Source organism: Lacerta agilis, chromosome 17, assembly GCF_009819535.1.
Source record: "Lacerta agilis isolate rLacAgi1 chromosome 17, rLacAgi1.pri, whole genome shotgun sequence".
NCBI classification, from domain to species: domain Eukaryota; kingdom Metazoa; phylum Chordata; class Lepidosauria; order Squamata; family Lacertidae; genus Lacerta; species Lacerta agilis.
The window spans coordinates 4,162,804-4,306,426 of NC_046328.1; the positions used below are offsets into that span (position 1 = coordinate 4,162,804).

General features: G+C 45.9%; 4 protein-coding genes and 1 long non-coding RNA gene across 6 annotated transcripts; 3 read left to right on the top strand and 2 right to left on the bottom strand.

Moving 5' to 3' along the window:
* Positions 1–233: 233 nt before the first annotated feature.
* RNF34 (ring finger protein 34) lies at positions 234–10,484 on the top strand. The gene is made up of 6 exons (XM_033174467.1): positions 234–360; positions 5,917–6,135; positions 6,393–6,785; positions 8,310–8,366; positions 8,823–9,024; positions 9,324–10,484. The coding sequence occupies exons 1-6, from the start codon at positions 355–357 to the stop codon at positions 9,509–9,511; spliced, it is 1,065 nt and encodes a 354-aa protein (XP_033030358.1). The 5' UTR covers positions 234–354; the 3' UTR covers positions 9,512–10,484.
* A 938-nt stretch (positions 10,485–11,422) lies between these two features.
* On the bottom strand, positions 11,423–90,956 carry KDM2B (lysine demethylase 2B). Its single transcript, XM_033174468.1, is given in 24 exon segments — positions 11,423–12,644; positions 14,234–14,452; positions 14,900–15,061; positions 15,805–15,968; positions 16,908–17,581; positions 18,253–18,291; positions 20,267–20,539; positions 22,651–22,737; positions 23,974–24,117; positions 29,441–29,665; positions 36,675–36,761; positions 40,743–40,911; positions 40,913–41,192; positions 42,924–42,926; positions 43,094–43,211; positions 56,703–56,818; positions 57,890–58,043; positions 60,129–60,222; positions 73,521–73,627; positions 77,049–77,227; positions 83,798–83,844; positions 84,993–85,071; positions 89,042–89,186; positions 90,687–90,956. Coding segments are annotated over 24 exon segments (3,780 nt in total). The 5' UTR covers positions 90,720–90,956; the 3' UTR covers positions 11,423–12,462.
* Positions 90,957–91,276: 320 nt separating this feature from the next.
* Positions 91,277–92,511, top strand: LOC117061782. The gene is made up of 2 exons (XR_004428147.1): positions 91,277–91,469; positions 91,884–92,511. It is a non-coding gene; the product is annotated as an uncharacterized LOC117061782 (long non-coding RNA).
* A 6,015-nt stretch (positions 92,512–98,526) lies between these two features.
* Positions 98,527–112,937, top strand: ORAI1 (ORAI calcium release-activated calcium modulator 1). Its single transcript, XM_033174131.1, has 2 exons — positions 98,527–98,666; positions 111,694–112,937. The coding sequence occupies exons 1-2, from the start codon at positions 98,553–98,555 to the stop codon at positions 112,267–112,269; spliced, it is 690 nt and encodes a 229-aa protein (XP_033030022.1). The 5' UTR covers positions 98,527–98,552; the 3' UTR covers positions 112,270–112,937.
* A 12,375-nt stretch (positions 112,938–125,312) lies between these two features.
* On the bottom strand, positions 125,313–139,337 carry MORN3 (MORN repeat containing 3). Of its 2 annotated transcripts, none has more exons than XM_033174129.1 (6): positions 139,265–139,337; positions 135,098–135,253; positions 132,032–132,189; positions 129,292–129,451; positions 126,287–126,471; positions 125,313–125,418 (listed from the first exon to the last, which is right to left on the bottom strand). In XM_033174129.1, the coding sequence occupies exons 1-6, from the start codon at positions 139,266–139,268 to the stop codon at positions 125,323–125,325; spliced, it is 759 nt and encodes a 252-aa protein (XP_033030020.1). In that variant the 5' UTR covers positions 139,269–139,337; the 3' UTR covers positions 125,313–125,322. The 2 variants fall into 2 exon arrangements, with proteins under 2 accessions (XP_033030020.1, XP_033030021.1); XM_033174130.1 differs by lacking the exon at positions 139,265–139,337 and adding an exon at positions 136,884–137,013.
* Between the last annotated feature and the right edge of the window lie 4,286 nt (positions 139,338–143,623).

Consider the following 143,623-nt stretch of genomic DNA (forward strand, 5'->3'; position numbering starts at 1 on the left):
TAATCTCCCCTTTCAGTGAAAGGAAAATGGAACATCCTCCCTCCCTCCCCCTGATTGGTGGAGCTGCGGAGTGGACACCTTCTCGTTGCCTTCTGATTGGGCTCCAAGGGCAGCCAATGGGGAGGCGGGGTGGCGCTTGTTGGGGAGGCGAGCGGAGTCCTTCCCGGGCCCCTCCCGACTTCGGCTTGCTGGGTGGTCCCGGCGCCAGGACCTTATCCGCGGAAGGGAGGAGGGTGCGGCGCACGCGCGCATGCGCATATCAAGGCGGCCCGAGGGAGACCGTTGGGGAGGTAGGCGCCCCTCCCCCGCAAGACCGTCTCCGCTGAGGCGAAGGAAGGAGGCGCTGAAGCGGCCATGAAGGTGCGACCCGGGGAGGAGGGGGGGCGGTTTGAGGGGCACCCTGAAAAGTGGGGAGGGGGGAAATGAAGGATGGGGTGGGTAGGCAGGTAGGTAGGGTGTGGTGTTTTTTAGGAAAGGGGGGGTTGCTTTCCATTTTGGAGGGGGCAGCAAGGGAAGAGGCGGGGCTGACTAGGGGCGGAGCCTTTTCTTGAAGGCAACGAAGTAACGGTAACAGCCCCCCCTCCGCGCTCGCTTGTCAATTTAGGGGTTAAAAGGGCTCCTTCCTGCCCCCCAGGATGAGGAGGGTGGAGGCCCCTTTATTCGGCAAAATCCCAGGAGTCCTGTGGCACCTTCAGAAGACTTTGACAGCGCACTCCTACTGTATGTTTACTCGGATGTCCGTGACAACATAATCCAGATATATCGTTGGCATCCGTTTGGCTCGGGATAGAATGGAAGTGTGTGCCTTTTGGGGGTAAAGCCAGACAGCTGGAGTTTTACAGCGCCTGCGGAGACCCCTAGGGGACACACACACAAACACACGCAGAGAAGTAAGTCTCTCTGGGTTGTATCCATCAGGGCTGGTTTTTTCTTAAATATTTTTGCCTGAGGAAGTCATTCTTGGAGGAGGCGCATTAAAATAAACCGACTTAAATCAGCTGTGGCTTACTTAACTCCACTGATTTCAGTGGGTCTGTCCTGTGTACAGCATAGCACAGATCTGCACCATCAAGACTGGATTACTGCAGTGCATTCTGTGTGGGGCTTCCCTTGTGCTTGATCCGGAAGCTGCAGTGAGTTCCGAATGCTGCCGCACAATTGCTGACAGAACAGAGGCATACCTCACCTGTGCTCAGAGATCTGCACTGGTTGCTGATTTGCTACCTGGCCAAGGTCAAGGTGTTACTATTAGCATATAAAGCCCTTAGCAGCTTGGGACTAGTTTACCTAAGAGATCGCCTTACCCAACATGTGCCCACTTGACTGCTTCAATAGGTGGAATTGACATTACTATGGGTGACATGTAATACTTGTTCCACATTTGTAAGACCTTGTTAGTGTGGCAGCACCTACACTTCAAAACTTGCTGCCTATTGAGATCAAGCAGGCAGCTTCACTGCTCTCTTTGGCACATGCTAAAAACATTATCGCCTATGTAGTTGTTTAGAAAATTGAGGTAATTTTGATCTGCTTTAGTATTTTAACTTTAAAGTATGGTTGTGATTTTGTCTTAATTTTACTGGTTTATGTTTTGTAAACTGTCTTGAGGCTTTTTACTATCAAGCAGTGTATAAATTTTATGAAACAAACAAAAAAATAAAATAAAAATTGAAAGCACATTTGCCACACATCTAAATCACATGGACTTCCCTTGAAGAATCCTGGGAACTGAGATACACGGTTCAGCCCCTACTCAATTAATCCCTACAATGACCCTGTGAAGTAGGTTAAGAGGCTGTGACTGGCCCAAGGTCACCTCATGAGCTACATAACTGAGTGGCAACCATAGCCTAGGTTTAAGGTGCCTTTTGGGAATTTGCTTATATATTTGAGTTTCTGACACGTGTGGATCTGCCCATATCTGAGCTTACTCCCAGGTTAGGTGGTTACAGAATTGTAGCCACATTTTACTGGCTTTAGTGGGGATTACTCCCAGATGAGTGTCTGTGTGCAGAATTGCAGCCCATTTACTGGGAAGTATGTGTGTAGGATTCCAGCCTTTGCCAACCTGGTGTTTTGAATTAGCACCAGGTTGGCACAGGCCAACGTAGGCTGATTCTACCGGTATGCATGTTTAGTTGGAAGTAGTAAATCAATGGTTTTGGTGGGGTTTATTCCCAAGGAAGTGTAGGAATGTGTAAGAATGCATTCTTGTTGTGACAGAATGGGTTTTTGGCATTTGAAAACCGAAATGTTCGGCTTCCAAGACATTCGAAAACTGAGGTACCACTGTACCACAAGTTTATAGTTTGAGGATCCATCTATGTTGGTAGAGGCACAGCTGACCTCAGTGGTTAGAAGTGCAGTTTATCAGCTTTGACCATTTCTGAACTGGGATAGCCTGGCTACTGTTGTCTGTATGTTGGTAATTTTTGGCTTGGATTATTGCAATGTGCTCTATATAGGGCTACACTTACAGTACAAGTTTTTCATAGAATATATGTTACAGTATTCTGTGTATTCATTTGGCACATGTTCTTATCATTGTATTGGGAGGGCTGATCCTGGCCTTTGGAAAGTATAAGATTCCAATACATTTGCATTAAACTACCACAAAAATTGGGTGCTTTCAACGAAAATAAAATAAAAATTAAGTGAACTGTGCAAGAGTTATAATGTGTTCAGTTTAACTAATTGCCTTGCTCTGCCATGAAGTTCAAAGGGACCTCGTCTCAGGTTCTTCTTGGCTATAAGTCATGATCTGTATTAATTCTTTTAAGTAGCACCTTAGAGACCAACTGTGTTTGTTCTTGGTATGAGCTTTCGTGTGCATGCACACTTCTTCAGATTTTGTTTTGACTGTGGCAGACCAACACGGCTACCCCCCTGTAACTGTATTAATTCTGTTTGAATTCTACTGCTTTGGCTCAGAAATAAGAAAAGAGCCCAACCTTAAATGTGATTAATTTAAATCTCTTTTCTAAATCTCATAACCTTTTGGGAGCTAACAGTTCACTTGGTTTAGTGTGTGTGCTTGCATGTGCATTTACACAATATTAAGATAAGTTTTTTATTCCTGGGATCATAGCTAGGAAAATAATATAAAATGTTTGGTTACAGGTAGGTAGCCGTGATGGTCTGCCATAGTCAAAACAAAACAAAAATTCTAAAAAATCCTTCCAGTAGCACCTTAGAGACCGACTAAGTTTGTTCTTGGTATGAGCTTTCGTGTGCATGCACACTTCTTCAGATACCTAAAAATGTTTAGGTATCTGGCATTTTTATAGCCTTGTAAAATTACATAGTTGAGGTAACTGAAACATCACTCTTCCTACTTGTCAAAAATGTCCACCACCACACTTACTCTTTTATTTTGTTGTGTGTACCCATGGAATGTGATGCTACTTATTTTGATGTGGTCTTGTTAGAAGAGTTTATTTAAACTCACAAAATGGTTTGTAGTAGGCAATACCAGTTCAAGGCCCAATCCATGGATAGTGCTTTCTTGTGCAAACCTCACTTCAGCAGATGGGTACTACTTATAGCAAGTATATGCTCAGCTGTAGCGTACCTGCATTTCCAACCAATTATGCCCTAAGTCTTAAATGTTGCCTTGGAAAGTGCTGAGCTGTTTGAGTTACCGGTACATTGGAATGGTTAACTGAACACATTCTTCAAGACAACAACTACTGTGTGTAAAATAAAAAATAAAAGTCTAGGAAGAAACGGGAAGTTGGTTGCCTGACTTGCTGTGTCTTTTCGGGTTTATATGCTGGCAGTTTTTCCACACACATTTTCTTTTGCTAAAATAGTTATTAGCTTAAATACTATATTCTGATCTTGAAAACTCGGCTTATGTAAATATTTCTGAGAATAGCATGGTGCTTCTTAGCAGAATGCCAGATGCCATTTTAGATGGCATTTTATCCCTTTTGGCATCAACTGTGATCCATCAAGTGATGCCCCCTGGAATCAGTTTGTTACCCAGGGCTCAAGAATTAAGTGTGCAAGCACCATTCATCTTTTGCTTCTCTCAGTGAAATCAGTCTCAATCATCTCTAGTCTAGATGTCTAGCAGAGAAAGTGGCTGTTCCTTGAAATGTAAGCTGGGTGCTTACTGGGACACACAAATGAGACTATGCATTCTGAAAGATGGGCACAGTTAAATTGAAGAGAGGTTTAGATGAAGGAATAATGAGAATGGTCCAGGAACCTTGATTTTTCTGTTTTTATTTGTAAACTGCTTTTGATTCCCATCAGGGAAAAAGCAGTGTATGTATGTATGTACGTACATATGCACATACGTCTCTCTCTCCCTTCAGAAAAGCTGTATTACCTGGCACACAATCAAATGATGAAAACTTAATTTGGTAAAGTTCTCCAATTCATTTAGATTTTTTAAAAAATCTGCTTGGTAGTTGACATTATTTTAGGTAAAAAAAAGTAGCCCATAACTTTCTCACTGCTGGTTCATATAAAACTATCCTCTAGTAACAAACTTAACTATCGTCTAATTTAAAAGTCTTGTGATTGACCTTCTAGAAAATTCGTAAGTGAATAAAGGAATCTATTTTTATGTGAATTGTATGATGGGAAATCAGATTGGATATAGCGCACAATGTTTTTGACCTGGCCTGATCCACCACCACAAATATGGGCATTTGTTCCAGTTTAGGGGTCAGATGTTCTGTGGGCATACTGTATTTTTCTGTCAAAACAAAATCGAAAATTCTTTCTAGTAGCACCTTAGAGACCAACTGAGTTAGTTGCTGGTATGAGCTTTCGTGTGCATGCACACTTCTTCAGATACCTGAAGCCGTGTTGGCAGACCAACACGGCTACCCACCTGTAACTGTATTTTTCTGTGTATAAGACGAGGTGTTTTGTTTTTTTTATTAAAAAGCAATGCTAAAAATTTGGGGTCGTCTTATACATGGATAGTGCTGACATGGGATGAGCGAATGGTGGCTGCTGCGAGCAGGAGATTGTCAGCGGCGTTGGGGGGTGAATGGTTGCTGCGGCAAGGTCTGCTGGTGATTGGCTGCTGTGGCAATTGGGTGTGTGATTGTCGGCTGCTGGCGGCGAGTGGGCATACAATTGGTGGCTTCATGGATGAGTGCGATTGGCAACGTTGGGTGAGCGATTGTCGGCAATCCCCCCCCCCCAAAAAAGCTCAAAAACTCTGGGCAACCTTCCCCCATTTCCTCAATTTTAAGTCCTCAAAAATAGGGGTTGTGTTATATACAGGGGCATGTTATACATGGAAAAATAAGGTAGTTTGAAATCTAAACAAAGATGAGCTTTATCACTGAACTATAGCTTTATATAGCTTTCTTGAACTTTTGAAGTGAGAAGTGCAGGTTATAAATTATAGATAGGATTATGAGGACAAGGGAACAAAGGTGGTGTGCATTTTTCTTAAAATAAATAAGGAAAATATGGTTTTGATAGTTGCTAGTTTTGCTGTCTAGGTGTTGCTGTACTCTCTCAGTTTGTGCAGTGGGACTGAGACAGGTTTTCTCCTTTTTCTACATCTATCATGACAATTGTTCAGTTGCCACCGTTCTGGAAATTGTGTACTGTGCTCCTAGAATGATTGCTACAGAAACAAAACAAAGCACTTCTTTCAGAATGCTTTCTGCAGAGCTGGGGCGCTTTTGAAAATAGGCTTCCTGTGAAACAAATATGCAGTTTTTGCTGTTTTGTTAAGGGGGATCCTAATTCCTTTCCTCAAGGTAGCCTATCCCTAGCAGGGATACTGTGTTTTCTTATTTGGTTATGTAGCTCTCATAATGTTAGCACTACCACAAGTTTAGCACTGAGAGAGATGAGTTTGTTTTCCTTACGATCAGGAGAGGCTCCTAAATTCAGGAGAATTACTAGCTGACCACGTTGGCTTGTGTTTGTGTCTTACAGGCGGGAGCGACATCCATGTGGGCTTCCTGTTGTGGGTTGCTGAATGAAGTCATGGGGACAGGAGCTGTTCGCGGCCAGCAACCTGGATTTGGGGGTGGAGCAAATCCCTTTAGATTTGCACCAAGTACAGACTTCACTGTGTATACCTCTTCAGCAGCAGGGGGATCTAATCTAGTCTGTAAATCTTGTGGCCTCACGTTCTCTGTGTTCAGAAAAAGGGTGAGTATATAGCACTTTCCGTCACTTGAGGGGTGTATGTCTCTGCCTTCCCCCATCCCCAGCCTTTGGCCCCAAAAGCCTAGTATAGTATACATTGTAAATCCCAATATTTCTGTGTTCTGAATCTGTTTGATGTATTTGTAGGTTTCTTAAAGTGTATGTAAATAGTGCTTGGAGGAAGGAAGATGATGTCAGGGTACTGGTGACAATTGTGTTAACATTCTTCTGGCTTGTTTTCCCTCTGTGTGTGCACTTAGCATGTCTGTTGTGAGTGCAAGAAGGATTTCTGCTCCATGTGTTCAGTCTTGCAAGAGACCCTCCGAAGATGCTCCACCTGTCAGTTGTTGCAGGAGACAGCATTCCAGCGTCCACAGCTAATGCGTTTGAAAGTCAAAGATTTGCGCCAGTACCTGATACTTCGAAATATCCCTACAGATACTTGTCGAGAAAAGGAAGACTTGGTAGATCTTGTACTGTGCCATCATGGATTGGCTTCTGAAGAGGATACAGACACTAGCAGCTTGTATTCAGCACGATCACAGACTTCTAGTTTTTCTACACATCCTATTTCTCTGTCAGGTTCTGTATCATCCTCTCAGGGAGACTTCGCACATAGGCATGAGAGCACAGGAAATGAATTACAGATACAGGTATGGTAGTGTGTATTGGGTGGGGCGATTGAGCTCTTTCTGCCCCTCTGGCTCTGCATCTTAATTACAGTACAGATAGTAAAATGCGTTCATGTGTTTTTCTCTTGCTGGCAGAGGAGGTGGTGGTGATCTGGAGGAGAGAAAGAGCAATTGTAACAGTCAGTTTCTGTAGTTTGAGAAATTGGGACAGGGTGTCAACTATTGTTATGTTTCTTGTTCTCAGCAGGCTGTGATGCAACCTAAATGCCTTTATTTGAATGTTTGCTCCCATTCTATTTTAAGACTAAGATCAGAGGCAGATTTGAATGTTGAACTTACCATGATAAATCCCTGCTTAAAACATTTTTATTTGGTAGAAAGTTCTCTCTTTAATCTTTTTTGCTTACTGTTGATTTTAATTATATTTTGAACGTTTTTAATTGTCTTGTATTGATAATCCTAAAAGTTTTATTCTTTTTGTAAATCGCTTTGAGGTTTTCTTGCAATCAGGTGGTATATATACTTTATATATACATTTTTTCCTTTGTACAAAGTGGTCTCTGTACTGAGTCCACAAGCCCATGAGTCTTGCATCTTCCCATTCCCAAATTTCCTGGCCCTTCAGAGGTGCTGGGAACAACAGCCTCCACTTGTGGCAAAGCTCCTGAAATGACAGAATGACCCACTGGAGCCCACAAAAGTGCTTCCTTGTCTGTGGCACTATGCACGTGTGCCACCAAGGACTCCTGCACATGAGCAAGGAAAATCAGATCCTGCTAACGTTTACTAGAACAGTGTTTTTCAACCTTTTTTGGGCAAGGGCACACTTGTTTTATGAAAAAATCACGAGGCACACCACCATTAGAAAATGTTAAAAAAATTAACTCTGTGCCTATATTGACTATATATAAAGTAATTCTCTTGAATAGGAATCAAATAAACACAATTTTTCCCACGGCACACCAGGCAACATCTGTGCCGCGGAACAGTGGTTGAAAAACACTGTACTAGAAAATCATGATGGGTGACACACAGCTTTCTGCCAGGTTCCCCTGCTACTCTTGTTTATCCATCTCATCTCCAACCTGTCCCTCAACAAGTCGCCAGAGAGGGCTGAACTGGACTCTCATACTTGGCTTCACTTTCTCTGCTTTTCCACATAGGTTGTCAGAATACAGACAGAAAAGGGAGGAATGAGGCTTGTCATTGACTGTGGCACAAGGTGGCCAACAGACCTGTTGAAGCCCTGCCTGTCAAGAGCTAGGCAGAAAGGAACTGTTAAGAGTGCTGTCCCACTCTAGGAAGGACATTTTTCTAATTTGCAAAGTCCTACCTAGTGGAGCAATTGGCAAGATCCCTTCCTCCACTACAGGAAAATCAATGGCTTTCTCAACAGCTAACTCTTCTCTCCTCTGCCCCTGTGCTGTTTTAACATCTAGCCAAGATGAAAAATTTGGAGAATCGAAAAGCTTGCATGCTATTTGGGAATCTTTTGTTAAAAGTATTGCCTTAATATGGATTTTGCTTATACTCTTGTGGGTGTAGGGACAAAGTGAGAGACTCTTGGCAAACCTTGGTGAAGAGGAGGAAAATGCAGAGCAGGTAAGAAGTGAATCACCTGGTGAAATTTAGGTCTTGCACTCACTAAAAAAAGAGAATAAACTTCCTAATTTGATGTAGCGATAAAAGATTCATAAATGAAAATTCTTAAAATGGAAACATTCTAAAACAGATGCATATTCTCGGTAGTGGCGCCCGCCCTGTGGAACTCCCTCCCTTCAGATGCCAAAGAGATAGACAACTACCAGACATTTAGAGGACATCTGAAGGCAGCCCTGTTTAGGGAAGCTTTTAATGTGTGATATTTTAATGTATTCGATTTTTGTTGGAAGCCGCCCAGAGAGGCTGGGGAAATCCAGCCAGATGGGCGGGGTACTAATAATAATAATAATAATAATAATAATAATATATTTAATGTGTGCCAGGCCTCCCCCTCCCCAGTAGGCAAAGAGTTAATGCCGCCTGCTTCTTTGCTAATATATGTCTTATGAATTTTAGACCCCTGGGCAGTCCAGGAAGCGTGCAAGAGCCTCACTATCTGATATTTCAAGCCTGGATGATATTGAAGGGCTAAATGTTCGCCAGCTGAAGGAAATACTTGCTCGTAACTTTGTAAACTACTCAGGATGCTGTGAAAAATGGGAGCTGGTGGAAAAAGTGAGCAGGCTCTACAGGGAGAATGAAGCAAATCACAGGACTTGTATGTGTACTTATTCTTTACTTGTTTGGGGGTGGGCATGTTGCATATTGTTACAGCCCTCTTTGCCCTTCATCTTAGGGGCTGCCCTGATGTTTTGTTAATGCAAAAAATGGACCATCAGTGTAGAACTACAGTTCCATGCTGCTTTAAACTTGCAGTTATGATATTGCTTCTTTGTCTAGCATAAATAAGTCTGCACTAAAACAGCTTGGCTTAATATTGTGCGGGGTTACTAATTGAAAAGACCTATGTCATGGCATGCCTCCCTCTCTAACATGAGTTCTGTTGGTTCTTGGCAGTGGGGGAGAAACCTCAACTGAATGATGAGGACGACAACCTCTGCAGGATCTGCATGGACGCAGTGATTGATTGCGTGCTTTTGGAGTGCGGCCACATGGTCACCTGCACGAAATGCGGCAAGCGAATGAGCGAATGCCCCATCTGCCGACAGTATGTTGTAAGAGCCGTGCACGTCTTCAAGTCATGAATGTGGGAGACCAGAACCAGAGGCTTCTCCGTGCGCTTTCTCTGGGGGTGAGGCACAGACCAGTAATGTCTGGATGTCCCATGGTAGGCCTCAGTTCCAGTAATTCATAGCATCCTGAACAGAAGCTTAGGAGCTTGACCAATGTACTTCTGCTCAGACAGACAGATGCCTTGTTAAGGATAGAGCTGTTACCTGAATAAAACCAGAAACTGGTTGTGTCTAACATGCAGCAGCAAATCTAGCATTATTGCTCTCTTCTGAAGAATATAGCACGTTACCCAGTGGAAGGGCCAAGAAGTAGGGTGCTGCCTTTCTAACAAGCAGAAGGAGTGATGATGCCCAAGTGCATTTAAAATTAAGTGTACCATCCCAAGGAATAGTTAGCTGCAGTCTTTTAAATGTTAAATGAAATGCAAGTGGACCCTCAAATGTACCACTCACACCCATCTTAAGTTGACAGACTGGTGAATGTTTTTTATTAGGCAATGGGGCTCTAGTCCAATTCCACATGTACCCAATGAAGCGCAGTAGCCTTAATCATAGTACCTAAAGCTACCCTACCCCATACTTGCTTCTAAGGTGACCCATTCAGTTTTGATTATTCATAAGTTCTAACATGTTAGAAATTTCCTACAATGAAATGAGTATGGAGTAATAGAACAGCCAAGTAGAAAGGTTTCTTCAGAGAAAACAAATCCTTAATAGGAATCATGGCTTCCTTTGTTCAGAAGCACTACCAAGTTTACTGAACAGCTATTTCAGTGTTTTTCTTGCAGAATACCTTCATTCCATTTTTCTAGAAGACATAGCTAAAGCATATCTGCTGGAAATAAGTATGGAAATGTGAAGCGTCAGCTCTAGGATCAAGTTGAAATGGTGCAGAGAGAAAGAAACACATTACTCCCATTCTTGGGGTTGCACAGTACTAAATACTTTACTATTAGAACCTTACTGAATTTGAGCTGTGAGGGGGGGAAACAAACAACCTGGCAATGTATTTATCCTCTTCCTAAAGTCCTGCCTCACGACTGTAGGAAGAATGACAATGCTGTTGATCTTGCCCAGAATGTTTTAACAAAGAGTTAAAAGTTCCTTCACTGCACAGTAGGCAGGTATTGCTGTTTTGCTTCTCAAAAGCAGATTGTGCGCACAAGAGTAAATTTTAATGTTTGTGGAAACTGGGAAGGCTCTGAGACTGAGTGGGATGGAGTACCATTCAGTCTCCAGCCAAGACAGAATGTATGACTTTCATACTTTATTTTTCAGAAGGGAGCAAGATAATATGGCTTTATTTTTAGAAAGATCTTTTTTAAAGATAAGGTGCATCAGCTGATCAAGTCCTTGTTCAGGGAGTACATACATAAAGAGAATGTAGCATATCCCTAACATTCTGAACAATGGCTGTTGACTTAATAAAACATTTTGTTATCTGGAATTGACCTTTTTCTTTCTCTCTCCTGGCTAAAGCAGCCTATGGGATTGGGGAGCCAGAAGGCCCAAGCTCCTAAACTGTCCCCAGCTCAGACTACTGAGGGGTGTGTGGATGTCTTTAGCAGATAGAAAGCTATAGATCCAGTGATGGAAGGAATCCCAATTGGTATTACTACAAGGCAGACATGAGTTGCATATCAACCACAGAACTAGGTCATCTTCCTGTAGTCAGATGTACAAAAAGTCATTTTGGTAAAAAATTAAATCCAGGGATGTTCAGAGCTGTCTGTTGGGCACTGTTCTCTTAAAATACCCCACAGCTGAATAGCAGGCCTATTGTCATAGCTGCTAAGCCAAACTAGCCTCCAGTTGCTAGCAGAAGTGGCATTATCAGGAAGGGTGTGATTCTCTCTTGCCCCAGCAGCACAAGCAGTTTCCTGCTCAATATCCATCTTGAACATAATGCACAGGTCACCTCTCCATTTTTGTACAATCATTTATACAAATTCAACAGAGGTAAAACTGTATCGGGAAGGAAGGTTGGGGGTTTTTCACCACCACTTTACAACAATGGCACTTATCAATACTGAAATCCCCCCCTTTCTTGACAATCAGAAATTAACCAAGTTAAATATGGACAACAAGAACTCACTCAAACCCTGAAACTGTTTGATTTCAAGTCATATAAATGGACTTTTTACAGCAAGTATGAGAGTATTTTAATGCCTTCTCATATGCACAGCTGTAATTGGAAGTTTCAGTCGAGAAAATGTGTTTTTTTATACAGGGAAAAACTTGGCAACTTGTTTGTTCTTAATCTGTATTTTACACCTCCTTTTCTCCACAACATGCTTACAGTGTTATACAAAGCAGTATATAAAACTTCCATTAAACATGCTTTTTTTCATTTCAAAGGATTAACCTACTCCCCCCTCTCCCATCCCAATTGGGGTATAACTCTCAGCAGGTCGTTAAAGTGGTAAGAAGTTCAAATTCTCTTCTATCTCAAGATAAAACTTGGCAATCTGAAACCAATGACCAAACACTTGCAATGCATTCAGTAACTCTGCATAAATAACTTTTTTAAACAAATTTGTACAAAAATAGTTCTGCGTAACGTTGGATGTAACAAAAAAGTTCAAAAGGCAGAAAAACAGGTAATGGCCCACCTTAATAACCCCAGAATTAACATTGCTTTTGACATTTTCAAAAATGCTTTAAAAATTTACACATGCTCCAGCTGTGGTATATAAATAGGTGTTCCTCAGCGTTCTTCTAAGCATGAATCCTTTGCGGTCACCAGAGGAAGGTATGTAAAGAGCCCGGGCAAAGTGTCAAAAGGTCCCATCCAGGCTAGAACGCTTTGTGGGTGGTTTCAACACCACATGTTCCTGTACAGTCCAAACAGTTCCCCAACTTGGCATATTCCACATCTCCCAACTGAAAATAAAATTCCTTCTGTGGTCTCCTGGAGTTCTTTTTTCAGCTCCTGGTTATTTACAAACTTGCCCCAGTAAACACTAACTCAACTTCTGCAGCAGTTTCTCTTCCACTTGACTAAACTGAATGCTCACAGACATCTCTGCGATGAACTGCTCACAACCTTCCTTGGTCACTTGCTTGCAGTACCTCAGATCAATCCGGCAGATGCTCCCACACCGCTTGAAATAGGAGAGACATTGGTCTGTCACCTTATTGCAGTCTGTCGGGAAGACAAAAAGTAGGAGGAAGGTTGGCTTAGGTGAGCCATTCTTAAACTCTTAAGAGGCCTTTGCTAGGGCTATGAAGCTTGGATGTGTTTTTGCATGAGCTGCAACTGAATAACCAATCACAACAACTGCCCAAGCCCTCTGAGGAGGCTACCTGTTGCATCCATATGGATTACAGTCTTACCTTGGCCTTGTGAGTCGAGCATGTGGCTCCCGAATGATCGAAAACTGGAAGTGATTGTTCCGGTTTTGAAACATTCTTTTGGAAGCCGAATGTCTGATGGGGCTTCCGTGGCTTCCTGCAGCCAATCAGAAGCCGTGCTTTGGAAGTCAATCGGACTTCCAGAATGGATTCTGTTCGACTTCCGAGGTACGATTGTACTGCTCTGGCCTTGCTGCCTCTTCTAAATCGGGAGCCACATTTAGAACAGAATACAGATAGATAAACAAAAATATGAAGCAATAAGGAGGGGAGAGAGTGAAGGAAAGGTAGTCTTACTTGGAACACTCACCTCCCACTTTATAAGGCTCAAAGGTGCTTACAAAAGTTTTCCACAAAATACCTCACACACTGCCACCAGAAACATCTTTTTGGTGGCAGGATTATTGGGTGGCATTTCCTGTCTTCATTCTGTGGCCCTTAAGTCAGAAAAGGTGTCTCAGCTATCTGAAATTATGTGCCAAGGACCCACAACAAAGGAACTGAAGGAAATGAGGCATTCTCCACCCTATTCTTATCTGTGGCTCTGCTTCCACTACAGAGAAAGGTGTATAGCAAGGTGCGCCAAATGTTGCTGGATCCCAACTCCCAAAGATCAAAATAAGGCACTGGGTACAAGAAAATAAGAGAGAAGGTCCTCCACTGCACAAAATAGGTTTGTTGTGGTTGCCAAGGCTCAACAGACTTGGAAAATGGCCTCTAGTCTCCCTCATCCCCTTGTTCCAACGAAAAGGAATTTCCCCTGAAGGATTCCCATCTCCCCTTAATAAATGTTGAGTGTTGGCAAAAGCACAAACTTTTTAGGAACTTTGAAAACTTGCCTCATTTTCTTGGATTCCCATTTTCACCATCTATGACCACAGGCCATGCTGACATCTAGTATTCTCCAGCAATGGTGTAAAGCAGGGGTAGGCAACCTAAGGCCCATGGACCACAAGCGGCCCATGGGGTTCATTTAACTGGCCCACGAGCTGCCCCTGAACCGAGCCACCCGCTCGGTGAGTCCCCGTGCACTGCACTAAACTGGCGCACTGTGGCACAGGGACTTGCTTTTGCAGAGCTGGAAATCACGTCTGTGCAGACGCTGGAAAATGTGGGGGTGCGCACTCAGGCGTGTGCACGATCTGACCCATGGAGGGATCTCTGCTGGAGTGAACTGGACCAGGCAAGGTAAACCTTGCTGACCCCTGGTGTAAAGGAAGATTGAGGTGGTGCTGGGACTGCATGTGGAGCTGAACACCAAATGATGAGTGGGCTGTTCTGCTCTTTAAGGCAACATTTCAACCTTCATCACAGGGCCCTTAAAATTAGGCAGCTGAATCCGACCTGTCCATTAGCACCCCTCCATCCCCAATCTCATACCTTGCAAAATAACTTCTGTTAGGGAGTCCCGTGTAGTGGTTCCCACAGCTGTTAGCAGGTTAATGGACTGATCTGTCATGTGGTTGCAGTAACTGAGGTTGAGCTTGGACAGTAGAGGCATGTGCCGGATAATCAAACGCAGGGAAGCGTCAGTGATGTCCAAGCCAGACAGGCACAACTCTGTGATGTGGCGCAGTTTGCTCCGGTTGTCAATTTGGCCTATATAAGAAGCGAGGACCCGTGGTGGGGGTGGGGAAGGAGAGAGAAATGTTTATTTTTGTAATTAAATTGTCTAACCACTGAATACATCATGCAGAGCTATATGAGATTACAAATGCCTAAAATACAATGGAAGTAGAGGCATTTCCAAAAAGTCACTAGACTTCCAAATGGGAAAACTGCATGTAGACAGCTGCCCCAAATAGAGATTTTTGATAAATGGGTTTTTGTAAGGGGGTACATAAAATTGAATTTTACAAAGGAACCTAACACAGAGACACAATCAGTAGAATTGGTATAGCTGAAGAGCAATCCTAGAATTCTCAGGAAACATTTGAATCCTGCACCTAACTCACTACCACATTTATGTTTTTTCTCCTGCATGGAGGCCAAAATACAAAGGAAGCTGTACCTCTTCAGAAAGGAGACACAAATGAGAGGATATACCTGGCCTGTTGTCAGTCGGTGGTGACAAAAGATCTCTCATTTGTGCATCTTTTAAGCCTTCCACCCACTGCGCATCCAGTGTTCGGAGGAGTGGACAACTAGAACTGCAGAGAGCAGACACTGCAATCCACGAGGACCCTGACAATAGCAGATCTCTGAGACCTAGGGAAGAGAAAGGGAAGTGAGCACACAGCACACTGAGCAAATATTTGGGGGGGGGGGAGGCATTCTAGTTTTACAGTAAGAGGTTGAAAAGTTTCCTGCTAAACACAATCAACAGGATGACAAGCAGCAATCAAGAACCTGTGCTGCTTTAGATGCTGTTGGACTATGACTTCCATCAACTTAAACCACAGTCCATGCTGGCTGATGGGAGCTTGAGTCCAAGAATATCTGGAGGGTCGCAGGCTCACCAGGCTCTGCTTTGGAAAGTATTCAGAGTGCCTTTCTCCAGAGGGCAATAAACTAACAGCTGAAATAATATTGTAGGTGAACATAAATGGTGGCCAAGCTTAGAGGCAGGTCGTTAGGACACTAAAATGTCATTCTTGTACACTCTACAAAACACATACAACTTCCTGAGTTTCTTGAGAGGAACAAATGTAGGCCTCATCATGAGCCACCTTTAACCTATTGGGCTCTGCCTCCCGCTCCTGCCTAGGTCTGCCACAACATGTCCTGTGCAGCCTGTTCTACCAGGGCAAGACTGCAGCCACTCGGGAACCCCGACAGTATTACTATCTGCAACATTAAAAGCAGTTAACTGGGCTCTGAGGCTGTGATGTCCATCTCTGGGCCTCAGCAAGGTAGAGCAGAAGAGAAGAGTGTTCATTTAGGCCTCTTTCCCACAAAAGGTAGAAGATGTGTGTGACTCCCTTGGCACATTGTAGTCACTGCAGACCTACCTGGGAGCCTGTTGATGAGCCAGCTCAGCTGCTTTTTCGATATGTTTGTCCCACTTAGATCAAGCGTGACCGGCTGCCTCCTAATAATACCACTGAGCATGAGAGGGGTGATGGATTTACAGTGGTTTAGGTCTATTTTGGTCCACAGTCTTTTATCACAGCACCTAAGCAGATCAGGAAGAAGGTTTCATAAGAAAGCTGGTCTGGCACTTGGCACAAAGAGACCTACACAATTTCTTTTAAAACCTCAAACAAAACCAGGGGAAATCAGAAGCCTACACCGAGCAGCTCGGGTTTTGCTTCAGAATCAAAGTTTATAAATAGGATGAGAATTATTCAAAATGCTGAGGTGGATACAGATACCTGGACTTCCTTGAACATGTGGTAAACACCTAACACCACGGGCTGGGAGCTTGTGGCCTTCCAGATTTTGTTGGACTAGCAACTCCTATCGGACACAGTCAATATGCTTAATGGTCAAGGACAGTGCTTTTTTCTGAGGGTATGCATACCCCTAAACATTTTGTGAATCTAAGTTTGGCCTCATTGAGGGGCAGTATTTCAATGAGTAGGAAAATGAGAGTACCTCTAAAGATATATTTTTTTAAAGCACTGGTTAAGGACAATGCGAAAAGTGGTCCAGCAAAATCTAGAGGGTCACAGGCTCCCTATCCTGGACCTTGCACAAATGGAGCCCATGATATCTTCTGGGATACCTGCATAATTATTGCAGCTGAGCAGAGTGTTAAACTCTGGCCAACGTTCCAGAAACTGAATCACACTGGATTTTAAGAAATAGGTGAGCAGGCAGTTAATTCCCTGGAACACCCAACCAAACCCCCTCCAAGGCCATTATCAGTGTCCATCAAACTCAGATATTAGAAATACGACCACAGCATCTCAGTTGCACCTTTTAAAAGAAATCAAGAGGTCTAGAAACCCCCCTTTTATGAAACAAAGCCAAGATTTACAGGATTCTGCAGGTGGCACTGGACTCTTTTCTTGAGTTTTATTTTTCCAAATGTCATGGCCCTGGCAATCCTGCTCTCTAGAACTTGTTCCATTCCCACCACCAAGATGCAAACACTATCGATGCTCCTTACCATCTGTTCCAGGTCTTGCAAACCCTCATGCAGAGACACAGTTCGCTGTGGCTGAGGTAGCTGAAGACAGCCATCCAGACTTCCCTTTGCATGATGTGGGCCGCCCCATCATCCAGCGGGAGCGAGTCTGGCGGCGGGCTGATGGGGGGTGGCCGGATGACATGACGTTCCATCTGAATGCACTTGGGGGGCGAGAGGGAGCGGGGAGGCCGGGCAGCTGCCCGGGGGGTGCTGCTCCTGAGGCTAGACAAGAGCTGGTGCCGGAGTTCTCGGGGGGTTCCATTCAAGCCCTTGCTGAAGCGGTGAGGCCGCTCGGGGCACAGCACCCGCTTGGGCTCCTCGTTTTCGCTCTCCGGCTCAGACTTGATGGGCTGATGATTCTCATTGGCAAGGCTGTTCTCCGTCTTCTGAATCTCCTGGTTGAGCTCTTTGCTTAGCTCCTTGCTCAGCTCCTTGTTTGGGAGGCGGGTTTTCCGCCGGATCTTGAACTTCTTCTTGTCTCGGGACTCTGTGCCCTCTGAGCTTGGCCCTGCCGTTGGGGAGCTGGAGCGAGACTGGTCACTCTCCTTGCTTTTTGGAGGTTCCTCTGGGAGGTCCTCCTCAGGCTCCTGCTTGAAGCGCCTGAGAGGCTTGACCAGGGCAGCTCGGTCATCTGTGGCCTTCCACGATCGCCTCTGGAAAGGGAAGGTTTTGGCTCAGTACAAAGGCAATGGGCACCCCTCAACCCCATAGACTAAAACTGCTTTCAAGGGGTCCTTTCAGTGGCAACTGTAGCTTTGTGAAGAGAGCTTGGGCCCTTAAAAAGATCACCTGCACTTCCCACAAAAAGCCCTCAGAATTTTAGTTCGTTATTATACAGCCCAACCTTTTACAGCTCCACCGACATTAAGTCAGTGGTGCAGGTGGGCCTTGAGATTCTCAAGAAATTCCCTTAACTATAAATGTCATCCAAAACATGGTCTAAGTAGATGGGGAGGAAGGACCCGCAACAAATTAGTTATATGATGGGCATTCTGCATCCAAATCACAATTTTCTAACTCAGGTTGACATTTTACCATAGGCCTGGGAGGTTTTCACAGAGGCAGTGTAAAACAGCAGGCCTTCTTTTCTTTTTCGCAAGGAGGGGGATTGAATTTCATTGCTAACCATATCTCCATGTTGCAAGAACCAATAATTAATCAAACCTAGGATTCCAGGTGTGTAGGCAGAGCTGCAGAAGACACACCTGCTGTCCCCCCCTCCCCAATTTAAGATTCATAACCTGCCATTTCCAGAATAGTTACAGTAAGTCATTGGATAGGTGAGTGAAGTAATGGAAGAAATCTACACCATTTAATGTAGTACCTTTTTCCTGAACAGCTTCTCTTCTTTGCCTAGTTTTAACTGTGGTCGGAAAGGGATTGTGGGGTGGGAGAGAGCAGAAGAGACAAGACTTAGTATAGACATCTTAGCTAACACGCTAGCTAACACCCCCACACCCCCACACCCCATAACATTTCTGTATGACGTTTCAGTGACCAAGGACAGCAATCCTGTACACCAATGAACTATTTAATTCCCACAGAATCCAAGGGGATTTAGGTAACCTGCAGGAAGAACTGCAGTCCAAGCGTTTTACAATTCATGTGTAAAATACATGATTTATTTATTTCTTAGAATACAGATTAAAAAAATTAAATAGCTGAAAATATTGGATAGTATGAATATCAACACCCACAGTGTAAATGCAAGATAATGAAGCTGACTATAAGCCTGTGGGCAAGGCTGGTTTTTAAAATTGTGTATACCCGCATATTAGTTAATAAACTTAAAATCACCACTGGCTTGCTCAAGGCTACCTCAGGAGTTTTCAGGCAAGGTGACATTTGAACGGAGAGCTTCCTAGATCACAAATCTTTGCCACTCAGTCGCGCCAGGACCCGGTATTTAGGAATGGTTAAAAAATGATGTTAATGGAATGGGAAACATTTATGAGAGCTCCAAGGATGGGATGGTGGAGGGAGATGGAGAGGATGGATGGTATCCTCTGATCTCTTGTGAAATCCTCAAAGCAGGATGTAGGGAAGGGCTTTTTCACCTTGCCATGTCCACAGAACAGTCGGGAAAAACACGGTAAAAAAATATGTCACCTTGCCAGCCCCAAAGATGCGCGTTGAATTGGGACTGCACAGGGCACCTTCAAAGGAACAAAACAGCTACTAGGAAGGAAGGGGAAGAGGGAGATTCGCAGCACCAGTCTGAAAAGACCCATAAGTGCCCCCTAGTGGCTGAGACAGGAAAGGAGATTTGTTTTAGGAATGGGCTGTAATCTTAGCAATGCAGGAAGCTATTGCATCCCAGGTCAGTGCTGTCTACACTGACTGGCAGTGCCTTTGGGGTCCCTTTCCCATCACTTGTTATTTGATCATTTCTTTTCTTCTTAACTGGAGATGCTGAGTACTGAACCTTGGAGCTTTCGCATGCAATACCTGCACTCTAACACAGACCTAAGATCCCTCTTCACTCTCTGTCTTCCAAAGATCATCATAAAGTGGAAGTTTATCATTTGGGGGCCTCCCTAATTCTAGAAACTGAATGGGCCGTTAGCAACAGCCTGTGTCTTTCCTGCTTTCCCCTGAAGCACAAGAGAGCAGGCACTGTACAGTTAGTTTTTAAAGAGTAGTTAATTTTTTTTAACGTATTACCATTCATACAACATCTCCCCAACATCTATGCAACATGTTGTACAAATATTAGTACCGGTATCACGTAGAGCAGAGCTATAAATGAGATGCAACTGCTTTTAAAATAACAGTGATAAAATAATTAAAGTAAGGAGGGAAAGGGTAGAGGTCAAATAATTATTAGTGATAGTGGTTAGCTGTTGGATCCTAAGCATGTCTGCTGAGAAGGAAGTTGAAAGGTAAGCAGTTGTCCAGAATTGCAGCCCAAGAGACTGGATCACTGAATCAGAAGACCCTGGCTGGTCTCCTTGCCTCTGCTGTGGCCTTCAGAAAGCCACTCTGCCTGACTCCTGCAACATGGAGAATACTGACCTACCTTACAGGGCAGTTGTAGGTACTGCAACAAGGTAGCATCAGTGAAGCACTCGTGCATTTGAATGCTCAAAGACCAAACCTTATTATTATGGCTTTTGCTGCAGCACTTGGGCTTGTTATCTCAAGACACCTGCCTGACAGCAACATCCCACAAGCAGGTTTGTCTGTTCCGACATGTCACATAATAGCTGGCGTTGATCCACGTAGGTGGGCAAGCAGGCTGGGAGCATTTCCACCAGGCCTCGCTCACAAGGCCGCTTCCCACCTCTAAGGTCTCCCAAAGAGGCCCAATAACCCCCCCCCCCACGCAGAACACATACCCGCTTCCTCATTGCAGGCTCTTGTGGCTTCTCAAATTTCCGTTTCCGCCGTGGGTGGACTTCCTCAGACTTCCTCCTCAAAAGAGGGTCAACAGGAGACTTCTTGGGATGGTCCTCGGACTTCTTCCGAGGGGGCTCCTCGCACTCGACTTTCCGCTTGGTGGCATCTGGGACAACCTCTTTGTTCTCCCGGTTGATCTTCTGCTCTTTCAGCAGAGAGCCGGGCAGGTTTGACGCGTACTTGAACCCCGGTCCGCGCTTTTGCTTGTACGCCAGAGAGACAAAGCACACAAGCAAACTTTATATCTTATGCTTTTGCGTCGTGGCTTATAGGTAGTAATGTGGGTTTTCTGGAAAATGGGAGGGGGCAAACCTCTGACCTTCCAGATGTAGATGGAATTTGCTGGTCAGTACTATCTGGGGGACAACAGGCTTCCCAACTTGTCTCTAGAAAGTGATTTCACTTAATAAACAAAGCTTTAAAAAGATTGCTGGCATCTACACCCAGTGAAATTTACTGGAATACTTGTAAAAACTTTTAGAGGCAAAAGCTGAAAAATATTAATTATGACTGAAACTGCCAAGCTCACCAAATACTGTATTTGCAACTGGCAGCCATTTACTGTCACTAATGATATTATGAAACATAGTATTTCCACCCTGCATCACAGCTTATAAGTGGCAGCAGAAATTCAACCCACTGATTCCTTCCCAAGGGCCTGTGCCCACATTATTATAGAGTCCGAGGGAACCATGTCAGCTCTCTCTCTCTAGAGAGAAAGGGAGTCACTGTACTCAAGCCAGAGCTAAAGGGCCAGCAACAGTTGGCTCCACCCGCTAGTTGAGGGGGAAGGACACATTAAGAGTGCAATACAGTACAATCACATCTTACACACATTTAATTTGTGCGATTTCACTCTTGCACAATTGAAATTGCACAGATTAAATCCATGCAACATTTTCCTGGTGTGAAAAGAGCTTTTAAGTTCTCTGCCTTGCTTACAAGGAAAGGCCCACTCAGTGCACCAGCTGTGGGAAGGGTTAGGGTGCTCGTACGGGGCAGTTCAAGTACTGTATTTTTCGCTCCATAAGATGCACTTTTTTCCTCCTAAAAAGTAAGGGGAAATATCTGTGTGTCTTATGGAGCGAATGGTGGTCTCTGGAACCGAATTGCCCAGGGGCCAAAAGAGGATCGTGCTTTTTATTTTACAAAGAGAAAAGGGGGTGTTGAAAGGATCCCGCTGAGCAGCAAAAGATTGGGAGAGAGATAAGAGTCTCCAGCTCCCTTTCAGCCCTGCCCCCTTGCCCAGGCCTCCATTGTTGAATGTGCTGCAGAGGGAGGTTGTTTGTTTCCCCACGACATGTGACTGGCTGGTTAGATTATCTGTCTGGAAACTGTAGAAAAGGCTCCCTTTCCTTAAGGAGCTGTAGAAATGTGAGTTGAACCCCATAAAAACGGGGCTTTTCCTCTTTGCTTTTCCCCCTTTGCAAAAAAGCTGCACAAATCTGAGCTGATCCTCAAACAGGGCTTTTCCCTTTGCAAAAAAAGCTGCACAAATTTGAGCTGATCCTCAAAAAAAACAAAGGCTTTTAGAGGAGGAAAACCAGAAAAAAATTTTTTCTTGTTTCCTCCTCTAAAAACGGGGTGCGCCCTATGGAGCGAAAAATACGGTATATGAGGAACCCTTGGAACTGAACCCCTGCACCAGATGAAATTGTAATTATATATAAAACTCTACAGGGGAAGTTAAAGCTACAGGGTTGGGATTCAGAAAGGGTTAAAGAGACACACCCTGCGCCTCCTTTCCCTTTGTCTGCCTCTGGCCAGAAGTGAATTAATCAAGTGTGTTAAATTAGTCTATAGGGGGGAAAATACATTTTAAACACCACAGAGATACATGTATAATAAGTAAGGTTTTATATATAGTCTCTTTACAAAAACAAACTAAAATAGTAAAAAGACAAGTCAGAGTTGGTTTATATCTTCAAATCTTCACAGCTGTCAATATTGAATGGAAAGAGAGCTGTCCTTAATGCATGTGTGTTTTTATATTTCTATTACACACACACATACTGAAGGTCTGATCTGTTTCTCATTTTTTTGCGGGAGAAAGCATAATCTGGGGGGAGGGATTCCTTGAAACTTCTCTGGGGTTACTCAGTGGAGAAGATCAGTAGCAGCAGACAAAACTTTCCCCCAAGATATCTTGCCTGCGGTGACTCATCTCCCTTCTGCCTTGTGAAGCAAGGGGAGAAACCTTGGGCACATTTGCGGCTGCTCCTGCACAGCAGCGAGATTAGCAACTTCGATTGTGCAAAAAAACAGAGGAAGGGAAAAGCACAGCTCCCTTCCAGAGAACACAATTAATTCCAGTGAAACTCACTTTCCCAGTTTTGCCAGCGTGGTTGCACTTTGGGCATTCCCAGCAGTTGGGCAGCTCTTCGTTGACGACGCCGTCTGATTCCCGCACCTGGGAGGAAAAAGACACACAACAGGAAGCTACAGATCAGCTCCCAATATACAGGCAGGCAGGGCTTGGCACTTTTAAAACAAAATGATCTTTGAAAAGTGTGCAATTTATGTCAGTGTGAAGTAGAATTATATGAAAGATTCAAAATGTAGCATAAGCACAAATAAACCCTGCCCTTCTCCCCAATCTCTGAAAATCTTACTTCTACACCCACATGGGGATTTTCCTGGATTCTAAAGTCTTGTCTATAAACTTTATCAAGAGGTCTTCACAACGAAGAAAAGAAAGGCTTCCCAAACTAATATTATGTAAGAGGATAACAAGGCTAGCAAGGGAGGGATGGAGCATACAACAGATCCAAGAAATCTAACTGGGAAATTCTTCCTTGGGCCTAACAAATAACAACAATTTTATTCTTTATACCCCAGTCTGAATGAGAAACTAATCTGCACCACCACCATCTTGCAGTGACGTTCCAGGCATTCATCATATGGGGGTAATTACAAGCAAGCGTAATTACAGGCAGGCTGGCCCAGAATCCTGCCATAAACCTGCCTGTCTGGGTCTGAACCTGCTGACGTGCCATTTCCCCCTTTAATGTTTTCAGGCATCAGATCCAAAAACCTGCCATTTTATGCACCACAGCAGACAGAGCCCTTTGAGCAGAGAAGAGAATGCCAGAGAACTCCTGAATATTAAAAGAGCCCTGCTGGATCAGAGACAAAGGTCCATCAGTGTCTCCAGAACGGCCAACGAGACATCTTCAGAAAGGGCAAAGCAATGCTCCACTGGATGTCCCTAGCACCTGGTACACTGCCCCCGAACAAGGAGGTTCCATTTAATTATGGCTGATAGTCTCCTCCTCCTCCACACATTTGTCCAATCCTATTTTAAATCCATCGGCACCAGTGCCCACCACCACATCCTGTGGCAGAGAATTCTGTCCATTACTTGTGTGTTCAGAATTCTGCTTTTTGCTGTTGGCTGAGGACTGCAGAAGCAGGAGGGTAATCTGGCTTCCCCTGAGCGCTGCTGGTCTTTTGGCTTCAGGAAACAAAGAGCCATGCATGGCTACTGAGCTGTGGGTGGTTGGGCATGTTGTAGGCTGGGGTGGCTGCGGGTAAAAGGAAAGGACTACCAAACAAGTCAGCATTTTGCGAAGAACATGACAAATGTAACAGTGAGGCAAGGCCTGTTTTGATGCAGCTTCTGGATCCCACCTCAGAGAGCCCTTACCTTAAGGCACCCCGGGTGTATGATTTCATTGCAGATGGAACACTCCATAAGCATGAGGTTGAACTTGCCCTCCTCCTCCTCCACCGTATCTTCTTTCCCTGCTTCCCCACACACCAGGCACACGGCCGTGTGGGGCAGCACTGGCTAAACACACACACAGGAGGAAAGGAGCAGAGATCAGGAAACAGGCAGCAACCTGTCAGCACAGACACCTGCGAAACCTCCCCACCCTCTCAGGCCGCAGCACTTTCTGTGGCTGGTTCTTGTAAAGGCCTGAGAAGCCCAACATGCTTCTGATTCTATGTCCGCCCAAGGCATTATCATAACATCACACAGAGAGGAACAGGGGCTGGCAAATTTGGGGTGGGGCAGGGCCTTGTCCCCAACCTCTGAAATGAGACCAGGAAAACATGCCAAGCTCTGTGCCTCCTGCTGAGGCGGGAGATTCCGCTGTTGCAAAAACTAGCCCCCATACCCTGGCTTCTAGCACAGAGCTGGGGTGTATGGGGCTCACTTAGGCTCTGTGTTGGGCCAGTGTTTTGAGCAACTTAAAGTTGGCTGCTCTGGAAAGCAGCTGTTAGAAAGGCAGTTCTTCCTGCACTGCAGAGGGTTGGTCTAGATGACCCATGGGGTCCCTTCCAATTCTAACTCTATGCTTACACAGTTCTATGATCCTGCTCCAATTGCTTCTGTAGCCCGAGTTAGGGGTCCCAACTTATGCACCCCGCCTTTTGTGTCTGCCCTTGCCATGACAATGGACATCCTGGAGGAAAGATCTCAAGAACTGACAGCTGATTGTCAATCAATAAAAGAGAGATCACTCCAGTTGTGGAGAGCAGTTTAAAGCAAGCGAAGCAGAAGGGCTTCTTCACACAGTTAAGTATTATTCTATTTATTTGTACCTTGCCTTTTTCCTTAATGGGACACAAGGAGGCTTAGATATAAAAATGAAAATCAGAAAAACATAGAAAAAATAATTAAAAAGCAATTAAACATTGATCAAAGTAAAACTATACACATATATAAAATCTATGAAAGCCATACCAATCATTATAATAAAAACAGCATGACGCCAGCCCCTTCATTAAAAGCAGCCATTTCCCCAAACCTGTTGGAACATGAATGTCTTCACCTGCTGGCAGAAGGACAGCAAGGAGGGAGCCTGTCTTGCTTCTCTAGGGAGGGACTTCCAGTCTATGAAATCTGTTGCCACAGTATGTTCCAAAAGCCAAAACCATTAAGTGGGCTCTTAAAAAAGCTCAAGGACCACCTCTCTCCATAGGAACTGACCCGGACCCTGTGATTATCCCGAGGGCCTTCTTTGTGTGCCTCTTCCATGAGAGGTCTGGAGGATGGCAACCTGAGAATGGGCCTTTTCTGCAGTGGCTCCCCACTTGTGGAATGTTCTCCCCAGGGAGGCTCGCCTGGTGCCTCCATTACAGTTCTTTAGGCACCTGGTGAAAATGTTCCTCTGTGACCAGTCCTTTGGCCTCTAAGTGTCTATGGCCTTTTAGAAGTAGGCGAATGTTTTATATACTGTATAGTTATCTTTTTCTCTTGGTTTTAATGCATCTAGGAGGGTTTTTTGGTCTGTCTGTCCAGTTGTGAGTTGCACTGGGTTGCCCAGGGCAAGATAACGCAATGAACAAATTCAATAGATAATAAAATAATAGTTAACCTGCTGCAAATGTGTCACCAGTGGAAGTTTGGAAACTTCAATCATTGCCTGGATTGGTGATCATCTTGCGCTCATGTTTCAAAGCATTTCAGACCGATCTGTTGGTTTTAAGGAACTTTATGTCGGCTGCTCTTCATTTGTCATTTCAAGATGATTATTTAATGCTACTACTTTAGTATTTTGTTTCGCCTGGTTTCCTCTTCCATTGTTTGTCCCTTGTAAGTCACTTTGACTGTTTACATAAAAGCGGTTTAAAAATAATTCATTGAGAGCTGGTGTGGCAGCCAATAGCACAGTTGCTCGGCTGCAAGCTTAGTAGGTTTCCTTTGGCAAGCCATCACTTCTTAGCCTCAGCTCCCTGTCTGGTGATGCTAATACTGACCCACCCAAAAGGGCTGCTATTGCAGCTACGGCCAAGACAGGCACTCTATTAATATGTGCCATACAAAAGCTCAGCTTTAACATTTTTATTGGATGGCACAAACTTTTTAAAGATGGTTTTAAGATTGTTTCATCTATATTCCAGTGCCTACTGAAGATTCTTTTTATTACTTTAGCAGTCATTTTAACTGAAGTATGACTTCGTAGTTTTAAACTGTTTTTACCTTTTCCGAATTGTATTTTCTGTACACTGGTTAGTGAAGATGGTAGTTAAGCAGTATACAAATTGTTAAAATAAAAATAAATAAATATTGCTCAGTTATTTTAAAAATGTATTCTCTGGGTTTTTAAAAGAAATCAAGATATAGCTTTCTAAAGACATAATCTAATTAGGTGTGTTAACTACGTTCATATGCCACCTTCCCTCCAGAGTTTAAGGGTGCAGGGACAATTCTCTTCCTCCCACCAACCCTGTTAGGCTGAGAGACAGTGCCTGGCTCAAGTTCACTCCGTTAGGGGATCTTAAGTGGGCTTCGCTAGTCCTCATTCCACAGTCTAACTGCTACACCCCACCAGCTCTTTTAATTGCAAAAATATGAGCCAGTGAATTAAGCAACATACTTGAAGAGGCATGCCTCCTTTGGTGGAGAAGAGGGGCATAATGCCTCTCTTTCTAAAATTATCATTTTTTAAAGTACAGGCAGCACCCAGTTTACGCAGGGGTTACGCTCCGAGGCACTGCAAGCGTCGGTGAAATCACATATAATTGAAAAGACCTGCAAACACCCCCACTCAACCCCATTCCACCCTTTCAGTGATGTCTTTATGACGTTTCCAGGTCACTTCCAATTCTGCGCAATGCATGTATATCACATATTGAAGGCGTGTAAACAGGGGGCTGCTTATACGTGAAAGTGTAACAAAACACTGACCAGCATAATACAATTTACTTTCATTCTTTAAGATTATGAAAACAGGCCACTCAGATTAGAGTGGCCTATTTTAGGATAGTGGGTAGCATTTGCAGTTTTAATTATTATTATTTTTAATAGGGAAGACCTTTTTAGCCTGCAATCCTAAAACCCCTTACCTGGGAATAAGCCCCAGGAAGTTCAATGAGACTTTCTTTTGAGTGGGCATGTATAAGACTGCAGCCTTACTTATAATCCAAGGATGTCAGTTAAGGATTCCTAGCATTCAGGGATGTGACCATTGCCAGGTTTTGCACAAGACTCTACATTTCTTCTGCTTTCTGCAACATCCCTGTGCCCAGCAACTCAGGTGCTGAAGGCCACTTAATTAATTGCCCTTACATTATGGAGACACAAATGCAAACATGGGCTGCTGCATCTGTTACAAGTCTCATGACCAAAGGGAGGGGGGAGAAAAAGAAACAAAGGCGCTGTCAGTGGAAAATGATTAAAAGAAGGATTATAAATCACCCCTTTTCTGTAAGCCGATTCTACGGCTTGGAGGGTTCTGAAAAGCAGGTGCTTTTAGAAGGTAATTCGCATGAATAAAATCCTACATCAGATAATGGAACATGGACTGAAATCCCTCACTAGAGAGACAAGTAGCTTTAAAGACTGGGATTATTCAAGAAGAAAAGAACACAAAGATAAGGCAAAGTTGCACAACTCACCCTTGGGCAGCACCACTGATATGAACAGGCGCCTCTCCGCAAGACAGCCCCCAACAAATGCCCAGGAGATTTTCCCAGCAAGATTGTGCACTTTAGCAGGGATAGGGAACTGTACGTGGGGAGGAAGAAGCAGCCGAGATACATTCCAGACATTGTGATATATCAGCATATCATTGTATTCACTGTAGCTGCTGATATATCGTGATTGTTGAAAACCAGGTATTCTCCAGCTCTACTCCCATCATCCCTGACCACTAGTCCTGCTAGCTAGGAAGGATGGGACTTGTAGTCTAACAACAGCTGGGGAACCAAGTTTGGAGAAACACTGCTTTCGTTGCAATCTCTCATTTAACCAGACCCCCACCCCACTATCCTAATAAGCAGGGAAACAAGCTTTATTGTGATAGTTTTATAGTTTTACACAGGACCAAGTCATCCAGAGGGTCCAATGGTTGAACAGAATTTGTACCCAGAGGTGTAACGCCATTGCTCTGTTCATTGGAGCACATTTAAGGGGAAGGGGCTGCAGTTCAGTGGTAGAGCACCTGTTTGCGTGCAAGATGTCCCCAGTTCAATCCCTGGCATCTCCAGTTAGGACTGGGGGTGCCTCTACCTGGAGAGACACTGCTAGTCAGTGTAGACAGAGCTGAGCATATGGATGAAGCATGCTCTGTGGCAGCTTCCAATTATTATTATTATTATTATTATTATTATTATTATTATTATTATTATTATTATTTACCCCACCCATCTGGCTGGATATCCCCAGCCACTCTGGTGGCTTCCAACAAAAATCAAATACATTAAATATCACACATTAAAAGCTTCCCTAAACAGAGCTGCCTTCATTCCTATGCTTTGCAATCAAGAAAGCTAGAAATCCCGGTAACAGCTCTCTGCCTTTCTCCAGTGAGGAAATTCAAGTTGTGCAACAGAACACTTGGTGCAAACTCAGACACGTTAGGAAAGCACTTTTTAATAAAAATGTTAAAATGTAATAAATTATAATAATAATAAATATATGAGCACATAACTCACTTGCTACAACAGCTCCAATGGCTACTGGTCTGTTTCCCAGCACAATTCAAAATGCTGCTTGTGACCTATAAAGCTAGCTATCTGAGGGTCCATTTTTCCCCATACGAACCTGCCCCTGGGCCACCTGAACAGGCACACTTGGTGGGGATGTGGGAGAGGGCCTTCTTGTGACTGCTCCCAGACTTCGGAACCCCTCCCTGAAGAAGGCAGACTGGCTCCCTCCTTCTTTTCGTCCTGCCAGCAGGTGAAGACTTTTTTGTTCCAGCAGGTTTCGGGAACTGATTGCTTCTAATGAAAGGGCTGGTGTGGTGCATTTTAATTATTGTTATTTGTATGGTTTTAATAGATAGATAAGGATAGTTTTAGTTCTATCACTATTTACTTGTTTTTTAACATTGTATTTTCTTTTTCTAGCACTTTTTAAAAATCTGCAAATTTTTATTAATTTTTTATGTATGTGTGTTGTTGTGTGTATGTATGTATGTATGTAAATAAATAGCCTGCCTCCTAGCTTCAATATTTGTGGTCTGTGACCACCAATTTTGCCAAAACATTTCCAGGCTTGTCACCTAAAGGTGATTCTCAGCCGGGGGGGGGGGGGTGTATTTCTTTTTAAAAAAAGTTTTATTAAAGGCCTTTAGTAACACAAATTGTCATATAATCAGTTCATTTCCCCGCCTAAAGGTGATTCTCAATCACGGCAGAAGACAATCAGGCAACAGGCTTACCGCAATGCACTGCCTCATAATGCACGACTGCTTCATCCTGCCAGGCCCGCCAAACTTCTTCATGTCCTTGCAGAAGTGACACTCGCCACACTCTGTGCGCAGGCAGGCCTCGCACTTGCGACATCGCGTCCTCCTCCGGCGTGCTCCTGCAGTTGTCCGATTCGCTGCGAGCTTCACGGCTGAGGCAGGGCCCAATTTTCCTTTGGGTCTCCCAACAGCCCGGTTCTGGGAATGGCAAGCGACAGCAATGTTTAAAGAGCAACGTTCCAAGTATTTCCCATACCCTACTTCTCAATCTTTACCTTATGAGCAAGGATAATCATATTCTAATCATTATCCCTAGTTTGTAGATGCAGGGACAGAGGCTGCAAGGAATTGGCTTACTTAAGGCCAGGCACCAGAACAAGGCATCCTTCAGAATTTTCTGGGGTCCTCAAACCCTGCCAAGGCCCACCAGTGCTGCCCATTTAAATTAAGATTTGGGTCAAGTTTTGGCCTAGAAATTGCTTTGGTCACCCTGCATGATTACCTTTGTTGGGAGAGAGATTGGGACGTGTCTCCCTCCGATTCTCCTTGATTTCTCAGCAGCTTCTGGAATCGCTCTGGAGTGGCTGTCTGAGCTGGGGGTGGGTGGCACCGCTTTGCGGTGGCTGTACTCCTTTCCTGGATGCCCACTCCCTAACAGTGGCGCTTGGGGAGAGTTGTTCAGGGGTCTCACAGGGGAAAATTTACTCCCTATGCTATTAACTTCTACATGAAACCACTGAGTGGGGTCATCCAGCGTTTGGGGGTGCACTGTCAGCGGTATGTGGATGAAAAATAGCTCTGCTTCTCCTTTATGTCTGCACACTTATCAATGGATGTGCTAGACTGGGGCCTGGCACTGGTAATGGACTGGATGGGAGCCAATGAACTGAAGCTTAATTTAGGTAAGGCTGAGGCGCTCTTAGCGAGTGGTTCCCTAGCCGGGACGGGTGAGGTTCAGCTTGTTCAGAAGGGTGTTACACTTCCCCTGAAGGAGGTGCCCTGTAGCCTGGGGCTACTTCTGCATCTATTACTGCCACAAAAGGCACAAATGGCATCGGTGGCACAGAGTACCTTTCACCAGCTTAGACTGGTGGCCCAGTTGTCACCCTATCTTCTGATGTCTACTCTCTGGTAACCGCTAGGTTAGATTTCTACAACGTGCTCTATCTGGGACAGCCTTTGAAGACTGCAGCTAGTGCAAAATTCAGCAGCCAGATTGCTGACTGGAATAAGGCAGTATGAATTTACAAGACTAAATTGGCATCACTGCACGGGCTACCAATTAATTTCCCAGCTCAAATCATAGTGCTGGTTTGGACACACAAATCTTTATGCAGCTCAGGGACTCAATATTTCAGGGGCCACCTCTTCCCATATGAACCATATTGTACCGAGGCCCTTCTCCGCATGCCTCTTTCGAGGGGGGTGCTGAGGGTGGCAGCAGCACAAAGACAGGCCTTCTCAGGGGTGGCTCCCTGTTTGTGAAAGGACTCCCGGCACCATCTTTGCTTTTAAGCATTTTTTGTTTGCCCAAGCCTTTAATTGTTAATTGGGAAAGTAAAGCATCACTGTGGGGTGAGAGGACTTTTTAGTACTCATAGAATCTTTTAGTGAAGTGGGTAAAATTATGCTCACATCATGCAAACTATGGTTCGTGATTCTACACCTCTTTTATTTACAACATCCTTTATCCAACCTTTTCTTAAAATCACTCAGAGCAGCTTCCATGCCTCTCTGCCCGCTTTTATTGTCCCCACATCCCTGCAAGGTAGATTAGACCATGAGTCTCAGCAGTCTAAGGACCCAGTGCCAGTCTGACCCAAAAACCACTAGACATCATATAGGCCAACAACTGACATTTAGAGACTCCCATTTCCAGGAGGGAAAACCATGTGAAGTCTGGTTTAAGCTTTCGTGGAATTGAGTCTGCATAATCCTCAGCTGGCAGGTAGTGGGGAGAGGGGGGAAATGTAGGAGCTAGGTGGCCAATAGCAGCATGGTCTGTGGCAACACAGCTACAGCTAAACACAGGCAACATTAAAACAGTGACCTTTTACAATGGCAGTAACTGGTGATGGCCCAAACATCTTACCACTGCTAGGTAAATTAACACCTGTGATGGAGGAGGAAACCATCATCTCTATTCAAAACTGAATTTCTTGGAAAATGTAATTCAGCAATTTCACACTGGAATTTCCCTTTACAGCCATCCTAAGCCAAGTTGAATGTCCTGGTAGGTGAATGATTTTAAAGGCATCACCAGTTACAACTGTTGGGAAGGGTCGCCTTTCTTATTGAGCTCCAACGGAATTGCCAGGCCTTATTTTTAACATTCTGTTGCCATTTAATTTCCAACATTCTTCCCAAATACCTGCCAGATGAGGATTATACTTGCTTCTGATGAACTGGACCCCAGGTTAAATGTGTTACAGGGCTCTTTATTATTTAGATCAGAACTTCTATTCGAGACACACTTACTTGGAAGTAAGCGCCACTGAACACAGAGGGACTTACTTCTGAGTAAACATTCACAGAATTGCACTTTTGGGTACATGACATAAAATGAGTAAAAGTGGTTACAAGTTTCGTTTTACATTTTATTAAGGGAAAGAATGTTCCTCTTTCAGGGAAGCCCCAGGCAGTTATTTTAAAACTGCAACTCATCATTGTTACAGAAGCAAGGTAACTACCACAGACCATTAGCCAAGGCAACAAACAGAATTGGAGCAGTGGTGCCCAGCAGGAAGGAAAAAAGAAAAATGTAAAACCTGTCCGTACATTGCACAGTAGCTGACTATGACTGCTACTGACTGTACATTGGGTAAGCAACTGCAGCAAGTAAAAAGGCAGAGGCCGTAGCTCAGTGGGAGCAGATGCTTTGCATGAGTTCAATCTCCCAGGTAGGGCAGGGAGAGGCCCCTTCAGACACCCTGGACAGCACTGAACTAGCCAGACCAATTGTCTGACTCCACAGTACACATAATGCAGATTTGCAAGCAAAGGTTTCCCTTCACTTTACTCTGATCTAGACCTAGATCTGAATATGTAATGTGTGAATTAGCTCTATCATAGAATTGTAGAGTTGGAAAGGACCCCAAGGGTCATCTAGTCCAATCCCCTGCAATACCTGAAGTGTCTGAAAGTGTCTATGTGCACACACACAAACAGCCCCTGTGTTCTTTCATATTTCTGAAGTAGGTCTACAATGGAGTAAAATAAACCCCCTATAACACATGCTCTGGGTTATTTAATGATTAACCAGATGTTTTCATCCCCACTCTCATGAGCATCTGAAGCAACAATTTAGAATTTCTTTTGCTATTAAAAAAGAACTGTTTAAAATATGTCCTGGTGTGGGGTGAGATGTTGCATTTTTTGGAGTTGTTCAAGAAGAGCTATACAATTTCACAACACATGCAGATGATGATGATGATTATATAGAACAAAAGAAAGTCTTCTAACCAGCTTATTAAAAGTGTCAAATCCATCCATTGCACAGGGGGCCTGATCTTCTATGTTGCTAAAAATTACACAACAGTAACACTCACTTCCAATTTCAGCTGTCAATCAGCACATAAACCCTGGCTGCTACATTATTCACTTGAGACCTAGAACTTTGTGGTTACCAGTGACAGGGTCTGCAAGGTGGCAGCTTCTCATCCCTGAAACTCCCTCCTCACACTCATTTGCCTGACACCCAACTTAATGGTGTTTAGTTGCAAAGTCGAAACCTTGTTAATTGCCAGGGCATTTGGTGGCTTTTTGTTGAAGCAACTGAATATATTATTTCTATTTCTATTTTACTTTGTTCTTTTTTATTTTAGCACTGGTCTTATTAATATATGTGGTAAGCCACACTGAGAACTGTTATTAATAGGTGTGGTAAATTACATAAACACAGAGCAATTCAAAATTGTTCGAGGCCATATGCTATTAGTCTTCAATACTCAACAGCAGGTCCTGTGACAATTTAAAACGATGTTTACAGTGATGGGAGAATTTCTGGGCCTACATGTTACAGCAGGTTTCTTTGGAAGCAAACTCCAGTGTGTTCAGAGTGCCTTGTTCCTGAGAAAGTGTGCAGAGAATTACAGTCCATGCATAAGATCAGGCTGTCCAAGTAAATGGGCAGCAATCCTTGCCAGAGAGTAAAGTTTACTGAAATCAGTGCAACTTGCTTATGCATAAATGTGAATAAGGCAGCAAGGTACACTGTGCTCAGCCTATGCATGTTTAATCATAAGTAAACCCAACTATGTTCAATGTGCCTTGTTCCTGGGTTCGCACCCTTAATATGATGGACTCAGAAGCAGTAGCCTGCAAAACTTCATGCCACAAAAACATTTGTTAACTTTTAAGTGACACGAGCTGCTGTTTTGTTTTGTAAACTGGAGAGAGCGGAGCAAAGCCAGCGCTTGGGACAGGATTAGTCCCCATAGCTGAATGGAAGCCCTATTATGGAGCAGCTCAGATCCATTCACCCTCCCCATAGGCTCAGCTCATCCATATAAAACAGCACCTGGGATCTCCGTCCTCCCCCCACCAGCTCAATCAACAAACCTTTCGATTAGCAAAAGGCTGCATAAAATGTCAATTTCAAAGCTGCACCAACAATGGGTGGGTGGGTTAAATACACCTCTTTCTGACTTCCTCTCCTTTCTTTCAACAAGATGAAGTTCCCGAGGAGCCGAGCCTTGGAGCACAAAAGCCCCTTCCCCGCCCCCGTTTGCTTTATGCTGACACAAGGAGGGATGCTCCCCGCCCCCTCCCCCGTTTGGAGGCTTCCTTCCTGGCAAGGGGCGGGGGAGGGGGTGCAGGCAGGGCTTCTCTGGGGCTACATTGTCTCTCCCCCCCCCACGACACCCTCCCCCTCCCTTGCATCTTCCACAGGGGGACACTCGGCATTCTTGGAAAGCCCCCTCCCTCCCCCCTCCCCCGGCAGCCCCTCTTCAAACTTTGCCTTTAAGAAGCCGGCCCCCGACACACACACACCCCACCCCCGCCGACCTGGTCGTGCTCGGGCTCCCGCTCCGAGTCGTAGTCGTCCTCGTCGGGGCTCACCGACATGGCCATCCTCCTCTCATGGCGGGCCCAGGCAGGAGGGGCGGGAGGCGGGCATGGCGGGGAGCCGCCGCCGCCACTCGGCTCGCCTCGCCTCTCGCTCGCCACACGGAGGGAGGGACCTCATGCATATGCATGAGGCCGAACCAGGAAGGGGCTGGCCCCCGCAAGCCGGGCCAATGGCAAGCCGAGTAGGCCGGGGCTCGCAGGGGGAGCCTCGCCATTGGCTGCCAGGGGGAGGGGGAGGGGGAGGTTCGCATCTTATCTTGGGGTCAATAGGACTTCATTTTAGGTGGACACCCCCCTCCCCCCCCCAAAAAAAACCTCCTGAAGCTGCACTGTCCCTCCTCCACTCCACACTTCCTCCTTATCTTTCCTGGGTTTTTAAAGAATGTTTCCCCTCTGATGGTTTCCAGAACAATTGGAAGCAGCGGCATTTCATTTGATGAAAATAAACCTTAAAAAAAAACTTTTCCTGAGCACATGGGTCTTTTTTTTGGGGGGGGGGTAATCTAATAATAAATTGGTAAGACTTCTGCTATGTAAGTGGGTGCAGCACACTAGGGTCAGAAAGGAATTACTTCAGAGTATTAGCTTTATCTGTGCTTAAAAACAAAAAGCAACGACAGTACACTTACTTCAGAGTAACCCCCATCAAGTTTAGCCAGGTTTACTTTTCAGTTTCAGGATTTCTAAGGGGCAGAGGAACCAGAGACCAAATTGCAAACATGCGCTGGGTTATGGAGAAAGCCAGAGTGTTCCAGAAAAACATCTACTTCTGCTTCACTGACTACGCAAAGGCATTTGACTGTGTCAACCACAGCAAACTATGGCAAGTTCTTAAAGAAATGGGAGTGCCTGATCACCTCATCTGTCTCCTGAGAAATCTGTATGTGGGACAAGAAGCTACAGCTACAGCATCAACTCAGTATCAGAATGCCTGAACCTTCACCCACTCAGTTACTTTTGTGATCCTTCTTAACAGCAGGTTCTGGTGATAATATAATCTGAGCATTCCTGACCTTGACTAAATGTAGGTCTGAAGAGAGAAAATGGTTTCCTGCCCCATTTAATTCAGCAATGCTAAAATGACTGAGTTATCACCTATTACTGCTGCTGTGGATTCTTACCTTGCATATATTTTAACAATTCAGTTAAATTGTCAGAGACTGTACTTTTTAAGTGTGATTGCCATTTAACGTCTACATTTTTTCCAGTACCTGCCAACAGAGCATTTCACTTCAGACATCGGATGAACCAGTTCCCACTCCACAAAAGCTTATGTCACAGTGAGATCTGTAGTGGCACCATAAGGCACTTTGCTGTTTTTGCTGCAACACGCTAACTCAGTTGTTTTCAACCAGTGTGCCATGGCACCCTGTGGTTCCTTGAAGGACAGTCAGGGGTACCATGGGCAACACTGGCCTCTGTCCCTCTTTCCTTCCCTCCCTCCTCTGATGCCCTCTCATGTCTCTGCCTCCCAAAGGCTTGTGCGGCTGTTTGTTGCAGCAGCCATGGCCACAAGTTCTCCAGGCAAATGGTGCCTATGGGGCTGGCCAGGGGGTGCTTCCCAGGCCCCTGTGGGGCAGTTTGAGGTGGCACCTCTCTTTGGGGCGGGCAGCTCAGATACCAAGGATGGCAGCAGTGGCTGCCCAGAGGACTCCCAATGGGAGAGGAGCGGAGAGGAGGCGGAGAGAACACTCCACAAGGGAGGGTGTTTGAAAAAGGGCGAGAGGCTGCCAGCTCTGCAGGCAAGGGGTGACATAACAGCTCCTGAGCCCCACAGGGGTGCCGCAGGAGTAGTAGGTCAAGGGAGCCATGGACTTAAAAAGGTTGAAAAGTTCTGTGCTAACCCTTTGGGAAAGTGCTCCTTAATAGACACAGTCCTCTCATGCCCTTTTGCTATAGAATGGTGATCTGGACACGATGCTACCTTGTGTGTTCTTCAACTACCTGTAAATGCTGCAGCCTGGAAAGTGATGCCAGATAAAAACCCAGCAGTGTTGCCCAATTACAAGGCTTGAGTGTTTACCCAGGTGAGTAACTACTGACTGGCCAGGCTCCTACCAAGAAGTGTCAAAGTTTAGGGACAGAAAAAGGCATGGAAATGGTTATTTTTAGACAAGTTCAACTCCAAACACCCTACCTTTGCGTTTTTCTTAGGCCACGATACCACTGGGACCCCAGAAATGGCAAGATTTTGGTCATCGTCTGCATGCTCCTTCAGGATGTTCTGTTTCAAAAAGAAAATAAGAGGAAGAGTTCGGATTTGATATCCCGCTTTATCACTACCCGAAGGAGTCTCAAAGCGGCTAACATTCTCCTTTCCCTTCCTCCCCCACAACAAATACTCTGTGAGGTGAGTGAGGCTGAGAGACTTCAGAGAAGTGTGACTATCCCAAGGTCACCCAGCAGTTGCATGTGGAGGAGCGGAGGAGCGAACCCGGTTCACCAGATTACGAGTCCACCGCTCTTAACCACTACACCACATTGGCTCTAAAAGAGGCTAATTAACCAGAGGGCTGTGTGTGCAAAGACCTGGCACACCATGACTTGCCAAAGGGAAGAGAATCAGAAAAATGTAGGGAAAAGGTTAAATGTTATTTTCCGCTTCGCAGCTTGGAAATAAAGATGTGGAAGCTTCACCTCGCCATTCTCATTTTGTGGGTGAGAGGTGGAGATCACTCAGGAAGCTTTCAAGAATGAAACAGTCTTCCCCCAAACTTCCAGATGTTTTGGGCTACAACTGCCGTTAGACCAAACTAATACTCGGAAGCTTTGGCAGGCACCAAGCTGGGGAAGGTTGCTTTAAAACTGCTATTTTTCCCAAATGTAATACATGTGCAGATTCTCACTGACTAACCAAGTAATCAACTACCTTTTCTGTGATTAAATCAACTTAAGATTTCTTTAAATTTCAACTTAAGATTTCTTTAAATTTCTTTAAAATAAACCTGACTAGGACAGGTTTTTTACTTGTAAATTTCCTGGTGACGGAAACTATGGTTTATGAAAGGGTGTTCAGTCTCTAAGGTGCTGTGCCATAAGTCTTCATTGGTTTTGCTGCAAAAGATAAATATACAGCCACCCCTCTCAAATATATTTATAAATAATGCTCATTTTCCTAGCAGTAAGCACTATTAATGATAATCAGCAGACATGTAGAGGACTGTGCTGATAGGAGATTGGGAAAGAATGGAGACAGGGAAAGGGATATTGATACGAACACAAAAAGCACACTGTGAGAATTCTAACCCCACATCCTTCAATCTTCTTTACACTGCAGCAACCAACATTGATATTGCCTGGGAAAAATAGGACACGGGCAATTAAACAGACGAGAGACACTTCTTCATGCAGCAGAGCTCGTTTTCACAGACACAACCCACGTTTTCTAGCATTCAGTATAAGTGCCTGACATCGAGGCAAATAGAACTTAATCAACAAAGATTAACAAATTCGTTAAGGCATTAAGCTTTAGTGGACAACAATCTGTCAGAAGCAAGAGTGGACTCTAGTCATCTATGACAGTTTACGCCTTAATAAACTGGTTAGTCCACAAGACCCTTTGTCATTTCTACTGCAACAGACTAATACACAGCTGCCCCCCCTGAAAATTATTACAGCTGAATCAGCTTCACACAGTGTCCACCTGCCCCCACCACTAATCAAGTGAGAAAATCCCTTTGACAGGAAGCTGTTCGTTTTCCTGAGCAACAGAAAGCAAAACCTCAGTTTCCTACATGTATCATGAGCTTCTAAATCAAAGTTAAAAGTGTTTTAAGAGCAACTGGTAGTAGTGCCACATTCAGTGTTTTCCTATTGTATTTAAACACCCGGGGTGTGTGTGTGTGTGTGTGTGTGTGTGTGTGTGTGTGATACAGTTCCATAAGAGAACTGTACCACACACATAGGGGAAATTGCTCATTGCGTGATGCCTGCTTCGCTGTTAAAAATCTCCACATACACAAACAGTTAACACATCTAAAGGATGCAGAAAGAATCAAGCTAGGGGTTGTGTTGCAATTCACACCATCCTGTCTCAAACACTGATAGTCTGCAGGAAATGTTAATAAAACTCCTTCCTGGTGCCTCTTTTTCTCTATCCTACCCTTGCAAATCCCTCATCAAAACCCACATTTTCTGTAAAGTCCTTGGGGCAGGGACCTGTCTTCTTTTTGGTGCTCTGTAAAATGCCAGACATACGGATAGCAATATACGGATCCACACTAGTTATTAGTCATTTAGCTAACTGAGGTGAGAGAAGGATACCTACCTCCAATGCTTAAAGCTCATGTGTGCAGGGAGATTCTGCTGGGTGGGAGCATTCGAAGAACCAACCCTGACCCACCTTGTGAGATCTGCAGTGGTACAGTTTCCAACAGTTCAAAACTAAGCAACATTGCCCAGGCCCCTCTCACCTGGATCATGTTCCTCACACTCCTAGGGCCAAGGATGGGAAGCCAAGGCCCTCCAGGTGGGGCTGGACTACAATTCTCAACATCCCTAATGACAGCCCCAACCAGCATCACCTGATGCTGGTTGAGTCCACCACCTCATCTCAAAACTCACCACTTCTTGGAAGCTTCTGGAATGACCTCTCCCAAAACCTAACAAAGCCTCTCGCATATCCTTACCCAAAATGTAAATGAAACTTAATGACTACTGCTGCCCACATTTATTCTTTGTTCCCCTGACTTAACTCGTTTTATCTTGTCTGATCAACTATCAGCAGGGCTATTTTCAGGGGGAACTCGCTGGAACTCACTACCGGCACCTCTCAGGTGGGTGCCATTGCCATTCTAAGGGAACAAGGGAGGCATTCATGTGAGTTCTGGCACCTACCGGTATTTTTCTAGAAAAATAGCACTGCCTATAAGGTAAAGGTAAAGGGACCCCTGACCATTAGGTCCAGTCATGTCAGACTCTGGGGTTACGGTGCTCATCTCACGTTACTGGCCGAGGGAGCCGGCATACAGCTTCCGGGTCATGTGGCCAGCATGACAAAGCCGCTTACCTTCCCGCTGGAGCGGTACCTATTTATCTACTTGCACTTTGACGTGATTTTGAACTGCTAGGTTGGCAGGAGCAGGGACTGAACAACGGGAGCTCACCCTGTCGCGGGGAATTGAACCACCAAACTTCTGATCAGCAAGCCCTAGACACTGTGGTTTAACCCACAGCGCCACCCTATGAGGAATATGAATTACCTTCAGGATACTAACCAGGCAAGAGAAGTATTTGGCAAATTGAAGAAGGGTCAATTCCATCTCTCTCCCTCTCTCTCCACCCCCCCCTTCCTATTTTTCTTAAATTTATATCCCACCTTTCTTCTGTCATGAACCCAAGGCTGCATACATGTGGCTCCCTGGTCATCACTGTGATGTCACTTGGCAATGCAGAAGCAGACAGGCAACAAGCCAGTTCTGCGGGTTCTTAACTTTTGCAGACTAATTTTCAAGGCTGAGATATGCAGTTAAGAGCTCTCCCAGTACCCATAACTTGAACTCATGAAGATATGACCTCAAAAAGCTAAACTTTTAGATACATATAGTATTTTCTGGGCTGTGCACCTGAAAGAGAACCAAGTCACATCCAAAGCAGGTCTACCACCCCTAGCCAGAGGCTTTGAGGATTCCACTCAAGTGGAAAGGAGTCCCATAGTGTGTCATTCAGCTCCTTTAAATGTACTTTACTCCTGGTTTTGGTCTATGTGCAAGGGCAGTTGAAGAAGCCAAAATAATGGCAGCTTCTGAACCCCTACAAATGAAGTGGTTTTTCTGTGAGAACATTAACAGAAGACGTTCCACTCCACTTCACTCTTTCCCAGGTGGCTTCTGTCCACCACAGAGAGGTGGACTAGAAAGAAGAGCAACAGAAAACTGTTGAAGCTATGGCTACACACAAGGAATTGTTGCTTCTGGATGTGAAGATCAGTAGGATAGGCCTTCACTGGGTTCTGAAACAGCCCTTCATTTCTGGCTCCGAGAGACAAGCTATTCATTCTCTACAAAGCTGAGCAGGGGAACTCTGGGATTACCACCACATGACTACACCAAACACACTCTTCTTCCTTGTAGGTTTTCTAAGTAAGGCATGTGAAGTGCACAGAAATCAGGGCCCATTCTCCAAATGGATTCCCAACTACAGGCTGTTTGGCCAGCCTCCTGACATCACAGAGCTTACCATTTTCAGAAGCAAAACATCTACACACCTTCATGTCCTCCAGCAGAGACTGAGGATCCTCGATGCCTTCAGGTATACATTTCTTATTCTCGGGAAGGGATTCAAGTTTTTCAACAAGGGCTTTCAAACCCTTCAGTTCAAACTCTGTTAGGTGAGTCCATTTTGCCGAGACCTCTGTAGCTGGGGAGCCCGTGGGTTTTGGGATAGTCTGCCGGTGTAGATTTTACACTTTCTTCCGACTCATTGGACAAAGTCCTTTTGAGGAAGCGGGAGGCTGTAGATTTTTGCTTCCTCCCAGAAACCTCCTTCCCTTCTGAATGTGTACTGTTGGGAGAAGATGATCCGTCCGCCAAGGCCCTGGGGATTTTTTCCAGACAGTCATCCTTCTCTTCCCGGGTGTGGACATCACACGATTCGTCATCCATGTCTACCCAGGAATCTGATGAGAAGCTATCTAAGCTGCGTTTCCTTGTTGTATCTGAGGAGACAGATGAGAAGAATTTTTAACGCCCTGAAGGTAGGACTCAGTCACAACTGCACAGAATGCTAGCCTTGGCAGCTCAAAGGTGATAGCTAAGGACAGTCCCTAGACTATCACTAGTATGGTTATTTATTTATTACATTTATATACTGTACAATCTTTTATCTTCCAAAGATCTCAAGGTGGTGAACATGGTTCTCCTTCTCCCCATTTCATCCCCACAACCTGTGAGGTAGCTTAGGCTAAGAGATGGTGACTGGCCCAAGGTCACCCAGTGAGCTCCATGATTGAGTGGGGATTCGAATCCTGCTCTCCTAGGTCCTAGACCAACACTCTATTATGCCACACTGGCTCTTGACTAGGCTTGGCTATTTTTCTGTGCACCTGGAGGGTTTTTTTGTTTTTAACTGGAGAGCACTTAAGTCGGCCTTTCACACACACCAGTGATGGTGCATGCAAGGTTGATGGTCACACAACACCACTTGGCTTCCACATATGATTGCTGACTGAAGGAAGAGACCTGCCATCCTGGAGGATGTCACTAGGTGGCAGTGGGCCGACAGTTCCTGAAGAGCAGGAAGCAGTGGAAAACAGGAGTGGATGACCTCATCCATTTACATCTCATCTGGGCACTGATAACTGTTCTCTGCAAATGGTGCATGCACCTTGCAGACCTGGTCTATACTTGCCTCTTCCAGGGACCATAGTTCAGTGGTGAAATATCAGCACTGTCTGAAGAAGATGCTTCAATCTATGCCATCGCCAGTTTAAAAGGATTAAAGGTAAAGGACCCCTGACAGTTAAGTCCAGTTGCGAATGACTCTGGGGTTGCGGTGCTCATCTCGCTTTACTGGCAAAGGGAGGCGACGTTTGTCTGCAGACAGTTTTACCAGGTCATGTGGCCAGCATGACTAAGCCGCTTCTGGCGAAACCAGAGCAGCGCACGGAAACGCCGTTTACCTTCCCGCCGGAGCGGTACCTATTTATCTACTTGCACTTTGACGTGCTTTCGAACTGCTAGGTGGGCAGGAGCAGGGACCGAGCAACGGAAGCTCACCCCGTCACAGGGATTCGAACTGCCGACCTTCCGATCGGCAAGCCCTAGGCTCAGTGGTTTAGAACACAGCGCCACCCACATTCCTTTTTTAAAAGGATTAGTAGCCGGTAATGGTAGAGGTATCTGCCTGTATTACTGGAGAGGTGCTACCAGTCGGCATGGACAACTCTGGGCTAGGTGGACAAATCTGGCAAAGGACAGCTGCCTATGCTCCACAGCTAATTGCAAGCCCACCCCACATGGCCAAGGAGGGCATTCAGCTTTCTCCCACAGACTACCACCGCTCACCCACCCAAAACTGCAGTCTCATTTGATACTGTCTATGAAAAGCTCTACCACGTAATTCTGCAAAGTGTATAAACTCGCTATATGTTATGCAAATTAAGCATGCAAAGTTGAACTATCTACATAATTTATTCCAAGTGCTGAAAAATGTACTTCCTTTGCGCAGAATTTAGGTCTGTGCCCTTGGATGTCACCCTAGCCCTTCTGCTTCCATGTGTCAAAGGCACCCAGTTAACCCCCATTTCTTTGGGAGGATTCAAAACTGGCAGAAACGCAAAAGTATACATATCTGAATGTGTTTTTTGCTTGCTCACAGAAGACCTTGAGAAATATCATTTCCTGGGGGAACATGGTGTGCTGGTTCAAATGCCTGAGGTTCAAGCCACACACTTGCTCCTTTAGGAAATGATAGAATAATTCAATTCAATCTCCACAGTTCTTCACCATTATGATTTTCGACCCGTTTGTGCACAGAAGCAAAAAGCAAGGGTGCTGTTCCATCTCCCGCCTGTTCACTCTGAATATGAACTGCAAAAGAATTCACTCACCAATTAACTTGATTCTTTCAGATACTCTTTGCTGAGGTGGGAGCGCTGGGTCACGCAAAACACGTATCTCTCCAGAACATACCAACACATCTCATAGTAGAAAGGGTAACGGAACTTGGCCTGCACCTGAAAGCAAAAAGGGAAAACATCGGTCAGTCTGGGAGACAGGGAAGTTTGCTGCTCCTCAAGCCTGTATCATCTTATCGAGAGCACAGCTGCCTTTGCAGGAGCGGAGGAGAGGAAGAGAGGGGCGGGAGCTGAGAGAGATGGATGCCTTCTGCATACACAATGAGCAGCCTGGCCTGCCTTCCGAGAGCTTGCGCTTCATTTTGTGGTTCACTAATTTTACACCTTCCTGGGAGGGGAGAGGGGTGAGAGGAAGGGGGATGAAAGGGGAGGGCGGAATCCTCACCATGGATTCTTCCCCACTCTCAACACACACACACACACACACACACACTGTAACTTTAATTTTATATATTACTCTTCCCATTTCTAAGCATAGAAATGGTGATACACATGTTAGTCTCCAGAGGATTCAAGTTGAGAATGTTTATGTTGCTAAATGACCTAGGAGTTACCTCCCGTTTTTGCAACGCCACATGCACACACTGCCAACGGAAGGAGAACAAAAGTACATGCTGGAAGGCGCCTCTTCACACAACACATCATTAATAGACGGCATTTGCCCCAACAGGTTGTGGTGGAGTCCACTGGCTTTGAAAGACGACTAGGCAATTTCACAGAAGAGCGGGAGAGGTCTATTAATTATTATCAGCCACGGCAGCAAGGCAGAACATCCAGCATCAGAGACAGTATACCTCTCAGTGTCAGGCACTGGGGACAAGTAAGTGGGGATGACTGTTATTTATGTGTGGGCTTTTCTGGGGGCGTTTGGCTAGCCATCGTGGGAAACAGGATACCCCTTTGATCTGATGCAGCAAGACTCCAGTTATAGCAAATGCAGGGATGCCGTCAAAAGTGGATCCCTTTGGGAGCCGAGTTTTTTTTCCTTCTGTACCACATAGTACCGCTCATGTTGTGACATCATTCATTCTCCCTCTCTCACACTCACTCACACAGCAGAGAAGGGTGCTGAGAAGAGGTGACTCATTTCAGAGGAAAAAATGAAAGGACCTCAGAATCTGGGGAAGAGTGAACCTTTGGCAGCGGCCCACCCTCTGTGTTCCTAAATATCAGAGGGACTGGTATCTACTTAAAAGACCGAGGGCCCATGACACAAAACTGCCTACCATTTGCAAATGCTTATTCCCCACCCCCACCCCATGGATGTAAATATAGGTCTCAGAGCAAATCACAGTGTTGAGTGGCTGGGCTCTCCCCAGCATTGTACTCTGCAGCAGCCCTAGAAGCAAAGACATTTAACAACAATAATAAAGGGGGGGGGGAGTGCAGGGGTTCCGGTTCTTCTTAGAAAAAGCGCAAGCAAACCTCAAGCACTGAGATTAGAATTTAGAAAAATATATTACTAATTCTATTACTATCATGAAGAAACCATATTGCTGCTTCCTCAGTTGCTATAGTCGCCAGATGCGGTGGTTAAAGGTTTCTACAAACGAACTCGGCGCTAGTGGGGTTGTGGGTTCAAATCCTGGTCCTACACATGGCATGCTGTCACCTCTCAGTCTCTGCTTTCCCACTGGTTAAATGAGAACGGCTCACTGGACTCCGCCCTCACAAGCTTGTTGTTACGGTGAGTGTTCATAAAGCAGGCACTTGAGACTTCTGAGAAGTGAAGATTACCGAGTCGATTGTACAAGCTTCCCACTTTTCAAGAGCTGGTGTCATCCATGGACAGAGCATTAGATTTGGCTCTGGGGGAACCCCCAGTTCAAGACAACTCACTGCTTGGCCTTGAGCTGGTCACTCTATTTTCGGCATTCAATTTCCCAATCCAGCAATTTGTAAATATACTGTATATGATATAATTGCCAGTTTGTGCCTTAATCACTCTTGGTTGCTGGCTGCCAGTGCACCTTCCTCTCTGTGGAGGCACACTCCACAGGAAGTCAGGGGACCGGCTTAGAGCTGCCATGCTTTCGACTTCTTTCCATAGAATTAATGCCATCCAACAGGCCCGTTCCAGTGGTAGACCAATAAATTCCAGTCATAGTGATTGGTAACTTTGCTAATCACAGCAGAGGCGCTTTGTGGTTGCTGTTTTTTGCACAGACACAGTAATGACCACACTTCTCAGGGAGGCATGTGATACAGCAATTCTGCTGATGGTAGGTAGGCCTGCCTTTCATGAAAGGCAAGATGGGAACACGATACATACCACCACCTTGATTTCCACAAGGAGAAAAAGGGTGTAGTATACATAAAGCAGTCTGCAAAATTTCCCTCACAATATCTTTTATTTTCTTCCTATAGAGACGCCTTGGCCCATCACCTGTGGCCAGATGCAAAATATTGGCTTAGAATTATAGAATCGCAGAACTGGAAGAGACCCCAAGGGTCGCCTGGTCCAAGCCCCTGCAATGCAGGAATCTCAGCTAAAGCATCCATGACAGATAACCACCCAACCTCTGCTTAAAAACCTCCAAGGAAGGAGAGCCCACAAGCTCCTGAAGGAGACCATTCCACTGTCTAACACCTCTTACTCTCAGAAAGTTTTTCCTGGTGTTTAGTTGGTATCTCCTTTCTTATATCTTGAAGCCATGTGTTCAAGTCCTACCCTCCAGAGCAGGATCAAACCTTAGTGATGATTATTCATTTCTGGGGTCTACGATGAGTAAAGGTTAGTTGAAAAGAACCCGATGTGGATAGTTTTCCCAGTGCTGCCCTATAAGAATATTACTGGACTCACTACTCTTTCTGCATCACTTATTTCTAACTGCTCTTACTCCTTTTTTCACCTCCCCCTTTCACCTCCCACCCCTTCTTTTTACTGGTGACTTTTCTAAAGGTGGCAGGTGAAGACTTAGCTAGGATACACTAGAGTGCATTGGGCTCATTATTTACAATGTGTTTTATCCCAACCTTTAGCAAAAAAAACACAACTTCCAGAGCAGTGTTACAGATCAATGAAAAACCTCTACAATAGGTGACATAAAGGAAAAGGGAATGGGGATGGAGGAGGATAGGAACAAGCTCCGGCACTAGTTCTTAAACTTACAATGACCAGTTTGGAGTGGAAACAGTGCAGGGAGCTTGGTGGAATTGCTGCTGCTAGATGACAGTTGCAGAAGAGCCAAAGGCAGCTCTGAGCAGCAGGGATGGAATAAACCTGCTTCCCCGCTCTCTCTTTCTGCTCTGCAGCATGCTGGAATATTGGTATCCATTTAGTACCATGGATGTCTATTTCCAGCACGGCCTGCTTTTAAAATGTTTCCATCTAAGCCCTGATGTTTCATCCATAGTTCCATTTAAAGTCACGCCACGTTGTTACACCTGCAATCACCATTCCAGAATGTGGCAGCTAGACTGGTGACTGGGAGTGGCCGTCGGATCCTAAAGGATCTACGCTGGCTCCCAGTACGTTTCCGAACACAGTTCAAAGTGTTGGTGCTGACCTTTAAAGCCCTAATCTGCCTTGGTCCAGTATACTGATGGAGCGTCTCCACCCCCATCGTTCTGCCCAGACACTGAGGTTCCAGCTCCAAGGGCCTTCTGGCAGTTCCCTCACTGCGAGAAGTGAAGTTACAGGGAACCAGGCAGAGGGTCTTGGGCAGTGACTCCTGGCCTGTGGAACACCCTCCCTTCAGATGCCAAGGAGATAAGTAACTATACAACTTTAGAAGACGTCTGAAGGCAGCCCTGTATAGGGAAGTTTTTAATGTTGATTTTTTTTTTAATGTGTTGGAAGCTGCACACCGTGGCTGGGCCAACCTAGACAGATGGGCAGGGTGGTTAATAATAATAATAATAATAATAATAATAATAATAATAATAATAATAATAAGCACTCAGTACAGCTTATACCTGCGTTTTCCCAATGTGGGTACCATGGCAACCCTCATACAGCTCCTTGGGGCATGCCCAGGCCCTTTCCTTTGACCCTCCCATTTTTCATGATTTTTTTTAAGGGTTGCTTTTTTAACCAGTGACTGGAAAGTGGCATGCAGGCATCTAGTGACACCTTGAGCCTGTCCCAGAATGTATTTGGACCCCACATGGGGCCTATGGGGAAGACAAGCTAGAGGCATACGGTGCATAGGATCGGGGCAGGGCTTACCTGGGTCCCCCCCAATATTTTATTCAATTTGGCGCCCCTGGCTACCAAGCTACGCCTTGAGGAGATTGTGCAGGGAGCACATCCATTCCCCAGCAGCCCCTCCCATGGTCTCATACCACCTTAGTGCACATGCTCTTATCAATGGGAAACTTATTTTTATACAGCTGGTACTATTTATAGGTTTGGGCTATAGGAAGCTGCCTTACATCAGATCAGACTATTTGCCCATCTAGGCGGTGCTTGCTCCGGGGGCACAGTCCTATCAGTGATTTCCCCTCACCCAAGAGAGACAGGACATGCAAACTGAGAATTTGCAAAGGCCGCACCTGGTCTTCTTAGTGGAAATGGTAGCGCTGTGATGGCAGTGAGCCCACTGGCGGTTTCGGGACCCAGGCAAATGCCTAACTGCCCAGTGCCTGGAGCCAGCCCAGGACCTAGCCAGTATTGTCCACCTATGCGACTGTAGTGGCTCTTGGGTTTCTCAGGCTTCCCCATCACCTTGGTATCTGAGTCTTTTAACTGGAGATACCACAAAAAACCACCTCTGCACATGCTCCACCACTGAACAAGTTCTGCCCCACTAATAGCGAGGTTCCCAGAATATAGGCCAACTATCCTGGCAATATCCTGCAACTTTCATCAGCCTTCAAGCCTGGTGTTTCAGCTTACTGGAAGTTCTTTCTAGGACAGAAGTAGCCAACAGGGTGCCCTCAATATGCTGTGGGATTACAACTCCCACCTGTCCCAACCAGCGCAGGTGTTGTGCTCCAACCATGTCTCAAGGGCACCACCTTGGCTGCGCTGCCTTGCCTAGGATTTCAGTTACATACCAGATTGCTCATTGCAATAGTCAAACACAAGGGAAACCAGCCATGTTAAAAGAGGATGTTCATAAGAGGAACTCAAATTATTAATGTTTATTTCTTTTCTTTTTCTTTAGAGAGCACTGCAGGAAACAAAATTGGCAAAGAATTTGACTTACAAACAGGAAGCCGCCCGTTCCACCCCTCGGCCTTCCAAAGGTTTTCAGCCAGATGCCTGGGGAATATTAAAGACATCATTTGCTCAACATTTTCGCTGACAGGTTTCTGAGCGTCACCAAATTCAGCCGTTTTACCAATGTAAAAAATAAAATGAAATAAAATTCAAATGCGTAAGACAAGGCAGTCACAAGGCATGCAGTGCTCCCGTGCCATGGACGATCAATTCCGAATCGTCAATTTGAGTTCCTAATGGCCTTGCGATCCTAGGCTCCATCCCACAGCCAATTCCCTCGGTGTCTCTAATTTGATATCTCATTGAAATGTGCCCTGTGCTCTGCAAAACCATCAAAAGCGAGAGACGGCCGGTGCATGTGCTGTGAACAGAAGACGACGCGCCCTGTCAGACAGAAACCAGTTGCAGACATGAACCGTAACAGTGGAGGGAAGCAGCTGCCCCTCCTGCCTTGCTGGAAGTTTCCTCTAGCTGGCCACTGCTAGGATCAGAATCCTGGACTCAGTGAGCTCTCAGCTCTCGTCCAGTAAATCAAGTTGTATTTCTATAAAGCAGCCTTCCCTAACTGGGCGCTCAGGATCACAACCACCACCCTCCCAAGCCACTGGCCACACTGGGCTGACAAGAGGTGGAATCCAACACCCTCTGAGGAAGGCTGCTCCAAAGCAGAGAGCTCTATCAGCAACAATTAACCATGAGGGCAAACTGGAAGCTCCAGTACATCACTGATTAGTTGCTGAAAGCGAAGCAATGGAGGAGGGATGTTGCCATCATGCCCTGGATGAATCAGCACCTTGCAGGCTGATGTGGGAAGCAGCATCCTGGAACAGAAAGCGCTTGGGCCGGAGGCAGAAAAGGCTCTCCTTAAGAACACCCCAGAAACATCTGTGTGGCTTTTTGTGAGCAGTTAGTTAAAACTGTTTTATTTGCCGATCATTTGATGAACGATGCAGGGATCTGAGGCTTGAGGGGGAGGGAGGCGAGCTGCTGTTCTTACAGTGCAATTTTGGAACATTTTTCTAGCAGTGCTTTTGGGTTTTAATGCATTTTAGGGCTTGCTGGTCCCAGGATATGATTGGAAGGAAGATGATACAGCGACCTTGCCGAACCTGAGTATGTAAAAGCCCTCCTCCCAGGGATGGTACTTTTAAGTTTCAAAATGACAAAAAGGCGGGATTGTAAATATAAATAAATAAATATAATAAGCCCACAACTTGCACACATGTAACTTGTGTGCATTCAGCTTCATGCACTTGGCAAAACATATTTAACAAATTAAAAGAGGGCAGGCAAAAAGTGGTGGGCGTCTGGAAAAACACTTTGGGAATCCCACCCCGCCATTGCACCCAATGCAGTTTCAGCTTTAGGCAATATCCCGGAGCGTAACCCCCACGTAAATTGCAGGTTGCTGCACTGCAATTGCTTTTCAATACTGTGAGCCGCCTTGCAAGCTCTACAGCACAGAGACAGGCCATTACTTAGGAAATGTGGTAAACTGCAGAACCAAAGCGGTACATTTAATATTCCAATATATCATCTACCAAAGGGAAAAAGCATATCGTAGAAGGGGCTTGGAGGCAATGATTTAATTGATTCTTTCCAGCGGAAAGTTCTGTGATCAATAATTTACAACCCGCCAAAGGTTTTTTCAAATTATTTCTGAACATTATGGGAGGAAATGTATCCACACTGGGGAAGGATAGCTTCCAGAGTTCAAAGTGAAATGTTAAAAGATATTTCAGGGGCTTTTACAAAAAAAATCTATTTACACACTTACACACACACACACACACACACACACACCACAAGTGCTGCATTTTTTAGCTGACACCTCTGGCTACTGCTTGATACAGATCAGTTCTCATAGGAATGCATCCTTAACCTTTAAAAAAAACAGCCACTCACTCAATTGGTCAGCTGAGAGTAAAACTCATAAACGTCATTAAATTTCTCTTTCTCTTTTTTTAGGCTAGACTGACATAATTACTGGTATGTGGTTAAGTGAGACCAGCAGGATCTGGCCTCTATCACATATGCTTTGGTCAAATCCAGATTAAATTACTGCAACATCCCCTGAATAGCGTTTGGAAGTGTCTGCTGCTGCAAAATGGCCCCTATCAATACCGTGCTGAGCACAATGTCACTAGGGGCCTGCTTTCTGGAGCACATGATGCCAGCCTTCTTTGATCTGCACCCGAGACCCATTTGTTACTGAACAGAATTTGAAGGGCTGACAATTCAAAATGTGCTACATCAGTGGTGAGCAGCCTGCAGCCCTCGGCCTTATTCCAAAAGCCTAACAGAAGGATCAGTTCAGACCTCTAGCAAACAACAACAGCAACAACAACTTTTCATACTTATGAAGCACTTCAAATTGTTTTATTCCTGTTGTAAACCACCCTGGAAATGAAAATATAATAAATAACTATCCCTGTATGAAGGAACGCGGGTGACGCTGTGGTCTAAACCACTGAGCCTAGGGCTTGCCGATCGGAAGGTTGGCGGTTCAAATCCCCATGACGGGGTGCGCTCCCATTGCTCGGTCCCTGCTCCTGCCCACCTAGCAGTTCGAAAGCATGTCAAAGTGCAAGCAGATAAATAGGTACTGCTCCGGTGGGAAGGTAAACGGCGCTGCTCTGGTTTCGCCAGAAGCGGCTTAGTCATGCTGGCCACATGACCCGGAAAAAACTGTCTGCGGACAAATGCCAGCTCCCTTGGCCAGTAAAGCAAGATGAGCGCTGCAACCCCAGAGTCGTTCGCGACTGGACTTAACTGTCAGGGGACCTTTACCTTTATCCCTGTATGAGCCCCATATTTTCCAGGTGGGGAGGGCAAGGCCAAGAGACAGTGTGTAGCCTCAGGCAACTGAGCAAGCTCATGGCACGGGACTCATGCTCTTAACCATTACGCTCTGCCCGCCCCAGCTCTCAGTCTGTCTCTTCCAAACTCTTCCCAACCCTCAAGATGTGAGAAATTAATCGAGATTCTAGGTCCTAGACTAACATCATCACGTATGATCAGGCTATAAATCAGCATTAAGGTCTCGCAATGTGTTGAGACAATACCAGGCTGCTCCCACCATTAAAAGAAAGAGAAAATTGGGGTGGGGGCTCTGAACACCAACAATCAAAGTACAGCACAGGCTCAAGCACATCTTTGCCATTTAAAAAGAAGGTGGAGCAAAGCCACACTTGCATCACACTCTCTCTTTGTGCTGGCAAGAATTGCTTTGTGAATAGCACCAGGAAATCTCCTTCCGCTGCTGGACACACACACACACACACACACACACGGACACACACACACACACAGAGAGAGAGAGAGAGAGAGAGAGAGAAGTTAAGTGCTTGAAAGAAAGCCATGTGCCTAAATGGAGTCCATCAAGGAAGTTCAGCTGAAGAGCCAGAGACTCTGTTGCAATATTCTGAACGAAGAAAGCGTTACAGGATATGATCTGCACAGGAAGAACCAAGAGGGCTAATCACAACTGCTTGCACATGAGCCCCATCCAATCTGAGTGGGGCTTCCTTCCAAGTAGATAAGCTACTTGGTACTCTGTGCTAAAATGATGTTGTTGTTGTTTTTAATTCTGCACTAACTGTACTGCTGAAGACATTTTTTATTATTCTGTAACTAGATATTATTCTTGAAAATAAATTAAAAAACATACCTCCAAAAAATCTGCACACAGGTACAATCCAAATTCTGCACGGCACTTGCAAGTAAGCAAAACTGAGTACTGTATATTGGTGCGATTTCTCTTATCAGTATAATTTATTCTAGTTTTACCAGTCACCGATGGTGGAAAGAGCTACAGTTAAATAAAACCCTGAGGCCCCTCAACCACTAGAGATCTGATCCAGTCACCTGCCTGGTTTCCAAGATCTCAGCAGGCACTGCCCATACACTGCTAAGTATATAGTCTCATCTTGTATTGTTATGCTGTGATCTTTGAGCAAAGGAGGGGGGAAAGTGGGGTTGCTTTTTAAAATATTTTGTATATTAAAAATGACAGCCAAGATTCCCAGGAAGCTGATACCACATTTTTGCTGCTGCACTTCCTCACACACAGGACAGCTTATAAGTAGCTTACTGGTAATCTGTTTTAACACCCAGAACCTTTCCCTCTTCATAAAAGGTTTTCACTTGCTGCCACCATTTTATTCTATTTTTGTCTTTATTCTATTTTTTGTCTTTCAGACAAAAAAAAAGGAAGAAAGAAGCATTTCCTTGTCTTTTCCGTTTTTAACATCCACACCTCACCACAGCAATACTGATCAATCCTTAGAACAGAAAGTTTACAGGCAAGCGAGCCAACGAGTCACCTTACAGGGTTTTTACTACTATGTCAAGAAAATTCAACTCCATGCTAACCAGCAGTCAACTTGCTATGCAGAGGCATTTTGGGGCTCCAGCAAGTGAGACCAGGGGTCTTCAGCATGGGGTGGGGGGCAGGTTGTGAAAAACACAGCCACAACTGGCATTCAGCTACAGCCTAGAGACAGGACTTGGTGGTAGGAGTGGGCAATATATTGTTATTTTGTCTCTTATTGATATGAACTCCAGACCGCAATGAAGGTTTCATATTTTTTCACCCTGTAATATATAGAAAATGCACTGCCCAGCTGGCCTTGTACACCCAGCAGGCAGAAAGCAGCACTTTACTGCAAAGTAAAGCCTTTTCTACAAAGTAAATTGCCATTTCCTGCCTGAAAGGCATAAGCCCCTGCACCTCTCAGCTGGTGTTGCAGAGTAAAGGGCTTTAAAAAGGTAAAGGGACCCCTCCCTGACCGTTAGGTCCGGCCGTGAACGACTCTGGGGTTGCGGCGCTCATCTCGCTTTACAGGCCGAAGGAGCCGGCGTACAGCTTCCGAGTCATGTGGCCAGCATGACTAAGCCGCTTTCTGGCGAACCAGAGCAGTGCATGGAAACGCTGTTTACCTTCCTGCCAGAGTAGTACCTATTTATCTACTTGCACTTCGTGCTTTCGAACTGCTAGGTGGGCAGGAGCTGGGACTGAGCAACGGGAGCTCACCCCAACACGGGGATTCGAACCGCCAACCTTCTGATCAGCAAGTCCTAGGCTCGGTGGTTTAACCCCCAGTGCCACCTGCATCCCTTACTGTCAGGAAACCGCCCTCGCCGCAGCGGGAAGCGATCCCGGGGCGGTTGCAGTACAGGGAGCCCCCGTCTCCGTTGAGCAGTTCGTCATCCTCCTCGAATGGAGGAAGCGACCGCTCTTCCAGTGGGGAGGGGGAGATGGAGACAGGAAGTCGGAGCAGGGGCTGTGGCAGGGATGGAGAGCTTCTGCACCAAGCTGGAAGAGGAAGGACGTAGAGGGGGAAGGCGGGGGTTTAGGATCCCGCGCCTCTTATGTTGGGCAAAGAACCGGAAACAGACATTCCCGGACTCTGCAGAGGGATGAGCTGGACATCTTTATTTTAGCTCCACTGTAAATAGCTGCACAATAAAGAACTTAGTTTTTAGAAGTTCTGCGTCAGCCTGATTCCTCATGAGCAACCACTGAAAAGCCTTACACTTACTTTGCAGTAAAAGCTGCTTTCTGCCTACACAATCTGCAAGGCCGTGGCTTTGCTCTTGCTTTCGTTATGCATGTTTAAGGCACACACGACCCAGCACATATCAAAGATCTCTAGGCTGTAGCTGAAGGCCAATTGGAGAGCCAGTGAACTAGGTCACCATGGTGCTCTTGTGGCTGTGCTTTTCACAATCTGCCCCCACCCCACCCCATGCTGAAGACCCCTGATCTCACTTGCAGGAGCCCCAAAATGCAAAACAAGTGATTCAGTGGCTCAGTGAGAAGTCCCCAGCATCTACACACAGTGACTGTGGCTCCATTTGAGAAAACACTGCCTAGGCCAGGGGTGGGCAGAAGCCAGACTGCAGCCCCCCAAAGTGGACCATCAGATGCCTGCTGGTTGTTGGGGAAACTGGATAGAGTACAGTATTTAAAGGTGCTTCCAGGTTTTCAGTGTTTCGCAGGAGATATTCAACTGAAGACCAGAACTTTTGGTCTGCACATTTAAAGGGGACTAAAGTGCTCTGTTGCCCTAGCACAGCAGATCAACTTAAAAAAACTGGGACATTTGGCTCTGTGGAAAGTCACAGGGAGATGCATTAAAAAGTGTGGGGTGAACAAATGATTAACAGGCATATATGTTAATGCCCTGCAAACAAGTAAGATGAATGTTAAATAAAGACAGAGAAGTCTAACCACCACATAAGCTTTGTGCAAGCAAACCGGAATGAATGCTGAAAAATAGGATGCCTGGAGGAGCCTGCAGTCTGATTCAGAACGGTGCTGGACGCTTTCTTAAGCAACAGTGCATAATTAGGATCATTTGTGAAGATTAGCTGTGCCATTAATACTAGGAGAGCCTAAGGATGCACTCTTGCTTTATAAATTTAAATACACATCAAGAGACAACAAGAATTGTAGTTTAACAAAACGAAAAGGTAGATTGTGCAGAACTAGGCTGCCCATCACAGTCTAGGCTGCAGCCCCAGGACACCCTTACACCACACAATGTAGACCTTCAAACTGGTTGGGCAGGGTACATCAGTAAGCATGGCCCCATTCATTCTGTGTTCACCCTCGTAACACCCTTTTCATGTTACGTAGGTCTCTATTGTTCCAAGTTGTACATACTAGAAACTGAGGCAGAGAGAGAGAGAGAGTGGCTTGACCAAGGCCATGCAATGAATCCATGGCCGAGGGGAGACAGGGCTTTTCAGATTCAGATTAGATTAATTTATCTTTTGGGGAAAAAACACTAGTTACCCTCCTTTCATGTTTCAAGATTCTCAAGACAAGTGTGAACGAAAGAAACATACTTTTTTTAAAAAAGGAAGAACCAAAACAACGGAATATGGGGTTCTATGGGTTTTCCCAGCAGTCTGTGACAATGTGCCATACAAGTAAATTCGGGAGAGATGCAGAGCACCCTACACACCTGTCCACTACCTGCATGTGATGCATACACTTCAACAGCCCCAAGCATTTGCCCCACCTGTCCTCTGAAGCACAGCAAACTTCTCTGAATTGTGTTGTGTAGAAATTAGCAGCAAAGTCCTAACAATATAACATGGCACCTCTGGAAAATGAGGCAGAAGGGTCACCTCCTGTGTTCCAGTGGATAGATCCTTCTCTCAAATACCTCCTAAAAAGGTGGAGCAGGACAGCGTCACCTTCCATGTTTCAACTGGCATGAAAGGCCCACTAGATGCCGCAGCTGGGGAAAGCAGAGGGCACCACACACACACAGTGGAGAGCAAGCCCTTAAGGGACACTTGGAGAGGGGTGGGATTTCCAAAACTCCTACGGAGGACCCAGATGGCTAACATCTGACACGGCAACGCGATTGGCCAATGTTCACAAAATAAAGTGCCAGGGAGCCAATCAGGAACAACTGACAGAATTCCATGACAGACTAGAATTCCACAAAGCCAAGTGTTGAGGAACCATCAAAACCAAGGGGTGGAGTGTGGCCCTGTGCCAGCTGGCAGGCAGAATCTACAACATCAACCCCCTCCCCTGGCAAACAAAATTTAGCAAAAATGATGTCCTGGGGCAACAGTCCTGCAAGGGAGGCCTGGTGGGGATATGCCATAAATGTCAGGGATAAGCTATGAGGATGCGCCACGGGCAATGAGGACTCCAAGCCAGAAGTAATAGGAATAGGCTAGGTAGAGTACATTGCAGGGCAAGGAATTATGGGCTTCTGCTCTGGGTAGCACAGGTCCAAGAGGAGCTGAAGGTAGACTGGTGTCATCTAGCGGGGCTTACGGGTCCACTTGGAGGAAGAAGGGCAGCCACTGGTTCTCAAACCTGCAGGGCCTGTGGAGAGTGGAAGCACTGTTGCCAAAGAACCACCCATATTCAGTTGAGCAAGGGAAGGAACCAAAAACAGTGTCTTGTTTCTGCAGCTGCTGGGGTGCTACTGAAGGCTCACCTCACTAACTCACACAAAGTCACTCCTTAGCTCCCCAGAACGTTGCCACCAACATGTCATGTCAATGAAGGTTCAAAAGTGCTCATCAAGCTGCTCATGGCCTGCAACTCCTGGAGTTTGGCCAGAATCCCTCCTTTGCCTGAGGATGGCAAAAAACCAGGGCTCAAAAGATGGTATTTAACATCAGTTGGGAAGCACCAGGTGGACCCAAGTCTGCTCCTGGTCTCCAGCCTGCTCCAATGCAGCCTGCTGTTCTGTCCTGGACCTCAACTTTGCTTCTTTGCTACCCTGCCCCAAAGATTTGGGAGTTGTTTCTCCACCCAAGTGACCACAGACCTATAGGCAAGTTACCTGTCTTTTTCCAAGCATCTTGGAACCTTCCGTGTCTTGCCTTTCAAAAAGAACTGTTATTGCATGAGTGAACAGTCAGATATATTTGAGCATCCTTACCCTCGTTCTATCCTCGATCTCATAGATGTGAAGCTGCATGGGAACGTTAAAACTATGCAGGATGTTTCCACCAAACACCAAGGAATCTACTGGAGTATAGACAGCATGTATCCACCCTAGAAAGGTGGGGAGAAAATGAAAGACATCGGGAAAAGAACACACCCCCTGGGGAAAAAACATCTGAGAGTGGCGAAGTAAAAAACACTGAAAGGTGAATGGGGGGAAGGATTTAAGGGGAGAGCGCAAAATGGGGATTTTGCATGATAAACATATCAGCATGCAGATTCTTTCCTACAGCTGCATACAACACACAAGAGCACACCAGGATCTTCATGTGCTCAGTCAGAGACTAGACAGCTGTTGCTTGGTGAGCCCTCCACCCCCTAGGTAAGTATAATAAATGCTGTCTTAAGTAGTGTATAGTTTCAGTGACCACAGAATGTGCTAAAATTCCCCCAGTCATGGTGTTTTGTCCCAGAAGCGTTTTCACTATAAAAACTGAAGGGCCTGTAATATTGTTGTCCATATCCGCAAGACTTGAACAAAGAACCTCAAAGCTGGAGGCTGTGACTTCGCCTAGTAGGCTACCTAGGAACAGGTGTGTACAGGACCCAGGACCCAAAACCCCCAGACTTCAAGCACATGACAGAAGCGGAGTGTGCAACATCAGCACCTCCATTTAGCAGGCAGCATGAAGCCTTGGAGTTAGCCAGACCTGGGATGCCTATCAGAAGTCTGGCCTTCTGGCCTTACTATGTGAACAGAGCACTACTACCTGCCGGCTTTAGCTCAAAGACCAGTTCAACACCTTCCCTCCCCAAACTGAGCAGCCAGAGGCCTCAGGAACACTGGATTAGAGGCTCACAGGTCTGGAGGATGCATGTAGCACAGTCGGGAGTCTGAAACAAACCACACTATTTCAGACCGCAAGGGAGCCACACATTGTTTTTCAATACTTCACTGCTTCTAAGAACTCCCTGGAAACAGAAAAAAACAGTCCTGCATGCAAGGGGCCAGGCAAGCAGCTTTCTCCCACGCTTGCTACTTTTCTACTTGCAGAAAGTAACAACCTGCTGTAGATCCAGCAATGGTTCAGGTCTGGATCAAGAGATGGCCTTCCATGAATATGTTCTAGTCCCAAAAACATGCAAGGAGAAGGACATGGCTTTCAAAAACAGTTGCATTACCTGAAGGAATGAAGAAGGTGTGCCCTTGTTTCAGTTCAATTCTTTGGCATAGCTCCACCCTGTCCCCCAGAAAGATATCACTTTGCTTCCCTGAGAGAACCCATTCCTCATAGAGTTCTAGGTTCTGCAAAGTTGGAGGGATCAGCCAGAAGATCTAGAAATAAAAATGAAATCTAGAAGCAGGGGAATCTCTTCTCATACCCCAATAAACATTTTCTCAAGGTTTCTCAACATTATCCAATGAGGTACAGAATAAACGTTTTTCACACTTGAATGTTTCCTGCTTAAAGGTTTCCCCCAAAAAGAGCCTTGCAAAAGGGCTGTGCCTTGATCAGAAGGACTTCCCGAAATCTCTCTTGGAAGTTTTTTTCGGCTTTCCCTTATGGTAATTCTTGGCTAGTTGTATCATAATCCCAGAGTCCTGCCATGACCAGACAGTGTGCCTGCGTCTTGCTGTTGTTGAATGCAATACAACTTTTAGTTTCACTGCTGTATCACTGATATTTTCCCCAATGTATTTTACTGATAAAAAGGGACGCGGGTGGCACTGTGGTCTAAACAATTGAGCCTAGGGCTTGCCGATCAGAAGGTCGGCGGTTCGAATCCCCGCGACGGGGTGAGCTCCCGTTGCTCAGTCCCTGCTCCTGCCCACCTAGCAGTTCGAAAGCACGTCAAAGTGCAAGTAGATAAATAGGTACCACTCTGGCTGGAAGGTAAACAGTGTTTCCGTGCGCTGCTCTGGTTCGCCAGAAACGGCTTAGTCATGCTGGCCACATGACCCGGAAGCTGTCTGCGGACAAACGGCGGCTCCCTCGGCCTATAGAGCGAGATGAGCGCCGCAACCCCAGAGTCGTCCACGACTGGACCTTATGGTCAAGGGAACCTTTACCTTTTTATTTTACTGATTGTAAACTACTTTGCGAGATAAGCAACTGGAAAAGCAGTACAGAAGTCTTTAAAAACAAAACAAAACAAAAATTGGTCTCATGCCAATATTTAGCCCTAGATGGAGTTTACCATCTGATTTGGGCGGCATTTTGTCTTGGCATGCCAGTGGCTCTACCAGCTTCACAATATTCACACCTTTCATGCCTGCTCTAGCCAATAGGTACACCTGTTTCATGCTGCATACTTGAACCTGTTCTATTGTGTAGCTAGGTAGCTCCTTCACCACTGTGGCCCTTTTTGTTTTATTGGCATCCATATGTCTCAAGAGACAGGGGGGGAACTGAGGTTTAAGGTCACCCAGTGTGTTCCATATCTACTAGGGGCTTGTGTTGTCCAGTTAATGGTGGAACACAAAAAAAATTGTATGTTCAATGGAGCCTGATATGGCTAAATAAGTCTAAACCAGCCTTGCAGAGCTCCTGCTGCCAAATCTGCACCCAAGTAATGTACAAATTTTAGGCAAGCAATTCCCAAGAATTGAAATAAAGTTGAGTGCAGCAAGCCAACCGCAGTTCTGCTCTGCGGAAGAGATGCTCAACTTCTTCAGTTTCTGACTGAGCAGGATGGAGGGCCAGAGCACACTTAAACTGCAGCCCAGAAGGCATTACAACCCCAACAGTGGTAAGAAATGGGGCAGAAAAACTGAGTAGCACTCAGCCTCTGAGACCTTATGATTTGATCTCAAGAATGGGACCTGCGATTCTAGTTGCAGAACAACCAGCATATATAAACATTTAGTTGAATCCTAATACATTTGTGTAAAAGACAAATTATGTGTGTGTGTGAGAGAGAGAAAATAAATCACCTGTCCTGAGAGTTGAGAACAGAGAGGGATCCTATTGGAACTAGGTTAACAGAATATATATTTCTCAGTTTCTGAAGCCGAGTACATTCTCTTTCACCAGATATTTCAGAAATGGTGATAGTTGGTTATCATTTGTTGTTATTTTCCTTTAATAATGAGTTGTTGGTGTAAAATTATTTATTTTAATGTCATGAGCTGTTTTTCTATAGGTCCCCATAGCCACCCAGGAGAAATTAAGAAGCCGGGAACAAGTGTAATAAATAAACAAATAAGCACATTACAATGCTCCATTTTTGTTTCACAAACCACAGCAAGATGTTCTTCCTATCTTAGCATTTTCCACTGACCAAAATCTACTGAAGATTTTGAGCATAAGCAATTACAAGGATCAGATAAAGAGCATAAAAACAGAGGCTACTGGGCTGCAAATAAGGGCTCTCCCCCCCCTTCCCCTTCCCCTCCTCCAAAGGTGTCACATCCACTTACCTTCCCTCCACGGAATACATGATACCAAACTGAAGTGCCCCCAAAATCAATGTGAAAATCTGTGAAGCATCCTTTCACACTCATCAGACAGTACCTGCAAAGCACATAAACAATTTAAAAAATCCAACCAACCATGGGAAACAAAAGCAATTTCCCACCAATCATTAATGTTTAGTAGTAACTGCATATACGTTGAGGGTCTCGCAAGAACACATTCCATTAATCCTCTGAATGGGTTTAAAAACAACTGGATTCTGGAAGAAAAACCCGTCTAGGCAGTTCTGGGTTTCTTAGGGGAATATCTGCATGGGTGGGTGGGGGGAACACAGCTCCCCCCCCCCCAAAGCGGAGAAATGAAACTGGTTATCTACGTGCACAGCCCGTGGCTCTGTGTTCCAATGTGATTCTTCGCTCTGGATGGGCAGGAAGAGCTTCTCTTCCAGCTTTTTTCCAAACGGGGTTCAATAACAAAGTTTGAAACAGTTCTGCTCGAACCTAAACCAAGGTGGATGCTTACTCACGACCAGCGTTGCTTTCGCAAGGGATGGCAAAGACAAGAGTGTCACTAGAAAAATGAGCTGTGCTCAGCTGCTCCTGTTTTTTGTTATCTTCTAAGATTCTGGTCGTGAGAGAACGTGAGAAAGGATCCACAGATGGAATTTGCAAAGTACTAAATCCATTCGTTCCCCAAGTCGCCTTTGTAAGAGTTTGGGAGCAGTTTTACAGCAGGGCGGCTGCAGAGGCACAGAGCGTCCGCCCCCCCCCCCCAGCTCCACTTGATCCTCCAGCCCCCATCCATATCTAATGGCTGAATTACTGCCTCCATTCTTAGGTTTACAACAGGCACCTTCGCAAAGGCAGGAAACGCACGGCACTTAACCCACTAACCTCTTTGCCTTGTTCCGGTTGCTGGTTCAGGGTTTGTATCCCAGCCTCGTTCTTTTTACATACAGTTATTTCCCCAACCTACTGCACCAGAGTGAGGATGCAGTGCCAAAAAGCGAACCCCCTCTCCAGTCCCCCTCATTCCCCCCCCAAAGCCTCCAACAAGCAGTGCTTTCCTCCCCCTTTCATCACATTTCAGGTACAAGATCTCGACTGTATGCAAGCAGCATGCAAAAGTCCCTCTAGACGGTAGGCTGGAAAGAGGCTTACCATGTGCCTCACGAAGGCTGGCAAATCAGAAAGTCTTGGGATATAGAAGAACCTGCTGCCTAGCAACCCCATCCAGTGCCGGGAGTTGACACGCAATGCTGTCATGAAGACAGTAAATTTGCAGAATTCGGGAAAAGGGAGGGGGACACATACCAACCCTCCTTGCACCCCTGCCTTGCAATTAAAATGCTTTCCTTGTACAATTACAAGCCTCATTTGTTTCCCCACTCCAGAATTTCAACTGCACTTTGAAGGCAAGACCGAGATTAATTTTCCTTCTTCATCCAGGGGATATTTTAGATGCTTAAATCTTTCCTCCTTGGTGGGGAGAAAGAGGGGGAATAAATATTACAGAATCCCACAGAAGCCGTTAAGACTCTCAGGCGACAATCCAACACAGAACTGGACATGCTGAAGCTCGAAATCGGCAGGCTGAAGCAGGCGTAACTAGGTTGGATTGTGACCTCCACATACCACTTTTTCAAAATATGAGTCCTTTATTCCTCCACATTTTCTAGATAAACTGTTCTTCTCTATCCCCACTTTATTATTTTACATGCCCAGCTGAAATGAAAACCACATTATTCTTTCTTTTGATGTAAATCTACAAGAAAAAGAATGTGTAAACTAACTTTTAACAAAATCAATCACAAGGGACGACTCTTACAGTTTCCAAATTATTTAAAAGTTACAAACAAGCAACAACCCCAAATTCAAAGCTGTATTATTTTCAATCATCTTAAGGACAAAATTGAAAGTGATAAATGAATAAGCAACCCACGTACAATTTGTTAACGTAGCCTACAGTTCCAACAGCCAAACCTTTTTTAGTGTTGTGGCCTGGTGTGTTCGCCAGAAAAGTCCTAGTTCAAATCTTCCATGAACCCTCCAGAGCTGCGATTCTGTATAAACTTATCAGGGAGTAAGTCCCACTGAACATGCTGCATGGAGCTTGATTCTGAATCGACACCAATAGGATTGCACTAGAAATCCCATCCCCAAATGCGCCATGAGAATATTAATCCAAGCCTACCTTACAAGGCTATTCTGAGGATTGAGAATGTGAAGCACTGTGAGCACTCAGAAACTAGTTCTCTAAACTCAGACAGGCAGAGAGATCTTTCGAAACTGCACTTGCCACTAGATAGCCTTTAACTTAAATGGCCAGAAACTGAATCTGGGGTCTTCCATGTGAAAAGCATGTGCTATACCATTAATCAACAGACCTTTCGGTTTGTTAGCCTGTTTGTGTGGACCGCAACTCGACCATTTCAGTCTGAATGGGATCCCCACAACATTTGAAACTGAAGAAGCGCCAACAGAAGGAGATACCCAGATTTCCTTGTTTTGCAACAAGGGAATTTCTGCAGTGTTCCCCTAGCCTCATCCCAAAGTTGAACATCCAGTCTCAAGAATGGCAAATTTCCCCTCAAACAGATGGATTAATAAAATATATTTAAAGGGCCTTCAGAAGCCCTTCGTTCTCCCTCAGCAACAGAGAGCAAATAAACTACTCTGTCCTGAAATATCCATTATTAATCTGACGCTCCTCAGTTCGCTATCAGCGGCTGATGAAAGGGTTAGGGATCTGAAAAAGCTCTCATCCGCCATGCAGTCTCTGGCGAAATGCCTTTGCGTTGACCTCTACCGCTTCCTCCCAACAGAACGCTGCAGTCACATGCTCCACTCAGAGCAGCTTCTGCTGCGGAGGCTAATCTGACATCCCACTCCAGCCTTGGCAGGCAGGTTTCTCGTCACAAAACGGACTTGCCTTTGCTCTGCGAGAAGGAGGCTCAACTTCTCAAAGGGGCTTTTCTCTGCCGCATGAAACTGCTTGAGAGTCCATTTTGGAAAAGAAGGAAACTTCCTCAGTTCCACCCACATCTAGGTGAAGCTCTCCCATTGCCTGCAACAGGCTGAGAGCATTGTGTTTAAAATAATGCAAACTGCAAACTCTTGCTCCCCCCCCCCAAAATGCTGTTTTTTTTAACCTTTTGCAGCCCCAGTAAAAATGCAACATTTAAATTCCACTGCCCATCCCTTGATAATTTCATTAAATTTCAACAGTCGTGTTGCATCTTCTGATGCCATGTATTTTCTGGTGCCTCATTTTCTCCCTAGAAAGTTCAGTTTGTGACTTTGCCGTGGACTAGAAAGATGCTCAGCCACTGACCTGTTCCATTTTGTAATTTCTTTTTTGTTGGGTCAATAAAAATTTGGAAGGTGGTGAACAGTAAGATGGAGGGGGGTTACTGGGGAATTTTCGGGGCTGCTGCTTAGCTGATGCTGAACTGGAGAGGATTCAGGCAGCATTTGTGTCAACCGCTTTAATTGCACCCAAATTAGAAACAATTGCTGTGTCACTTTGCATACACTCCATTATAGCACCAAAAAGGCTATCTCTAAGCTTTGTGGGTGTTATTTTCTTCCTGTGTTGTCCCCATAAATGTGTGGGCAGAGATTTCCTTGTCTGATGCTCTTCAAAAGATTGCCTTTATACATTTTTTTAATCTCCCTGAGAGATGCCATGTATATTTCCTTTGACCATACTGAAGTCTCACTGTTGAAATAAACAAATTAAGGTCACTCTCTCTCTCTCTCTCTCTCTCTCTCTCACACACACACACACACACACACACAGAGACACACACACACACACACACACACAGATATATATATATATATATATATATATATATGAGAATTGCTCATTATGTACCAAGCAGACACGTACACAAGTGTATGGACCACATGTGTGAAGTAGCACAGGGGAAACAGCCCTGAAACCAATTTTCACTCCCAAACTGACAAAGTGTTTCTCTGCAAGGAAGGAGGGGGTGAGAGAATTAAAATGATTATCATTTCGAAGGAATGGCCACACATACCAGGAAGGGCAATCGGAGAAGGCATTACCAGGTAAACTGGCAGAAAGAAGGTAAACAAGGGCACTCAGATTTCTGTTGAAATCTGTTGGAGACTGCCTTCTTCTGTGATGTATGTGTGATGCATCTGGGGGTGGTCTTGAGCTCCAGCAGGGGCAATTTCTAATTTCTATATAAGGCCAGGCGCTCCTTTGTTCTGGGTTCTTCCCTGCTCTCCTGTGTGTGGGGTAAGCAGGCCCAAACAGAGGGGGGGTCATATGGGCCACTTGTCCCGGGCCTCTGATTCCAAAGGGGGCCTCTGTCAGCATATTCACAATCGCTCACCATTATTTAAATGTAAATACTTAAAATAATCCTTTTCCCTATGTATTTTTTAAAAAGCACTATTGCATATCTATATTTTGCATTTTGTCTTTATATGCAGACACAGTTCAAGCCTTGAAATCCCCAGGGTAAAAAAAGGGGGAGGGCACATTATCTACCTGGCCCAGGCCTCGTAAGCACCCTGTTGCAACAGAACAATAAAGATCAAGTTTACTAGCTGCTTTGCTTCTAAATATTCTCTGGTTGGCCTCTGTTACTTTACTCCTACCGATGGAGAACCTGTAAAGGACTCTACAAGGGCTCTTGTGTACCCCATTAGGGAATAAGAGCAGATTTTGCTTATTACACTGTGACATGATGAATGTATGCCACAGATTTGCCTAACTGCACAAGAAACAGAAATGGAAACCCACAACGCTGTAGAAAATGGGGCACAGAATCGCCATAGGAAATGGATAGGCACAGCAGAAGAAAAGGCACAGACAACTGCCTTGGACCACACAAACTGGCAACATGTGGGATAATAAGAGAATTTCTGTTACACACCCAGCTATTGTATGTACAATGTTTTAAAACGGTGAAATGTTTCCTTCTTCTGAATTGTGTAAGAACAGATTTTTGTGGTACCATCCCAATTCCCAGGTGTTTCCAGAAGAAATGTTCCTGGCCCACTGTGACCAAAATCAACCTCATCAGCAAATAATTTCGGACAAGTTCACAGAAATGTACCAATTCACGGGTAAAATTTAACAATATGTGCAGAAAAATAGACAAGATGGTAGACACAGATGTGTAAGGGAGAAAAAAAAGGGGAAAGGGGAGGGGGAAGACACAGAACCATTATGGGCAAAATCAACACAGAGGGATGAATTGATCAACACCATCCGACAAAGAAAACTCCACGGCAGGTACATGCAGTGGAAAGGAGTGTCTCACATGAGGGACAGAGAGATGCAGAAGGAAAACTGGGCCTGCTACGAGAGACGTAACAGCCACACATGTTCAGCCAAACTCCTAGAGAAAGCATGTGCACAAGCGAATAAACCAATGGACAGACAAACACAGTCATTACCCTCCGATCAGTTCCTCGCCTCCGGCTGGAGTTTCAGCCCAGCCTCTGGCCTCTGGCCTCACAAGGCCACCCCTACCTCTGAGATCAGACTATAAAACCACTCCCAATTCCTAGCAGATGGCTCTCTGGTCTCAGTGGGATTCCTTTTTTTCTTTTGTTCAGGCCAATGAGGAAAGTGTAACTCCTTCCTTCCTTCTAAGAGAACGCGTGGGGGTTGCGGGGTTGGAAAAACACAAGTCTAGAATCCGGCATCATAAAACTATGGCAAAACTGCAGAGGGAGGATTTGAGGTTCTGGTTTTTTGGTCCCGTCCCCCCCCATAATTAAACATACGTTTGTAGCTGCTCTCTTGACACTAGTATGAGGCATGGAGTATTTATGAGGCGAGAGATGTGATAGGTTCATTTATTAATTGGTTGTGAGGGGCTCAGTTATGGGGGCCCTTACGCACACAACGTTTTGCTTCAAGTCTGGGATTCTTCACACGGTTTCTCTGTGCTTATCCTCATGTTCACACACATTTGAAATGCCAGTGGTCTCCCCTCCGCGTGTGTTTAAAAGACACAAATAATCCCACAGGACAGTCAATAAATTTTGCAGAAGCACTGCCACTTACAATCAGGGTCATTTTTTAATCTTACAAACAAAAACTGGAGCAAATTATTACTTTCACTGACCCTCACAAACAGCACTGAAACACCAAATTGTTGTTAATCATTAACTACCCTTTAAATTGTAACTTTTCAAGCTAAACAATAACAATAAATTTAGGGGGGGGGGGGAGAATCACACCAGTACCACAAAATAGGTCTGCCATAGCCTGTTCACATACACATATAAAGTCAGTATCAGATGGGCGCACACTGTTATTAAATAGGAGAATGCTCCAGAACAATGTACCTGGTATTATGAGCTGCAGCAGTAATAACCAGGGTGCCGTGTTGAGAGACAGTACACTGAGTTCAAATTCCTATTTTGCAGAGAAGTTAACCGATTTTTTTTTAGCACCCTGAAGATCTTGGAGGGCCACTTCACACATGACCTTATTACTACAGGAAATTCCTTCCGATTTCTCACCCCTGCTTTTTGCTGCACCACGCCAGACAGCAACAGCAACACACAGCTTCTCGCTGCGCAAGATTATCTACGCAATAAGGTTTGTGCTAATTCCTACATGGGCATTGTTTTCATACAAGGACAGTAGACAAGGTCTTCGTCCAACCCACCTGGCATGGTAAGGGCAGAAAGAGGGGCATATTTAAGTCAGAACAGGTGCCAAGAGCAACATATGCTGATACTTCAGGGCAGGGCAAGAAAGCTGAACAAGTGAACTGGCACCACTGCACTGCACTGTCTCCAATCCCGAGGAGGGAAGGGTAACATTTCCAATACTAGAGTTCCATATTAGCCACTGGCAAGTTCTAGCCCAGGGGTCGGCAACCTAAGGCCCATGGGCCATAAGCGACCCATGGGTGTCGGGATAACCAGCTTCTGGGATAACCAGTCGTCTGAGAGCCTGCTCCGGCTGGTTATGATGGGTCCGCTGGTTATGAAGTTTTCTTGAAGGTCGTGAGGAGTTTTCGGGCGTTGCAAAGGTTTTTAAGAGGATAGGATAGGCAGCAAGAAGTAGAGCAAAAGGTGTGGCCGAAGGCAGGAAAGAGGCCAAATAAAAAAGACTGCTGTCGGTTGTTGGGGTGCGCTCTCCCAACTACTCTCTGTGCGTGTTCTTTCTCTTTCGTTTCTCTCTCGTTTCTACACACCGCTAACAGAGAGCAGGGGCCATTTATTGATAAACTGAACAGTGTCATCATGCAAGCATAAACCAATCAGAGCATTGCAATAGTCAGTGTTTCCGGGCGGGAAACAAGCCTTTGACCGTTACCAGGAGGCTTCCTGGCGCGTTTTCGAGCAGGCGCGGAGGGATCCAGGCACCAATCTCGGCCGGATCCTCTTTCCTTCCGTGCAGTAAATCGTAAATAAATAAATAAAATGACTATATAGAAATTACTAGCAAGTTTAACAAAAGAAAGGGAAAGGGGGGGGGAGAGGAAAGGAAAAACCATGTTCCGCTTGCACTGAAAAACATCAGCCTCTAGCCCAGGGGTGGAGAACCCACAGCCCTTCAGATCTTGTCAGAGTTGATTCCCAAAATCCCTAACCTCTGGCCGTGCGACAATCCAACAACATTTGGAAGGCCCCAGCCCCCCTAGCTGCAAAGATATAAAGGAAAGTGGGAAGGCCTTGCTCTAACCAACTGCTCCCTAAATAGTAACACAGCGTAATAACGTATTAGGCGACCTATATTTAATATCCAGCTGTTCTGCAATGATTCCTTGCCTACTTAGACCACAGGAGCTTTGACTATGAGACTGCAAAGATGGCAAGTTATGTACAAACTTTGTAATCCAGGTGTATATTATTATTTGGAATATTTATAGTATTTATTTATTTCATAAGATTAATACACTGCTTGATTGCAAAAAAACAACAACCCTCAAAGCAATTTACAAAAGGATAAAACAAGAAAAACAGAGACGAATTCACAGCCATACTTTAAAACATCCGAAGGTTGAAATACTTAATAACAATAAATCTTTATTGCAGTCCAAAGGCCCATAGAACAATTTCAGAACAAAATACAGTTAAGACAGCCAACCACAAAAGAGAAAAACCGAGGCGGTCATTTTGTTTTGTCTCCAGCTTGATGATCTTTGTTTCTTTTCACTTCCGAAAGAAACTCTGAAGGTTGAAATACTTAACCAGATTTAAGAATTACCTCAACTTTCTAAGCACCTGGGTAGGCTTGTCTATACAGGAATGTTTTTATAGCAGGTGCCCCAAGAAGCTCTCAAAACACCTTCCCACAATAAAATCCACATTCAGGACGCCCTTGAAGGGCCAGGATTATACAGATGGCATTTCCTGCCCTCATCCTGATACCCCCTTTGGGTTTCACTAACAAGGCCGCAGCTCCCACCGGAGGACGATGACCTGCACAGCCTCTTAAACTGCAAATCCAGCCACTGCATGATCACACAAGCATAGCTGGGAAAGCAAGGAAAACCTGGCACAGCACTGGTCTCCTTTCAGAGAGAGAGAGAGAGAAAGAGAGAGAGATTTTTAAAGGAAAAAGTTGTCATGCTGCAATTTGCATGGCTGCCAGTAGGTGGCCAGTAGGCCACATGAACAGTGGTGTGAAAACAGTTGGGGGGAGGAGTTATTGTGTTTGTTATCACTGTATATGTATATGATGAATTTTAGTGTTTTTCTGCTCTAAGCCACACTCTGATCCTCAAATGAAGGGTGGTATATACGGTACATTTAATAAATAATAACAACAGTCGGCAGAGTGAGCGAGCCAAGCAGGCAGGCTAGAAGAACAAGCAAGCAAATGGCCCAGATTGGCCTTCCCTTCCCTTTTCTTTTATTTCATAAGATTCATATACTGCTTGATTGAGGTGTGTGTTTTGGTTTTCTTTTTGGTTTACAAAAAGATAAAACAAAACAAAAATTGAGAAGAATTCACAGCCATACTTTAAAACAGACATGTCCAATTCGGCCCACCAGTTAGTTTTCTCTGGCCCCTGTGGCAGTTTATTTATTGGGGATAATTCCTTAAAAAAGCTCAACAAGTTCAATCCTAAAGAAAGCTGAACAACTCTGGGGGAAATCCCAAAAAAGCTCAACAACTTCGGCCAGCCCTCACATGCATGTTCACTTCATCAAACCTGGCCCTCTTTGAAAAAAGTTTGGGTACCCCTGTTTTAAAACATCCAAAAGTTGAAATACACATTAAGAATTACCTCAGCTTTCTAGCCATTTGGGCAGGCTTGTCGAAACAAAAATGTTTTAAGCAGGCACCAAAAAGGGTACAGTGAAGGTACCTGCTTGATCTCAATATGCAGGGAGTTCCAAAGTGTAGATGCTGCCACACTAGACAACCAAGAAATTTTTTGTCAACCCCCCCCCCCCCCCGCAGGCCTGGGAAGGTCAGGTGGTACCCAGTGCGGAAAATTTCTTGTCAACCCCCTCATTGATCCCCCCCCCGCAAAAATGGTTTTACATCATTTCATATCCCCCCCCCCCCGTGCAAAAATGGTTTTACGTTATTTCATATTTTCTTACAAAGGAATAATAACAAGTAATAATAAAAACTTTTATTTATATCCCACCCTCCCCGGCCAAAGTTGGGCTCAGGGTGGCTAACACCAGATACATAACATTGGTATAAAATCAGACAATAATTAAATTACCTCCTAAAAACATCTCAAAATCAAATTAAAGTCTAATTAGATGGCTTTCCACAGGGTTAGGGTTGGGAATAGTAAGTGTTCTCTGAACTGAAATTTCAGCCTTCATGAAATAGGAAAACAGCCAAGTGAACAGCTATTTTGGTGGAGGAGGGTCAAGATATTAACCGATATGCATGAAATTTCATATATAGCTATATAATCCCTAGTATAGTAAGATAAGACCTTCGGAGCAGGCATTAAAAAAAAATTCAAAAAAAATTTTCCACATTTTTTTTTCTCCAAAAAAAATGTTCCTTGGTAATTTGTCACCCCCTCCATTATGGAACCCGGGGCGGCCCGCCCCCCTTGCTACGCCCCTGGGTCTGAGCAAGCAGGTGGCCCAGGTGGCCAAGAGAGCAAAGGTGCAGGTTGTCTGGAGGGGCAAGTGACCGGGCGGCCAGGTGGTCAGCCCACAAAGACCTTCCCAAACTCCCCGGGTTGCCACTGCTGCCACAGGCTGAAGCCTTTCTGCCCTTCGTCTACTGCCATTTCAAATCTCCTTCCTCTTCATTCCCCTCTCCTCTGTGCGCAGTGTCAACAGCAGGGGGATCTCAGAATTGGGGTGAGCCATTGGGGAAGTTTTAGGCAAACTTTTGGGGTATGGGGATTGGCAACAGGGTGGCAGATAGGTAGGAATGTGGGGGTTAAGGAGCTGTGAAGGCATGGGAGGGTTTGGAGGAATTATGAGGGTACGTGGATTTGGGAAAGGGATGCGTTTTTTGCAGGGGTGGGAATCAATGTGAGTGGGGAAGGAAGCCCCTAGTAAATATACAAATATGCCAATATGGAACTTAGTTCGCTGTGCTCTCCAAAACTCTGAAGGCTGAAGCTGAGGAACACTTTATTTCTCAGCAAGAAATTGGGGGCAAGGTTCACACTTATACCTGGAAAGGTTTGCCTTTCATGTGACTTGAGAGGAAGAGCCATTTCAGATGTAATACTCAACAGCGGCTTAACTCAGGGATGGGGAACCAATGACCCTCCAACACGCAGCAGCCCCATCCAGGATGACCAACGGTCAGCGATGATGGAAGATGGAGTCCAACTACACGGGGAGGGGGGCACAGCTTCCACACCCCTCATTTAGCATTATGGACAGAAGCTGGGCACTTGCCCTCCCTTCCTGCGGGGTTCACTAACCAGAATCCCCTGGTTTGTTTGAACTCTGGTAGGTTTAGCTCAGGGATGGCCTCCAGATATTGTTCAGCTACAATTTCCATCATCCCCAACCACTGGCCAAGCTGGAGGGTCCCAGGTTGCCCACCCAGGTTTTAGGCTCTAGTTAGGAAGCAAGGCAAAAACGTAAGCAATGATTTGATCTAGTATGCTTATTAAGCCTGTTTATTTTTCATTAAACAGTATATAAATCTTGCTATATAAACAAAAACAATCTTACATTAACAAGCATTCCTCGAGTCCGGATGTAATGGGGAGCTCGAGCTACTTTGAAATTGAAACTGCAAGTTTATCTCCTCCTCTTACGCGCAAAAGAAGGGAGGGGAGTGCAAACCGTGAGGCTTTCCACAGCCTCTACATGTAAAGCTAAGCCATGAGAAGTGACTGATGTGATCATACCGCCAACAGAGGCCGGCTGGTACTGAAGAGAAAGACAGCGCTACCGAAACACAGACATCCAGGGGCACAGTGACCACCTTCTCTGTGCCCTGAGGCCACCAGGCTTGCAGACACTTTTTTGTTCATTTGTTTTCCCCCCACAACACAGTGGCAGTTGTCCCATAATCTGGGGATCCCTTGGCTTTTGCAGGAAGCAAGTCACTCACTGCCTGCTTGAAGCAACTCACAACACTATCCAGAACGAAACAAAATAGAAAATTCTTTCCAGTAGCACCTTAGAGACCAACTGAGTTTGTTCTTGGTATGAGCTTTCGTGTGCATGCACACTTCTTCAGATATCCAGAACATCAGTGAAAGGAAGGAGGGGATGGGGGAAAGGAACATCAGCCTCAAAAGAGTTAATGGAACAGATTCAGTTCATTCTCCAGCTCCTTCTCAAGCATAATCTCTGAACTGGTACAGCAGATGGAACAATCGCTAACTTCATCCCCAGCACAGAATTTAGCAGTTCGCAGCCAAAACCAACATCTGCACTGGATGACACCATCTGTGTTTGCAAAAACCACCATCACTTTTCATTTCTATTTTGCTTTTTTGCTGGTCTGCTTTCCATTTGAGAAAATTGGACCAGCATTAGATTTAGATTTAGAAAGGACACACAGAACTACAGGCACACGTGATTAGCAAGGCTTCTTGTATGCTTCAGTTCCTTGGAAATGCAGACAAAAGCACAGAATATGAGCTTCCTGAGAACCCAAGCTTTCTTTAAAACAATGCCACACCATAACCAGACACTGGAGAGACCTGTCAGGAGTAAGCATGTACCAATGGTACCAAATAGTATGGGAAACAGCCTTACTAGAAAAATTAACCAACAAACTGAAACTGAGATGGGGAAAAATAGAAGACGACGTCTTCACCCCAGTATGGCTCCCCTTCATCACATACGCAACCCAACAAGACAATGACAAAAATCCACCAACAGCATACAAATCAATATGGCTAACCTGATCCAGAACACCCACCCACCCCGCTCACACATGAAAACAAAGACCACCACAGCCAACCACAAATGAACAACCACACCCTGGGCCAACCCCAACATCTCTCACCACCAAAGGAACACAAGTGAACAGCAGAGAACCTGCACAAGCAACGCTGACACAAAACCACACATATATTAAGTAAAAAAATAGAAACACTGCCACCTGACCCCACCCCCACTCATCTTTCCCTCCCTCTACCTCTTTCCTCCTTTTCTTCCTAGTGTCTCAACAAATGAAACCGATGTGTAAAAAAAATGTTACCGGGGGGGGGGGGATACGAGAGAGAGACATTGCACACACCTTTGTAAATCAAGAAAATCTTTAATAAAAATACATTTTTTAAAAAAAAACATAAAAACAATGCCACACTGCCCACATTTCTAGCTTTTGTGGCTATGAAAGTGGTGCAGCTGAAATCTCAAAAACTGAACAAGATTCCTATAGCAGCTTGGGGAAGGGTTTCACAGCATGACATGGCCCCATGCTCCTCCAAGACAGAAATGCATATCACTCTTCTAACTGCATAGAATAACTGAACTGTAGAGTTGGAAGGGATCCTAAGGGCCATCTAGTTCCCTGCAATTAAGTTCTGTGTACTTTTCAGGGTGGGGAGGTAACTCCCTTCACCACAACATGATAAAAAGGCAGGGTGGGAGGCAGGCTAAGAGGCATCATGGGCACCAGGAAAACACCTCAGGGGCGCCACTGTGCCCTCAGGTGCCACATCGGTGGCCCCGCCACCTCAAACTGGCCACAACCAAACTTTGTGCTGGCCTAGTCTTTTCACCAGTGATGCCTTGCACCTCTGGCAAACAGCCCTTGGGGTACCTGGGAGCATTGTCCCGCCTGTGTTCCATCACTGACACAGAGAACATTCAAACATGCAATCCCCGCCTTGCGTCCCAAAATAATTTCAGTCCAACAAGAGCCACACCACATGATTCTGCTGGTCGTGTAGCTCGGTTCAAATTTCACCCGAAGCAGAAGCTTCGCAACAGCAGGAGATTCCACAGGGAGTAGTTCATAATGAAGCAAAATCAACTTACTTTTTTACTTTTGGATACTTCATCTCTGAAATGGTATTGGTGGCGTCTGTCTGTCTCTCCTTCAGATGCCGAGGCCACATGTTATCCACCCAGTCGACCAAATCCACCTAAAAGGGCATCCAAAGGAACCAGTTAAGTCAGGAAGTGTGGGAGAAAGATCTCAGAAGCAAGGAAGGGATACTGGCAGAGCTGTGTGTGTGCAGGGGGGGGGGGCAAAACTCTGCCACCCCAAGCAATCCACATTCTGCAACACACAATGCTGAATTCTGCCAGAAATGTGAATTACAAGGATTACATTCCTCTCACAGTTACTGTATGGTTCCTTGGTTTTCTGAGGCTGGCTTAGATCTCACAATGTCACATTTGTACACAACCACTTATGCACCATTCTCAGGATTTTGTTGGGACAAACGTCTTTTATTTATTTAGGAGACATGAAATGTTGGGAAATCTTTTGGAGAGTGTGAATTTGCAAGACTGTGCACAGATGTTTGGGGAGACTTTGAACAAAGTTCCCATTGACTGTGGTATCAGGGAAACTAGGTGGATGTGCACACCATCAAGTAGGCCATGCCTGCGCTGGATCACACCACAGGTCCCCCCGGGTTCAGCAATCCATCTGCAGCAATTGAAGCCTAGGAAGACATCAAACAGGGAGGCGGCCATAAGGACTCACAAGAAGAGCCCAGCTAGATTGGACTCAAATGTCCAGCTAGGCTTGCATCCTGCTTCCCCCAGTGACCAATCAGATGCTCCATGAAGACCACAACCCTCTCCCACCATCATTCTCAGCAAGTAGTATTCAGTTACACAGGCATGGAGGTTCTACTGCAGCCATTATGATTTCCCACTGATCCATGGAAATAACTGCTCTTTCTCCATCGAGAAACCTTTACAAGCATGAAACAAATCCTGGTGCGGGGAAGGTAAGGCATTAAAAGTTCCACTAATCCAGTTATTACTCGTTACAGGTTCCAATCCTAGCAATTACGCCTAACAGCCATCGGCAGGACAGTCCCCTGTGAATTTATCCAACAGCCAAGTGGTTGTTTGCAAGCCTGCAACTAGCAGCCACAACGAAATCGTGGGGCGATGAACTGCTTTAAGTTGATTATGCACCGTGTGGTGCACGGAGAAATAATTCCCTTGGTCCTGTGTCTGCTGCCAATCAGTTCCATTGGATGATCCCTAAGAATATGGCAGGATAGAACTGAAAGAGGAAGGCAAGACACAGGGCACATAGCCACTGCTTACCTACTCCAGAGTAGCCCTGTTAACATGAATCACAGAAACATAGAAACATACAAGCCAAGAGAGCACGGCAAGGTCAGTCAATAAAAATAAGTTTTAATGGAAGAAATCAATCAATCAAACCTGTATATATTTGCATATGATTAGAATAATAATTTCAAGGAAAGAGGAAAACAGAAACATGCATATATTTAAGTGGATCCCTGTCTTATTACTGATCGTTGTAAGCTGCTCAAGCTTTTGGGGTGAAGAACAGGGTAAAATGCTTTTGAGAAATTAATAAAAAGCTACCGGTATATTATAATCACATTATAAAATAATTATTTTATTTTTAAAATCCTCTTCAGACAGGATGGAGAGGTTTGGAACGCCTCTTCTAAGAGGGATCCTGCCATCTGCAATTGTTACATTAAAACTATATTTAAAAAATAAACTTCTTTAAAAAATGTGTTTCCCAATTAATTGAGGGCACCTTTTAGTCGATTAAAAGTAATTTTAACTGATTAATCTAACAGACTACAATCACAGCCCTACTACAGATCACTCCATGGAACGACCATATTTGAAGTCCTGTGTACCGTTCTGGTTGCCTCAACTCAAAAAGGATATTGTTGAGTTGGAAAAAGTTCAGGAAACTGCAAGCAAAATGATCCAGGGGGTGGAGTGACTCTCCTGCAAGGAAAGGCTGCAGCTCTGGGGCCTTTTTAGTTTGGGGAAAACTAAGTTGCAAGTAAGACGCAACATGACAAAAGTTTCTAAAATTATGCCTGGCTGGCATGGAGAAAGTGGACAGGGAAGATCTTTCCTCTTCTCTCATAACACTAAAACTCCAGGGCATCCAACGCAACTGAAGGTTGGGAGATTCATGACAGATTACTAAGTCCATTTTCACACAGCACACAATGGAACTCCCTGCTGCAGGGGGCAGTGATAGCGGCCAAGTGGGATACCTTTAAAAGAGGAATAGACAAGCTCATGGCAGAGAGGGCTATTGATGGCTACTAGCCATGCTGGCGTTGCTTCATTATGACTATTGTCATTTTATTTATATCCCGCCTTTTTTCCCCTGACAGGGACTCAAGGCAGCTTAAAAAGGTAAAGGTACCCCTGAGCGTTAGGTCCAGTTGCGGACAACTCTGGGGTTGCGGCGCTCATCTCGCTTTACTGACCGAGGGAGCTGACATTTGTCCGTAGACAGTTTTCCCGGGTCATGTGGCCAGCATGACTAAGCCGCTTCTGGTGAACCAGAGCAGTGCATGGAAACACTGTTTACTTTCCCGCCGGAGCGGTACCTATTTATTTACTTGCACTTTGACGTGCTTTCGAACTGCTAGGTGGGCAGGAGCTGGGACCGAACAACGGGAACTCAACCCATTATGGGGATTCGAACTGCCCACCTTCCAACCGGCAAGCCCTAGGCTCAGTGGTTTAGACCACAGCGCCACCCGCGTCCCTCTCAAGGCAGCTTACAGATATTCAAAATAAGAACACCTCAAAACATAGGGAAAAAACAATAAGATAGATGGACAGATAATCTATCTAAAACATACAGTTAATTACAGTAAATAATAATAATAATAATAATAATAATGATAATGATAAAAACCAGCATGTCACCAGCTCCCTCATGAAAAGCAGTCAGGAGAGAGCCATTCTAACTTCTCTAGGGAGGCAGTTCCAAAGTCTGGGCTATTGTTCTCTATTTAATTATATGTGCTCTGACTTCTGAATACCAGTTGCTGGAAGCCATGGGAGGGCAAGAGTTGCTCTTGCTTTCACGTTCTGCTCACTGGTTTCCCACCAGCATTCGGTGGGCCAATATGAGAACAGGATGCTGGACTAGATGGGCCACTGGTCAGATCCAACAGGTTCTTCTGTTGTGTTCACTGAACGAACACACAAACACGCACACACGCACACCCCAGTGATGCTTTCAGAATAGGACTTTGGGGCAGATGCCCATTGACTGGCTCAGCAGGACCAATAGGAAAACCCCCCAATATGCAGCAGGGCTGGCTCACCACATTTTAGAGTAAGTGAAGCAACGTACACTGACATCTAAAAAGGAGGACCTCCGGTAAGACCGCTAAGACTAGGGGATAAACCAGGAATGGGGCACCTTTAGCACTCCAGGTGTTGGGGGTCCCCCAACTCCCATGAGCCCCAGCCAGAATGGCCAATGTTCAGGGAAGATGTGACCCAACAGCACCGAACTGCCCCATTGTCGGCACCCAAATACCCTAAGTGCAATAACCACCCAAAGAGGTCTCAGCTTACCACATTGGGGCGCTTGACGATGTTTGCCAGCTTCGTGTGGCTGAACTCGAGGCTGATCACGTTGTACAGCTTCTTGCGTTCCGCCTCCGGGGTTTCGTAATATCGCACAAACTGGGACATGCTCATCTCTGTGCCCTTTTGTGTGTTGACATCCATTACGTCCACAATCCGACGGCTCCCTGGAGGATGATTTTGGACATGTGGAAAGGGTGAGGAGAAAGACAACAAAGTTTTTATTCCCTGCATGATGTTTAAAATAACTACACCAAGTCTCAAAAACCTTAACACAAGGGGACAAACTATGGTTTCAGGAGATAAACAATGATAAACGAACCATGATGGTTTTGTTATGACTCCACAGTTGGGAGGCAGCAAGGTTCTGAATACCAGTTGCTGGAAAACACTGGAAAGCAGGGTACTCTTGTGCTCAAATCTTGCTTTGGGGTTTCCCATGGGCATCTGGTTAGCCACTGTGAGAACAGGATGCTGGACTGGATGAGCCACTGGCCTGATCCAGCACAGCTCTTCTTATGTTCTTATAAAGAAGGCTGATAAACAGGGCCACCTCCTTGCTGCTTAATTGCATTTCCACGAGCCTATTCAGATGATATCCCCCACTTTGAAGCAAACCACCAAAAAGTAGGTTTTATTTCACAGTAGCAGGGAGACCCCATGTTCAAATAAACATACACTCTACCCCAATCCCTTGTCCCTGCAGTGAAGAAGAGGAAGAGGAAGAGCAGGAGCAGAGGGAAGGTCAGAGGTCAATTCCCAGTCTTACCCCAGGTACAATCCTGGGGCAGGTGGGAAGCATCTTCTCAACTGGTCCTGTTTATTGCAGGAAAAGCAAAAGAGAGGTAAAAAATAAACAGAATGCAGGTTTGCACCAAACGAATGGTATTAAAGAACACAGGTAAACAGATGAATCAAAGGAGGTAGGGACATTATCCTTCAGGGGAAGAACCCCAAGGTGACAAGAGTGAACTTTATTGCTTCAGATTAACATTCTAAAAAAGGGGGGGGAGGGGGTGGAATCTTCCCTTCCATCAAGAAGCAATTCCCTGCAAGTAGAAATTTAGCACAGCAGGAAGAAATGTTCCAGCCCACTACACCCCTTGCTGTGCTAACTTCCTACGTACTTCAAAAGATTTGGGCCATACACACACACACACACTTGTGAGTAAGCATGCTGAACGCTATCTTCCACTTTCAGCCTGTAGTATTGTTTTATCCACCTCAACTGACCAGGCATTAGACCAGACATTCCATGACCTGGTAGCAGGTTGCTAGATATAAAACTGGTACATTAATTTAAAAGCCCAAGTACTTGCCAACAAATGAAGTACGCAGCCCACAATCTCTCTGCCCACTTCTCTCTAACCAGCTTGGCTGGATATTTCTCTGCAACTTTTGGTGGTTATTTCTCTGCTGGATGACTCAGTCACTCCCAGCACCGTAACACAGCAGCAAGAGACTTGTAAGAATACTGTCCCTGCATGATTGTGAAGCCTTTTGTTTATTATAACCCATTTTTCCTCCAAGGAGCTCAGGGCGATGTACATGCTTCTCCCCCTCCTCCTTTATCCTCACAACAATCCTGTGAGGTAGGTTAGGCTGAGAGTCACTGACTGGCCCAGGGTCACACAGCGAGCTTCATGGCTGAGTATGGATTTGAACCCTGGTCTCCCAGGTCCTGGTCCTGCACTCTAACCAGTAAACAACACAGCTACACTTTCTTGGTGTAAGGAAACGGCCTTACCCCAAGCCAGAGCATGGTCCATCTAGCTCAGAATTTTGTGCACTGACTAGCAGGGGCTCTCCAGGGTTTCAGACAGGTGCATTTAGTAGCTCTGCTAGGAGATATTGGGCCCAACTCTGTACCTTCTGGATAAGATGTGATTGCAACAGAAATAACCAAGTGAGCCCAAAGATCCAGCAGAATTTACCTAGCTGCAAAAGTAAAGTTCCCAGCTGGTTCTTGGAACGAGTCATTGCTCTGTGTCTGCCTTCATCCAATATGATCAGTGATTCATTCAAAAGCATTGGGAGGATGAGGGAGCAAAGGAAAATTCTTCCTCCTACACATGCTAAAAATAAGCTTCTGGTGAATGAGTGAACCTGAGCCTCCACCTTTAATTTGGGGGGAGACAGTATGTGCCTCGGCTATCGACAGTTTGAGGAATCTGGACATAGATGATTCATAAAGCACAAGCCCAAAAGTGAAGCCCTTGGCAAATACCTTTGACATAAGAGCTTTTCACTCGAGTCAGGAAGTTGACCACAGCTGATCAGAACCATTTTTGGAAAATGACATGCCCTCTCTTTGCCTTTGTGATCCAGGTGACAGCACTGGGTCAAGCGATCTGCCATGAACATGAGACGAGAGCCCTGCTGGATCAGGGCAATGGCCCACCTAGTCCAGCATCCTGGGCTCACAGCAGCCAACCAGATGGCTGGGGGAAGCCCAAAAGAACAGCACCCTCCCCTCCCTGTGGTTTCCAGCAACAATATTCAGAAGCATTGCTGCCTCCAACTCTGGAGGCAGAGCACAGCCATCATGACAAGGAGCCTTCAATAGCCCTCTTTTAAAGCTAAACCACTGAGCCTGGGGCTTGCCGATCAGAAGGTCGGCGGTTCGAATCCCCGCGACGGGGTGAGCTCCCGTTGCTCGGTCCCAGCTCCTACCCACCTAGCAGTTCGAAAGCACGTCAAAGTGCAAGTAGATAAATAGGTACCGCTCCGGCGGAAAAGTAAACAGTGTTTCCATGCACTGCTCTGGTTCACCAGAAGCGGCTTAGTCATGCTGGCCACATGACCCGGGAAAACTGTCTGCGGACAAACGCCGGCTCCCTCGGCCAGTAAAGCGAGATGAGCGCCGCAACCCCAGTCATTCGCAACTGGACTTAACAGTCAGGAGTCCCTTTACCTAAAGCTATTTAGTCTGGTGGCCATCACTGCCTCCTGCATGCTCATAGTTTTAACTGTGAAGCATAGTTTAATGTATGATATGTATTTAGTATTAGCGTGAGCAAAAAAGCACAAGCAATTGTCAATGGAAAACAAGGGGACGCTTCACAAGTATACAGCAATAATAAGCAAGTTATCCAAGAAGAATCCACTTCCATTATTTCAGCAGTAAGCAAGCCTCCTCCTTCATGCAAAGCCTTCTTCATGCAAAGTTCAGACACACAAGACAAGGGCCCACAGAGCAGTTCACACAGGAAAGACTTTGCAGGGCAAAAAGCTGAAATCCTAGTTACTAGGTTTAGAAAATGATTCGGCAGCCAGCTTTCCCCTAAGGCTTCACAGCTCCCTGCACATCAGGCAGGTGGATCAGGCTCACAATGGCAAGAAAAGCTTGTCAGGGTTCTGATTGTAGGTAGCATCAGGGGAGAGGAAAGAAAAAGGAAGTGGGCATCTCCCCCCCCCCAAAAAAAGACTAGAGAAAACCATTAAACTTCCCATTAAAAGGAAAGAGACAATTACTCTAGCTTGTTAAATCCAAGTGGTGCCATTAACTCCTTGCTGCGGCCCAGAGATGGAAAGGCTTCTAGCTAATAAACTTGATCCTAAAAGCAAGAAAGAGAGACCACACACACGAGACCTCACAGTCATTAAGGCATCCTTCAAGGGGCTGCAGCTAGCTCAGATCTTCAAGATCACTCTCCCTCTTGCCCAGACCCGCCCTACAGGGTTGTTGTGAGGCTAAAAGGAAGTAATGCAAGCCATTTTTCTCTGCAAAAAGGAATGGCACGAGGAATTGAAGCACTTGCACCCCAACCAGCGGTCCTATGCTAAGGATTTTGTTCTATTTCACTTTGCTTTGTTGTTAAAAAGTATGCCACAGATATAAGGGCATACAGATAGAAAAAGGATGATATAAATGCTGTAATGGGAAGGTTGAGAAGCAATAGTGGGGGGGGAGGGGAACTAGTGAGGGTGGGGGGTTAAGGAAACGAAAGTAAATGTGATGTATGATGTATGTTTTGTTTATGTAATTTTTTATGTAATTCTTTTTGACAATGTAAGGTATGAATTTAAATAAAGTATATTTTTAAAAAGTATGCCACGTCTACATTTATTATGTTGGCTCAGGCTGGTGGATTAGATGCAATCTTAAAACACACACACACACCCTCTGACCTAACACTAAAAATGGGCACTGACAGGGGCCACATTTCACAAAGTGCCAAGTACATATCTGTGTGTCCCACACCTGCTGTTGAGGGTCCCAAAAGGTCCTCATTTGCCACGTACAAATGTTGTCAGCCATTCTCTGCTAGCGACGCTTGTCCAGCAGGCAAGCAGATAGTGCAACAGCTTGGACACTGAGGAGGCAGGCGAGGATCAGGACCTTTAGAGAGCCGGATGGGATCCTATCGGCGCCATTTGTGCTCTAACGTCTGCCAGGCCAGAAGCAGGAATGCTACCCTTTCACCACCAGCAGTGGGGGCACTACAGCTTGGCAAAATCAAGCCATCCATTCCCCGCTGCTCATCCCAGGTTTAACTTAGCTCAAGAGAAACTCAACTTACATAAACCATAGAATCATAAAGCCACTCTTCTCCCAGCACAAGCATAGCATCTTGGGATATGCTCCCACAACGCAGCAGCACTAGCGACATTATGCTGTGACTAGTGGGTATTATGCCCGTTAAATTAACGGGTGCTAGGACACCGCGTCACGCTCGGCTGCACGATCTCGACCCGCGGGCGGGGCTGCGAGAAGCGAGCGGCGCTGTTGCTGGGGAGGGGGAGGCAACATCGATGCTCTCAGCCCGGTCTCTTCCACGCGTGCGCCCAGCCTCGCAGACACGTCCCCTCGCTCTCGTCCCTGCCCCTTCCCGCTCTCACGCCCGGGCATTCCCTGGCTGGCTTGCCGCCTCCTCGCTTACTGACAGCCAGCCGGCCCCGCCCTTCCTTCCTACCTCCCTCCCTCCTTCTCCTCGCGCCGACCTTTCCCGAAGTCTCTGCGCTCCAAGTCCCAACGGCTGTCCGTGGGGCACATGCGCAGTAGCGCAATCCCACGGACACAGGGACTGGACGCAGAGACACTTCCACTTTATTATAGTGGATATATAACCAAGAAGGTGTGTGTTTTGTGCTTACAACAGCCAAATGCATAATTTAACACTGGATCTTCATTTGCAAAGCAAGTTTTTAGCCCGCATGGCTAAACAGGCTTGAAGGTATTTGGATGGTATCTGGCAATATCCAGAAGCCTAAGCTGGCAAGCAAGAAGTGCTCTGTGATGGGGCTTCGGTATATCTACATGGCTAGCAGAAGAATAAATTATGTACAATTCTGCAGATGTATACAAATGTGAATTATTTATACAGATTAGTGTTCAATACGTCCTTTGCAACTTCTTTTAGCAACTTTCTGCATAATGAATCCAGCAAGGCCTTTATACATTTAAGAAGTTTACAGTGCAATGCTGTATCTTTAAAAGGAAATACACACACATGCATAAAACAGTGGATCAACAACAGATCCCCATCTGACATCAACCACATCTGGGAAGAACTCACCTCCTTACAGTATGAAAAAACTGTGAGATTACATGTGCCCTCTAGCTAAGTGACGGGTGTCTCATTTCTGGCCTAGGAAATAACACTTAATGTCGTGGCTAACAAGCAAGTGTTTGACTTTCATTTGGATTAATATGGATCAATAAAATCCTTACTCTGAATGTATTAGGCAGAGATCTTGGGCACTGCAGACTTCTAGGACATAGCTGCCTTTGGTCTTTGTGTTGTCCTGCAAATGGACCGCCTTTATCCTTAGCAAAATAGTTGTAAGGTAAAGGTAAAGGGACCCCTGACCATTAGGTCCAGTCGTGGACAACTCTGGAGTTGTGGCGCTCATTTCGCTTTACTGGCCGAGGGAGCCGGCGTACAGCTTCCTGGTCATGTGGGCAGCGGCGCACAGAAACGCCATTTACCTTCCCAGCAGAGCAGTACCTATTTATCTACTTGCACTTTGTGCTTTCAAACTGCTAGGTTGGCAGGAGCAGGGACCGAGCAACGGAAGCTCACCCCGTCGCAGGAATTTGAACCTCCAACCTTCTGATCGGCAAGCCCTAGGCTTTGTGGTTTAACCCACAGCACCACCTGTGTCCCTCTAAAATAGTTGTACCTACTGCTTAAATCAGTCTTCACCAACCTGGTGTCCTCTGGGTGTTTTGGACAACGCCCACCTGCCCCAGCCTTTGTGGCCTAGTGGGGAAATGCCATGGTAGGAACAACTGGCTTGTGAACAGCCATGTCTCTGGTTGCTCACAGTAAATAAAAGTGACACTACAGGAAAACTTTCAAAACAGAAAGAGATATTATCCTCTTCACCCCAAACCCAAACCCTTTCAGGCTATTATGCGGCACAACAAGAATGCTAAGATGTGACCTGAGCATCAAGCCAAGTATTTCCAGGAAGCCCACAAGAAATGCATGAAAGCAACCATAGCTGTGTCTCCAGAATCTAATACTCAGATTCACTACCTTTGAATATGGAGGCTTAATTTAACACAGGTAGGGACAGGTAGACTATTGAGTCACATAGGTTATTTGTGGGCACACCAGGCAAACGCAGTTGTGTAAACTAGTCATTTCTGTGGGCCTATTTGTACAGTTTATGCAAGGAATACGCGGGCATCTGAATACTTTCAGACGCAGTCTTCAACAGAGGTAATTTCTCTTTCTCTCTCCCCAACCCCCGAAGCACAAAAACCAGCGTATCTAAACCAAACTCACCAACTAGCAGCTTGACATCTCGTACAGTGAAATCTGGGTCCGGCATCCTGAAATCAGCAAAGGGAGGAGGGGATCAATTTGAATTCAGGGAGGTAAATACAGAGAAGAAGAAATTTACACACGAACTGCCGTCTTGGGCTGCCCCACTCTCCCTCAGCGCTGCAACCTGCCTTCTGACACAAAAGTTCCCAATGAGGGCATTAAGATCCCCCTCCTTGCTTCTTAACTCTTCAGATCAGATGCTCAAGCGGATATATAATCTCTGAGCACGGGAGCTACGCTTCTGGGTTTTGGGGTTGCAGATCGACGGTCCATTTATTAAAGTTTTCTTTTCTCAAAAGCCATTTTAGGCTTCTGGACCTCACTGTACCTGTGGCAGTGAGTTCCACAGGCCAACCCAGGGTTGTAAAAATGTGTTTTGCCCATTTTAAACTTAAGACATTTCAGGGATAAGAAGAACGAATTGGTAAAAAGCAAATGGTGGATTCTGCCCCCCACCCCAAACTCATAATACTGTGTATACACGTCACCACTTTTTAGAGCATTTGAAGGCTGTTACAGACACTAACTTAGTTCTCCTACTGCAGACCTATTAAGTAGGTCAGCACTGGTTTCCCCTATATTAGACTGAAGATTTGGGGGCTGAGTTTTGAGTAGCCCACCTACTTTACTGATGGCACAACCAGGATTTGAATGTTATGACTTCCTTGTTCACAGCTCAGGCACTTCAGCCACTATTGCCAGGCTTATGAGGCCAGCAGCAGTTATTTGCTTAGTAAGACAGCCACAGCCAGACCCGAGAGGGCCTTCACAATGGGGTGGGGGAGCCGAGTCTGAGGGCAATTCCATTTCATGAGAATGAAAGTGTTTCCAAGGCAAGAGAAGTGGTACTTTAAAAAGGGATGCCACACCATCTGAAAAACTCTTCTCTGTCTTGCTTCTGGAAGACCTGGCTCCAGTTTTGCAGACTCTCCAAAGGAGGCAAACTCCAAAACAGAGCCAGTCCCTCTATTTCGGGATTTGCTTCCGTTGGAGATTCCCCCCAAAGCCTGGCCTTGTGTGCCCTTGTGTGTATGTTTCATTCAGAAAGACCACCGGCGGCCTTTGTTACCCACCCCAGGCCCTTGAGACGGGGCAGGCTACGCATCCAATTGAAATAGAGATATATTGGTAAACATTAGGAGTACTGTCTTACTTAATTCCCAGTCCATCCTTACTTCGGAAGATGAGGGGGACTCTAAGTGCTTCTCGCTGCACATACTCAAAAGTGAAATCTGGTTGGAGGAAAAATACGAGAGAGGGGGAAAAGACATGAGAGAACAACAAAAGGTCCATCTAGCCCAGTTTCCAGAAGGCTTCCAGGAAGTCCACAACCAAAGCAGGAAGACAACTTGGGCCCTATCTGCACAATACCATTAAAGCAATATGACATCACTTTTTAACAGGCAGCACTTCCACACACACCCCACATGGATCTGAGAACTATAGTTTACTAAGGGTGCTAAGAGTTCCCCTCGCAGAGCTTCAGTTCCTAGAGTGGCTTAACCGGTGCTTTTTTTCTTTAAAAAATTGTTTAGGGGTACTCTCATTTTCATACTCATAAAGAAATACTGCCCCTCAATGAGACCAAACTGAGATTCACAGAATGTTTAGGGGTATGTGTACCCCTGCGTACCCCCTGAAAAAAAGCACCGGGCTTAACAAACAACCCCTCTTCCCAAAGAACGCTGGGAATTGTGGCTCCGTGAAAGGGAACAGGAGTCCCAACAACTCTCAGCACCCTTAACAAACTATAGTTCCCAGGATTCTTTGGGGGGAGCCATGACTGTTTAAAACAGTGCCTTTTTCTTAAAAAAAATGTTTAGGGGTACTCTCATTTTCCTACTCATACTGAAATGCTGCTCCTCAATGAGACCAAACTTAGATTCACAAAATGTTTAGGGGTATGCGCCTCCCTAGAAAAAAGCACCAATTTAAAATAATATGATACTGCTTTAAATGTTCAGTGGAGATGTGACCTTGTTGACTACACCTTTCACCTTCCTTCCAAGCTGAAGGGAGTTCTTCCCCCCTCCATTGTATCCTCACAAACACCCTGTGAGGTAGGTTAGGCTGATTTACACATAATGCTATTATTTTATTTATATTTATTTATTATTTATCCTATCAGCTTATTAAACTAGTGTTATGTCTGAACCTTGCCCAGGAGTTTTTCCTCTGGTGCATCTATTGCCAACAAACCACTATTTGAAGCCATTTTTTAAATTGTCTTACAGCTCACTGTTTCTCTTAACCAGGGGTAGGCAACCTAAGGCCTATGGGCCGGATGTGGCCCAATCGCCTTTCCAATCCGGCCCACGGACGGTCCGGGAATCAGTGTGTTTTTACATGAGTAGAATGTGTCATTTTATTTAAAATGCATCTCTGGTTTATTTGTGGGGCCTGCCTGGTGTTTTTACATGAGTAGAATGTGTGCTTTTATTTAAAATGCATCTCTGGGTTATTTGTGGGGCATAGGAATTCGTTCATTACCCCCCCCAAAAAAAAATATAGTCCGGCCCACCACATGGTCTGAGGGATGGTGGACCGGCCCACGGCTGAAAAGGGTTGCTGACCCCTGCTCTTAACTATGCCTTGGTGTTGTGTGTGAGCTCAGCATTTGCCCAAAAAAATGGTTTCTTTGTCCACCCCAATACAGTATTGGATATTGTTACTTATACATGGAGCTTTATGCTCACTTTGTTTTGACCCATGTTAAATGAACTGTTAATTGTTCAGTTACAGGTGGGTAGCCGTGTTGGTCTGCCATAGTCGAAACAAAATAGGAAGTGTGCATGCACACGAAAGCTCATACCAAGAACTAACTCAGTTGGTCTCTAAGGTGCTACTGGAAAGAATTTCCTATTTTGTTAATTGTTCATTTTAATAAAACATTATGTTATGATGCTTTTATACTTGTTATTACGTTCTGTTACTGTACTCCTGCATTTCTGCTGTCATTTAGATTAACCACTTTGAGCATAGATGCACCTGTGAAAAATGTTGCATATGAATTATGTGGCTGACAGCAAATGCCAACAATTATTCAGACATTCTCCATATTTTCTCAAAGTATCTCCCTTCTACCTGCAGCCATCTGAACAATCAATATGGTGGCTGCATCCACAATGCAGTTTATCCTATTTTTAAGACTTTCTCCCTAAGTGCTAATTTCTGCATTATATTTGCGCTTTCATGCAATGAAACTTAAAAGCCACTTCTGGAAGTATAGTGGCATTTAGTGCAAGTTTAGTACAGGTAACCAAAAGGTAATGTCTAAAATGTATAAATTATTATTAGAATGGGAAACAATGGTTGAAATGGTTAAATCATCAATGATACATTGGGTAATGGATATAGGCTATAATACTGATATGGCACCGTGGGAATGACTTTGGAAAGGAGATTTAAAATTTACAGCATGCTACGCGTTAAAATAAAACTACATGAAGATGATGTATAGATGGTATTTGACCAAGCTGGCAAAAATGTGTAAGTCTAAATCCAATATATGTTGGAAATGTAAAGAGAAAGGGAGTGCTTTTTTCACTTGTGGTGGTCCTGTAAGGTTGCAAAAGCCTTCTGGGAAATTATTTATAATGAATTGAAAAAAAATGTTTAAAATAACTTTTGTTTGAAAACCAGCAGCTTTCCTTTTAGGTATACTTGGTGCCGAAAGATCGGAAAAATCTATTTATGCATGCTACCACGGCTGCCCGAATGATATATGCACAAAACTGGAAAGAGGAACTGACCCTGAAAGAAAGATGACTGGCAACTAAAATTGATGGGATATGCAGAGATGATTAAATTACCAGAAGACTAAGAGAACAGGATGATAAACTCTTTGTAGCGAAATGGGGAAAATTTATTGAATATATGAAAACAAACTGCAAACAACTAAAAACATTAGCAGGAATTATATAAACAAGAGCAGTAAAGATAATAAGGAAATAAAAAACGATAAATGGGTAAAAAGGATAAATTAAGATATGCAGTAAGAATTTGATACAAAAATAAGAAACCACAGAAGAGCAGGGAGGAAAGTCACAGAAAACTATACTGGATTTGTGTGTGTGTGGTTTATATTTATTGTTGAATATTCTAAAATGGAAAAATGGGGTATTTGGAATTGGCACCCATTCAATGTTACTGATGAACTTATGAAATGAAAAAAATTCCACTGGAAAACATTGTAACAAAAAAATTTTTTACACATATATATATTTACATATTATATTAACTGAGTTAAGGGGGCCTTACATTGTAGGTGCCATTCCACGAAAAGAGTAAAATATTCACAAAGGAAGGCATACAAGTGGATTGCTTGGGAGTGTGGCAAAGAATTATATAAAGAACTAAGAACTGGACAGTAAATTGCTTGTATAGCACATAACCCAAACAGGTTCCCCAAGCCTAAACACCAAGGCCAATCCTGCAGCCAACTGGAGGGGAAATGTCATGCACTGTGGAAGGACCACCCACACTCCAGATCTAAGCCCCAAGAAACTACAGTTGCTACTAGCATCCTCCAAACCCGTTCCAAAGGCTTCAGGAAGCATGCTCAGTTCTGCACAAGACCTCCGAATTAAAGAGGAAAGTGCACCTGGGAGGCCCAAGGTCCCCCGACAGGCAGGAGGGAGCTAGTTGGATGCCTTGTGCCTGCTGCTTCCACTGCAACACGGGCGTCAAAGGCAGGCCTGGTTAACTCCGCCATCCGCTGTGGACATATCCGGGCGGGGAGGCTGCGGTTGGGGTAGAAATCGGGTGTGCAAAATCATTTTACTTCCTTTTTAAAAAAATATCTCCATTTATTTCCATGAGCTGCATTGCAAAGCTGCAATCGGAACGTCAAGAGGCGCGCGCCACACGAAGCGCACGTCTGCAAAAGGTTCGCTTCCCGGCCAGGCTCCCCTGGTGTGAGTCACCCAGCCATTGCCTCTTCTCCAAGCCCGCTCTCCTCCTCCCCTCTTGCTCCTCGTCACCGGATCCCCTAGAATAGGGGATGCTGGCGGGAAATACGAACTTCACCAGGCAATTTGCACGTGGGCAAAGAAGCCGTCGGGGGTTTCCGCCAGGCAGGTAGGGAAACCCCTTCCCCGCCCCCCGACGCGCACAGGCGCGCGCGCGCAAAGGTCTCCAAAGCCGGCGCTCGGGCCCAGTCCTTGGAAAGGCCCCGCGTTGCTCCCCGCGCCACGGTTTTACCTTTCCCCTCCATGGGCCGCACAAAGTCTCCGCGGTACATTTTGCTCCTTAGTTTCTCCTCCAGGTTGAAGCCGCGGATGCTGACGATCTCCTCCACGTCGGAGAGGTCCTCGTCCTCGTCGTACAGCCTCCTGCCGATCGATCGCTGCAGGACGGGGAAGGTGGTGGTGGTGAGAACACAACACATACACGTGTGCGTCGATGCATACACGTGCAAAACGTGTATAGGTAGCGCTTCGTTTGAAGGGCGGCCGTGAGCGAAACATACCCTCTGTGTGCGGTCTGGGCAGACAGAGCAGAAGTTCGGTCGTTGCAGGAAATGAGCCACACGTACACACAAAAATAAACACACAAGAATAAGGTCCTACGCGAAAGTCAGCGTGGAGTGGAAAGGATAGGCCCAGAGGGCTTGCAGCGTACGAGTCAGAAGATGGCTTTTGCAGCGCATTGCTCAAGGGGACGGCAAGCAAAATGTATTCTGCCACTGGAGCGCGGTCTATCCCTCAACCTCGTTTGAGGATTCCTAACGCTAAATTAACAGGGGACGCGTGTGCGTGTGTTGTGTGAACGGTACTCAGATGTGAATGTTGTGAATCGATAGTCCAGCATGAAGGCCTGCAGACTCCTCGTCGCCAGGGCTGGGCTGAGACGTCAGGTCATTAAGGGCCAGGTGGGCAAATCTCATCCGGCAATGCAAGGGGGGGGGGCGCAGAAGCAAACTGCACATTCAAAGGAGCAACAAGGAAAACCAGCCCCGTGGGGGTTGAGTTTATTAGGCAGCCTGTTCCTCCCACGATGGCGGGGTTTTCTTGCCCGTACGTTGGAAACGAAAAACCAGCAACTCTTTCGCAGGAAGAAAGGCAAAACAGGCAAGCCCGGGCACACATTTACATAATCCAACTGTTTCCCTAGTCACACCGGAAGCCAGCCTCTTAAAAAACACATTGCATTATGTAACATGGGATTTATGGGCTAGAGCCCACCCCCCACCCCGACTTTTGCAAAAAAACAAACAAACAAACCCAAAACCATTACACCCCCCGCTTCTTCAAAACCTAGCGTGGCATTCAGTGCATTAAAACAAAACAAAACAACGCTGAGAGAGGAGTGAGAGGCGGGAGTGTTTCCAGTCAAGGTTTGGGGGAATGGGGGCCAGGAAGGAGTTAAATCCCCCCTTTTAAAAAAAGAGAGGCACACACAGCAACAAACACGCTGGCTCGGCTACGGGGGCAGCAACAACCCCCAAAGCGTGTTTGAGCCCAACTTGCAAGCGCAGCTTTCTGGGCTCTTCTCCTTTGCTCGCGTGATCGAGGGGTCGCAGGAGAAAGAGGAGGAAATCCCCCCCCGGATGCAATGCACCAGCTGTGCCCCCCCCCCATCACACGTGAGACGCGCCGCCGTTTTCCTGCAAAGCACTTTAAAACACACACAGCAACAATGCCCGGGGTTTAAAGCCCCAAACACACACACGCCAGCAGCTCCCCTCCGCCCTGCAAACAGCCTCCCTCGCTCTCCACGTACAAACCATCTCCGCAAAATCGCTTGAAAACAACCCCCCCTCTCCACCCCCCAACCCAACCTACTCCCCAAACCACCACCACCATAATAACAACAACAACAACAATAATAACATATCGTTACACACCAATCTTCTTCCAGAGTCTTTCTCTGCCTCCATCTTTTGAAGAGTTTCATCTCTTAATTGTCAACAGTTCCTCCTTTGGGTCCTGCTGCAAAGGTTCGGCCGGGGCTCTTCCTGCCGGGGGGGGGGGTTGGCCCAAAACACACACAAGGTTTGGAAAACGAAAGAGAAGGGGAAACCCTGGGAGGGGGGGATCCCCCCACCTCCGAGTGCCTCTAGAAACAAATCCGCAGCCAGCCCCCCACCCCTCCAGAAGGCCATCCGGGTCTCTGCAAAGTTTTTCCCCTCTCCCTCCCCCTTTTGCAAATTTTGCAATCTGCACTTCAGGGGTGGGTGGGTGTGTTTTAGCTGCGGGGTGGGGGGCAGAGGAAGCGCTGGAGCTGCGCAAGCGGCAGCCCCAGCAGGCGAGGCGGTCGACGGTGAGGGGGGGGGGGGGGCCTTTGGCGTTGTTGTTGTGTTTTTTGTTGTGTGTGTTTCTTATGCAAAAAGTCCTTCAACAATCATTTCCCAGCATTGAGAATACTGGGAGGGAGGGAGGGAGAGAGAGAGGGGCGGGCAGGAAGGGGGAGGGCGCGCGCAGGCGTCATGGCAGCCCCCGGAACGTAAACACTGGGGCGGGGGAGGCGGCGGCAGCGGCGGCGCGGGAGAGCCGCGCTTGGGGCGCCCTCCGCGCAGGACCGCGGCCGGTTCTCCCAGGCGCGCATGTTGGCGAAGGATGCTGGCTGGTCACGAGTGCGCTCGAGCACGCAGGCGCTGCAAGCTGCGCGTGTGCATGCGGACGTACACGTGAGTGTACGGCTGGGGTAGGGGGGGAGATGAGAAGAACCGCGGAGGGGGCTGGAGAAAAGGGCAGGGCTGTGCTCTGCAAGGGTCCTGGAGAGATGGAGGGGTCCCTGGCAGCATCTGACTTGGGGAGGGCAGAGAGAGAGACGAGTCCAAGGAGTGCGGACTGGGGAGTGTTGAGGGGCTGGCAGCCGGGCTGGCAGAGAGACCCAGAAGCCTCCAGGAAGTGGAAGCGGGGGGAGTCTCTTGTGTTTCTTATCTCTTCCTGGGCCGAGTGAACGAGAGAGCTGGGAATCTGCAAAGAGGTTTTTAGCATCCCATAATCCAGGGGCACCAGACAGCCTGGCGTGGGGGGGGGGGTGTTATTGGGGTGTGAGAGAGAACCCCACCTCCCAAACTGAATCTATTGTTTTCCAGGGAAGAGTCAGATCCATATTGCCAGAGCCACCATAGGGCAAGTTCTGTCTTCTATGGATCATCTCGTGTCAGTTTGGAGGAGAGGGGTGATTCCTTCCCCGTAAACACCCCCCTCAATGCCCCACCCCCAAAGGATGAGCATCTGTGTGTAGGCAGAGGCTGAGCTGGAAACCAGGAAGTTCTTGACATCTCACCTGTCAGGTGATCTCAGGTAATCTGCTCTCAACTGTGGCCCTCCTGTTTGCAACATGGCAAAGGAATGAAGGTGGTGGTGGTAGCCTACTCTGCAGGGTTGTTGTACGGATTTGGGACAACTTCCATTCTCATAAAATTTCAGCAGAGCTAAAGAACTTTTTTACAACCCCTTTATCAATGGTATTTAATGCCTTATAAATTGAAATTAATGTATGAATTAGTATTTGATAAATGTTGGGAGATTTGGATTAAATAAAGCAAATCACATACATATCGTTTGGAATTCTGAAATCGAACTATTCTGGAAATCTGTTCAAGCTTATATCTTTTTATATGTTAGGATATAGTATCCCCTTGGAACCTTAAGAATTTTTGCTTGGGTATCTAACATATATTATTCTGGAAAATGATCAATAAATAGTGGTCAACCTTGGAAGCAAGGTGGTGGTGGTGGTTGTTATTATTATACTAGCTAAAAATGGGGGGGGAAGCGTATATCCTACTATATCTGAATTGACTGAGATTTGGTCTACTCTATACTGACCATGATTCAGCTAATTTATTATAGAAGGGTACATATAAACCAGCCTCAGGTTTATGGGAAAATAGGTATTTTATTTTTTTTGCAATGTTTTGGAACAAGGTCACAGATAATGTCCAACCTTATGCTGCTTTCAACAGTGTTTATGTTCTTGATACTTGGTTTATTAATAAACAAAAAAAATAAATAAGAAGCAATACATGTTAACACTGTATTTAGCTGTTGTGTTAGTCACTATAACATACCGGTAGATAGATGTCACTTAGTTCAGTGAGACTCCCAGGTAAGTGTGTCTTGGATGGTAGCCAGTTAATCTGCATGAATTTGCTTGTGAATAAACGAGTAGTTCTGAAGAAAAAGGCATGATTTTATTTTAAATTTTTGGATAATGATACACTTCCATTATAGCACTCCTCATATACCTTGTTGGAGGAGGAGGAGGAGGAGGATGGTCATGGATGACCATCTTAAAGATCAGAAACAGAATGGTGCTTGAAATGTTCTGCTTGTTTTTAGGCACTGCCATTTCTAATGTCAGATTCAATCCTTTATTATTTTCTGTAGGCTTGTCCTCTGCAGAAGGGCAAATGGAAAAGGGTTGTGGCTCAGTGCTAGAGAAAGTTTCAAGTTCTCTCTCCAGCATCTCCCACATACAACTTAAAATGAGACTCCCTATCTGAAACCCTGGAGAGGTGCTGCCAGTCAGGACTGACAATATTGAGCTAATGGTCTGAACTGATGTAAGGGCACTGCTGGCAGATAGCATATATGACAGTAGGGGAACCCATGATGTGGCTTACATTAAGTTCCAGAACAGTGTTACCTTTGTAGATAACAGGGCTAGATAATTGCAGGTGATGAGCAGCCATGTCCAATAAATGTATAAAAAGCTCTGAACAACTTGGAGCCGGGTTACCTGGATGACCACCTGCCCCTGCACAGGCTTGCAAGATCACTTAGGTCATTTGGGGGAAATTCTAGCTGCAGCACCGAACCCTACAGAATTTCATAGGGCAGGGCCCCTAAAACAGGCATTTTCTGCTCCTGCTCCTATACCATAGAATGCCCTCACCTCTGCCATAAAATCAGTGTTTTGTGTGCTTAAATCCCATTTGTGTGCTTGACGTTTTGCTTTAAAGGTTTTTACATGTTACTGTGCTTTTGTTTGAGGGATGCGGGTGGCGCTGTGGGTTAAACCAGAGCCCAGGGCTTGCCAATAAGAAGGTGGGCGGTTCGAATCCCCGCGACGGGGTGAGCTCCAGTTGCTCGGTCCCTGCTCCTGCCCACCTAGCAGTTCGAAAGCACGTCAAGCGCTAGTAGATAAATAGGTACCACTCCGGCGGAAAGGTAAACGGCGTTTCCGTGCACTCTCTGGTTCACCAGAAGCGGCTTAGTCATGCCAGCCACATGACCCAGAATCTGTACACCGGCTCCCTCGGCCAGTAAAGCGAGATGAGCGCCGCAACCCCAGAATCGGACACAACTGGACCTAATGGTTGGGGGTCCCTTTACCTTTACCTTTTGTTTTATTTTTCTTAGGTTGTATTTTTGTTTTAATTAAATTGAATGATTGTGTGTCTGTGTGTGACATACCACTTGGAGGTATATTTATTTTTAAACTGTTTAATATTTTAATCTTCTAAGGAAACACCTGCCACCCATTGATTTATTAGTTCCTGTTGGCTACAAATAAATTCTCAAATGAGTTTTGAGTCTGTTGATCAGATCTATGTGCATGGAGGTTCTAGCAGGGGAGCGCAGCTATCGTATACCCTTGACCGAAGAACGGTACACTCCTTCTATCTGGGATGGTCGTCCTCTTCCACCGAGCGCGCAGCTTCGGGAGGGACGCACATGGAGCGGTGAGGGAGGAAGGGGACACCCGCCTAGCCAGCCAGATCAGCCGAATCAACCCTGGCGATCAATGGGGTGACAGATGTCGCAGCCAGATCGCCCTCACATGTGCATGGATTTGCCTCTGCGTAAAGACAGCATTTCTGAAACATGAGGCCTATGTTGTTTTCTTATAAATGCACGTGTTTCCTAGCAAGCGTTGCACCTGCTTTCCCCCTCAGTTCTCTCACACATACTGTCAGGCAACGGCTGAGGTTTGCCTCCACCTTCCAGAAGGGCTAAACTCAGATTCTTGGCCATGAATGGAGAGCCATTTCTCCACTTTGATTGATACAAGAGCATATCTCACAAGAGTGTAATCACAGAGATGAACTGGAGAGGTGAGAATTAAAGATACCATAATTCAGGGCCAGCCTGTCCTTGAGGCAGACTGACGCAGCCAGGTAAAACTGAGGCACTGTTAGTGGGTAGTTCCCTGGCCTAGCCTGTATGTATGGGGGGTTGCCTGCTGTTGGTGGGGTTACAGTCCCTCTGAAGGAGCAGGTATGTAGCTTGGTGGTACTTCTAGATCCTTTGCTGTCGCTTGAGGCTCAGGTGGCCTCAGTGGTGCAGAGTGCCTTCCATCTTGGGCTGGTGGCCCAGCTGCACCCTTAGCTGGACAGGAATAGCCTAATTTCTTTCTATGCTCTGGTAATCTCAAGGATAGATTACTGCAACATATTATGCATAGGACGGCCTCTGAAGATAGTTCAGAAACATATCACACCAATCCTGGCCCGGCTGCACTGGCCGCTGATTACCGTAGTTTCTGGGCCCAATTCAAAGTGCTGGTTTGGACCTATAAAGCCTTAAATGGCTCAGGACTGCAACAGCCCATATGAACCTACCCGGACCTTGCCATCATAACCTGAGGCCCTTTGTGTGCCTCCCCCACAAGAGGTATGGAGGGTGGCAACAGAAAACAGGCCTTTTCTGCAGTGGCTTCCAGTTTGTGGAATGCTCTCCCCAGGAAAGTTCAGCTAGCGCCTTCATTATACACCTTTAGGCACCAGGCAAAAACATTCCTCTTCAACCAGGCTTTTGGCTGATTAACATCCTATACCCTTTTAAATGTCAAAACAAAATAAAATTAAAAAAATTCCTTCCAGTAGCACCTTAGAGACCAACTAAGTTTGTTCTTGGTATGAGCTTTTTTATTTTATTTTGTTTTGACTATGGCAAACCAACACGGCTACCTACCTGTAACCTTTTAAATGTGTTTGGGGAGGGGGGGGAACAGGGATTTTTTGTTTTGTTTTGTTCTTATGTATTTTGTGTTTTTATCTTGTATTTTTATGCTGTGAACCACCCCAAGATATTCAGATGAAGGGCAGTATACAAATTTAATAAATAATAATAACTTAAGGGGTACCTCCATGAGCACACCCCACTCCCCCCCCCCGGACATAGCAGTGGCTGCTTCCAGCAAGATCTCATGGGAGCCCTGCAAGATCTCCCAGAGGCCTTGCACAATATCTCAGGCCTCATCCCAGCAGCAGAAGCAGCATAATCCCAGCAATCAAGGCTTTGGCAGGGGCAGCAAGGGGGGGTGGGGGTGGGCAGCATGCATGCAGTGCCTGCACAGGGTGGCACCTTCCTGTTTCACCTCAGGCGGCAAAACAAGACAAGCTGCCCTTGTCATAATTGATGAAAACATCCAGAACGTTACAACATGAATATTAAAGACTGTAGCCCATTAAAGAAATCTAAGTTGATTAAGCATGTGGGTTTCATTCAAACGAACTAATCTGTACTTTGTTTTTGCAATGTTTGTAAAAACAGCTATTTCCAAAACAAGATGCATGCATACTTTAGTTTTTAGATAAATGCACACACTGCTTTTTTCTGGGGGTATGCACACCCTTAAACATTTTGTGAATCTTTACTTTTGTCCATTTACTGTATTTATTTTCCCCGATTTGAACTATAAAATGGTGATTTTCTTGAGTCAAAATGAGAGTACCCCTAAATGTGTGGGTTTTTAAGGGAAAAAAGCACATATGTTGCGATTAGCATCTTTCTTAGAAGAGGGTCCTTTGATGTGGCAAACCTCCCCCCCCCCCCCCAGGCCTCTTTTGAGAAAGTGCTACTGGTAGTGTTTTAAAGCTTTTTTTTTTAAAAAAATAATAATTAAAACCTCCCTGCTTAAGTAGGGACACATTTTAGAGTTCAGTTGTGTCTATGGTCCTAAACCTACTTACTAGGAAGTAAGCCTATCTGAATTCAATATAATTTTCTTCTGAATACTGTATATTACTGGGATTGCATTGTTACTAGGTCCACAGTGAAATTTACTTCTCAGTAAATGTGCAGAGGATTCTGTTGTAAATGCTGCAGCCCTAAAGACACTGGTGCAGTAAGAACTCTGGCCTTGATTACTTCAGGGTTACCTCTCCTGAGGCTGCAATGTGTGTCACTTCACTTCAAATGGTGATGCACAAGCCCTGAAGTGTCATTCTGCTGATTGGGGTCCCGAATAAACTGGCCCAGGATCTTGCCCAGGCGGCATCAGTGGCCACGTGGGGAGCCATCGCCTTCCGCAGAGTAGCCGCCCCCCAAGGATGGTCGCTGGAAGCTCCAGACAGGCAATTAAACCTTTTCCAACAGCTTTTGCTCCCGCTGAACTTGTTCCACATTCTGGCACAGAGTGAGAATGAAGGGTCGGCCGGCCTGCCTGCCCTCCCCGGCCACCAGCTGAGCGGGGGGCGAGAAAGTAGAAGCTCATTAAAATCTCCAGTGCGTGCCGTATCCATGGTTTTCTGAGCCGGCATTTCTTCACAATCCGACCACTATACGAAATGGGGAGGGAAATGTGAAAGAGCTCCATTTGTATGCGGGCTTCTCTTGCAAGAGTCTGTAAAAGGCAACGAGAAACGCTGAACAACGAAAAATAGCTTTCGCCGCGGATTCCTGTAGTGGCTCCCCCCCCCCTTTTTTTTTTAAAGACTAAAATAAATGGCACATATCAGTCATCAGAGCTTTTTCTCGGATGACACCACGGCCAGGATATGCACTCACCCCCAAAGTCACACGCACAAGAACACAACCCTCTGCCGTGTCCTGAAATACCATAATTGCACCTTGAAATCTTAATCGGGCATAGGTGCGGCAAATTCATGGAGAGCTTGGCTGGATGCCAGTGAGCCATGTTGCCTAAGTGGAACATCCATGTCCAGAGGCAGTGTACCCGACGGGGAGCGACGGTGAAGAGAATCGGTCTTCCTGGCGGCGGGCGCCCTTCTTTGCGGCGGGCATTCGGTTGGCCACGGGGAGAGCCCGTTACGCTCTCTATCAGCCTTTGGCAGCCTGACTAGTTGGCTGGCTGGTGCCGATGGGAGCCGTAGTCCATCACATCTGAAGGGCGCCAGGTTGACTACTACTACCTACCTGCTCCCCTACACTACAACTCCCATCACTCCTGTGCACCGACTGGGGTTGATGGGAGTTCAGAGCACCACGACCTCGAGAGAGCCACGCTGTCCCTCAACCCTGGACTCATTGGATCCGACCCAACAGGGCAGGCCGGCTAAATGGAACCTCCCTGTACAGTCGCAGCCCGCTGCAGAGGGCCAACCGCTAATGCCCCAGAACGTGCCGAGGGCCGGTGCTTTCCTGCCCTGCCTGACACTGGCCCGTTCCAAGGCCCGCGTGCGCCCGGTGCGTAAAAGGTTCCCTCCTGGCCCCGGCAGGCCGGTTGGCGGCCAGGCGGGCTCCTTGCTCGCTCGCTCCCTCCCTCCGTGCAGGAGGGGCCTGCGAGGGGAACTTGGCAGCAGCGGGCCGCATCCGGTCTTGGCCCAGCCCCGGAGGGAGGCGCTGCGGAGAGGCGGCCGGGGCGCAGCGAGGCGGAGTGACGGACGGAGGCGCACCGAGCCGGGCGCCATGGGGGGCTGCTGAGGCGCGCGCGGCGGCGGGGGCCCTGCGGCGGCGAGGGCGAGCAGGGCGAAGCAGCAGCCGGAGGAGGCCGAGCAGCCGCCGGAGGTCCGTGTTGCGCGCCGCGCGCCTTCCTGTGCTGCCCGCGCCGCGCCCCGCCGGAGCTCCCCATGAGTCTCAACGAGCACTCCATGCAGGCGCTGTCCTGGCGGAAGCTCTACCTCAGCCGGGCCAAGCTCAAAGCCTCCAGCCGCACCTCGGCGCTGCTCTCCGGCTTCGCCATGGTGAGCGCTCCCCCCACCCGCCCTGGACCGCCCTCTTTCCCTGCCCCTGCCTGGAGGGGAGCTCCTTTTGGGGCGCCCTCAGGCGGAGAAATGCTTCCTGCCCCCTTCCGCTCCGCGAACGTGTGAATGCTCTGCTCCGAGTTCGGCTCACGTCCGCTCGCGAGACTGTTTCAGTGGTGCCGGCGAAGGAAGCAGTTAAGCTGAGAGCGCAGTAGGTGCTTTCGACAAACTGCTTAGTCTCTCTGCCCTGGCATCCTCTTCTCTGCTGGAGAGGACAACGCCCGGCCTACCTTGTGCGAGGAGGGCAGTTAGGTTGGAACTTTATTCCAGCCGGTTAACCGGGAATTAAACCCAGTTTCCCTTCCGCAACTTTTGAATTTGTGCAAATGCTTGTTAGACCGATCCCGAGTTAACAGATAGCGCTGCGGTGAGGCTTAGGAAAATGCCTTATACCTCCGTAGGAGCCAACTCCTACATAGGAGCCAACTCCAAGGGGTCGAAATCGCCCCCCCCCAAAAAAAATATTTGATACATAATTGGGCCATTTATCCACAGAGCTCCATACTGCCTGCTCTGAACAGCAGCCACTCTTAGGCCTTCTTCCCCTGCCTGGAGGTGTCTGGGAGAGAACTGGGGGGGCTTCTGCCTACAAAGCAGATCTCTGGCACCAAGCTGCAGTCCCCCCATAGGAGTCAGCAGGGCAGGACTAGGTACCTGCATGTGAATATGAACAGCCAGCCACTCTCCTAGTCTGTTGATCTATGCCAGTTCCATACACTCCCCTTGCAAAACTATCCACATTTACACAGCAGTAAATTCCACCGAACTTAGACTTCTCATTAAACGTGCAGGGGGGTGTTGTGCAATTTGCACTTCAGTGTGAGCAAAAAGCAGAACCCAGGAGGAAAGTGTGCATGTAGGAATGCGGTTGGCTCTTCATGATGCCACAAGAGAGGAAGATTTGCACCTCCTTGAACTTCCCTCCCATAGTAGGGGTGAACTGCTGCCAGGATTGTTTTGAGTGTAGCTGCAGAGACACCATTACCCACAGGGATAGAAGTGGGCCACTTCTCCACCCCCACCTTTCCCAGTGAGGATGGGTGCTTTGGGGGAAGGGCTCAGTGGCAGAGTACCTGCTTTGCATGTAGAAAGCCTTGGGTCCAGTTCCTTGGCATCTGGTTCTGTTCCTAGGGCTGCAAGTGCCTCCTGCCTGAAACCCTGGGAGCCGTTGCCAGTCAGTACCAACATGACTGAACTAGATGGGACCAAGTGTCTGACTTGATATAAGGCAACTTTCTAGGTTTCCTGTGCTAATAACAGTAACAATTATTCAACTTATGCTGCACATTTTTTCTAAGTGAAGCTGCTTTGAGTGATAGGGATAAACTCTGTGTAAATGTTACTGGTGTTCTCCTAGTGTGGATTGATTTGTAGTTGTATTGTTACAGATTCTGCCTAAGTGCACAGATGTTGCTGGGATACAGCTCCCATCATTCCTGACTGTTGGTTAAGCTGCCAGAGGTGTGTGTGGGGGGGTGTCCAACAGCATCTGGGACCCAAAGTAGCCAAGACTGTTTGTATAATCTTCCAGCCTTGGGGCATTGCACCCTGTGGGGTCAGTGAGCGAGTAAATGCACAAAAGTGTTTGCCTGCTGCACCTTCATTACCCCAACAGCCATGGGGCAGAGCTTATCTGCGGTGTGAATAAGCCTCCAGGATGACAAGTTTACTGTGCCGCACACTCCCCTCTTCTTTTCTAAACTGCTGTGTTTTGTGAACTCTGGGAAATGGGCAGAGTGACATGGACAGCCATCATGTTAAATTGTTGCCCAACCTCCCCTAACCTTGAGGTCTTGCATCTACAGTAGTTGCATTTATACTGCTTTATTTAAAGCTTGTACATTTCCACCCCAGTGGCCCTGAAGCAACCTTCAGTAAAACCAAAGAATGCTGCTAAAATTCAGCCCGTGCTGCTGCAATTGAGTTGTACAGCAGTTTACATTCGCTGTCTAAAAAAATAAAATAGATCATAACAAACATTTTGTCTCTGGGAGGGAATTCCACAAATGGGGCATATTAATGAGACAGCTGGGACACAGGTGGCGCTGTGGGTTAAACCACAGAGCCTAGGGCTTGCTGATCAGAAGGTCGGCGGTTCGAATCCCTGCGACGGGGTGAGCTCCCATTGCTCGGTCCCAGCTCCTGCCCACCTAGCAGTTCAAAAGCACGTCAAAGTGCAAGTAGATAAATAGGGACTGCTCCAGCAGGAAGGTAAACGGCATTTCTGTGCGCTGCTCTGGTTCGCCAGAAGCTGCTTAGTCATGCTGGCCACATGACCCGGAAGCTGTCTGCGGACAAACGCTGGGTCCCTCGGCCTATAGAGCGAGATGAGCACCGCAACCCCAGAGTCGGACACGACTGGACCTGATGGTCAGGGGTCCCTTTACCTTTAATGAGACTGAAAATGGTCAGTTAGTACTTAGGTCTGTACTTAAACCTTTCTTTGTACAGTACTACCCACTTGGCTGTGGCGAGTCAGAATCTCTTCCAGGTAACATAATGAGGAAGGGTTTGTAGCTAACAGCCCATTGCTTGTTCCCAGTTAACAATGAAAAGCAGACAGCTTTGACTTATTGTGACTTGCCAGTGTGCCTGTAGCATTCAAAGTAGGCCTACCTGCTGTTCATTACCCCAGTATGCCCCCCCCCCCGCATTGCAGAAGAGGAAGAAGAGAGGCTGGCCTCTGCCCACCAGATCAGTTCATGGCAGTTTCAGTCCAAAATATTTAAAGAGCACCAGTTGATGAAGGCTGACTTTGATGTAATTATATTAGCATATATTATGTCTCATGGAGGCTTCTTCTGACTAAATCTCCCTGCAAAGAATTTCAAAAGGGGGGGCTGGGGGGGCACAAAGTACGCCTACTGTTTTGCACCATTGGCTAAGGTGGATGGTGTATAAACCCTTGGCATCTGTTTGTGTGATTAGGAAGGGGATAATGGACCAAACCAGGGCAAATTCGTTCTGCCAGCAACTATTCTGGACAAATCCCAGACACAAAAGCAGGGCAAAAAGATGTTTTGATTTTCATTTGTCATCCCTCAAATGCAGAGGTGTAATATTTGGGCTGCAGCCCCAGGGAATTAGCCCCACAGAAGTCAAATTGGCAAGGCATCGTAACTAAGAGGATGAACTAACTGAATCTCATCCTTGCTTCAAAGTCAGTGCACTATTTTAGGCAGGACTCTCTTGTTAGCTTCATCCTCCCCATTTGCTGTACGAGGATAAAAATATTGACCTGCCTTCAGTAATGCTGGTGGAAAATTTTCCAGGGCTTAATTTTTCTGCAGAAAATGTTCCTTTATTTCATCAGCAGCAATGAATGCCTGCCAACAGCAAATGCAACATCAGGCGAGGCGGGCAGCTCCAGAGTTTTAGCTTTGTTTACTAAATTCAGGTAAAATAAAAATGGGAAACTAGATCGCTCTCTAGGGGAGCATTTTTTTTAGCTGCAGGGTGGCATTCCCTTCTGGGCACCTTTCCAGGGATACATGGGGAGCCAGTGGTCTGTGGGGCCAGAGGCAAAAATGGGCAGAGTGAGACCCTTTTCAGAGGCCCCCTCCCTCAAGGAAAACAAAGAAACATTATCCCCCGTTCAGAACATACCAGCCAGGTAGAAGGCCCAGAGCAGAGCCAGTGAGGGGGAGAGAATCCAAAGGCTCAACAGAGAGCGGAAATGGAGAGCTGCGTTTGCCCCCCCCCCCCCCCGCTCCCCCCCCCCCAGCCTGAGGTTCTCAGCTCCTGCTCTTGGGCACCAGAAAGTTTTCCTGTGCAAACTGAACAATTTCCAGTGCAATTTCTTTGTGCATATAACCCAAGTTTGCATAGGACCCCCCCCCCCCCGCCAATAAAGCACACATCGCTACCCAACCTTAGAAGGCTGCTGTGCAGGTGGTGTGAGATAATGAATTCAAATTCAATCTGCTATGTTAGGTTTATTTGGCTAATTGCACCTATTGACTAGTTTTAGGTTTGCTGTAGCAGAAACCCAATGGATGGTATTGTGGGCTGCTGCACCTTGTTTAGCAAACTGTCTTCAAAAATGAAGGGGGCTGGAAGCTTGTCAGCTCTTCAGACCTCTTGTTCTGTTTCTAAAATACAGGCTTTTTTAAAAGGGGGTTTGAATTGCAACTTACTGACTTTAAAAACAGAAGAGGATGCTGTTTCACAGCACAGCCTCTTCTGCATGGCAGCCTGCTACTGGCCAGATAAATGTCAGTTGTTCTTCAACAGCTAAAAACAGGTTGTGGCTCTTGAAGGGTCTTCGGAGAAGGCTGGCGTCTGCTTGATTGACGGGTGACTTGTGTTGCCTTGGGATCCGCAAGCTGAACATGTGATGCCTCTGGAGCAAAGCATTTTAATTTCACAGCTGTGCAACCATTTAAAAACCCCTTCATTCCAAGTGTTGCACGAGAGCTCTTTCCCGGATACATGTTTTATAAGGGCAGGCAAGGAGCAAGGGGAAGGGCGATGGATCTGGGCTGTGCTTTCCCCCCTTACCTGATGTTCTAGCACAGGGATGAGGATCTACCTGTACGTAGATCTCTCCGTGATTTGCAGTAAGTAGATCACTAAAGGCGTCTTGACTCCCAGTTGTTTGAACAGCAACAGTAAAAAGACTTTCCCCACCAAAATCAAGAAAAGGAACTGGGAGGTGGACCTTTGTGTAAAAGGCAGGATTGTGATCTCAGTTCAGTTCCAGAACCACAGACAAACATCTAGGCTCAGAATGTTCACAGAGCCCCCTGTTCTTTGGATGAAGGGTGGTATGCAAATAATAATAATAATAATAATAATAATAATAATAATAATAATAATAATACAAAATTCTAACTGACTGGCAGAAGTTACAGCTGATGGTTTTTTTGTTTTGTTTTGTTTTACTAGAACCCCATCAAGGCTGACCCCTGATATAATTAGTTTCTCTGGCACATAGGTGGTTGTTGCAGATCTTGCTCTCCCCCAGGAGATGTGCTGTGCCTGTGAAAGTGGCCTAAGAGGAAAAGACTCAACCTGGGGGACTCCCCCCCCTCCCCAATACCTGATTTTAAACTGCAAAGAACCTTCTTCCTTCAAAGGATGTGCTTACCCACTGAACTGTTTAGTTGCAGGCTGGAGTACAGTGGGAGAGCAGCATGCAGAACATTCCAGATGCAATCCCCAACATCTCCAGTTGGGAACTCCACTTGCATGCAAATGCAGTGGTCTGAACCCCTAGAGAATTGCTGCCATTCAGCGTAGACTGTACTGCGCTAGATGAGTATGTGCCATGTTATGAAAGGGACTAGAGGCTATTTAATGTACTCAAGTTATATCTGTGAAGAGACTCTCATACTGCAATTGATGAGTGCTTTTGGCCTAATTGGAAGCTACAGTAGAACCTCTACTTACAACTGCCTCCACTTGTGGACGTTCCAAGTTGTGACCACGGCAAACCTGGAAGTAACCGGCGGGTTTGCCACCATTCGCGCATGCGCAGGAGCGGCAATCACCGTATAACAGGAGTGGGCAATCGTTGCCTGTGCACAATGGTCCTCTCCCAGCGACCCGTTTCACCATAAGGACGGGCCTCTGGAATGGATTGTGGTCGTGCGTAGAGGTTCCACTGTATGGGCAATTCCAAAGGGTAGGAATGAAGGGAACATGTCCTGTTCCCTAGCACCACCATAAGTTCTCACACGTGTGCACACCGTGTTCCCTCATTGGTTAACCCCTCTGGTCACTTTAAGGCACTCTTCCCATACAATTGCAGTTGTGAACAGGAAGTTCATGACAGCAACACTAAGGACTCAGCTACATTAGTAAAAAAAAAACGTTTTAAATACTGTATGTTATAAACATGTAACACCAGATGGCACTGTTGAGCACAAAACTTTTTAATGCGATTTTACATAGGGTTTTTTCTTTTGTCATAACAATTTATGACATATAGCGTTTTTCCTCTGTGTAGATCCACTCTAAGCATTCTTGCAGGAAAGCTAGCTGCATCGAAATCAGGCAGAATTTACTTCAGAGAAAATGTGCTTAGGATGGGAACATTAATGTGAAATTATTTCTGCTTCAGAAAACCAAACAATAATACAAGGTTAAAACAGTAGAGTTGCATTAAACAAACAAACAAACCCTGCAGCAGTGTTAAAGATCTAGAGGATTTGCACAAAAAATAACTTAGGAGAACATGAAATTCAGTCACAGGCAAGCCTTCCTGGGGAAACCATGAAAAATGATAAATGGTGCTGCTACCCAAAGCACCCTGTTCCTGATAAGATATTCCTGGTCCAAGGGATTTTGCTGCCTGAGACAGAGAACAATCAAGGTGTGTATTGCCCAAGGCCAGGTTCACGTGGGAGGAAGTAGAGCTTTAGACACCCAGGACCCCCAAGCACTGGAGGGCTTTGGAAGTGAATTGTCTTTGATTCTTCTTTTCCAAGTAATGCCTCTCCCTTAAAGCTGGTTTAGAGAAGTTTCATTTGGTGAATTGCCTGCCTTCTGACTGATGAGTTGCTTAGTTAGTCTGTTTAGATTTAAATGTCCACAACAAAATCTCAGTCTTGTTCCCCCTGGAGTTTTGTTTTTGTTCATTTTGCTCCATAGTTTCTGAGATGTGGAAGGAAGTGCGAGGGATTTTTGTGTTTAAGAAACTAAAGCAGCTGCTCATTGTTGGAAAGAGAAGCTGTCTTCAATTGATTTTTTTTTCATCCCCTGAAGCAGCAGCTTTGAAAGATCCTGGGGGCGGCGGATCAGGGGGACCCATCGATTAAACCAGCTAAAAGCTTTATTTGTCTTCTGATTGAAATCATTAGCAGCTTCCAACTCTGCTCTCCATTTACCAGTAAGTGAGATGTGGGCAAACTTGACAAAGTAGCAGTCTATGTCAGTTTTCTTTGCCCTAAACTAGTATCCTTCAGCTTTTTACGTTCTAGATGCACCCAGACATGCATTGGGGGCCTTATATCTATTTTTATTAATCATATGTTTGTATTGCTGCTGTTGTGATTTGCCTTAGATCAGGTCACAGCCCAGTAGAGCAGGCAGCAGGTGGTGGCTGTGTCCACGTGCCACGGACCAACTTTTACAGGTGAGCAGGGCTACCCTCCTGTAAGTCACCTGACTTAACATGTTGCCAGGTGACCTGTTTTGAGACTTGCACAGCACTGCGTATGGAGCTATGTAAGCCCCAACAAAGCTAATCTTTGAGTCTCGTATGGTGCCCCGTTCAGGTCCTTTTGGCCCACTGCATATAGTACATTGTAGCTTGTCCAAAATGGCCCTGTGAGCCAAAAGGGGACGACTGAGGGGTGCTTAATCTGGCCTGCAGACTGGATGTTCTACCCGGCACCCTGCAGTAGAAGATCCTTTCCCACCAGTCAAAGACCATTGGCTTAAGCCAGCCTGGTAACCTCATTCTATGGGGTACAGAGTGACCCAGCCTCTGGGAATGAGGTCTACTTGGGTTCTTCCAAATCACCAAAGAGCTTGTTGGTTTTTCTCAGCAGAAACAACGGAAGCATCTGCCTGCGTCAGTTTTGGGAGGTTTCAATTTCCTGTGCTTTTTACTCTGCGCAGCCAGTTATTGTCTGTGGTTGGAAATGGTCTCTGCCTGCTTCCCGGAGGGCACCCTTGTGATAAGTGCATCACATCCCAAACCCCTCTCCAAGCAAAGTGATGCTGGCTTTTGTCCAAGGCACCAGCAATCGCTTCTGCCCAAAAGCGTCCTTAGGAAGTGTTTTCTACTTTCTCAGCTGGCGCTGCCAGTTGGGAGGCCCTGTTATGCCAACTGGAGGGTTTCATTGTATAATACTGTGTTGTTCCACATAGAAGTGACCGCGAGTCGTTGGCAAGGAGTCCTGTTCCTGTAAGACGGAGAATTGGTTGCTGTTTAGCCAACTGGAGGCTGGCCTTGTTTTGTTTTTAAAAAGGATGTGCGCTATTACGCGCACCCACCCCCCATATCCTACATTCTTCCTTCCTCCAATAAAAAATAGAACATTTTAAAGGAACCAAATGTGATTCATTGAAGCATAGAATTCTAGAGCGGGAAGGTGGCGCAGAGGTCATATAATCCAACCCCCTAAATCATTGATTGCCAAAAAGGCAGACACCCTCCTTCTGGACATTTTAACATCTTTTTATTACGTTAATGATTGTAATATTAGCTACCTTGTCCTCGAAGCGACTGGCATGGGTTTAGCCAAACTGCGGGAGGCAGTGGAGGATAAGGGTGCCTGGCGTGCTCTGGTCCATGGGGTCACGAAGAGTCGGACACGACTGAACGACTGAACAACAACACCTTGTCCTCAGTTTATCTGGTGGTGATTGGGTTTGGGGGCTCTATAATAATAATAATATAATAATAATATTTATTATTTGTACCCCGCCCATCTGGCTGGATTTCCCCAGCCACTCTGGGCGGCTTCCAACAGAAATCAAATACAAAAATATCAAACATTAAAAACTTCCCTAAAAAGGGCTGCCTTCAGGTTTCTTCTGAATGTCAGGTAGTTGCTTATTTCCCTGACCTGTGATGGGAGGGCGTTCCACAGGGCGGGCGCCACTACCGAGAAGGCCCTCTGCCTGGTTCCCTGTAGTTTTGCTTCTCGCAGTGAGGGAACCAACAGAAGGCCCTCGGCGCTGGATCTCAGTGTCCAGGCTGAATGATGGGGGTGGAGACGCTCCTTCAGGTATACAGGACCGAGGCCGTTTAGGGCTTTAAAGGTCAGCACCAACACTTTGAATTGTGCTCGGAAACGTACTGGGAGCCAATGCAGATCTCTCAGGACTGGTGTTATGTGGTCCCGGTACCTCGGGTTACAGACGCTTCAGGTTACAGACTCCGCTAACCCAGAAATAGTACCTCGGGTTAAGAACTTTGCTTCAGGATGAGAACAGAAATTGCACAGCGGCGGCAGGAGGCCCCATTAGCTAAAGTGGTACCTCAGGTTAAGAACAGTTTCAGGTTAAGAACGGACCTTCTTAACCCAAGGTAACCACTGTATTTGCTATTTTATGTTTTGATCAGTGTTTTGTCTATGTCACCTGGTAGTTTCGGCACATGGCAACTAATAAATTTTAATCCCCTATATATTTTGGAAAGTGATTTGTTTCTCTGCTCACAATGCAACTCCTGAGGTTTTCCATGGTAAACCGTGATGGGGGGTTCAACTTAAGTTTCAAGCTCCAGATCAGAGGTTGTTTAATTTTTTTTCTTTTTTCCGTATAACAAGTTATATTTGTTACTCAGCAATTATATTCCCTTTCAACAAAACTAGTGACTTCCTGCTCACCCAACATCAATATTTATAACCCAAATTCCATACAGTTGCCTTTTAAAGTTCTGTCTTATCTAATTTCATCCTTTTTAACACGTTTCTTAATATATTCTGCTATTTTCTTACACTTCAAACCCCATTTCCAGTCTTGTTTAAAAGATTCTACATTTGTACAGGTATCTTTTATCAGTGCCATCGATTTTGCCATCTGCATGTTCCAAGATTTTCACCATCCATTCTTCCTTTGAAGGTGTTCTCTCCTTCCATTTCTGTGCATAGTGAATCCTTGCCGCTGTAGGCACATACATAAATACCGTTGAGGCTTTCTTTGGGATTTCGCTGTCTAGTATCCACAGCAAGGAGGATTCTGGCCTCACTTTTTAAAAAAATCTTAATTTCATTATATATCTCCCAAAAGGCCTTTGCTTTCCTGCAGGTCCACCTCATATCATTGAATGACCCCTCGCAGTCCTTACATTTCCAACACCTGTTTGATCCATTTTTGTATATTTGAGCTAGCTTCTTTGGGGTTAAATACCACCTAGATATCATCTTGCAATAGTTTTCTTTTGAGGTATAACATGCTGGAAATTTCATTCCTGTTTTCCAAAGCTTTTCCCAGGCAGAAATCCAAAAATATTGGAGGAAATTTTTTGAGGAGTTATCTACAACAACTTCACAAGTGGTTATCCTGTCTGCAGAATTGGCCCTTCTGCATCTGTTCAGAGACTGGAACAGAGAACCCAAACACCATGAGCAGATTTTGCATTTCCTTATGGCTGCAAAAGTTTTGCACGTTTTTGGAGAAAGTTTAAAACCAGAATCTGAAGTATTGGTATCAACAGATCTACAGAAATTGTTTGTCTAGCCTAAGCTATTACAAAATACATAAAACAGAATAGAAGCCAGAATAGAATATAATGACACAGTTAAAATAATTATTCAAACCAGACATTCAACTTGTCATCCCCACAAATTTTCTCCTTCCAAATTGCCACTCTATAAGCAAAACAGACCACTTTTTCAAGAGGTATAGGACGACCTGTCCCCTAATAAAAAGTTAATCAAATATAAAATCTATCTCTCAACTGAGAGATGTAAAACTTTAAACAAAACTGCTCTTAAGTGCTCATAGATTGGACAAACCAGTAAGTAGTGGGATAAATCTTCAGGCGCATTACCCCACATGGGCAAACGCTCTCCTCATAGGGCATCGGGCGATAGCGTGGTACCACAGAGCTGTAAAGGCTTTCCTCCATTTCACATTTGAGATGCTGATTACAAAGTGAGGTGACTGAGGGCAAGGGGTCCGAATGGGTAGTTTGGCATACAAAGGAGCACATTTGGAGAAGCTCGCATACAAAATGAAGGTATTGTGCAAGCAAAGGGAACATGGCCCATTTCTGTCAATAGGGCAGTGGCGTAGCGTGAGTTGCCAGGACCCGGGGGCGGGAGGGAGGGAAATAGAGTACGCATGCGTATTCAACTGTCTAATGGTGTCCATGTCCCCCAGGAGATTGTAGCCACAGAGATAAGGAGAGGTTATCTGGAGAGGTCACTTTCTGGTTTGCATGGAAAAGAGAATTGACTTTGATTCAGGATCGGGAGAGGGGGCACTTAATTTTAAAATACGTTGAGCCTGGCTGGTGCTCTTGTGGTATTTTGCAAATGAAAACTTAATAAAGATCATTTATATGTATGTATAAAAGTTTTCGCATGATAGTTCCTGAAATCAAAGAGCAGATTTTGGAAGATGTTTGGGTAAAACTGGGTGACATTTTGAATCGCCCTGAAATCTCTTGCTGAAGGGTGGTATATAAATCAAACAAACAAACAAATAGGAAATATAAGTTTTAAAGGCAAATTTTTTAAAAGGGGCAACTGATTACTGCTTAACTCAATAACGTAATTATGTTGGGAAACGCCTTGGATGAAAAGGGTTTCCACTTCCTGCTTGAAAGCCATTGGGGAGGATGGCAAGCAAACTTCCCTGGGCAGGGAGTTCCATAGTTCCAAGAAGGCTCCCCGTTTGTTTTGCCACCTTCTTGTACTCCTGGCAGTGGTATTCCATAAGTGAGCAATCTCCTGGCATTTACTTAAGGTTTCCAGGCTGTTTGGAAGTCCAGGAGATGCCGTGCTAGAGACTTACAAAGCAAACCTTGCCCCCTCCTGTTCCACCCTCCACCAGGACCTCCCTGCCTTGCTGGATGGGCAGGAGGGGCCCTTGTGGAATGCCAAATATTCCATCTCTGCGCTGGGAGGGGCACTTCCTTTGATAAACCCAGCTTGTGTCCCTGCTCTGGCGAAAGAGACGATTCTTAGCCCTTCACTGTGGAGCTTTCAAAGCAGAAAGAGGTTGTGCTAATGGGTAATGGGAAAAGTATTCCTTAAGTTTGCTTGATGTGTGGCTTCCTTTGCAGAAAGCAGCCTTTGCCAACCTGGTGCCCTCCAGATGTTTTGGGACTGCAGCTGTGCTGGCTGGTGGGAGTTGTAGTCCAGGCTGGCAAATGCAGTTGGGCATGAGAGAAAGCACATGGCGTGGAAGATGGTTGGGTGCGGTATCTTCTGAGGCGCAATGCAAGACACGTGTGACAGCCTCTTTCAGCTATGTAAATATCCTCCTTTCTGTCATCTCAACTCAAAGGGGGGGGAAGTCCCAGCAGTCTTCTCTCTGGCCAAACTGCGGCCTCTTTGGGTTTAGTGAGGTTGGAACATGGCATGCCTCCGCGCCAGGCTCTGGCACACCCCAGGTTTCATGTTGTGGCCTGGATGTGGCCCTTGAGGCCCCTTTTCTTGGCCCTCCGAACTCCCCGCAGGCCACGTCCTCTTTCACTGGACCTTCCTTGAGTGCTTTTCCCACGCTGGAGTGTGTCTTCGAGCTCTGGCAATTCCTCTCGCTTGCCCGAATGGACAGAGAGGCATGCATGGAAGCTGGCCTGCTGGGTCGGCCCAAGACATGCTGGCGCCTGAGGCAAACCACCAAAGGCCTTCCTCCCCGGGAAGAAGAGGTGAGGGAAGATGTACATCAGGAACAAGGGAGGAATAAAGATACGCACCGTGAACATGGGTGGGAGGAGACCAGCAGCGCCTCTTATTCACCAAGAGGCCTCTATAGAGGCAGCGTGGTGGGGCCGGGGGGGGCCTTGCAGAGTAAGCGGCCAACCAGTTTCCAAATTGTTTTTATTTTCCCAAATTTTACAAAATCAGCCACAAATTAAAACAAATACAATTTAATACAATTTCCCCCCAAAAAAATTGGTCTCCCACACTCCGTTCTTGGTGCGTCCAAGATTTCCTCTTGTTTCTGCTTTATTCTCCTAGTTGTTTCTAGTACACATTCCATTATATTACAATCTTTTCTTTTAAAAAAAAACAAAAAACTTTATTTATCCTTAATCATCAGCTATCTCCACAACAGGGATTTTGGGAATGATTCATGTTCTTCTGTTCTATCCTTTCTGGATGTCTCGCGATCATATTACAAAGTTGTTGTGCTCCATGTTATAAACCAAGCACTGCCAGGAGTTGCTTCTTTCTGTTTCCCAGTGCCTTCCTTAGCAATAAAACAATTCAGTATGGCGCGAGCAAATTGTTATCCTGAAAAAAGTTTGAGAACCCCTGCCTTAGGTCCAAGGGCTGAACTGCTGTCGGGATGCTCTTGTGACCTGTTGCTGCCTTTTCTCTCCCCTGCCTCCCAGGTGGCCATGGTGGAAGTCCAGCTGGACGCCGAGCACGACTACCCACCGGGGCTCCTGATCGCCTTCAGTGCCTGCACGACGGTGCTGGTGGCCGTCCACCTCTTCGCCCTGATGGTCAGCACCTGCATCCTCCCAAACATCGAGGCCGTCAGCAACGTCCACAACCTCAACTCGGTCAAGGAGTCCCCCCACGAGCGCATGCACCGCCACATCGAGCTAGCCTGGGCTTTCTCCACCGTCATTGGGACCCTGCTCTTCCTGGCCGAGGTGGTCCTCCTCTGCTGGGTGAAGTTCCACCCGTTGAAGAAGAAGAACCTCATCATAGGCGGGAAGACCAGCAACATCACGGAGACCGTCTCTGCCGGCGAGGCTGCCGCCATCACCTCGACCTCCATCATGGTTCCCTTTGGGCTGATTTTCATAGTGTTTGCGGTCCACTTCTACCGGTCATTGGTAACTCACAAGACGGACCGCCAGTTCCAGGAACTGAACGAACTGGCCGAGTTCGCGCGGCTCCAGGATCAGCTGGACCACAGAGGCGACACCCTCCCGCCTCCGGGCAGCCATTTTGCATAGATACTCAAAACTATGAAAGTTTTTTTTTGTTTTTGTTTTTTAAAGCCAGCCCAGATGTTTCTACTGTGTTCTGTTGACTCCCTTCTCCGTGAATTTGGCTGGCCTGGAAAGACAGATTAGTAGTACTGCATCCTAGTTCTCTAGTGCTTTTTAAAAAATAACCGTAATGATTCAATGTGCTGTTCTTGCAGTATTTCGAAGGACTGGCACCCGGAGGTTCAGGTGCCGGAGAGAGGAATTCGGAATCTCTCCTCCTGCTGCCTCCTGTCCTGTCGTCCAGATCCTTGTCTTTCGACGCTGATTCATCATGAGGGGAAATGGACATTCTGTGCTGTCAGGTTGTGGGGTGGGCCTGTGGGGAGAAGGGAGGAAGTTAGAGGTTTGTAGGGAAGTGCAGCATTTTGCTTTGACATGTTTAGTAACTAGCATTTGGGGGGGGGGGTGTTTGCTTGTCAGATTCATGTTGCAACAGCCTGAATGCAAACCTACTTGAGAGAATCGAGGAGCAATCTTTTGTTTTTGGCGTTATCCTGGATTTATTAAAACCCCAGGAGACAAGTAAGAAGTGGACACAGAGCTGTGCAGGCAACATCTCCCTGGAGGACAGAAAAGCACTTAGCCAGAAAATTCAGTTTCCAAGTACCATAACTTGAGAGAGAGAGAGAGAGAGAGAGTGTGTGTGTGTGTGTGTGTGTGTGTGTGTGTGTTTGTGTTTGTGTGTTCTAGGCTGCAGGATGAGCACCCTATTTAACTCTTCAGTTCACTTGAGTTGAAGCAGAATTGAATAGGAGAAACCGAGCACATTGGCTTTAAGTTAGCTTAACTTCTGCAGAATTTGGCGTTCTTTCCTGCAAAACATGGGTCATCTCTGAACACATTTTGGCTTAGTTTGTTTTAAATATATCCTGCTCATTTATATTCCAGGCCAGCACATCCTAACCGTACTTACCTTTCAATGAGCGTCTTTGAACATAGTGAGCTTACTTGCACGTAAGCATGGAAGATTGTAGAACAGGGATGGAGAGATCTGGCCCTCTGGCTGTTTATTGGGCTTCAGCTCCCATCAGCCTCAGGCAGCATGGCCCAATGGTCAGGAAGGATGATGGGAGTGGGAGTCCAGTGACATCATCAGGAAGCCCCCAGGCTCCCACCCTACCCCTGGGTTACTGGAAAAAGTAAGAGTGATCCTCCCCCCACCCCCGGTGTTAGAATGGAGAATACCATGGCAGCAAGAGCGCTGTCACTGGGTCAGAAGTTAATTGTTCCCTTCATTAAGGAATTTGCATTTTGGAAGTGTCCCAAATTCCTTTTGGGTCTTGCTGCTTGGAGGTTTTGTTATGCTAGAACTTTTACACAGGACTCTTGCAGTGGCAGCTAGTAATGGCATCACTTTGACCACCACGGCAGCTGCACTGCAAATATCAACCATTAATAGCCTTGGCAAACTGTTTCTGTTTCTGTAGTGTGTGCAGACCCTTGGTCCTGTGCTTCCCACCCGTAGAACCAAGGCCCTTGTTTTACTTTGGGAGAAAGTGTGTTTGGCTTAAGAGCCAAAGTGTTCTTCTGCCTGTTCCTGAGGGTCAGGCTCTGTTCCTAGCATGGCTTTTCTGGGAACACTATAACCCAGAATTAAACACCGTTGTGAGTCCTTTTGGGGATTTGAAATGCAGTGTTTAATTCAAAGCAAAGAAATAAATGCAGGAAACTGCCTTATCACTGGGCAGAGTAGTTTTCAGTTTAGCCCAATATTGCCCCCTCTTCCTGGCAGCATCTCTCCAGAGTCCTAGGGTTTCAAACAGAAGTCTGTGCCAGTCCCAGGTGGCGGGGATTGATGCTCTGCCACTGGGCTAAGGTCCTTCCTTTGTACCTATGTACTGTACATGGTGCTTTAGAAAGCCCTGGGTGGGCAAGCCCCTTTGCCACGGACGGGGCTTTTCAGCCCAAAATAGGCATGGGGAAACAGCAAGGGAGGCCATGGTAAACAGGAAGAAAATATGAATATGTGATTGTTTCAGTTTCACATGCTTGGTTACGGTAGGTATTGTGGGTTGTTCCCCAAGGTTTGGCTTAACCCCCTGATGACCCACAGCAACCTTCGCCAACATCTGGTGCCTTCCAGATGCTGTTGGACTGACATCTGGGGGTGGCTCCAGGTGTGGGTGGAGGCTGCCTGTACAGGATGGATCCCTTGTCAAATTCTGCCTAAAGCAATTCCTTAAAACCTTTTTTTTCCAGAGGGACCCGTGTTGGCAGCAAAGCAACAAACAACACATTTATTCTGACAGAAGCTTCCGGGAACTGCAGTCGGTTTCCTCGGGTGCAAACCTGGTGTTTGCTTTGGTTTGGCAGTGGGTGTGATTTGTCCTTGCACGTTTTTTCTCTCTCTCTTTCTCTCTCTCTCTCTCTCTCCCCCCCCCCCCCCCAATTTACTGCTGGACTTAACAGGGTTTGCACTTTGAAGTGGAAGTTTGGTGTTAAAATTACTGCTGGACTATCTGGGACTAATTAGCTGCTGTTTATTTCTGCCTGGGATGCTTGAAAGACAGTCTAGGTGGGTCTGGAGCAGCTCATCAGCGTTGCTGTCGTCCAGTTTGAAGAAATCGGGGAGTTCCACTTTTCGTTTTGGGTCTGTTTTCTCTTCTCTTCCAAAGTGCCTTGCATTTCCCCTCGGCAACTGAGGATACAGGGTGGCTCTTGCTTTGGCAGGTTATTCCCGCAGCAGTTTAACTTGCAGAACTGAAGCACTTTTACTACTGAAGTGAACGCTGGAGTAAAGCTGCCCTCCAGAGACTGTTGGACTACAGTCAGGGATGATGGGAACTGTAGTATCTAGAAGGCGTCAGGTTGAGGGAGGAAGTCTGCTGTAAACACAGGTTTTTCTAGACCATTCACTTGGCTCCAGAAGTGAATATATATATAATTTTTTTTAATACCTTGGGGAAAGGTTTGGATCAACAAATGGTTCTGAAATGAGAGTACCTAATTTATATATCATTTATATACCACTCTTTAAAATAAAAACAAAAACACGAATGAATCAGATTCTAATCTGTAATTTGGCGAAGGGAATCTGGCCCTCTAGACGCTGCTGGACTACAAACACCATCATCCCTGACCGTTGGCCATTCTGGCTTGGGCTGGCAGGAGTTGGAGCGCATCAGCATCTGGACAACCACATGGTCCCCATCCCTGCAGTAAGGGCCGTGGTTGGAATCTGAAAGCTACGAGCTGTATTTTTTTTCCCTTCCTTATGCAACCTCTTCTGTGGTGTCTTGGAAAATATTTTCAGGTTCTTTAGGAACATTAATCTTTTGGAACTGATGTGCGTTTACTTTTGGCACATTGAAGTCTCTCTGTATAGAAGTGTTTATCAAGAAGGCTTTGAAATGTATTTTTGTGTTCTATTTTTATTTTATTCTTAAGGGGCAATCCTCATTGCTTCGTTTTTGGAGTGTCAAAACACTGCTGTGCTCAGAGTTCTTCTCTGGGCAGATCTCTTCAGTGCTTGTGATGGGAGCCTGGAATGCGGGATGTGTTTGAATTGGAGGGTTATTTCAGGATGTTTGTGTGTGTTATCAAACTACTGTGTTCTTTGTGTGACGGCGTTGCCTCTAGAAAAGGGGCGAGGAACCAGAAGCCCTCCAGATGTTGCTAAGCTACATCTCCCATCATTCCTGACCCTTGGCTGTGCTGACTCACTCACATATTCTTTTTCTTTTCAAAGTCTCTAGCCCTCATCATTAACCACATTTTCCCCACAAACAAAATGGCCCTCATCATGATGAGAGAGATACTGGAAAATGCAAGATTCAGATTTAGATAAAAGGTCCCCACCTATACCAAAAAGGAGACACACTATATTATGTGCATCTTCACTGAGCTAGTAAACTTCCCTGTACAGGGCTGGGGAAATACTTGAAATCAGTAGATGCCAGCATCAATTTTTGATGTACTCAAGTAGGGGAGGGGCCTTAGCTCTGTGGAAGAACACCTGCCTTGCATGCAGAAGGCTGCAGCTTCAATCCCTGACACCTCCAGGCGTTGCTACTTAAAACCTCAGAGATCCTCTCCTGGGCAGCGTAGATCAGGGTTTTGCAGACTCTGCTCAGGTGGCTCTGCAGCATGACTCTGGCTTTGTGACTAAAGACAGGGGACATCGCATTCAACATGCATTTTTACGGCTGCTTTTATTACTTATATACTGCATTTTATTGTATTACAATTTGCGTTCTTTGGAATCAAATCGCAATACCATTAAATACAATATATAAGGGCAGGGAAAGAGGCAATAAAAATCCAAGTAAAACTATTATAGCGTTTAGCACAGTGCAGAAAGATCATGACATGCTCTGCCAAGATGCTCTGCAATTTTTAAGTGGTCACAGGACGGGGGGGGGGGGACCAGATGTAGACAATACAGAGCTAGTAGTTGAAGTGACTCTTCCTGCGTTCCTTTAGGAGCCACCTGAACTCATTCCATTTCTCTCCCCCTCTCTCCTAGTGCTCTTCTGAGATTTTTTTATTATTTTTATTTTTTTGCATTCATGACAATTTACCAACGAAGGCTGTTGTAGAATGTGGCTGATGGCTCTGTGGATCTCGCACATTCCTCTCCTAGGCTGGGTTTTGCAGAGAGAGCGAAAAGGGAGGAGAAATCCTACCAAGCAGAGCAACTGAGGGACGCTGCAGGCCTCTTCCTACTCCCCAGACTCCTGTTACCCAAAAGGAGAAGCAGGTGGCCATTTTTTTTATGTTTTTTGCTAAGCTTGCTGGTTGTCTGGCCCATCCCTTTTAGTGGCAATGAGTAATTGCAGCAATAACAAGGAAACGGACCCCTCTTCCTTCCTCCAATCTGTGCAGGGTTTTTTTTAAAAAATCCTAGCTCTATATCTGTGTAGCTGGGGGATGAAGGAGTTTGGACAGTGTTACATATGCATTTTTTAAGCTTAAAACCACAGAGCCTCTTGGGCTTGCTGATCAGAAGGTCAGTGGTTCGAATCCCCATGACAGGGTGAGCCCCTGTTGCTCGGTCCCTGCTCCTGCCAACCTAGCAGTTCGAAAGCACAAAGTGCAAGTAGATAAATAGGTACCGCTTCGGTGGGAGGGTAAACAGCGTTTCCGTGCACTGCTCTGGTTCGCCAGAAGCGGCTTAGTCATGCTGGCCACATGACCCGGAAGCTGTATGCCGCCTCCCTCGGCCAATAAAGTGAGATGAGCGCCACAACCCCAGAGTCGGATATGGCTGGACCTAATAGTCAGGGGTCCTTTTACCTTTAAAGAGCTTAGGAGGAGCCATGTTAGCCTGCAGCAAACACAACCGAAAGAGCATGTTCACAGGACCCACAGCCCAAACTTCCTGGAGAGGAGCTTGCACCCGCTTTGCTCTTCCCTGTCCTTTGTGCTTCCACGCTGAGCCAAGCCAGGGTTTGGCTGAGCATGTCGCCCACACGGGGCCTTGGGGTTCAGTCCTCTTCTTGCTAACCATGACCTCTAGCCAAGAGCAGTAGGTCTGCAGCGAAATGGACCGGGGAGGAGGAAAGTGGCTGCTGGCTTCTCTCCGGGACGGAGAGACCTGCACGGTCTTGCTAAGTCAGCAACAGCAGCCAGGTAGCTTGGAGATGTTTCGGAGCACAACTCTCACCAACTGCCGAGCCAGCATGGCCAAGCGATGTCTTCAGTGGTGCGAGTTGTGGTCCGAAATATCTGGAGGGCAGCAGGTTCAGAAGGCTGTGCTCTGGAGAGCCAGTGTGGTGTAGTGGTTAAGAGCGGTAGACTCGTAATCTGGGGAACCGGGTTCGTGTCCCCGCTCTTCCACATGCAGCTGCTGGGTGACCTTGGGCTAGTCACACTTCTCTAAAGTCTCTCAGCCCCACTCACCTCACAGAGTGTTTGTTGTGGGGGAGGAAGGGAAAGGAGAATGTTAGCCGCTTTGAGACTCCTTCGGGTAGTGATAAAGCGGAATATCAAATCCAAACTCTTCTTCTGTATGACGCACTGCACCATGTGAATCGGGTCACAGCCTTGCATCGCAAAATGTTTGACAGTTTAGTTTTGGCAGAAGCCACAAACCCGATGTTTGAAGAGACAGATGCAGAGGGAAGAAATATATAATGTTTCTTCAGAGAGAGTCGAGGCAAAACAAGTGATGGGTGGGGTTGTCTGGTACACATCTGTCCTCTGAAAAGGGATACTGCAGAGGGCTGTAGCCAGCAGTGTGGCTTCACTTTAAAATAGTGATTAACTCCTGCTTTCCTTCTGCATGCAACGCATGTGTACCTACCTACCTGTGTCAATGGCCTTTTCATACACCTGATGAATCTGTTAACTTAGAAGGTGCTGCCAGGGGCTTCTGTTGATTTCAGGAAGCTCCTTCCCTCTTTCACGATGAATATTGGGGTGGGGGACAAAAAAGACTCTGATTTCAAGATGCTTTATGAGCTCACTCCCTTTTACACTGCAAGAGACCAGTGAGCCAATATGGGGTGTGTTTTGAAGGTATTGAGATCATCTTAATGAGCTCTGCATTTCAGATTAAGGCTGTAACCTTTTTAAGAAAATAATTGCAGGGTGTTTGGAATGCAGACTTCAACACAAAATCATAGTAGTTCTGTTGCTGTTCTTTATGCCACGTAGCAACGTTTTAGCGGCTTATTGGCACAACTGGGCTTTCTTCAGGTGATGGTGAGCCTCTTTGGAGCTGAAACCCAACAGTAAAGCGAGTTGCAAAGAGCCCCAAGATAACTGGGGACTCTTGATTCTCCCCTGTGTTCACCCTGAGGTTGTTGCTGAATATATCGAAAGCCAGCGGAACCTGGAATTTGCCTCAGGTGCTTGGCACCCGAAGATGCTGCGCAAAAGGGGTGATGCAAAAGCTGCTGCTTTATACACATAGCACCTGGGAACCTAGGTGCATGGACATGCCTTGTTTTGAGTCAGACATTTGGTCCATCTAGCCCAATATTGCCTGCTCTGGCTGGCAGTGGCTCTCTTGCCAACCACCTGGCCTTTCCCATTGCCTGATAATCTTTTAATTGGAGGCACTGGTGATTGGGCCTGTGACTTAGCCTATTCAAAGCCTGTGCTTGACAACAGCTATAATCAATATTTCTTCTGCTGTTGGACTGGACCTTCCTCTCCTGAGATCCATGCCCCCTCCCTGCATCCCTTTTGGCCCAGTGAAAGCTCGCATCAAGAGCCAGCTGCCAGTCAGCGATGGAGGGCCTCTGCTATTATTATTATTAATAATAATAATAATAATAAATAATTAAAGATGTATGCTGCCCTTCATCCGAAGATCCCAGGGTGTTTCACAACAGAAAAATACAAAATGAGAATGCAAAATACATAATAAAACAACAAAACAAAACACAAAGATTGAAAAAGCCATAGAATGTTAATCAGCCAAATGCCTTGTTGAAGAGAAATGTCTTTGTCTGGCGCCTAAAAATATGTAATGAAGACACCAGGCAAGCCTCCCTGGGGTGAGCGTCCCACAAGCAGGGCTGCTACTCTCTGGACCTCTCGTGGACGAGGCACGTGAAAAAGGGCCTCCCTGAATCCTGACCTAGTTCACCTGCAATTTATTTTGCACTGAGTTTCTCACACGCATCAGGCACCCACTGGGTCACCCTCACTAGTCTCAAGGCAGGGGATCTCTACACCAGGCCAGGCAGCTGAGACGTTACAGCATTAGTGGCAAAGGGGTGGTTTAAAGTCCATCTGCTGCAGCTGCAATCCTGACCCCACTTAGATGGGAGCACGCTCGAAAGATTTCACTGGGACTCAACTTCTGAGTAGATCTGGTAACAAACTCTGACATCACTAAATCCTAAAACCTTGAAATCCTATGTTGGAAGGACTGAGGCTGCAATCCTAAACACTTGCCTGAGGCCGGATGCCCCTTGAATTCAAGATGACTTAGGGTCGTGCTGTAAGCTGTCCTGAAATGTGAAGCAAAATCTGGGGTCGGGGAGCATGTGGTGTTCCAGATATTGGACTCCAAGTCCCATCAGCCCTAGTCAGCAAGGCCAGTGATCAGGGATGATGGGAGTTGTAGTCCAGCAACAGCTGGAGGAGCACAGGCTCCCCATCCCTATTTCACAAGGTCAAACCGGTGGTTTTTAATAAGTCCTCCTCTTGGGGTATACGACTGGAATGTGGACTTCTCTCATTTCCCCAGAAGCTATGCAAAATGTGCCTGGGCAATCTGGGCCAGGAGCGGGGAGCATCAGGTCCAGGGGTCAAAGGTGGGCTTCCAGAACTGGCTGTGTGGGCTCCCCACAGGCCCCACTCCTCACCCATCCTGCTGTGCTTTTGCCTGGCTGAAATATGTCCTTGAATGGTGAGGAAGAACCTCTTGTTTGTTTGCGTGGATGGGAGGGAGAGAGATGGGGGGGGGGGTGTCCATGAGGGAATGCACTCCTTGGATTGGAAAGGTTTCTCCACTCAGTCTAGACAAACACACACACAGTTCTAGCCCTAATTAATCAATTAATTAATGAGCCATTATCATGGTAACTTATTAACTTTTTACATGAGTGTATAGATGTGTTAGCAATGGGGGGAGGGGAGGTTTTTTAAATGTTCAAATTTTTATGAGTTGATGGTTTTGCCAAAGATTTGGGGGGGGGGGGCGTTCCTTTGCTAATTCAGTGGGATTTTGTCAGCAATTTCTCGCCATGTGCACAAATATTATTTGACGTCTCTTGGGAAGGACAGAGTTGACAATTGTCATAATAAGTAGACCTGGCTCTGTGATGCGTACTACCTGTTTTGGGTGGGCTGGTTGTTTGTTTTTAAATCACCTTTCTGTTGAAGGATTTTTACCTATTCTAGTTTGAAAATAATTGCTAAGATGACTAAAAATGAAACTAGAAAATTAAAATTATTTTTCCAGTTTACTCTCTGTGCATTTTGTATGCAGTCTCTTTCTTCTGGGGAGGAATATCTGTATTTTTCTTTTTTCTTTTTGGGGCTCATAATGTCCAGTACTTTGCAGCTCAACAAAGGAGGAAGAATTTCTGCTGCTTTCTACATCACCATCAACTGTGCAGGGTGCTTGCAAAATAATTAAACAGGTATTAGAAGTCACCCCAGGACTGGCCCTACTGAACACCTTCCAAGATTTTAATGGCCACTCACATTATACAGAGCTCATAGCCCACCTACTCTCAGCAGCCAGAAGCCTCATAGCCAGACACAGGAGAGACCTGTCAGGAGTAAGCATGGACCAATGGTACCAAATTGTAATGGAAACAGCCTTCTTAGAAAAACTAACCAACAAACTGAAACTGACACAGGAAAATATAGAAGAGGATGCCTTCACCCCTGTATGGCTCCCCTTTATCACACACACAGCCCAACAAGACAACGATAGGAACCCACTGACAGCATACGAATCAATCTGGCTTACCTGACCCAACATGCCCCCCACCCCCTCACAAATGCAAACAAACCCCACTGCAACCAACCACACCCTGGGCCCCCAATCCCTTTCACTACCAAGGAAATGTAATAAACAGAGAACCTACCTAGTTGACACTAACACAAAACCCCACACGCACACTATATAAAACATGGGTAGGCAACCTAAGGCCCGGGGGCCAAATCCGGCCCAATCGCCTTCTAAATCCGGCCCGCGGACAGTCCGGGAATCAACGTGTTTTTACATGAATAGAATGTGTGCTTTTATTTAAAATGCATCTCTGGGTTATTTGTGGGGCATAGGAATTCGTTCATTCCCCCCCCCTTCAAAATATAGTCCAGCCCCCCACAAGGTCTGAGGGACAGTGGACCGGCTGAAAAAGTTTTCTGACCCCTGATATAAAAGAATATAAGCCTCACCCCCACCCCTCCTCCCCTCCCCTCTTCTTCCCCAACATTATACTTTAAAGGTAAAGGGACCCCTGACCATTAGGTCCAGTTGTGGATGACTCTGGGGTTGCGGCGCTCATCTCGCTTTATTGGCTGAGGGAGCCGACATACAGCTTCTGGGTCATGTGGCCAGCGCACGGAACCAGACCAGCGCACGGAAACGCCGTTTACCTTCCCGCCAGAGCGGTACCTATTTATCTACTTGCACTTGGATGTGCTTTCGAACTGCTAGGTTGGCAGGAGCTGGAACCGAGCAACGGGAGCTCACCCCGTTGCGGGGATTCGAACTGCCGACCTTCTGATTGAAGTGCAGAGTGTTTGAGGACCGGAACATTCGCAGGGAAACCAAAATGCTTGTTTACAAAGCTATTGTACTACCAACCTTACTGTATGCTTGTGAAACTTGGAACACTTACAAACGCCATCTCCAACTTCTCGAAAGATTCCACCAACGGTGTCTCCGAAAAATATTACACATCACTTGGGAAGACAGGTGAACTAATATCAGTGTACTTGATGAAGCAAAGATCATCAGTGTTGAAGCAATGATTATTCAACATCAACTTGGTTGGACTGGTCATGTTGTGCAGATGCCTGATTATCATCTTCCAAAGCAACTACTCTATTCCGAACTTAGAAATGGAAAGCGTAATGCTGGTGGTCAACAAAAGAGGTTTAAAGACTGTCTCAAGGCAAACCTTTAAAAATGTAGTATAAGCACCAACAACTGGGAAACACTGGCCTGCGAGCGCTCCAGTTGGAGAACAGCCTTTACCAAAGGTGTCATGGGCTTTGAAGACACATGAACCCAGGACGCAAGGGAGAAACGTGCTAGGAGGAAGGCATGCTTGGCAAATCCACACCATGATCAACTCCTGCCCGGGAACCAATGTCCCCATGTGGAAGGACGTGTGGATCCAGAATTGGCCTCCACAGTCGCTTACGGACTCATTTTTAAAACCGTGTTTATGGAAGACACTCTTACTCAGCTACGAGGGATCGCCAAAGAATGTCTCACAACAAATGTGACTGATTTGTAAGAAAGACTGTGCAACCTGAAAAAAGAGACAAGGCATGTACTTTTGTAAACTAAGAAAATATTTAATAAAAATAAATTAAACATATAATAACACAAAAACCCCTGTGCAGGGTGTTTTAAACTGGGATCGAAACCCAAGGCTTAACAATCTGATTCAGACATCATGGCAGGCCAGGGACTCATTCTAAATTTCGGTCCTGGTTTCTCAGCATCACAAACCAGTTTGCCAGTTTTGACAAACGTATGACTTGCCTCAAACCAGGTGAGGCAAGGTTGGAGTCCAGGATGGGAGGGGAGGAAGAAGCCCACCATTCCCTTGAAAGCTCATTCTTGTAACACTAGATCATGGCTTGTTGTTTCTGTGTGTACCAAGCTAGTGTTAGTTTACATCAGTCAAAAGCTGGGGAAAGTGTGGCAGGTCTCTGCCCTGAGGAGATTACAGTCTAAATAAGGAGTTATATTTGCTGACCCTCCAAGTGTCCCTATTTTCCAGGGACAGTCCTGGATTTATAGAAGCCACCCCAGTTTCTGATTTGATCCTAGAGTGTCCCGCTTTTCCTTAGGATGTTCTTATTTTCATCAGAGAGATGCTCAAGGGTATGGAGTTATGGGAGCCCTTCAGAATAATTTGCAGCAATGGCTTGTTTAACTAGTAGAATAAGAGACCAGGAAGAAAGAGCTTTTAAGGAAGATTGGAAAAGTTTTGTAGAATATTTGGAAAAACTATTGTAAACAAATCAGGATGTTAGCGAGATCAGAGTAAATTCAGCAGTATAAAGTAAACTGAGGTAAAACTGAAAAAGAAAGAATATGGAATAACCACAATATGCAGCAGTAAAGGTAATTAAGATGAACCATGGAAGGGGGTGGGAGGAAAGTTGATGTTGGAGGTATGGTTTGTAATTTGGAAAATGTTAATGTTCAAATTTTGTAAAACTGAAAATGATAAATAAAACTTTTAAAAAATAATAACACCCTCACACGAAGAGACGGGTGTGTGTTATGGCTCCATTTGACATTTCAGGTTAGAAGTGGGCAGGCTGTTGATCAAGGGGGAGGAGTCTTGCCCCCCCTCCTGATTTTGGACTGAGGGGAGCTGTAGTCCAAAACATATGGAGGGCGCCAGATTTTTTTTGGGGGGGGGGGAATTCTCTTGCTAACATTATGCTAACAGCAGTGGCTTGGGGAAGCTGTCTTGCTGGTGCCAGAACTGTTCTGATGCAGCCTGCAGCTGTATCTGTTGCTTGGTGTCAACCTGCATACTAGCAAATTAAGCAAGTTCGTTTGCTTCTAATGAAGATACATCGTTGGCTTCCAAAGATTTCTCTCTCTTTTTCCTTCTTTCTTTTCTGTGAAGGTTTCCTTACTTGGAGAAGGGAGAACGTGATACTATTAATAGCTTTGGTTCAAAATGTGTATTTTGGAGAGTCTTGAAATAAGAAGCAATCATGATGGAGAGAATCTATCAGGGACTCTTTCAGACTCCTCTCCTTGACAACACAATTTGTGCCTTATGTGGCTGTCACTCTCTTTGCCACCCCCACCCCCCTGCTGTGGTGGGTTACAGGCTACAGTGTCAATCATATTTATCCCCTCTCCTTGATGGTACAAAAAGGTGGTTCGAAATAGACAGAAGCTTTTCTGAATTCAAGAAGAGAAGAGAATTGCAGTCATCACCCCAAATCTTTCCTTTGCTTTGTCCCCCAGCACATGCCAGAGCTTCACTCAGGAAGGAATTATAGACCCTCCTCCCATGGAGGTTTTCAAGCCCCCCTCAGCACCTGCCATCTGAGGTACGTGCTCCACTCCCACTAACATCAGGGCCGGCTCTGGGAAGTGCAAAGGGCAACTAGCTGCTTCAAGAACCCAGAGTAAGCAACTTGCCAAGAAATGTGCGGTAGGTATCTTGTATTTTTGAACTCACAAGGTCTCTACCATGTCCCTCTAACCTCTGTGTTGCTGCAGCTGCTAAACTAGTGAGCTCTTGCATAACCAGGAGCAGGGAAGGGAGAGCAGGCCAAGGGCGGAGAGAAGGCATCGGAATGGGAATCCTTGGGAATCTCTTGGGAAAGAACTCTTTGTACATTGCTGCACAGCCTTCAACGGGAAGGAACCCCAGCTTTGGAGGACAGTGTCAGCTGTCATCTTTCTTTCGGAGGCTGAGAATTTGCTTCTTCAGCATTTTCTAGCAACACAATAGCATCTTCCAACACACCCTCTGGGTCCGCCAGTTCAACCTGAAAAAAAACACAAGACAGGGATGCAATTTAATACATTGCCAAAGACAAAACAAAAAGGAGACAGATTTGCATAAAATTTTCATAAGCTAATTTAAATATACAGATGCAAACTTAGAAATAATTAGGTAAAGGTAAAGGGACCCCTGACAGTTAAGTCCAGTTGCGGATGACTCTGGGGTTGCGGCGCTCATCTCGCTTTACTGGCTGATGGAGCCGGCCTACAGCTTCCGGGTCATGTGGCCAGCATGACAAAGCCGCTTCTGGTGAACCAGAGCAGTGCACGGAAATGCCGTTTACCTTCCCGCCAGAGTGGTACCTATTTATCTACTTGCACTTTGATGTGCTTTCGAACTGCTAGGTGGGCAGGAGCAGGGACCGAGCAACGGGAGCTCACCCCATACTGCCTCACAAAGTGATTTACATAAGATTATTACACAAATAAGCATCAGATTATGTTTTCTGTTTTTTTAAAAAAATTCAATAGGTTGGAAAAAAACAATGAGTTTGTTTAGAAAAAGCTGCTGCTGCTTCTCTGCTCCCTTTGGGTCACACTGCCATACCTGGCTGCAGACTCCCATCTACTTTGCTTCTGACCCAGCCTTTTGGCTCCCACCCCCAGCTGACTCTTCCTGTGGGTCAGCTGCCCTTCATCAGAAAAGCTTCCCCACATCCAGCTATTTGCACTCTCCATGCTTAAGAGGCCAAAGGGACTGAGGTGGGCAGGTCCTGGAGGCAGCTGGAGCAGAGACTGAAACTGCACTTCCCTCTCTGCTCAGGTGTTGGCTTGCAGGAAGAGACAGTGGAACCCACCCTTATGCACATTTTGGCCTTTGGGCCTGCGGGGAGCCTGTAACCCAGAGATTACCTTTGGGATGGGATACTGAGTTGGTGCAGGGGCTTCGTCGCGGCCAAAATCAATCATGGTTCCGCAACGGGGAATGTCTGCCACCCAGTAGCCTTCATAAAGTTGCCCCGTGTCCAAGTAGAAGAACTTCCCTGGACCGTGCCTCTTCCCGTCCTTCCACGAGCCTTCATAGCGGTTTTCATTTTCTGCAATTGACACAAGAGATTTTTGTGGGATTGATGCTTTTTTAAACACACACACAGAAAGAGAAAGAGAGAGAGAGAAGCTGGTTTGTGTTTTCACAAGGCCCTGCGGCATCTCCTAACAAATGTTCTCGTTTGCCCCCCCCCGGGGGGGCAGGTCATTGTGGCTGCAGACTTTGCCCCCGAAGCACTTCTTACCTGGAAGTAAATACCCCGCTGAAATGGACAGAACGGAACCTGCTTCTGACTCAATGGTCAGGAGGCAACTCGGATTGCAGAGAAGTCTTTTTGCTCACAAGCTCCTACCATGTTTCCCCAAAAATAAGACATACCCATAAAATAAGCCGTAGCAGGATTTCTATGCATTTGCGCAATGTAAGCCATACCCCGAAAATAAGCCATAGTGATGAGGCGCCTCCCTTAAGACGGCCTGGATAGGCATGGTTATGCAGCGTACCGACGCGGAGCAGTTAAAATAAGACATTCCCCCCAAAATAAGCCATATTGAGGGGGGGAGGAAATATAAGACAGTGTCTTATTTTCGGGGAAACATGGTAGGTATGGTGAAATTATGGATGGGCAGTTGTGAGAAAAAGACTGGAGAGCAGGAGCTCGCTCCCTCTTTGCTTACTCGGAAAGATTCATATGCTCTTTGGTGATGCTTCCAAGACAGTTTATAAAAACATTAAAGGTGGAGAAAGAAAAGTATTTGCCTGATACCGAAAATATATTAATGTGGGTGCCAGGCAAATTTACCAGGGGAAGGAATTCCATCAATGGGGTAGCACATCTCCGTCTGCAAGGGCCCCACCAAGCTGTGCCCTTCACGGTTCGGATGCTGTGGTTAACTCTCTTAAATCCTTTTGCAAGAAAGGGAGGAGAGAGCCAGCAAAACTGCATGAATCCTGCGTTTCAGTTTTCCCTCTCTGGGCAAGCAGCCAGTACCAGCTATTTGATCTCGGATGGTTGTCCATCGCGAACCCAACAGAAGGCGCACTTACCCCCTGCCTTGCAAAATTTCCAGTTACAGAGCTGACTATATTAAACCCGCAGGCACAGGGAAATAATAATCTATTAATTAGCTAATTTTAACTTTAGGAAAAATCCAGCCAGTTCATAATCAATTGGGCAGTGTCTCTGGAGGACCAATTATTCAATTTGTGGTGGTGGCAGTGGTGATTTGGAATCCATCATATCCTTTAACACCCAGAACATCCCAGAAGGAATTAATTTTAACCCCATAATCTTATTTTAAATGCCTCGCCTCAGTTTGGGAAGAGGTGATTTTACAACAAGAGCACCTCTGAGCACATGTGAAGTGAATTTGCGCCTCTGCTGAGGAAGTGTCACCTTCAAGGTTTGCAGGTAAAGTGATACCAGGTCTGAATCCTCTTGAAATCTGTCAAGGCACAGTCATTACCTCTCCTTTTAGAAACTAAAGACATTTCTAGATAACCACCAAGACTCTAAATCTCACCAATTTCCTGATGCTGGAAGTTAGATACAAACAGTTCCTGGACAGCAGTGTAATTAAGTTTACCTGCCCTCGGCATAACCTGGGCAGGACTACCAAACTGTTGCTTTAAAAGTTCGTGTAAACATACTGTCAGCTATTAAAACAGCACTAAATTATGTGTTTGCTCAGCATGGCACAATAATAATTTTTAAGGACATTTTAATCCTCCCTTTCCTCTCAGGAGTAAAGCATATATGGGTCTGTCCCACATTTTACCTGCACAACAACCCTGAGAGACGGGGTTAGGATGAGAAGGAGCAATCGACCCAGAGTTCCCAAGTTACCTTTGTTATGGCTTAGTAGGATTCGATCCCAGGTCTTGATAGATCTAATTAGTCCAGCCTGCTAACCCCAACACCACAGTGGCTCAGCCAAGCACGGCATGTTTTCAAGGCGGAAGAGCAGGGCTTGGAACCTCTGGCCCAGGGGACCAATGTGCCTCTCCAGGCCTTGATCTCTTGCCCTTGGGATTCTTCCCAGGCCTTGCCCCCTCACTGGCCCCAAATGTTTTTGCCTTTGCAAAGGTGAAAACTTACATTTGCCGCTCCGCCCACTTTGCCCTATGGCCTTTCCTGCCACCAGCATGTGACCCTTAGGATACCACCCACAAGGGGGGTAATGTGGCCCCCAGACTGGAAAAGTTCTCTCATCGGAGCCTTAGCCAGGATGGCATGGCAAGTAGAGTTTGAGTTTTACAGGTGTCTCCCTGCCACTGACGTTTGATTGACACACGTGCGACTGCATATACAAGTGGGGCCAGGAAATTTAAACATAAATTTCCCCAGAGCCTGAAGAGGATGTCATTGAGGGTGGAGGAAGCCCCAAAGAGTTGTTGTTTTTTACACTGCCAGTGAGGGTGGAGAAAGCCCCAAAGAGTTGTTGTTTTTTACACTGATGTCCTGGTGTGCGGGGTAGCACAGCCATGGCCACTTTTCTGCACATCCTCCAGGGTGCTCCCAACTTATGTGGTTTTTGCTTCTGTGCGCAGGGGCCCTGTACTTGAAACCACTAAAACCCATTAAGTCTTCAAAAGACTACTGGTGTGAGCTGAGGCGGGGTTAATGGAGATATGTGGCACTGACAGCAACAAGCCCTTGTGGTGTTATCATTTGAGCAGCAGTGGCAGCAGCAGTCTATCTGAGCAAAGAGAGCTGAGAATGTCGGCAGCGGCACCATCTGGCCGGCCTTAACGTGCCCCAAGTTCTGTTCTGGGGGGTGGGAAGGGCTGGGGCCCGTTCTGAGCGCTGCCCAAAGGCATAGAGGACCAGACCTCTCGAGCATCATGGACGCAGAAGGGTGATACTTACTCAAGCGGAACATGCCTTGCCCACTTGGCTTGTCCTCAGACCACTGGCCTTCATAGATGGAGCCGTCCTTGTAGTACATTCGGCCCCAGCCGCTTCTCTTCCCAACGGCCCATTCCCCTTCGTAATACTCCATATCTGAGTAAAATTTTATTCCGTATCCCTAAAATCAAAAGATATTCATGTGCATGATCACAACAGCAAACTTTCTCTTTTAAATGTTTAACTTTTATGTTAATTTTCTTTCTTTAAAAAGTTGATACTTGGTTGCTGTATTGTGTTTTTAATTACAGGTGGGTAGCCGTGTTGGTCTGCCATAGTCAAAACAAAATAAAAATTTATTTCCAGTAGCACCTTAGAGACCAACTAAGTTTGTTCTTGGTATGAGCTTTCGTGTGCATGCACACTTCTTCAGATACCTAAAAATGTGTGCATGTATCTGAAGAAGTGTGCATGTATCTGAAGAAGTGTGCATGCACACGAAAGCTCATACCAAGAACAAACTTAGTTGGTCTCTAAGGTGCTACTGGAAATAAATTTTTTTTTAGTGTGAATATATTTTTATTTTTCATCAACAAACAAAATACAAACATATTCATCGTATAAAGTTTTGCAATATTACATAAACTCCGCCGAGTTTTCTGACTTCCTTTCTTCTCTTCTCTGGTTTTCTAATTTTCCATTAATCCCTCGCTTTTCCTTATTTCTCACATGTTTTGTTATCTTATTGTTATCATTATCTATCTTTACATTTTTGTCCTGCTGCAAGAATTCCATCAAACCTGTAAGTGCTTACCAATTTTTACAATCTTTCATATAATCTAAGAATTTACCCCATTCCAATTGAAACCTTTGATCTCTTATTTTCCCGGTTAATTTCGCCAATTCTGAATATTCCATTAATTTCCTTCTCCAATCATCAACTGTTGGTAAATCTTTTAGTTTCCAATTTTGTGCCAGTAATATCCTTGCCGCTGTGGTGGCGTATAGGAAGAATCTTTGATCTTTCTTTTCAATCTCTTCCCCAACTAAACCAATCAGGAAAGCTTCCGGTTTTTTTGGAAATGTATATTTAAATATTTTCTTTAATTCATTATAAATTGCTTCCCAATATTGTTTAATATTGTGTTTTTAATATTTGATTGGGAGCTGCCCAAAGTGGATGGGGAAATCACGGGTGGGTTATAAATAATAAATTATTATTGTTGTTGTTGTTGTTGTTGTTGTTGTCAATTTTTGTTTTCTCTCAGCTTCTCATTTCTCCATGCCAGCTTTGTGGGTTTTTTTTTTAATGTCCCCATAAAACTCACCAGAGTTTTAGTGTGAATTTCTCCTTTTTCTATGCAAGTTTGCCTAACAGACATTTTTTCCCCTTGCTGTAATGCTGTCTTCACCAATAGATGCATCTTTACGCACACAAGTATATGTGTGTTTGTGGACATTACTGGGCTGGAGAACCGCACTGCAACATTAGGAGAAGTGCAGATTTTGAAGGATGCCTGTGTTGTGGTTCAACAAATTGTTTTGGAAAGTGCAAATTAGCTGGGTTCACCTTTAATTCCGAAATGGTTTGAATTTCTGAGCACCACAATTGAAGGAGGATATTGACAAGATGAAACGTATGCAGAGGAGGTTGACCAGGGGTCTGGAAATCAAGACTTATGAGGAGCAGTTGAAGGAGCTGGGTCTGTTTAGCCTGGAAAAGAGGAGGCTGAGAGAAGACAGGATAGCCTTCTTCACATATCTAAAGGGCTGCCCTGTTCCAGAGGCTAGGACTGAAACCAAAGGCTTCAAGTTACAAGAAAGCAGATTCTGACTAAACACCAGGAGGAACTATTCAGCAGTGGAATGGGCTCCCTCAGAAGGTGCTGGGTTCTCCTTCCCGGGAGGTTTTTCAGCAGAGGCTGGATGGTCATCTGTCTCAAGGATGCTTTAGTTGAGATTCCAGCATTGCAGGGGGTTGGACTAGATGACCCTATGATTCTATGAATTTCTCCTCCACCCCTACTTTCTGGGCTGGATCCACACCACCAAAGTCTGAGGACAAAGTATGCAGAGGTACCTGGCTCTGTTCACTCCCCTCATGGCTTGCTCTCTTCCTGTCACTCAGAGAGGGCAGCAGGATTAAGGAAGCCATGAGGCTCCTGGAATTAAACACAGGTGTGCCCAGGGCCGGCACGTCCATTTAGGCGAACTAGGCAATTGCCTGGGGCGCCAAAATGGAGGGGGCGCTGGCCAGGCTTGGGCGGGACGGGCTAGCAGCAGCTTCTCCGCTGTAGCGGAGAGTTGCTGCTTGCCCCCTACACCACCACCCCGGCTTTGGCTTTGGCGGGGGGCGGGACGGGAGAGCAGCGGAGAAACTGCTGCTTGCCTCTCCAACCCCCCACCTCCCGCTAAAGCAGGCTTTGGTTCGGCCAGCACTGGTCCTGGGTGTGCCAACTTAAATAAAATATTGGGGGAGGTTGGTAAGCCCTGCCCCACATAATCCATCACATGGTTGCAGTGCACACACACTATTTGAAGGGGGCCCCAGCAGTGCTTTAATTTTTCACCTCAGAAAAAGGAACAAGGTACTTAGCAAATTTCAGCAGGAGTCTATTGTAACAGGCAGAAGAATGCAGCAGCTCAAAGTTTTGGCACCCCCCCCCCCAATTTCTGATATTAATGCTGGTCAGATTCTGGCCCTCGGCTCACTATTAAAGGCATACATTCGCATACACCATTGCAAAAGAGCACGACTTACCCACATTTTGTCATTCTTCCACCAACCCGAGTACACTTTCTTGTAGTCTTTTGTGATGGGATCAGGGAGGCTGTATGTTCCATATCCATCCCGCTTTCCAAATTTCCAGTCTCCATTGTAGATGGCCCCTGTCCTCTTCCATGTCTGAGTGCCTTTGCCTGGCGATGGGGACAAAAGGCAGGAGCTGGTAGGACAGACTTTCTCTTGTGACCCATAAAACTGCCTGCGCATTATGGTTTTAATTTACTTGAGCCAATCGTTTCCAAACTAGATAAATGAATCGTTACCTAGTTCTGAGAGAAGTGCATGGAGCAAATCCATGGAAGACTGCTGTGAGCCCAAATCGTCCACCTACAGAGGAGGTTGTCCTCAGCACCGCTGCATGATATTCATTCATTCATTCATTCATTCATTCATTCATTCATTTCATAAAATTTATATACCTCTTGATTGTAAAAAGAAAAAGGCAAATGATTTACAAAGGCACAGCCCTGTACTGTACTGTACTGTTCTGGACATAGAAAATGGGTCACCAGTGCAGTGTCCCAGGGGTGTGAAGGCGGCACCCTTGAGGTCTTCTTCCCCTGACACAGTGGTTCTCAAAGGGAGAGGATAGCAAGTGTGGCTGGAAGATTCCAGTACAAGCAAATAAACATTTAAGAATTTCAGTGTAGTATCAACTTCTTATTTTCTTAATTTGCAGAATATGGATAGATATATTTTCATCGTTCAGCCCGGACACTGAGATCCAGTGCCGAGGGCCTTCTGGCAGTCCCTAATTGCGAGAGGTGAGGTTACAGGGAACCAGACAGAGGGCCTTTTCGGTGGTAGTGGCGCCCACCCTGTGGAACGCCCTCCCATCAGATGTCAAGGAAATAAGCAGCTATCCTATTTTTAAGAGACACCTGAAGGCAGCCCTATTTAGGGACGTTTTTCATATTTAATGCTGTATTGTTTTAACATTCGTTTGGGAGCCGCCCAGAGTGGCTGGGGAAGCTCAGCCAGATGGGTGGGGTACAAATAAATTATTATTATTATTATTATTATTATTATTATTATTAAAACAAGAGCAAGATCATCAAGTGATACGGAAAGCTTACACCTCTCATTGAGTTTGCGTACATATTTAAGAGGCTTGTTTATAATTGTATTTTGGGAACGATTCATGTTTTTACTTTCTGGATGTCTCATGATGATTTTATAAAGTAGTTGTGTTCTGTGTTAGGAATCAAGCACTGCTAGGAGTTGTTTCATTTTGTTTTCCAAGGTATATCTTATCAATAAAAAGACTGGTGTGGCATGAGTAAATATTTATTCTGAAAGCGTGGTCCAGAGGAAAAAAAATTGAGACCTGCTGCCCTGACACCTGCTAAGCTTTTGAGGCTGCCCATCTCACTGCCCCCTTGACCACAAAGTGGTTGAGGGTGATTACCTATCTCTCTTGAAAAGTTACATAGTGCTGAAGGAGGAAGTTGGAAGAGCGTCTCTCTCTTCCACACTTCCTCTTTCAGTTTTACGTGCTCTTCAGGGGTCAGATTGATTCTACTGATCTGTTTACATCTATCCCTTGGGAAAGCAAAGTGTGCGCGCACAAGCATGTATGTTCCTTTTGCCTCTCAGTCAGGAAAGGGGAGTGAGGGAAGCGAGAGGGAAGAGAAGTCGCTCGAGGGGACGGCACCCACAGCAGCACTTGCTCAGAGCGAAAAAGGCTGGTGATCCCCACCTAGGTCTATCAGCAGCTATTAGCCAAGGCAGTTCATCAGATCCTCTTTTCCAGAAGCAATTTACCTGTTGTGAATAGCAGATTGCAGCTGAAATGGGTTCTTTTCATGCTCTGGCTTTACTAATTTTGTTATGTATTGAAGTTCTCACCCTGGCCACCAGGGGTATTGTGTGTATAGTTTTCACTCAGGTCCACGTCAGTTAATTTAGGCGGGAAAACCCTGGGCTGTTGTTCTTACAATGTTGTCAGCCGGTTGCCTATAAAAGCAGGCTGGCTGAGCTGTTTGCAGTTCAGTTCCAGCTTACTTATGAAGAAGCTACCGTGTTTCTCCTAAAATAAGACACCGTCTTATATTTTTTTTCGCTCAACAAAACACAGTATGGCTTATTTTCAGGGAATGTCTTATTTTAACCGTGTCGCATCGGTACGCTGCATAGCCACGCCTCTCCAGGCTGTTTTAATGGGAGGTGCCACGTCACTATGGCTTATTTTCGGGGTATGGCTTATTTTTGGGGAACGGCTTATATTTCGCAAATGCATAGAAATCCTGCTATGGCTTATTTTATGGCTATGTCTTATTTTAGGAGAAACAGGGTACTTAGAGAAATCTCTGTGTCGTCTGCTATGTCCACCCACTACTTAATAAATTTAAAGGTTGATCTCCGTACACCTCTTCTCCCAAGCAGTGGTGGAACAAGCCAATCGGGCGCCTGGGGCTGCGCATGTGCCCTGCACCCGGGGGGGGGGGCAGCCACCTGCGGGGCAGGGCCAGCTGGGGCTGGACGCCCCGTGGGGCCTCCGAGGAGTCTGCCTGCCTCCTCCGACTCAGCCACCCCACAGCTGAGGGGAGGTGGCGGGCTGACTGTTTGGGGCAGCGTGGAGCCTGCGGGCGCCCAAGCCACCGCGTCACTCCCAGAAGAGACGCATGGCTCGGGCACGCTGTAGACCCCACAGTGAGTGCCGCCCAGCATTTTGTTACCCCCCTCAGTGGTGACACCTGGGGCGGCCCACCCACACCGCACCCCCCCTTCCCCCGCCCCTGCTCCCAAGGGACCTGCTTGCCTCAACATGCATTGGAGAGGGATCCAACCTGAGGCTAGTTTTTACGTTTTCAAAATATGGAGGAACAGTCTTGTGGTGTTGTTTTTCTCCCAGCTGCCCTTGCGGCCTACTGAAATAGTTTGCGTGGATACTAATTAAGTCCTCTTGCATGCAGTCTCAGACAAACCATAGACTTTTTTAGTTGAGGGAATCACTAGGCCTCTCCAGGCTGCTGTTTTGTTTTGTTTTTTTGCCTGGAATATACTGCAACATATTCTATTCTTGCTCTGGATTGTCCTTACCATGTTTTAGGTTGTCCAGCCATTCGCCAGTGTACCGATCGCCATTGACAGCGTAAACGGTGTGCCTTAATCCGCATTTCTGGGCCTTCCTATCCCATTCATACCAAAGAGGGTCAACTGTCCTGGGATACTTAACAATGGGCATACTTTCCTTGCCTGGAAGGGGACAAATAAAAAACTTAGGGATCTCTGAAATACAATTAAAAAGGTAAAGGAACCCTGACCGTTAGGTCCAGTCAGGGACGACTCTGGGGTTGCAGCGCTCGTCTTGCTTTACTGGCCGAGGGAGCCGATGTTTGTCCGCAGACAGTTTTTTCTGGTCATGTGGCCAGCATGACTACGCCGTTTCTGGTGAAACCAGAGCAGCGCATGGAAATGCCGTTTACCTTCCTATTTATCTACTTGCACTTTGAGGTACTTTCCAACTGCTAGGTTGGCAGGAGCAGGGACCGAGCAACGGGAGCTCACCCCGTCGCGGGGATTCGAACCGCCGACCTTCTGATCGGCAAGCCCTAGGCTCAGTGGTTTAGCCGCACAGCGCCACCCGCTTCCCTTGAAATACAATCAGAGAGACACTTTTCGTAGCCATGGGTTCTGCAGGATGACTGACTGACTTTTTTTTTTTTTACAAGCACTGTTTTTATCACCTGCATCATCCGGTTGCTGATCTGAGAGTGGAGCTTCTCATAAATTAAATACCAGGCTAAACACACAAAGGTAATGAAAGAGAACATTAAAGCAACAATAACTGCACAGCAACCAAATTATAAAAATGGAATAAAGAAGTTGGACAGTTGGAGCAATGAAGAGAGCGAGCTGACTGATTGCAGGTGAAATGAACTTTCACAGGAAACATATTATTTCCCTGCGCCCGAGAAATGCTTTAAATCTTGTCAGAAGAAAAGCACCTCTGAGCATGTACAGAGTTCCCTTCCATCACCCACAATCCATCAGCAGGCATACACATTTAGGACCGGAGGGCAAGGTTTCCAAGGCAGAAAGTATACATTCCAGACAACTTTAAATGTCTCTCTCTCCTTGCAAATTCTACTGTCAGAGTAAACCTCTGTCTTATTGTGAAAAATACTAGGTGTGACTATTTTAAGGATACGACGTCACGCCTATTTCCTATGTCACTGCACCCAGGTGGTAGTGCACCTGTTTTGCATGCAGATGATCCCAGGTGCAATCCCCAGTTGCTGCTGCTCAGTGTAGACAACCCTGAGGTAGATGCAGGATAAGGGCTGCATCTGATGGGAAGCAGCAAATCACACGCACACAAACATGCCAATTCAGGGTGCATAGTGTACAAAGCCATTCAAGTTAAGTTTGCACCCAAGGCAGAAAATCCTACAAGTGCTTCTTCCACTAACAATGTGCTGCCCTTTTGTGAACCGTAAAACCAGCTGCCTGAGGCAGCCTAATGGTAGGGCCGGCTCTGGCTAGATGAGTACAAAGCAGCTTTTAAAGAACCTATTCTGTGCAATAGATAATTGTAGTAATGGGAAGCCATAGACCAAACATTGTCTCCCTTTACTATGCGTTGGAGCTAAGTCTCTACCCTTTCAGCTTGCTCTGGTACAGTAGTTACTTTCCTTTTCCTATGGATTTGTTTGTTAACTTGTTCTTCAGTAAACAGCCTCTTGTTCTGGGCCTACAAAGCAACTAACCCTGCCATATATTAAATAAGAACTTAACAATGACCTCACCCCCTACCTCACATGAGCCACCTTGGAAACATATTCCAAATGGGGTATATGCATTTTTCAAACAATAAACGAGTTACCTTAATAGTCCTATTCCTATGGCCAGATAGCAGGTGGAAGTTTACATTGATGTTATTCTCTAGGACAGCCCTGTTGGTCCACTGCCTCTTCCACCTGGGTACCTACCTCTGCTCCTTGAAGCATCCTTTGGCTAAGCTATTTTGCCCAGACTTTATAAGGTCATGGTGACATCATGGGTGACATCAAGGACAAGGGTGTCCATATTGTGAGGCACCAATTGCTCAGGAGATCTTGCCAATTCAACCTTTTCCCTCTTGGTCTCTGCTCTGTGTATTTTGTTAGCCAGCAGTGGAACAGGGTGTAAGATTCGGGGGATGGCAAACCATGAAGTTGTGTGTAGATTTAACAGTTAGAGGCCCCAAAGAAGAAGCTGAACCCTGAAGAACGAGCCTCTTAGCAACTCCTAAGACCAGAGGAGCCCAGCAGCTGAATCAGAACAAAGACTCATCGCGGGGTAAAAAGAAATATAGAATCATCATCATCATCATCATCATCTAGCCTCTGGTATACAACCATGGCCGTACAGATGCCCCTGGAACGGGCCGGCCCTGCCATTAGGCCAAGTGAAGCAGCTGCCTCAGGCATCAAGATGTTGGAGGACAGAACTGCAGGCACACCCCGTTTTAGGCACAACCGACGTGCGCAATTGTGCACATGTGCACAGAGCTGGACCCTTAAAGTGACCCTGAAACGTCATAAAATATGTCACTAAAAGGGTGGAACGGGGGCTGCGCGGGGACAGAATGGGGTGTTTCAATTACACACAATTTCACACAAAGTGGGGGTTGCCTCTAGGTGGCACACCCACTAGGTAAGTCTCACTGACCTCCAGCATCCCATCACCACGGTTAACGTAAGATTCAGCTGCCCGTCCAACGGGACTGCCATCTTATCCTGAGGCAGAAAAATACCTTGGTTCAGCCCACAAGCTGGGCGCGAAGGCAGTAGCTTCTACCCACGACTGGCATTCAAAGGTATTAATTCCACTTTCCCATTGTAAGTTATCCTCCATTAATTTGTCTAATCCCCTTTCGTTTGATAAGCAATCCCTCTTTCCGGGGTATTCTGATAATTGTAGCTCCGTGAGGAGAATAAGTGTCCTCTAACAATTCTCAGCACCCTTAGCAAGCTCTAGTTCTCAGAATTCTTTGATGGAAGCCACGACGAGTAAAGTGGTATCTTGGTGCTTTAAATGCATTGTTATTATTGTTATTATTTAATAAGTTTGTATTGCCGATCAGAAGGTCGGCGGTTCGAATCCCCGCGACGGGGTGAGCTCCCGTTGATGGGTCCCAGCTCCTGCCCACCTAGCAGTTCGAAAGCACGAAGTACAAGTAGATAAATAGGTACCACTCCGGCGGGAAGGTAAATGGCGTTTCCGTGCGCTGCTCTGGTTCGTCAGAAGCGGCTTAGTCAGACTGGCCACATGACCTGGAAGCTGTAGGCGGGCTCCATCAGCCAGTAAAGCGAGATGAGCGCCGCAACCCCAGAGTTGGACACGACTGGACCTGATGGTCTGGGGTCCCTTTACTTTTATACCACCTTTCATCCAAATAACACAGGGTGGCTTACAACATAAAAAAACCAAAATGAGAATGCAAAATACCGTATTTTTCCGTCTATAAGACGGGGACTCTGATTTACGAAAATGGGGGGAGATGGCCCCTGTGTATAAGAAGCCCCCAAATTTTGGAAATTATTTTTTTTTGGGGGGGGAACTAGTCTTATACACGGAAAAATACGGTATATAACAAAGACAAACGAAAACAAACCGATAGCCCTGCAGCATGCATTTAAAAGGCCACCGATTGTTTGATAAACCAAAGGCCTGGTTACAGAGAAACATTTTCACCTGGTGCCTAAAGATATATAAAAGGAAGGTGCCCAGCAAGCCTCCCTGGAGAGAGCATTCCACAAATGGGGAGCCACCACAGAAAAGGTCCATGTTTGGTGTAGACATGGCCTTACTCTCTAGAAAGTGCGCATGGGACTGCAGCGTCTACAACTGGATTACAGGCTGCTCCTCCACAGGGCTGGTGATGGTTCAAGCTGCCATAGGGAACTTGTGGCCCTCCAGATGTTGCTTGTCTTCAACTCCCATCAGCATGGCCAACAGCTGGGGATGATGGAAGTTGTAGTCTAACAACATCTGGAGGGCCTCAGGTTTCTCATCCCTGGTTTAAAGGTGAGAATGAAGCTCTGCGTTTGGTACTGCATTTAATCTGCCTGAACCATTGTTCTACTGGCGTTAAGAAGATGAGCAGGGAGATGGATTACGGACTGTGATCCTCTCCGTCCCCTCACCTGTACACCTGTATCTAATGTCCTCCTCCTCCTCCTCCTCCTCACCTTGATATGCTTCCTATACTCAAATACTCACCCATGGTTGAATGAATTCAATGCTGGAAACCCTCTATAGAATTATGTAGATGAACATCTGCCGAATTTGGTCTGTAATAGAGACAAATGCTTTGTGGGGGTTTTTTCCGGTTGCAAAACAAAAACAAAATATAAATGCCGATCAGTTTTTTAATTTTTTTTTAAAAAACAACCAAGTTGTGATGCGAAATACTTATTCTTATCTATATCAGCCTTTGCCAACCTGATGCCCTCCAGATGTTCTGGGTTACAACAGCTGTCCTGGCTGATGGGAAGGCATCAAGTCGACGAAAGCAGATTGGTAATGTACTTAATTAACTGTGCCATGTGATGCCCAAAGCATTTTGAATGTGTTTTGGCTCTGCTTCCATTCACTTGGGTTATGGTTGGCTCCAGAGCGCAAGGAGACCCTGTTCATCCTAGCATCTTACGTCTGTCAGAGACCAGGCAGCCCAGAAACATGAAGGTGGAAGGCCAATTTAGTGGCCACCAGAGGTAGAGTGCCTCAAAACCTAGATATATAACTGTCATAGCAAATCTCATAAAGTGATCATCCTCTGGGAACGTGTCTGATCCCATTTTAGAGCCAGTGTTAGGCACTGATAGACTTATCTTCCACTAATATAGACTTACTCCACCTCCCACAAACTCACACTGCTGGATTTACGTGTAGTTTGTAACTGAATCCCTTCCCAAAGGCACCTGGGGCAATGCCAAGATCAAAACCAACGTATACTAAAATTCATTCTGATCCTAAATTTTAAGTAAACATGGCCGCATAATCAAATGCTGTCTCATATACACTTTAAAGCAGTCAAACTCCAGATCTGTCTAGCTAAGGGGGCTCCTTGCTCATGGGGCAGGGGGAGAAGTTCGATTCTATTTGGTTTCACACAACATGAAAACTGAAACACAGATATTTTTGAAAATTCACGCTTCTCTGAGTTCTGCAATGCAAAAATAATGCATAGAAAAATGCACAAACGGAGGCAACTTGTGCATAACAATACATGTAGCCATAGAAATAACATACAAAATGCACTGGCCACCTCATGAGAAGAGAAGACTCCCTGGAAAAGACCCTGATGTTGGGAAAGATGGAGGGCACAAGGAGAAGGGGACGACAGAGGATGAGATGGCTGGACAGTGTTCTCAAAGCTACTAACATGAGTCTGACCAAATTGTGGGAGGCAGTGGAAGACAGGAGTGCCTGGGGTGCTCTGGTCCATGGGGTCACGAAGAGTCGGACCCGACTAAACGACCGAATAACAACATTGTGCATATTATGGGATATTCACGCTAAGATGCGGATGAATTTTCTAGAGGATTTTAAAAAAGAACAAGCACCCAGAAACAGATTGGAAGTGCAGGGAAATGAATTTAAGTTTGGTACAATTAGAAACTGAGCGAGACAAACCAAAACGGACAGATTTGCCTATCCCTGCTCACACCCGCCCCCCAAGTCCTGCAGGAAACATTCCCACAGAGGTGCCTTCTGGGACCCTTCAAATAGGAAACTAGGTTTCCTCTCTCTTCCCCTTCCATAATTTAATGCAATTAAAGACTGACCTCAGATCCACCGCTCTAGGTCTGGACTGTCCTGGGAAACCAGAAGTGCTGCCCAAAAGCAACTGAGGGCGGTTGTGGGGTTGGCATTGGAGAGCAGGCTGGTCACATCAGCTTGCAATGTGGCAGAGGTAGCCATAGCAACACGGGCAAGCCTCCGCAAGAGAGCAAGCCTAGAGACGGACTCCGAGGGTGTCCTGCCCTCCTCAGGATTGTTTGATGAATAGAAGTTGATCAATTCCATCAGAATCTGTTCACAGGGAACTGCCTCTCTTTTGGGGGGGGAGGGGGCGATGCATATGCAGCTAAAGTGCGGGGAGAGGTCAACACAGTACCCCACTGCACCTCCTCGCACTAGAATTTGGCTTTTTTCTGGGTTGTTGTTGTTGTTGTTTTTTGGTAGAAATACGTATATGTTTAGCGTCAAGAAACAACTGAATAAAATTTATATACTACTTGACTCTTGGGGTGCTTAGAAGGTGTTGGGGGGTGTTGCTTTTTTGATATTAATTTTTTTGTATTTTTATTTTGTATTTTTATTATTATGATGTGGAAATTGTTCAATTTGGTTGTGTACTTTTTGATGCTTTATTGAGTTTGTGTTTTGAATCGTGTATTTTCCCCATGTTGTAAGTCACCTTGAGCATGTGGTTTTAATAAAATGATGTATTTATGTATGTATGTATGTATGTATGTATGTATGTATGTTGACTGTAGCAAAACCGCTAAGCAATTAACAATAAATATCAAAACTATAATTAAAAACGAACAATTTAAATCATCTTAGACACAATATCAGCAACAAGCTAAAAAGAGGTTAGAGCATAGAATCATAGAATCATAGAATCCTAGAGTTGGAAGAGACCACAAGGGCCATCCAGTCCAACCCCCTGCCAAGCAGGAAACACCATCAAAGCATTCCTGACAGATGGCTGTCAAGCCTCTGCTTAAAGACCTCCAAAAGGAGACTCCACCACACTCCTTGGAAGCAAATTCCACTGTCGAACAGCTCTTACTGTCAGGAAGTTCTTCCTAATGTTTAGGTGGAATCTTCTTTCTTGTAGTTTGAATCCATTGCCCCGTGTCCGCTTCTCTGGAGCAGCAGAAAACAACCTTTCGCCCTCCTCTATATGACATCCTTTTATATATTTGAACATGGCTATCAGATCACCCCTTAACCTTCTCTTCTCCAGGCTAAACATACCCAGCTCCCTAAGCCGTTCCTCATAAGGCATCGTTTCCAGGCCTTTGACCATTTTGGTTGCCCTCCTCTGGACACGTTCCAGCTTGTCAGTATGCTTCTTGAACTGTGGTACCCAGAACTGTACACAGTATTCCAGGTGAGGTCTGACCAGAGCAGAATATAGTGGTACTATTACTTCCCTTGATCTAGATGCTATACTCCTATTGATGCAGCCCAGAATTGCATTGGCTTTTTTAGCTGCTGCATCACACTGTTGACTCGTGTCAAGTTTATGGTCTACCAAGACTCCTAGATCCTTTTCACATGTACTGCTCTCAAGCCAGGTGTCACCCATCCTGTATTTGTGTCTTTCATTTTTTTTTGCCCAAGTGTAGTACTTTACATTTCTCCCTGTTAAAATTCATTTTGTTTGCTTTGGCCCAGTTCTCTAGTCTGTTAAGGTCATTTTGAAGTGTGATCCTGTCCTCTGGGGTATTAGCCACCCCTCCTAATTTGGTGTCATCTGCAAACTTGATCAGGATACCCTCAAGCCCATCATCCAAGTCATTGATGAAGATGTTGAATAAGACTGGGCCCAAGACAGAACCCTGTGGCACCCCACTAGTCACTTCTCTCCAGGATGAAGAGGAGCCATTCATGAGTACCCTTTGGGTTCGGTCAGTCAGCCAGTTACAAATCCACTGAATGGTAGCATTGTCTAGCCCGCATTTTACCAGCTTCTTTACGAGAATATCATGGGTCACCTTGTCAAAGGCCTTGCTGAAATCAAGATAGGCTACATCCACAGCATTCCCTTCATCTACCAGGCTTGTAATTCTGTCAAAAAATGAGATCAGATTGGTCTGACATGACTTATTTTTCAGAAACCCATGCTGACTTTTAGTGATCACAGCGTTCCTTTCTAGGTGCTCATAGACCGTTTGCTTAATGATCTGCTCTAGAATCTTTCCTGGTATTGATGTCAGGCTGACTGGGCGGTAATTGTTTGGGTCTTCTCTTTCCCCCTTTGAGCATGTCAGCATTTATTATTTTATTTTATTTAGTAAAATTTATAAATAATGTAACATTATCCATTTACACACACATGCACACTCAAAATAATAAACTGCTTATTTTATATTGTTGCAGCTTGGGGGGCGGGGGGGGGGCAGTATCAGTCTGCATAATGCCTCTGAGTCCAAGGTAGGAGACCAAGCTCACCAAACCAGTGCCGTTATCTAAGGAATTCTAAAATAATTAGCCAGCCACATAAGGACCATGATTGGCATAACCAAGTAAGTTGCTTGATGCCATGGGGCAAATGGGTGGGCCCTTCTCCCTGGCTGGTAGTTAGGAATACAAGAAGAAGAAGAAGAGTTTGGATTTGATATCCCGCTTTATCACTAGGAGTCTCAAAGCGGCTAACATTCTCCTCTCCCTTCCTCCCCTACAACAAACACTCTGTGAGGTGAGTGAGGCTGAGAGACTTCAGAGAAGTGTGACTAGCCCAAGGTCACCCAGCAGCTGCATGTGGAAGAGCGGGAACGCAAACCCGGTTCCCCAGATTACAAGTCTACCGCTCTTAACCACTACACTACACTGGCTAGAGCT

Coding starts and splice junctions, on each gene's coding strand:
- RNF34 (XM_033174467.1), top strand. Junction 8,367..8,822: donor AGGAGGAAAATGCAGAGCAG/GTAAGAAGTGAA, acceptor TATGAATTTTAG/ACCCCTGGGCAGTCCAGGAA. Junction 9,025..9,323: donor TGAAGCAAATCACAGGACTT/GTATGTGTACTT, acceptor GGTTCTTGGCAG/TGGGGGAGAAACCTCAACTG.
- ORAI1 (XM_033174131.1), top strand. CDS start 98,553: ATGAGTCTCAACGAGCACTCCATGCAGGCGCTGTCCTGGCGGAAGCTC. Junction 98,667..111,693: donor TGCTCTCCGGCTTCGCCATG/GTGAGCGCTCCC, acceptor CCTGCCTCCCAG/GTGGCCATGGTGGAAGTCCA.
- MORN3 (XM_033174129.1), bottom strand. Junction 126,472..129,291: donor GCAAGGCATGTTCCGCTTGA/GTAAGTATCACC, acceptor TGTCAATTGCAG/AAAATGAAAACCGCTATGAA. Junction 125,419..126,286: donor CTCAGTATCCCATCCCAAAG/GTAATCTCTGGG, acceptor GTTTTTTTTCAG/GTTGAACTGGCGGACCCAGA.